The sequence below is a fragment of the Anguilla rostrata genome, chromosome 17, assembly GCF_018555375.3.
Source record: "Anguilla rostrata isolate EN2019 chromosome 17, ASM1855537v3, whole genome shotgun sequence".
In the NCBI taxonomy this organism is placed as follows: Eukaryota; Metazoa; Chordata; class Actinopteri; order Anguilliformes; family Anguillidae; genus Anguilla; species Anguilla rostrata.
This window is the reverse complement of record NC_057949.1, coordinates 11,173,088-11,314,167: the sequence shown is the minus strand read 5'-3', so window position 1 is coordinate 11,314,167 and position 141,080 is coordinate 11,173,088. Positions and strand designations below refer to the sequence as shown.

Here is a 141,080-nt window from a genome sequence, read left to right as displayed (position 1 = left end):
TATATATTTAACACAAAATTACACAAAAACCTCTACGACTGTATACAATATCAAATCTTTTAGCATTTAGTGCCCAGCCTTTACCTTTGTTACAGCCTCCATTCTTCTCAGGAGACTTGCTTTTGGTTTTTCAAAGAAATCTGCAGGGATATTTTTTCATGCTTCTTGTAAACACCTCAAAAGTTCAGTCTTAGAAGTTGGTTGCATTTTACGCTTTTCTTGATCCAAGTAATCCCAAATGCATTAAATTATGTTGAGGTCTGGACTGGGGAATCTGGGGCGGGGGGGGGGCATTGTTCTGAGATCACCATCAGCTTGATCTTATTAGCAGTGTGCTTGGGGTCATTATTTGGCTGTAAAATTAATTTGCTCCCATCCGAACATTGTCCCAGTGGGTATTGCGTGATATGTTAAGATTTGGTTGTATTTACCAGTGTTCATGACGCCTTCGATCAAAACCAAATCACCAACTCCAGATGTTGTTACACAACCCCAAACTTGCACTGATCCTCCACCATGTTCACGTGACAAAAAAATATGCAAGGCAGGTAAGATGTGTTTGGGTAGTTGTTTGTTTGAACGTTAGTAACTTTTGAAGGCAAAGGGTTCTAACACAACGTCACTGACTCTTTTGGGAACAATTTTTGTTGGGCGGACACAGCTGTAACTTGTTTGGAAGGATGGAGACTTGAAGTGGTAGCAGGGTACACAAAAATACATGTAGTGGTGGAGGCTGTTCTGTAATTTTCTGTTAAATATGCTTCCTGCATATTATTGTCTAACATTGAAATGGCTTTGAGTGGCTGATTTGACTGGAAATGGAAAAAAGCGAAAGGGGATACGTATATTACATTGCATATCTTGTGACATGTGCGGAAATTTGTACTCATGGAAGTGCTGGGAACGGATAAGCGGATGACTTTATTAATGTTCTGTACCCTTGCCAATGAAAATGGCATTTAGTTCATTGATGGTTTGTAATACATTTTTGCACATTGTGGGCATGTTTACGGTCCAAACTTGCATAATGCTTATTAATAATAAATGGTAAATGGACTGTATTTATATAGCGCTTTTATCCAAAGCGCTTTACAATTGATGCCTCTCATAATAAATAGTGCTTTTTAAAAATAAATGGTGGGCATTTATGTGCTCTTTTTGCACGTTGCCTAATAAGTCAGACAGTTTGGAATATACATTGACCTTTTTATGTCAGTGAAATGGACTGTGTGCAGTACTGTTTGTGTGTGCCTGTAATCCCTGATACACGCCCTGGATGAGTGTGTTCTCCTCAGTGTCCCTGCCCACAGTCCAGAACAGACAACAGTGTGGCTACGAGCACAACAACAATTTCACACCGTTACTTCCTGACTGTGTGTGCAAGCTGACTGGTTTCAGTTTGTATCAGTTTTTAATTAATGATTCCAAAAGCCCCAACAATATTCCTGTTACACCTGGTGAGATTCAACGTGAGCTGAGATTGTCTTATATTCACAAAGTTTTATTTGTACACATTTATGGTCTGTTTACACAAACAAAACAACATGTCAGAAAAGCCTGTTTTACAACTGCGTATTTTGCATCCGTGATTCCAGTTACTGTAAAATGCAAAATTACGACTGTTCTACAACCACGCACTCTGGCTTGCCAGTGAACAGATTAACAAATGAAGTCCGACTGGATATTGGAAATACACGTTTAAAAAGCAATGCATGGACATCCATTTTAAATTTAAACCTTCCGACTTGTGCACACAACACCTTCTCTCCGTTTCTGTTTGGGTACATGCTAATGTTTATAGCATTTGTGAAGCTGTTATGTATGTTTTTATGTATCAACTGGCCCTTTTACCCAGATAACAACTATATCCTAGAATGTACACTGAACTTGCCATTTGTAATAAATGACAGATGAAAGAAAAAGAAAAACACAGTTGTCTACCCTGTCTATCTTGGGATCTGTGTTTAAAAAAAACCAGAAGATTACTTCAAAACACACAAGTAAACATTTGTACTAGGCTAGCAGAGTACAGGTGCAGGTAAATGTGAGAAGGGCTAGCCACAGTTGCTAAATGTGCCATGTGATCCATATATGTGAGAGAGAATAAAGCCACCTAAAGACTGGCTGAAAGGTGTCACAGTGCCATATTTTTGAAGTCAGCGTTTCACAGGTTTTCTGTTTTAACTTCCCGACTGCTCTTTAACTGGCACACCTGAGCACACGTGCAGCTGTGCAAAAGCTGTGCTCAGCTGTGTAAGAGTTTGGCACACCCCAGCTGTGAAATAAACGGGCCAGAGGAAGGCCGCGGTTCAGAATGGACATCGGTAAATGGGCATCAGTAACCCTCCCACAGTTCAGGGGACACACGCCGCTGGATCGCCATCCTCCTCTTCCTCATCCTATTCCTCTCTGTCTCTTCCGACCGTTTTCTGTTCCGCGCCATCGGCAGAAACCCCTTCTGTCAGAGACAGATTTCCCACAATGCCCCTGGAGGGGGGGTAAGTCTGCAAGCCAGCTCACAGCTTGCTGACGGTGTGGATCCTGGTCCGGCATTTGGGGCACTTGTGCTCCACGTCTTTGAAGCATTTTGCGCAGAAAGGGATGAGGCAACAGCCGCCCACACACCTGTATGGATGAGGACGAGATCATGATCATCAGCATCATAATAACACCAATCATAACACACCTCTACGGAGGACGAGATGTCATGATCATAACGCACCTGTCATAATCATCATCATTATAATAACCACAGTCATAATACCTCTCTGTTTTCACAGAGAGGGACCCAAAGACAAGGAAGGTTCATTCATAGCCTGCCGTGTTAATTTCATTAATCATGTTGAAAACATTAAATTTGCTTTCCTGCCACAATAAAGAGGACCGCGTACATTCAACGCCATTACCAATTCAACAAACATTACGACACAACATGTATAACAGACACGTTATTAGCAAACTGTACATCAGAGGATGCATTATAAAATCCAAATATGATACAGATTAATAATACAAACTGAGCGTTCTTCAAGATGGGGTGAGTGTGTTGGTGTGCACAGGAGGAGGGACCGTTTGATTGCTTAGTTTTTGGGAGGAGGGTGTCGTCTTTTATGTCCATGCATTCAAGTTCTATTCTCATGTAAATAAATTATACACAGTTGACACTGAATGCAGTTTGTACATGAATCACCCCCGGGGAATTGCAGGTTTTGTCCGGATCAGAAGTTCACGTTCCACAGAACAAAAACCTATTTACAGTACCCATGTTCTCTTAGACTGTAAGCTGTGGGCCTATTATATAAAAATAAAAATGACACAAACAAAGCAAAGACAGCTGCAGAGATCTGCAAGTCCGGCAGCTTACTGGTGACATACCCAAGCATGGAGCACATGACGCACACCAGCCAGGTGGTGCCCCCCACCCTGAAGACCGTTTCTGTGATGATTAACTCACGGCAGGCCGGGCACTTCATGAGCGACGGGGTGGTGGGCAGGTCCTGAGCATCCAGGATCACCTGCGGAGCTACGCCAACAAGCCTCAGCAGGAAGTCACCCAAAACACAGCAACATCGCAGTGGACTGCAGGAAACCTAACTGACCTATCTCTGTGACACATCCTCACAGTGTGGGAAAGATCTTTTTTTTAAAAGCTGCAGAAGATTAGTCAGTTCTCATTTACATACATTTAGCAGATTAATCCAGAGTGATTTTACACACAATTCAGAGGCAGGTTAAGTACTTTCAAGTCAAGAGTACAACAGCGTTGCCTCTCTGTGTGTTGCAAGCCCAGTTCCTTAACCATTATTCCACCCTACTGCAGTTGCCAATTAGTGTGTGCAGAGTGTGATGTGTGTGTTGATGGGGATGCAGTGGTGTTTAAATGCTTCAGCATTCCCGTGGACCTGGGTTTGAGCTACCGGGGGCACTGACTCACCTGGCTTGGACGGTGGAGGTACTATACCAGGCTTGGTAATGGGGGGGAGGACGAACACACCACCCTGAGAGATGATGCTGGCAGTATCCAGGACATCTACAGGGCAGAGAGGCAGAGAGAATGGCAACAATTTTGGGGTATGGCCGCACCAAACTAAATGTCCGATCAATACGTCTTAAAGGTGACCAGGCATTGCAGGCATTGTGATTTCTGTCTTTTATGCAAGTGATCACATGCCCTTATGAGCAACAATTGTCAGTGATGTCACAGTAAAGAACAATAAGGAATGAGAAATAAAAACAAGGAATGTAAAAGAACAAAGAAAAAAAATAAACAAGGAGGAATTAAAGCATTTTTTTGATTTGGATATAGTGGTATTTTACTTATGACCCAAGGGACTCAATTAGATTTTAGATTCGGAACTTGAAGTGGGAGATTCTTGGGATTAATTTTTCTGGATTTCAATCAGGATTCAATTCTTGGGATTTGATACTTGAAAAAAAAAGAAAGACAAATGACAAACAAGGAAGAATGAAAAATGAAGAATAAAAAAAATGAATAAACATCAGGGAAGAGAAACAAAAAAAAATATATATATATATAAAACATGGGACAAAGGAACAAAAAACAAGGACTGAACAATAAATGAAAAGCAATTATTAATCTGAAAAATTAACAAGGAGGAACACAAAAATATTATTAAAGCAACTTACAAATGACCAAATTTGCACTTCTTCACATGGTGTGACAAAACAATTAATTTGGGATTTTTCCTTTTTAGGATTCATTATTTGATTTGGGAACAAAAAATGTTTAGAACAAAACCAGGAAATAGAGAGTGAAAAAAAAAAAATACACAAATGGGGGCGGGGCGGGATATTTACCTGGTTGGCTCTTGTGGTAAAGGATCTTGTCCATCTGCTCCTGTAATGCCACCTCCTTCGCATTGAGTATCGCCAGCTGCTTCTTGATTGCTTTAATCTCCAGAGACCTCTTAGCTTCCTCTGCGGGTAATGGGCGCAGTATAAACCAGCACATGACCAGACAACCTCACCATGCTACACTACACTACACCACACTACACTGTGCCACAGCACACTACACCACACTACACTGTGCCACAGCACACTACACCACACCACATTTTTTCCACACAATACTCCACAATACCCCACCGCTCTACATGACACCATACCATGACACATACCTTCTCACACTATACCACTGTGGTCCTCAATTCTGGTCCTGGTTTCTTGGATATGAATCGATTGCTGATTTTATGGCAAAACCAAAAAAACCAGAATCTGTGGCTCACCGAGACCAGTGTTAAGGATCACCTCCAATACCACATTACAACAAACCCCACTATACTGTATCAAACTGTAGAGTAACACACTATAGTATAACACACCACACCAGTGAGGTTTTTGTGCATTTGTAAAACAGATTAATAGCGCATTACTCTTGGAGAGAAAAGATATTTTAACAAGAAAGAGTGAAGCTGAAGTTAATGTAGCAGGCCTAGGTGTGGTGTGAGTGGGTAAGTGACTCGGGTGCGACTGTGACTGGGTATGGTGCATACCGGACTCCAGCATGTGCTGCTGCATGTGGCCGCTCTGCTTCCCGAACTCCTCCAGCATGCTCAGCATGGCCTGCCTGTCTCTCAGCTGCTGCTTCTGCAGGGCCAGCTTGTCCATTTCCACCTGCATCCTCTCATGCTCCTGCGTCTCAGAGCTGCTCGGCATCCTGGGAACTATAGGCAAAACAGGAGAACAGGCGCCTCCCCCAATTCACCGATATGTCTATGTGTGTGGGTAGTGTGTTCTGTAAGTATTAGGACAGCGATACAATTTTTTTTTGTTGTTTTGGCTCTGTACTCCAACATAATCCATCTATCCGTCCATCCATTTTCTAACTGCTTAGTCTGAATCAGGGTCGCAGTGGCAGCAGGGCAAGCAGAACAGCCTAGACGTCCCTCTGCCTAGCGACTTCCGCTAACTCATCCCAGGCCAATCCCTCCAGCATGTCCCAGGTCTGCCTCTGGTTTTCCTCCCCGGGGGCCATGCCCACAACACCTCCAAAGGGAGGCGCCCAACAGGAGTCCTTATCAGATACTCGAACCACCTCAACTAACTCTTTTCAATGCAGATGAGCAGCACAACACCACCGCATAGGATTTGAAATAAAACAAGGAATATTAATTAAAAAAATTCTAATTTGAGGGCATTTAGATCCATGTATAAAAAACAGCCATTTTTATATGTAGTCCCTCCATTTTAGGGGACCATAAGTAATTTGGAAAATCAATGTAATCTTAAATAAATTTGTCATATTTATTACTTGGCAGCAAACTCAAGTCCGCAACCCATCTGCAAGACATCACCAGATGTATCTTCCGTGGTGATGCTCTGCCAGGCCTGTACTGTAGCCATCTTCAGTTCCAGTTTGTTTTACCAAATTTTTGCCTTCGGTCTTGTCTTCAGCAATTGACATGCATGTTCAGTTGCTGCTGAAAGTTGAAGCACCATCCAGTGAGTTTCAAGGTATTTGACTGGATCTGAGCAGACACAATGTTTATGTACTCATACTCTTCAGAATTCGTCTTGCTGCTGCCGTCAATGGTCACATCATCAATAAAGAGAACTGAGCCTGTTCCAGTAGCAACCACACATGTACAAGCCATTGCACTACTTGCATTGCTCTGAATCATAGGCAGTTATTTTCTTTCTCTTTCTATCACTTTGGTACAGGTACATACTCATCTCATCTGTCCATAAAACTTTGTTCCAGGGCTCAGTTTTTGAAAAGTACTTTTCTAATCTGCCCGTTCGTTTGTTGAGGCTTATCAGTGGTTTGCATTTTATGGTGAACCCTCTAGATATGCTGGTGTATTCTTCTCTTTATGGTAGTCTTTGGCACAACTATGCCTACATCCTGGAGAATGTTCTTGATCTGTTCTTCACAATTGAAAGTATTATTTGGCCATACACTACAGTGGTCTTCCACAGTCCCAAAACTCCCTTTCCAGGCCAGAAAAAAATGGCTTCCTTGACTTTCATTGGCACAACTGTTGTCCTCATGTTGACAAACGTCAATAACAGACTCCAAAGGCAATCAACAAGCTCAAATAAAAATTAGAAAACTAAAATAAAAACTCTTATACCTGCACTAAAGAAGCAATTGAACGCACCCGACTAATCAGAAACAACAGTGATGCCATCTGTCCCAAATATTATGACACCCTGAAATGGGGGGACTATTTATATAAAGTGCTGTAATTTCTACATGGTGAAACCAAAATGTATAAATGTTTAATTAAAGCTGAGAATGAGCACTTCGTCCACATGTGAATTGGTACAGAGCCAAATCAATATTACAATATGTCCGACTCAAACATTATGGTGCTCACTACATACATATATGCACACACACACATACAAACAAATAATTTTAAATAAAAAAAAATAAAAAAAAAACATAATATATATATATATATATATATATATATATATATATTCACTTCAGCAGAATGCCCAAGTTGTCATCGGAGAAGGTGCAGCTATTTTAATTTCCTTATACTACTTCCTCTGAACCTTTGTTTTTACAACAATTGGATGGATTTTTTCATAAGCAACAGTAAATGAATCTATGTATCCTATAAAACCATCAAAAAATATTAAAACAAAACTAATCAGAGATTGTTTATCTACAGTCTGTTCTAGAGGTACACTATAAACCTCTACTGCCTCTGCTTAACACATCACTGAACTGAAATCAGTTATCTACGGTCGGTTTTAGTGATTCATTACAAACCTGCTCCATTTCTGCTTCATATACAACACTGAACTGACACTGGTTATCCACAGTCTGTATTTGACATACACTATAAACTGTAAGTTTTGCTTTACACAAACTTTAACAGAAATCAGCCGCCTATGGTCTACGCCTCTAAGAGACGACAGACACAGGACACACAAATGTTAAAAACATCATGACAGAATACAAGAAATTCATTCAGCAAAGGACCTGAGCTTGAGCTCCTCTCTGCAGAAGCTCGCGTCAGGACTGCAAGCTCTCATACTGCTACTGTACACACACACACACTCTTCCCATTCAGGCACCTGCGAAGGAACAGAAGTGAACTCACCTCGCTGCAGTTAGTGACTGAGGGAGAGTCAGAGACAGACAGAGGACTATTAGTCTGCCACCGCAGGACGCTGGCACGTTCCTCTGTGCTGTCACGACATCATCAACAGCTGATTACACCACTGCCAGTGTTTCAAAATCCACCTTTATTTTCACACCAGACCCTTCCTTCATTAATCGAATTACAAACATGGCACACAAATAAGTCATACAGAAGGACTGCATTTTTATACACTTTCCCGCATCACATAAATTAATGACAAAAAAAGACATACATTTTGTGCTCTGTACAAATATAAAAGGTTGCTGTAGGCGTCGTTAGAGATGGACGATGGAAGATTTAAGGGGTGTGGTTTGATGTCAGAGACGTTTGAAGGCTCAATGTCATGTCAGCCGGCCCATCCTCACCCATCTGGAACACAAACATGGCAAACCGCGCAGTAAGATTTCACACATTACAGGCCCGTAGCTTTATATACCTGTTTCAAAGCCAAGCCATATAACCCACATCCTTGTAGAATTCAGAATAAATAACACAGACTGTGTGTAATGGGCATACCATAGATTCGGTGAATTCTGACTAACTACCTATCTTAGGTGGCCTCATCACGCCTTTCATTTGTCCAATCCCTGAGTGTGCCGGCCCAAGGCCTCCCCGAGGAGCGGGAGAGGGCACAAAAACGATGCTGCAGGATCGTCGGCATGCCGTCTTCTTCTCTTCCGTCACTGAGCGAAAGGAGTGATGGGGCCACCCTGCGCACCCTCACCAACATACTCAAGGACAGCGCATCCCCCCTGCAGCCTTAACCTACTCGCTTCGTCGGCGCAGGGAATTCACAGCGCCCACGAGCAGAACCAAAAGACATGAACTTTCCTTTATTCCTCGTGCCCTTAAATTGTTTTATAAATGACCTATTTATTCTAGAGATCATGCTCTTAATTTTATGCTTTTTGCTTACGACGTTGATCGCGGTTATGTTTGACGCATTTCAGGATTCACTGTTTAAAACTGTGTTTTTATGCTGCTGTACCCTGCCCTATCAAACTTTAATAAATGAAACTTCAAACTTGAAACTTTTACTTGGTAGCTGGAAGAACCCAGTTTATAAGCACTTGATGCCAGCAACCTATGAAGTACACATACAAGTACAGTATGTTTTTTTACAGGGAGCATAATGCTTGTGATTACATCATCACCTGCATTCTAAATGTAATGAGAATGAAGCGTAGTTGCGCTCTTGTATACTATGAAGTACATTCTACATCAATCATTCTACATTCTTGGAAGAATGCACTATCAAGTACGGAAGGAAGCAGAATGCAAATTTGCATAACGGACCACTAACCCAGGTGTCTCATCGTTACCCTCCATTTAAGGGACCTGTAATGCATGCAATCATATTGATACACAAAGCCCCTGTGTCTCCAGGTCTCCAGGAAAAACTGCTCCGATTTGCATTGTTCCCAGAAGTAAAGGGAAGCACGTGTTACATGCCATGGTCAGAAGCGTACAGAGGGCCTCCAAACACAGCAAAGTTGCTTTGAATGCCATGTTGCCATATGCAAATTTAAAAGTGTATGAAGAGCAAATTCATCATACATTATATCTAGTTAAATGTGTTTTTATATACTGTATATATATATAAATATTAGCCATTGTTGCTTAATGTGGAGAGCAAAAACATTGACGGGTTCTAACAAATCAGTGATTGCCAGCTCCCTATTGCAGGAAAAATAAAACAAAGATGTTAAAAACGGCCTATAAAACCTGAAATATTTCATTATGCATTACATTACATTACATTACAGGCATTTAGCAGACGCTCTTATCCAGAGCGACTTACACAACTTTTTACATAGCACTTTATATTGTATCCATTTATACAGCTGGATATATACTGAAGCAATGCAGGTTAAGTACCTTGCTCAACGGTACAACGGCAGTGTCCTTACCCGGGAATCGAACCTCCAACCTTTCGGCTACAAGCGCAGTTCCTTACCCACTGTGCCACACTCCGTCCGGAGTGCATTAAAATAATGAAGCAATGTTCTGACAGCCTGCACTTCATCCTAAGTCTACTCACAGTCAGACTGGAATGTCATTGCAATGGTAACTAGGTCTGACTACCCATAATCCAATGCAACTACTTCCTTTATCCCCACCCTTCTCTCCCACCTCTGTTCCATCCTACTTTCCTCCTTCATCCATTATCTCCTCACCTCCCTTATTTCCTTCCTTTTCCCCTTAACTCTTCCCTCCTTTCCTAACCTCTCTTCCATCCACAGTTCCTCCCTTATCACCTCCCTTCTACCCTCACTTTCTCTTTTATCCCTTCCTTTCTTTCTTGCCTTACCGTTCTTACTCCCTCACTTCTTCCGCAGTTTCTTCATGAATGTCACTTCGTCCCTGTTCCGTATCCCGTAGCTGAAAATAATCATCACATTTTTTGAAGAGAAGACAGAACATAACCAGCCATTCAACCAAAAAAAATGATTTACTATGAAAAAGCCACATTCTTCAGTGTGAATGCTTAATGCAATCACATTACATTCATATTCATAATTGAACATATACCATTTCCAAACTAACCATACTATTATCCAAAAGCTAGCAACCATGTAACAGATATATTTTATTGGTCATGAATATATTTCCATCAATCAAAATTGTTCAATAAATGACATCCAATATTTATTTACAGCTGATAAATATTTACAATTGATGGTATAATCTTGTCTTTATGAGAAAGAAAGGAGGACTTTCTCCAAGTTAGCAAATTTTTAAAAATGGCCTGATCTTAGAATTGCTTCTAAGCATAACTGAACAACCATTAGGATCTTGTCAATTTATAGCTCATATTGTTTAAACTAGCAGCCATGATACATATTTTAAATTTGTATGAAATACATTTTCATAACCGCAAAGTTGGCCATTGTTTACTACTTACTCTTTCAGTTTCATTTTGTCATCTTCCAACTTTTCCCCCGCAAACACTAAATGAAAGGTTCTCCATACATATCTCCTATCGGGCAAACAAACACACATGTTCCAGAAATATAAATACACAGTTTGGAATTTAGTCATTTTCCAATGTCCTAAACATCTGTATGACATAATACAAATACAATTTCCTATTCATTGTATCCAATCCTTAACAAGGCCATACCAAAGCAGCTAAAATACTTTAATACTTTTAAGCAGATGCTGTCTAAAAATGAATAACACAATTCACAAATTCACGTTGTCCCTGTTGACCATTTTCGAAAACATCAACAATCTGGCTGAGTTTTTGTTCACTTTCACATGTATACTGTCATCATTATAAAGATTATGACAAAATAAGGCCATAAAAAATAAAATTGTGAAAATTACATACAGTATAACTGAGGTAGCTTTACCAGCATACCACAGATGCCTCAATGCCTCTATTAAGCTATACAGCGACCCCTACTGGCAAGAGGTGAATAGTCTGACACTATTTGGGTCAAAGACAGTTCTATCATGTTGTGTGCGCTGCTGCTTTTGTGCTTCACCAGCTGATGTGCTTGACTCCACCCTCCCGCTGCTGTTTCAACTCCATGAAGCGGCAGATGGCCTTCTTCAGGTCCAGAACTGTGGCGTTCTGAACGACAACAATGGCTGAAATACAGAAAGACAACAGCAAACAATGTGCCTTTCATCACTCAGTAAAAGCCTCAGGAATCACAGCCCTGTATAATTTCTCATAGCATGCTAACTTCTACTGATTTCACCCGCTTACATGAACAAATACTCACGCATGACTTCTCCATCTGCCTTACATACACGGACGGTCATAGCTTGGCCATATTCCAGAGCCACCTGTGAATTAACCTCCTCCAACGTCACCTAGGTAAAACACGGATACGAAAGGTAAACACAATCTGCAGCAAAAATTAAATGTTCTATGAAAAAATGTCACGTTTTTCACTGGATGTGTCAGACAGTTAGATCAGACTTGCAAGGCTGTATGTGATTGGCAGGTTGAAATGTTTTCCCCTGTAGTTTCTTCACATTACATGCAAATTTGGACACAAAATTCTCTTGACGTCTCATATTTCCCTGAAATCAGTCTCAAACTTGCTTTAGAGGAAGGATATTGGGAAGGATATACATCTGAGATGTCATGGGATCATTTTGTCCAAATTCATATGGCAACTCCCTAGTATTTGTTACACAACATAATTTTGGCTACATATAACGCCAAAATGAGAAGATGAAAGATGTTTTTAGTGAACCTGAATTGGGAGATCACAGAGTAATGGGTCTTGCACGATCCGAGCAAGTCCCTCCTCGAAGATGTCCAGAAATTCGGAATGGGGTAGTGCTTCTTCATCTTCCTCTTCCTCCTCCTCCTCTTCATCTACTAGCTCCTTGTCGTCCACCCGTGTTTTCTCATCATCTTCACTTTCTTGGACCACTTCCTTGACTGACAACCCCGCATTGGGATTTGGGAACTCTGTCTGTTCCACCTCAGTCATCTGTCTGAAAAGAAGCTGAAGGCTAACTTAATGATCAACACCTGACGGATTCACACTAGTCGACTAACCTAAACGAGACACCTAACATTAGCACAGAGATGGAAAATCTCAGAATTTACTTTCTGAGCCAGTACTTACACATTATTTTGCTTCTCACTCAACATGTGATTTACGTCTGAAATTAGCTTCACAGAGCTGTTGAAATTCCATGAAATGCACCGGAAGCTAAATATTCCGTAACTGTACGTGTCAAAAAATGTCCCTCTAGAAACAGTAAGTTAAGTACAAACGTTTCAGCGTTTTTCTTTCTGAAATAACGTCATTTATCAATATCAGTATAACAGGATTAACACAAATTTAAGACATAGTTAACTGGACAAATTATTGTTTTTAATCTAAGAGGTGTGGTGGCATTTTTAATTTCTGTGGCCCACCGGACGTAGAAAACTGCAACACGCGCTCAATCTTGCGATGAAGAAACGTCGGAAGTTTTGAGATACCGTCTGATTCTAATTGTTATACATAACTACTCAGTCACCGTAAATATTTATTAGATATTTTCAACATACACGTGTTAAGTGGAAAATGCTGCTGTTCTGTCCGACATGCGGGAATGTGTTGATTGTGGAGGAGGGACAAAAATGTTATAGATTCGCATGTAACACGTGTCCATATGTGCATAACATCACGAGAAAGGTAAGGTTGACAGATTTTTTTGTTTATTCGTTTAACACTGCGTAAAAGCTAGGCTAAATATCAGTAATAATTCAGAATGTTTGCTGCTTTTTGAACTTTTCGTTGTTGAAGGGTCATGGAATAACTATGTGAACATAATTTACAATTGTTATGGGAAAATATCACGATGTAACTTTTAACCTTTGGAAAATATAAAATTGTTTCAGAAGGACTAGATCCATTTTGCGCTGTATTGTTAGATTCCTGAGCAAGATCGCCGAATCTAGTCTACATAGGCGTCGTCATACACTACCGCTACTGGTCGCTTGTAGGCCTACTTCATAAATATCGTCAATCTGTCTTCTACATGTCTCGTGGATAAAAATGGCCACCGCCGCAGACAACCGGGCACGGCCAATGATTTCAGCGAGCTCAGCTGCCTGACAGATAGCGGGGGCGCTTTTACCCAAACTAGCACTAGTACTTACGGAAGAATGCGACTTCATGGAACTTTACGGGTGCAGCTACCATATGCTGTCATATGTGCCTCCCTGATTTCAACCAGTCATTAGATTTTTGTGTTTTGAGAAGGATCTTTTGATTAGTCCAAGCAAGACAATGATTAATAGTACAGTGCAGCCCAGCCCCTTAGGGGGTCCATGAAACCCCAATTTTCAGTCACTACATTGGACCATCTTATTTTTGGCTGCTGGTAGGGCAACCTGTTAAATACCTGTTAATATCCCATGAACAGTGCTGTGAAGCTCCTTGGCCCCTCTTGTAATCTGGATGGGCTAACGGTCATTGGAGAGAATTATACGGCCCACATTTGTTTACAGAAAGATGGACAAATCCTTACGGCATTGAGCTTGTTGTGTTTTTGGCATGCTCACTTTATCCATGGCTGCTTCACAGGTGAACAACAGGAAGTACCCCAAACTGAAAGAGGTGGACGATGTGCTGGGTGGTGCAGCTGCCTGGGAAAACGTGGATTCCACACCAGGTAATATTTATATTACGAATGAATATTGTTACTGTATGAAACCTGCATTTCTGGACTCAGTTACATTTGGTACTGTACTGTTCCCAGAATTCAAAGTTGCTCAAAATTGATTGTAACCTCTGAGTGTTTTGGTCTTCTTTCACACAGCCTCCTAGTATTAAACGATCCTTAATAAAGCGGAGAAACCACCATAGCTAATGTGCACAAACTTGTGTGATGAATGCGCTGTACCTCCTTTTCAGCATCCAAATCAGTGTTCTGGCTATGTGTCTGATTCCAGAAAAATGTCCGAAGTGCGAGCACCCGCGGGCGTATTTCATGCAGATTCAGACGCGCTCCGCGGACGAGCCCATGACCACCTTCTACAAGTGCTGCAACATACAGTGCGGCCATCGCTGGAGAGACTGAGCCGGCGGGGGCGTGACATCACCACGCCGGCCAGTCCGGAGCAGCCAATGAACACGTGCGAGAAGAGTGCGCACAACGCAGACGTTTGGTTTTCCGCCGCTACTTCATATGAAACCCGGGCAAATGTAGGGTGGAATTTAATGGGCGCACACTGGGTTCTCTGGAAAATGAATTTGTTAGCCCAGTGAAATTGCTTCTTGGCCCCGTGCAATGTATTTATAGAACAAGTCTAAATGCATAAGGCAGATTTGACACCTGATCAGAACTTTTAGGTTGCTCAGGGGGAGTTTAATAAGGAGTTCAGGTTTCTGCTTATACAAGTGCAAACTAACAAAGGTGTGAATCAACTGCTGATCTGTTTACAAAGGAGTACCCTGATTTTCTGTTTGATATATCGTTGAAGAGATCAATCAAAGGGTAATTGCCTTTTTGAATAAGGGGGGAATCCTATCCTCTTACATTAGAAAATCTGACCACCTATTTACAAGTCAAACCTGTGATTTCTGCAGTTCAGACAGAAAATAACCCAGGGAAAGGGCTTGGTTAGACAAGGGGTGCACAACTCTGGTCCCAGAGGGCCAGATGGTCCTTTTTGTTCCAGCCAATTGCCATAGTTGTAGTTTTCTGACAGCTGTATGAGCTACGCCGGTTCACTCCTGCACTTGAGCACAGCTAGATGAAGCAGCCGCCCTTAAAGAAAGGCAGGCTGGGGAAGGCCTGTGTCTTTGAGCACACGGGCACCTGGCACATCTAGACACTTTCACTCAGGTTGTTTTCCATTACCTCTAGATTCCTATGTAAAGCTTATTTAAAGCTCCAATAACACCGAGGGCTACACACAGAATTCTGGATGAAATGTGAATAGAACTTCTCTGGATGTCTTAAAAGTGCAAGACTAGGGTGTTGTTTTTTTTTTTAAATTGTTGTGAATCTGCCATTCAGAACTCTAACCTGTAGAGGCCATGGTGTGGAATGTACCCTGATGAAATTCCCTGTGAATTTAAGAAGAGTAGGAAGGCTTTTGCATTTAACACAAGTTAACTTTTCTGTATCACATGGTTTATTAAAATTCTCAGAGAAATAAAACAGCAATGTGTTTCGGTTTGGTTTTTTTTATTGTTAAAAGAATCATTTTGGACTATAATGCAACAGTTATGGTCCAACACACATCGTTCAGTTTACAGAAACACTTTTCTTTTTTTGCATAAACATATTTAGCACAGCAACACCCTCTGAACGAGATCACCACCTATCGCAGAAAAGGCGAACGCGTTTCCATTAAAAAAGCTCAAATTTACACCATTCTTCTTATGTCGCTTAATGTTGCATGTGGACCAGTCTAAATGTTGCCAAAAGACAATGGGGACCAGCCAAGATTTTTGCACATATTCATAGAAGCTTGACCATGCACTGCCAAAAAAAAAGAAAAGACGATGCCCTCTGGATATAATACTTCCTTCTGAATTTTCTGGCAAGACCATGCTGGCTATAGTTATCAGTTCTCAAACAGCATTGACAGGAGAAGCCACCACCTTACAGCACGATTATGAAAATATGATCAGATTTATCAAATGTAAAAAAGTCATAAAGGATTATTCAGGAGACATGACATAAGTACATACTGAGAAGTGTCCTAAACCATAAGGTTAAGCGATCAAGGTAATCAGGCTGAGTTACGTGAACCTAGCATAGGCCTGCGTTATATTAGTGTGATGGTTAGATACCAGACAGTGAGCAGAAATCATTCGCAGTACCAGTGACATTCGAGGCCGTAACACGCAAGGCTACACGCATTGAACACGGTGAGTGGCGGCCACTGTGGTTAAGCGGGGAGAGGGTGCGGACAAGGTAACGCGGGTTTCTTACGGATAAAGACGGTATTCCTAATGTGCTTCATTTAAAGCGCACACAAGCACAGGCAACGTCGTTCTACATGAGGGCAATGGGGACTAGGTTTTCAATGCAAACGAGCCAATGGAATGGCTGAGCAAAGGCCACTGGCAACTGGCCAATCAAATGTCTTGCATTTTAAACCAATGGCATAGGATTAGGCTGTATTACTATCATACTGAGCATCTCATGCTGTAGTGAGAAGCATCGTAACATTAAAATAAGAACAAGCACATCCTTTTAGAGCTGGGATCTCAAACCCAAAACCTTGTTTCCAAAGCTGCAGTCAAAAAGAAAACCACAAAAAACTGTGGACACGGCAGCCAGGGCTAGAGTTGAGACCCCTATTTTAGACCCCTAAATAAAGGCCATCCCCTTTCTGTACTGAGATATTAACATATTAACAATTACAGCTCAGTTCAACAGGCAGCCATTCACAGGAATCATCTTCAGTGTTCCCATCAACCATTTGAAACAAACAGCAGAATTTTATATTTCTACGGTACTTTAAATGGATGTTCAACCATAGACTGACTGACGGAAAACAAAATGAGGACACCGTAAAAGATAAGCTGCTGTATAATAAGCAAAATGTATATACAGTGGCAGAAAAATAAGAGAAGCAGCACTCAAAGAATGATCAGAGTGCAACTGCTCTCCCACAACCTCTCCCAACCCCAGGTTAATTAGCAGTAAGTCTGCCCGTGAGGTACTCTTTAATGTTTTCTTGTTAAATATCCTGCAGTTGGTTGAGGATTTGTCTTCCCGTATTACAATTACCGGACGGTACGTCCAGGACAGGGGCCCCTGGGCACGAGAGGGGGCTGAAGAGAGCATCGAGAGACAGGGTCTGGCCAGGGGCCACAGGCTTGGCATATGGGCAGGGCGTGGCACACTGGCATTATGATGTCACACAAGGGTAGAACACCATGTGTCTCCCCTGGTTCCTGGATCAGATTTGGATCTGGATCCTCTCTCTGAACAAGTGGCCATCTTTTCTGACGGGAAAAATACACTTATAACATGACTAATGTTGATATGACAATTTTCCCCCATAGCATGGTACTGAATAAATACAATAATTACCATGGCCTCTTACAAACAGCGAGGCTAGACATTCGCTTAACAGTCAATATGAAAATGTTGCTGCATCAATAATAAAGCAGTTAAACTGTAAATATGTCTACCAAACATAGCATCATCAAACAGCCCTGGAGAAAAACAGTGCCATCTTGCCAGTCGTTCGAATGCCTGAAAGTCTACTACACAGACTAAAGATAAAGATGAGTGTATCAAGATAGACAGATCTCTATCACACCTCTTGTACACATTGAGTGCATCAACTAGAACCTACTCTGTTATTTTACTGCACATTACACGTTTTAAAGGGAAACACAGTAATCCAAGCACATACACCGTCAGTGCAGATAAAAGTACTCTGTCCATTAAAACAGTAATTGAGAAGAAAAACAATTAATTCAGACTCAGTCAAAGCAGGCCTTGGCCTCAATATATAAATATTATGTTAAAATGATACATATAATAAAACTAAACAACTAAAATAAGTAAATTAAAAAATAAAAACATTATACTGACCTTGCCTTTGCTGACTTCATTGTTTGATATTGCTACATAACAAGTTTCACAGATTAATGTTGATTACAGTAAATGACTTTTTCCCAACAGTTTGTCCCTGCCCTGCTCATTTCTTTCAACTAAAAATCTCCTCCCACAAACTGAAGGGTGTTGGTCTGTACAGGCTGCCAACCCAGCGACAGGGTCTAAAACCTATCCGTCGTTTAAAAAAATGCAACAGAAAGATGATCCCCTCACGTGTTCTGCACTCAAATCCCTTGTTTGTTTTTTTCCTTTCATTTCTTCCTCAGCTTAATTTGGCGAATATATATTCTCTTGATAACTGTCCCCACGGTAACAGAGCGCATGACCTGCGCTGTACGCTGGTTTGTGATTCAGTATTTACACGGTGGACAGATGTTACAATAAAATTATAAAATGGCAGCTATTGTTAGAAAGCTAAAATAAAAACACGACAGCACGCTGGACGGAAAAAAAGGGAACCCACTACTGAGAGAAATACTCAGACCTGCCACTCGGAGGCGCTGTGAGGACAGAGTTTTTGCATTTTTCAAATGTGTGAGCGCGAGAGAGCGCGTGCGTGAGTGTGTACTGTTAGCACATGCGTTTGTATGTGTAAATATAGCCCTTGCAGTTGGGGCAGGTGTGTGTCACGTCCTTCAGGTCATCAATAAAGCAGGGGATCAAACAGCAGCCCAGGTCACATCTGTGGAGAGAGAGGGGGAGTGAGGGAGAGAGAGAGAAAAAGAGGGAGAGAGGGAGAGAAAGAAGCCGTTCAGTTCTCTGGTATAACATTGTAAACCCCATAAGCAGTACCGTCCTATTACTATGGTGTGTAAACCCCTGTAGAATTGCTGTTACATTGTAAACCATGCTGTGTACCCTTCCCCCAAAAGCCCAGAGCAGCACTGGATTCTGCCTGAGTAAAATTAAAGTGTAAAATATAAACTAATTTATAAGTGGACTACAGCAGTGTGATGAGGAAAATCTCTAATACACCATAACAATATAGAATTTTAGCATTATGTTTCTGTGGCAGTAACTATGGCTACAGACACTACCAGATATTCACTTCCTGTGTTCCTCCTGCCCTCACTCTTTCACACTATGGAAGGTTCAGGTTGACAACAGTTTCCGGTGATTATTACTGTACAGAAAGTACGTTTCCATAGTACTGTCCCTGTTCATACCATCAATGAATTCTCATAGGGGATGCTCTAGCTTCAATGGAAGAGTGGCTGAACCTTCACTGTTAAGAGTACGGAGCCGAGTATCTGGTGAACGTACAGAGTCTTTGCTGCCGGCCCAGCTCTCTGTGACCCCCGTGACCCCTCCGTGACCCCCGTGACCCCGGCTCACCCCACGAAGCAGCAGAAGAGGCAGAACAGGGTGCTCATGAGCCCCACGTCGTGGGAGATGCGGGTGACGATGGCCTGCTGGCAGTGCGGACACACCGTCTGCACCGGCGCCGACTGGAACATCTCCCCCTGCAGGACCGTCACCGTGGTAGCCGTGCCTGAGGGGGCCAGCACCGTCGCCGTGTGACCCCCCGGGGAGGGGTAGTGACTGGGTCCCGGCCCGTACTGCCCCGGGATGGGCTGGGCAAACTGCCCTGGTGGTACTGGATAATACCCCGCTGGTGGTGGTGGGGGGGGGAGAGAAACAGAGTGATGAAGGTGAACTCATTAATAATATTAATGGCCACCAGGTTAAGCAGAACATCATCCATTTGTACAGCTGGATATTTTTCTATTTCTTTTGCGATTCATTTTAATCAATTGTAATAAAAAAAGAACAGCTTAGTTCAAGCTCCAACGTGGAAAAAGGGTATTAGTGCTCTGAACCATCTACATTTACATGTAGTGTAGAGATTTAGCAAAAGATCATAAGTGCATATAGTGAGCCTAACATGGCTGGACATCAGAACAGTGCTGGCCTACATTAAATCCAGGTTAATTTTTAACAGAAATTGACTCCTAACCAGGGGGGGGTAAGGAGGGCTGTGTCTGGATTTCATGCCAACTGCTCCTAAACATTTACATCAGGGGCCCTCAAACTGCACTGTGGGAGACACTACGTACGCTGGTGTTTGTTGCAACCACAACTGCAACCCATGCACCACAGGGTTTGCCCAAAACTATGTTTCAGAACCCCCAATTTACAGGAGTGAGATTTTAGCAAAATGTATTGATATATTCAAAAAACCTGAGTTTTTGGTAGAATTGGTAGAAATTACACACCACACCCTCTGTTCTAAAGTTCTAAACCTTTTCTGGCTAGGTGAGGCTGTCCCACCTATCTGGGTGCGTGCTGGATGGACGTGGGGCTAACCGAGGGGTGTGCGGTGTCAGGCGGTGCTTACCGTGGGGGTGGGGCATGGGCATGGGCATGGGCATGGGTCCCTCCCCGGGCACGTGCGGAGGCACGTATCCCGGATGCATGGTGCTCTCATAGGGCGGGGGGGCGTACTCCGGGGGCACGGGGTGTCCCTGCAGGGGCACCGTCATCACCGGGACGGCACCTGCACCACAGAACCCCGTTACCACTGTGGCATTACATTACATTACATTACATTGCATTACATTACATTAGGCAGACGCTCTTATCCAGAGCGACGTACAACAAAGTGTATAAAGTGACCTGAGAGCTAACCTGGCTCACGGTGGCCAAACCTCATAATGATCTCATCACTTACAGTTCTACTCCACATGCGCACACTGCACTGAAACGTGGGCTGCAGCATTATTGAGTCTGTGCGCGTGTGCTGTTTGTGTGTGCACTGTGTGGACTTGACTTAATTTTTTTGCAAGTAACCAAAAGAACAACGGAGCAGCTCGGGCTTCTTCAGAATAAAATGGAGCGTTCGCTCTGCCATGTGGGAGGAGGGGAGGAAGGAGATTTGTGATGTCCTTCCTGTTTACACAACACACGGGCACAGGCCTCACGGTTTCCTTGGCGACGTGTCCCCTCAGCCCGCAGCTCCGTTGTCCCCAGTGGCAGTACCGATTTTCAAAGATGCAGCCACTGCAAATTCACTGTTAGTGCCAGTCAGCTGCCCCTCCATTCCTTTGCAAACCCCAGCCGCAGTGCTGCATGAGAGAGGAGCTGCTACAAGACCACCAAGCCAAACTACTACCAAGCCCAATACAAACCAGCTACTACGCCCACACAACCCGGCTACTACACCCAGGGCAACTCAGGCGACACACTTAACACAACCCAGCTATCACACGAAACACAACCCAGCTACTACACCTAACACAACTCGGCTACAACACTCAACACAACTCGGCTACAACATAAACAGCAATGCTCTTAATGTCCAGTGTCACGGGCAAGCAGAAACACTTCTACCTCTGCTGGCCCCACTCTCGTTATGCACAATTCCTGGAAAGGCCATCCACAAGGTGTTGTGGGAGGTTTTCACATCACTCAATCAAACAACAACCTACCAGGGGGACCCATCACCAAGGAAACCGTGACGTCTGTGCACACGTGTAAATACCCCCCCTCCCCCCCCCATACAGGAAGGACCATCCTCTTCCTCACATACTCTATTCTGCCCTGCAGTGAGAATCTCAAAAAGACTACAAGAGGGTGGAATTTTAGAGGAATTTTGACCCTTAAAATCCAAATCTATATACAGTACAGACATGGATCAAAGCTTGAAATAAAGACCACCTTTGTACCTAAATGTATAAATCCCCTGATCCATACTCAGTAAACATACAGGACATTGTGAAAAACAACAAAGTAATCCAAAGCGCTTTACAATTGATGCCTCTCATTCACCCATTCACACACACACTCACACACCAATGGTGAAGTCTGCCATGCAAGGTACCAATCAGCTCATTGGGAGCAATTAGGGTATCAGGGACACTTCGCCATGCCCTGGGCCGGGGATTGAACCCGCAACCCTCCGCTCTTACCTCCTGAGCTAGTGTCCTTTTGTATTGTAGTCTCCTTTATGCAAGCATTTGACAAACAATTGAAAAAGCTAAGCTGCCACTTGCGCGCTCTGTGAAAACAGCTATGTGAAAGTAGCTTGTTATGCATCAGAATAGCGAAGCCACTATTTCAGCCGGAAGGAAGCCGTAAACTATGTTCGAAAGCTATGTAAATGAGCTTGAAGAATACAGGACTCTAAGGTCACTGTAACATACACAGAGTTTCCAAGCAGTGGAAAAAGTCATAATGGGTAGATCTTAGAGGGCGCCTTTTTTTTTTTTAGGTAGAAGCTTGATTTCAGGTGATTCACTCTACACTGGAATGTCTGAGATAATTTGTCACTTTTGTAGGCAAGAAGTTCCTGTTTTAGATAAATGGCACATTTTGCATGTGAAATTCTATTTACGTACACATTCTATTTATGTTTCCAAGTGGTCCTGTAAACACTTTAAGCTCAATGGAAATAATGCACTGGCTTTTCCTAGCTTATGTACAGAGGTGGACATTCCAGGGGTCAGAAAGTAAAAGTCCTGCCATGTATTTCATCCACCCCTGAACTCAGCCAGCTGATTTAGCTCTACCTCCTGGCTGAAGAATGGTGCTCATTAGCAAATCCAGGTGACTGGAACAAAATCCTGGGATGAACTTTTACTTTCTGAACCTGGATTGTCCACCTCTGCCTATGTACAGTAGTATTAGCAGTTGTTTGTCTTGTTTGTGAAAAGTTATTAAATTATAAAATATCATAATCATCAACCTGGGCAATCATCAACAAATTCAGCCCTCCTTTGGAGGAAGGAACTGCCTTCTTATTTGCACTTTGAATCAAAGACAAATCGAAGCAATGATTTAAGACTAATGTTTTTGTTAGACGCCAAGTTCTAAACATGGCCATTGGGGTTACAAGGATTTAAATAATCGTTATATGGCTTGGGCTGTGCTTTTCCATACGTCTTGCGTTAAACACAGGTGTGTGCGGTTGTACCCGATAAACGTGGCTGTGTGTGGACATACCAGAGACAGGCGGCTGGCCGTTTTTCTCTTCCATCGGGGGTGCAGTGGCCCCGCCGGGGTAGGGAGGAGGGGGATCGCTCGACATCCTGATCGCACCTCTGGAGGGCTGCTAGGAACAGCGGACTCCGCTCACAGACGGCCAGACAGTCCCTCTGCGGTATGGCAAGAACACGACAGTGAGATCATCGTCCAAAACAAACCGCAAATCTGTAATTACATCTTCAAATCTATCTATAATACACCAGCCTACAAACATACAGACAAGTCATGTCTGTGTGTTTGTATGCTGGTGTATTATAGATAGAGCATGGAGGCTTTCCCCATCTTTTTAAATCCTCAAGTTTCCCACCGTACCAAGATAAGCAGTCAGTGACACACCTGCATCTGCGCAGCTGCAGGTGATGTGGGTTTGGTATACAGGAAAAACAATGCAGCAGGGACACCCAGGCCTGATTCACTAAGACTTTAGCACGTGCGAAAGGTTTTAGTGCACGCAAAACAAATACCGTGACCAATCATTGGTCTTGCTATTGGTTTTGCGTGTGCTAAAGGTCTCATTAAATCAGGCCCCACGTCCCATATGCTAAGCAGCACACCCGTAACTTAAAACAACAAGCTGCTCTGACTCGGAACTGAACATGAAACCTTCGTGCTGAAAAGATGCAAAAACCTGGCTGACCAATCAGAAAAGGCATCGTTGTGCAAGACCTTAAGCACCTGTTTATTTTTGGTTCTTTATGTTTCCTATAATGATTACTTTGTTCGCACGGGGCCTTTAGGTTACCATGGTCAGACCAAAAGCCGCACCTGATATCAGGGAATATTAGAAAATGTAGTAATAAGTTGATGAAGTAGTTGCTGTTGGCGTGAGCCCACGTAACCAGGGTTATATTTGACGTGTGAAGTGCATGCACTCCTCCGATTGACTCAACCATGAGTCAGGGGCTATTTACCACATAGCAGGCTGCACAGAGCCAGTACAAGCCCACATGATCCCTCTCACTGTCAACCTCTCTTCGCTACACCAAATACAATCCACTCTGAGGTAACTCCCTGCTGCGCGCTACTATGATGAAAGCGGATTCAAAAATCCAGAAGTGTTGCACCGTGAATACAATCTGAAACGACGCACTTCGTAGCTTCCCCAAAAAAGGTCTGGGAGATTTAATCCTGATCTCCTTCTATATGATCCCCCCTCCCCCTTTGGTGTTGCTTTCAAAGTTCAACACATCTCTAATGGAAGATATTCCAAAAGGTACAACCAAAAGTTACACGACAAAAAGTTATAAAATCTGTCAGTTTCTGTTTACCATTAACACATAAACTAACTGGAACATTCAGCCAATACAACCAGCACTGCCTTTCTCTCTGTTGGGGAAACTAAAGTTGATGGGATCTGGTGTTCACCAAACCAAACTAAATGTTGCTTAAAGAGTTCAAATTAGTGGAGGAGTTGGGTCTGAAATGCCAGGATGGATTAAACGGCACTGCAGTCAGGCTATTCCCCAGCGGCTCAATTACATAATTACATCAATGATCATTACAACAAAAGGAACAGGTCCAGAAATTAATTTCCTCTGGTAGGGTTAAAGGGAGCAAAGAGGATGAGCGTTAGAGGTTCCCAGGTAATGGGGTGATTAAATCGGGGAGTCATTACGGGGTCCCTTCCTGATAGCCTTTTCTGGGGTACTCTGACATCACCGTATCGCAGCATGAGTAACAGCTCCCGACAAGCACCTGTAAAACCACTCGGCCCTGCTTCCTGTACCACCTCCCCCTCGCTGTCAAACACTTCTTTTCCTTCAGGAACACTCACGCTTAGCGGGGCGGGTGGGGGCATACAAATTAGCCCCCCCCCCCATTGGACCAGACCTGAGTCAACAAGATATTTGAAAAAGCTTTAACTGTTTTCATGCCGTTAAATGGGAAACGACTCCCGTGTCTCAGGTTTTCAGTGCTAGACAGCAGGGCTGTCACGCTGATTGCCAGGGTAATAGGTTGCCATGGTGACCCCCAATAACGGGGGCATCCCAACTGAGAGGATGGCAGGTACATGGCTGGAAGAGATGGCGAGAAACTCACCTGCAGGAAAAAGGGAGTCGCTATGAAACCTCAAACTTCTGACCCTCTCACCTGCCAACACACTCCAAGCACCTGGGGAGAAGGGAAGGAAAACGGATCATCATCATTGTTATTATTATGATTACTTTTATCATGATTATTTTTTGTTAATGTTATAGTAATAATGCTATTTTTTACTACTTTTTAATATTATTATTGCTGCTGCTCTTGCTGCTGCACCTACTACTACTACTACTAATAATAATAATAATAATAATAATAATAATGTCTGGTTGGTTCATCATTTCATCATGTAACAATACATGAACTTCAATTGACTCCACCCCTATGATTCGAATAATGACGTCCAATTGATGCTGTGTCAGAGCACTGGAGCAGCTGGCTGCTCAGAGGAAGCACAATGGCAGTGGGGAAGAGGAGCAGAGGGGCGGGGCTATCCCAGGCAAAAGGAAATCCAAGGAGAGCAGATCAGCATATAATCTACTTTAACTTTCATTTAACACACAACAATATGGGCAAATGTCTAAATCCCGATATCACAGGCCCATAAAACCATTTTAAATTGATATTTTGTTTGTTTATGCATACAGAGAATTTAGTTAGCATACGCAGAGCAAAATAATAACAGAAAGATCAGATAAAATCAAGACTGATTCAATAACAAACTAGAAGAGTGCAAGTTTTTACCATGTGCCACTGAAAATCCCAAAAACACCGATTCAGTGAAGTAACGCTAAAGGTGGTTACATGCTAGCTAATGTCATTCATATCAGCCACGATTAGACAGAGCTAATGTTGACATTATAGTCCGGCACTTTCGTTTCAAATCGGAACAGAAACAATCTGAACGGGAACAATTCTAAAAGACCAGCGATGAAAAATATCAATTTCAACGTGAAAATGCCAACAAAATAATTGCCACAGATTCAAACATTAATGTACCCCATTAGTTGGCGAATTATTTTGTTGGCATTTTAACGTTGAAATAGACATTTTACATTTTATTATCGCCTGGCGGAGATAATAATAAACTAAAACATGTAGCTATGTACTATTGTGTGTGTGTGTTTGTGTGTGTTACCAAGAAGAATGTGTAAAGGTTTATTTGATTGGATTTGATAAAAAAAATGTACCAAAAATACAGAAATACAAACAAAATTCTGAAAGGGAAAATTATTTCTCCTTTTTTTATTAAGGACCCATTTGGGAATCCCTACATGACTGGTTTATGGGGCAGGCATGACATCTGAAATCCCCTAATGCCCACCCCCTTCCCTCCCCAGGCTCCGAAACCCCAATCCACCCCTGAACAGGAACAGATCTGCATGTAATAATGGTTCTCTGCCAACTGTCAGAGTCCCCACTGAGGTCACATGACACCGAGGCTCTCCTATCATCAGCGTATGCAAAACTAAACAGCTGGAAAATCACAAGAACAGAAACCTGCAACATCACCACAGGACTGACCATACCAGCTGCTAGTATTTCGAAGAAATCTTTAGAGTTAATTGTTACATCTGACGCTCCTGGAGTGATATACACATTTTACTTAAATGTATGAATACTGTACCGTAATCTCTTTACATTCATTTTTTAACCAGTTTTCTACATTCTTATTCTCACCTTCCTGCTGTACCAAAGACAAACTGTTTCAGAGAGACAGCAGCTGGGGCAGGTACTTCCATTACCCCTTTGGAACGCAAGCCAAAGGTAGGATCAGTAGGATATAGGCTCCTGACACACAGGAACTTCTGTTGATATTTTTGGTCAGAGTTGGATATTTTCAGTGAATTAGCTCTGAGCACAACAACTCCCACTCCGTTCCTAACCTCACCCTTGTGATGATCCGTGCACCATAAGGGGTCCACCAGGACTCCCTTTCGCAACACCACATGCCTCTCTGCACTCCATTACTCACAGTGAAAGATTCTGTGCTAGCCTAAGGTCAAGGCGCTAGTTTCAGTAAGAAATCTAAACCAGCAGGCTTGTGCCAGGAAGGAGGATCAGGGTTCCCTCAGCGTCATCGCTCGGCCAAATGACGTCGAATAACACCGCCTGGTCACGTGACCAGCAGAAACCTTAACCCTGACTGGCCAGCAACAAGACAGACCTCAGATAAGCAAAGACCTAAGAGTATAACATAAGAATTATGCCAGAACATATCTTTCTCTAATGATTCTTCAGTAGTTGCAAATAAACATTTCATATTACAAAATTGCTATGTCTATTTATTCTAATAAGTGATTCAAAGGAACTCAAATTAGGCCTAAATGACATATGAATGGAGTCCTAGAGCCTTAGAAATGGCTTTGTAACCCTTTCCAGACTGATATATTTCCACAACCTTTTTTCTCACCACTTCTGGTATTTCCTTAGATCATGGCATAGTGTGTTTGCAGAAAATTTGTATTGACTGCTTCATTCTGATGTTAAGGTTCAATACGAGCGAGGTTTAGATTCAACAGGGCTGGCTGCAATCAAGCCTGGCTGCGTTCAATCAGCTGAATCGAATTATCAATTAAATGTGGTTAATGAGTTGATTGAGTAACTAAGGGGCAATTACTTTTCACATGGGTGATAATTTAAAAAATGTGTTCCCTATTACATTTTGTCTCAAGATCTGAAACCATTCAGTGTGACAAATATGCAATGACAGAGGAAATCGGGAAGGGGGAAATATCTTTTCACAGAACTGTATATAGTGCAGTGAGTTTATCTCAGACTAGATTATTTTTGTGTTGTTATCCACGGGTGTAAAAGAGAATTCCAGTGAAGTAGAAGGCTTCCCATACCCAGTGTCTGTAAGCCACTAAAGTTTACTTGGGCAATTCCCCACGACTTTCCAAGAACAGAGGGATACTGGCTGTTTATCACTCACTTTTCCAAAGTGAAAATATTTTCAATAGGATTGCCATACAGGCATACTTATTGTATATACTGAGCAAACATATTGTTGCAAATTGAAGCAGTAACAGCTAACAGGGATCAGAGAAAATATAAAAAGTATGGTTAATGCAAAGTGAATTAGGTTTGGGCACGGTATTGCCCAAAACATCTTTGTTCAGAGTGACATTAAAATCTAATGCCATGATATACTAAATAAATATCAGCAGTTCGACGACAATCACAATAAAAAGCCTGAAACAGCAGTGTTGAGATGAAACAACAAAAATAACGACAACTGTTAGAATTACTCTATAATAATGGGCTAACTTGTGCTGTCACTAGTTGGCTAACTTGCTGAATTGGCCAGAAGCTGGCTGTAGTAGGCTAAGCAACGTGTTTAACACTGTTATGCTACTGGTAACGATGACATAATGCAGTTACGACTACTACCCACAGTATTATTACATTATTTCCGCCGCTTTCGGAATTATACCAAAGTAGGCTACTGAAAACACGAACCCACTCTGAAATCGCTCGGCACCGTACCTGAAATAGCGTCGAACTCCAACCGATTCAAAACATTTTAAATTTGCAATTGGGCGTAGACGTTTACAATTGAGCTAGCGTGCATCACAGTCCGAACATTCTGGATGTTCCACTTGCCGTATTTACACCGATGATCCCGCTAAACCTAGTTCTAAAAAGAATACACTTACTATTCTTACATAATGATCACTATCGCGTCCCCTGTCAAATCGGAGCGATCAGCTGTCTCCGTACAACTCACTCTGACACATGGGGCTTGTAGTTCTTTTTTCCTACCAACCTTTACAAAAGGACAGAGTATGTATAACAACTGACAACCTGCTACAGCATACAAAAACTACAAGTACCATGACCTTCGCCGGAGTTAAACACGGTTCTGAAAATGTCACCGCTTGCGGATTAACGTAGCGAGCTAGCCCGTTATCTGATTGTGTTTCAGTTGCTTGCTGTTAATCAGCTCAGTTTTTTATTTTTAGATACAATTAACACACCGTATGACAATATTCAGGAAAATGATATTTTTCTACTGAATAACTCGATGAAAATGAGCTGTCTTGTTCGCTAGGTAATTATATAAGCGCTAGCTCAGATAGTGTTGCTAGCTAGTTAGCTATTATTTTCGTGACATTCGTTTGTTAGTTAGCACGCCTAGGTTTATGTGTAAGATTTTCACAATCGACGTAAAGCAACGTGTTTTCGAGAATGTATTTTCTTAGCACGCGATTTAGATAAACCCAGTTGCAAGCTTGCAAGGTTGCAATCCTTCCAATATTTCTAAATACCGTTAGCTTGCTAGTGACAGAACCCATCCACACACTTTTAAATACGGTAAATCCAGTTACCTGCTGTAACGTTTCTGTCTGTCACCAAACCGATGAACAGATGTACTCCAAAGATGAACAAATAAAACTGAAAGGTGATGAGACGAGGGCGAACCTTTTTAAATGGAACCCAGGTCTTAACGTCTCCCAGCTCTTTCCGCTGCTGAGGATTTGACGTAAACAATGAAAAAGCACGTAGGTCTGCTCTGGCAACCACAGTTTAAGTCGCGCGGTCTTGCTTTGTAATTGTAGGCTGCAACACAAGAGATAAAGGATTGCGGTATTTCGGAGAAAGTAGCGTCATCATTCTCACCCCATTCGGATTTACAGTCACTGGAACACCAGAGTGTTTTTTTTTTTTTGGCTTTTGTTTTTTAAATTTGTATTGCGCTTCAAAATTTGTTACTTTTGTATTAGTTCTTAATCTGGTCGATTCAGAATCTTACATCTGACACACTACACTTTTTGCTAAAATACGCAACCCACCACACAGGATACGAACCTGCTTATTTTAAGCCATCACACATACCATAGCCTATATTAACCTGTAAGTCATCATAATAATTTTAAATTAAAAACAATACACATTAATATTGCATGTAGCCTAAAAAATATGTTAAAACCGTTCTCAGCAGAATTAGCTTTTATTGACGAAATGCGCATTGGATAGTTCGGTCATTCAAAAGCAATGCAAATATTCTTTTGCAAACAATACATGTTCAGGTCGATTTTCCTGAGCGGTCAAGGAGCAGCTTAAATATTTTTAAAAGGTTTTTTTATGATTGGCATGCAAATAATGCAAATTTATTCCTGTTAATGACTGCCCTGTTTACTGTTGTTCTTGTGTTTGTAGGACGTCGGTTGAGACCAAAGGGTTATAAGTTTCAGTCCCCAGTAAGACTCCTCTGCTGTACTCATATATAGAGAGGGAGAGAGATACATTTAATCTTTAAGTGAATTGGGCCATATATGAGGTAGTCTTTATTCAAAAGACCACGTCCATTACATTTATCCGTGAGAACTGAAATAAATGATTCATACCGTTACCCTGGTAAATTATCTCAGAACGATCATTTACTGACTCAAATTTTGTGTTTTGATTTCCTCCCTCTGGAAAATGGCTTGTGTGGCAAATATGCCTTCTGTGAATCGAAAGGTTGTGCGACAACCTATTTGTGAATGGTGCAAAGCAAAAAAAAAGAAAGTTTTTATTTCATTTCCAACGCCACCACAGAGTCATTTAGACATTTTGAACTGGATTAGAATAGAGTTGGAATAGAGTCTTTGTAATTGTCATTTGAATTTGGACATTCTGAACTGGAATTGGCCATATACTAGACTGATAATTTAATGTTACATTCATGTCTAGGGCTAGAGAGAAACACTGTAGCTGAAAGATCAGCTTGCTCTCAATATTCCACAGCTAATCAGGAATCCATGGATAAGCTTTCCTGTAAATACTGTGTCCAAACAGCCAATCAGGAATCCAGTGGCATGCCTAACTGTAAATACTGTATCAAAACAGCCAATCAAGAGTCCAGAAATATTCCTTACTGTAAATGTTATCCAAACAGCCAATCAGGAATCCAGAAAAACAGCAGCACCAACAGTAACATGGTCATGTTGTATAAAGCTTGAATTATTTAATCCACCTGTTTTGTTTAGGGTTATAAGAATTAGCCACAGTTACAATAAATGATGACCATTTACATAAATAATTTTGTTTTCCAGGATGTTCCAAGAGAATAATTTGAAATATTTAATTATTAGTGGGGAAACTATAAGAGCTGGCTTTAGGTCGTTTTTGTTTCAATCAATATTGTGAATTTAATTGCACATGAGGAATTGTATACCATATGCAATTCAACAATCTGTCAGTTTTAAATTTAATTTTTTAATTTAATCTCAAATTTTAGCAGCAAAAAAAGGTAAACTGGATGTGAAACAACTGCGGTTTTCTTGTACTGAGGCCCCAACCATACTCCGGTAGAGTGTTCCAGATCGCAGAGTCCCTGTAGCCCTGGTACCCACCCCTCCTGCTCCAGATGAGGACACAGGCCCACATCACTGCTGTGCCAGCCAGATGAAACGCAGGTCTGTGACGCAAACTGCGTGCCGTCTGCTTAATCCCGCCAACCTCACATTCTGCCCGGCGCAGACAGTAAAAGTCTCTCCTCGCCTCCCAGTCAGGTGTAATCCCAGAATGCAAAACCCAGATGTTGGCCCTGCATGGTTTTACCAGGTCAGATAAGGGGATGGGGGTGGGGATTTGGGGTTTGTGACTCTGGGGAGGGGCCTCAGATGTGATTTGACAGTCTGTCAGATGGGCGTGTCCCCTGTATGCCATATTAGGCAGCTCACGTCTCTGTCGTGTCTCAAGCCCCCTTTCACAGTAAAAGTCGCAGGTCGCAGCTTGAGATGATGCATGCAATTGCAACGTGGCACATTATTCTGCTGGAAATACCCATTTGAAAAGGATTGACTGTGGCCATACAAGGATGAACATGGTCAGCAAGAATGCTTTGGTATTCTGTGGCAATCAAATGGTTCTCAGTTGGTACTAAGGAACCTAATGTGTGCCAATAAAACATTCCCCAATCCAGTATACCACCACCACAGCAACAGCCTGCACTGATGACACACAGCAGCATGGATCTATGGATTCATGCCAAATGGTGTATGCCAAATTGTGGCCCTACCATCTGCATGTCTCAGCAGAAATTGAGATTTGTCCAGCCAGGCAACATTTTTCCTACTTTCAATTCAGGTTTGTTGATGACGTCTCCCTGATCTTAGCTGACAGGACTGGAACCTGGCATGGTCTTCTGCTGCTGTTGGATCTGGGTTTGATGCATTGTACGATCAAAACCCTTCTGCACACCACAGCATGTTATTTCAGTATCTGCGACGTTCCTGTTAATTTGATTAAGTCTGCCTAGTCTCTTCTGGCCTCTCTCATTAACGGGGTGTTTTTTTTTTGCCCACAACATTGCCACTCATTGGATATTTTTTTATTGCACTATTCTCTGTAAACTCAAGGGACTGTACTACCTGAAAATTGCAATACCTGTTTCTGAGATGCTGGAACCGCCAAATCTGGCACTTGAATCTTGTCCCTTAAGTCATGCATTTAGCCTATTCTAATGTTTGCATTAATGAGCTGATGTACTTAATAAAGTTGCTACTAAATGTCTATTCATACTTTTAAAAAATACACACATGTGCATATGAATTAAAAATCCTTTCTACATGGTGTGAATTGAAATCCCAAATCCTATTTTACGTCAGTGAGATTTTAGTCAGTGTTTTTCATAAGCAATCTCAAAAATAGTTTACACGTAGTTTGGTTGCAGAAAATAAAATTTTTATGACCTGGTAGGAAATGTCTAAATGGAAAAAGTGGATCATTGAAGAATATTGATTTGATTTGAGGATATTCAAATAAGGTACTTTCTGCTGTGAGCTGTGTAGATATGTGTGTGCTTGCTTGAGTACATTTTCATGAATGTCCATCTTCCATTCCTTTGTGTCACAGGTATCCTCCTTTCAGCCTTTTCAGTCCTTTTACTGCGATACTGTAATGCTTCCTGTTTCTCCTGCTCTACAAAACCTACATTATTCATTTCCATTAGCATGGGCTGTGGCCAGACCCAGCCTGACTTAGCCTGCACACAAAACCACTCTAAACCAACAATTATTGAGCCTGTACAGTAAACCTTACTGCACTCTCTCTACAGTAAACCTGTTCATATGCTGATTACCCAAGTTTTCAGTATGCATTTGTCAGGTTGTGTGAGGTTGCCATGTTTGCAGGGCCAATCTCTCAAGTGGAAAGTTACTGTTCCTGGAGCACCATAGCAACGCTCACAAGAAATGCCTTGGTTACGAAGGTCACATGGTTTCTGATGTGATCTCGCAGTTCTATGGAACTGTAGCATAGCAATGTTGCAAAATTGACAAGAGCACCTAGTGAATTGTTTCTCTCCTCAGCTTCCTACACATTTAGATTTAGTTTATATTTCATCATAGAGAACATTTTCTTCCTTTCTGATCACTAAAATGCACACATCTGTCTTCACTTTATTAATCAAATTATCTTTAATGCAAACTTATTGTACCTTCACTTTTGGCGTTTTCACGCCCCTCTAGCAACCTATCATACCATGGTTTTTTCCTGTAGTTTTACAGATTAAAACACATTTTCTAGCTGATTTGAGTATGCCTCGATAACTAAAATTACAGTAACTTCGATGTTCTAATCTTAATATTGTGTTTGTCGCCTCTTTGTGTCCAGAGCTGGTACTTCCACAGATACCCATCCTGCTGGTGAGAGCTATCCTGTACCTCTGAATCTTCATCTCTGGCCCCTCAGTTCCTTCCTCCCCAAACTCCAGCGTGAGTCTTCTTTCCTTGTGCCAGAAAATGTATTTGTCCATCTCAACTGCTTACCAGGGTCTACAGCTTTTTAAAAAAAAACATTTTACAAGGGTTTTACAAGTATTTAGTGCGAGAATATGATGTTGACTCAAATATATCAGATTCAATAGTAAAAAAAAAAATTGTGGGACAACCAACCATGAAAAGCTTTTACTATTTGTAAATATTTAATGATGATTTAGAGTCTGTGTATTTATGCTCATATCTGTCTGAAGCCATGGTAGTACACTTTTTTTTTTGTAAGGCCTACCAAATTATTTACACTTGGCCTTCCATACCTCCACAAACTGATTGGTCCGGCTGGAGCTAGAAACATTCAGGTTAGAGAATCAATGGACGGCAACATCACAGAATGTCTAAAATGTTCTCCTGCACTGGCTCCCTCAGGTGGCATAGTTCCAGTGCGTAGGTTCTCACGTCAGTCTCATTCCGAGTGAACACTGCCCGCTGTTAGTTTCACAAGTGGCAACACATCACTGAGCAGGAAGAGCACACGATCTGGTTCCGAGAAAAGATTTCTGTAGAATCCATTTCATCTGGAAGCAGTCCAGAAAGACACGCTGACGCAGGAGCACAAACAAACGCTCGCTAAAAAGACTCGAGGAACATAAGTTGGCTTGGACATACCCAGAGATTTATAGGCCAGTGTCCAGGCACAGCCTGTAGCATTGCAGCTAAACGCTTGGCCAGGGTTTCATTTTAAATAGGCAATGATTGTTCCCAGAAAATATACACTATTCCAAGTCCTAAATTAGAAGCAAAATTAGAAGCACACTTGATGCTAACCTTACACTACACACATTAATATGTCTGTTAAGGTCTTTGTTCATTTATAGTGCATTGAGGCCTTTAGTTCCATGTGCTATGAATCAAATCCTGTCCTTGAAAATTTATAAAAATGAAATCAGAGGTATCTTGAATGTTATTGAAAATGACATTTTTCTTGTAAATCAAAGTACTGCTAAAGCTTCATGTCCATGTTTGCATGGTGCACTTGATGCTTTATCAGAGACTGTAGCATTTTCAGGAAGGTTTACGGTTTGGATTGGGGGTTGAAAGAACTGATTCTGGAACAGTATTCATCGTCTAAGAAACTGAGGCCATTATTATATTGGTTTATGGATAGCCTACAGTCTGCTGACTCTTGGGAAGAGCTTGCATTTGTGAAAAAGCTAAGTCTGGCAATCCTGTACTTCCACATACATTGGCACAGATGCAGAGACGCACACACACAACCCATGAACGCATACATATATACCCACCATTCACATGTTCAGTGACCACTTTCCTGACAGGAAGTGGTCAATGGCAGGAAGCTTGCCACAGAGGATGGCCAGGCACAGTCTCCCACACCTGACACACAGCCATTTCCTGAGAGAGCTGCTTCAAGCCTCGGACTTCCTGTTGTTTCATGTGAACGCAACAATTTTCTAAAGAGCACACAGCCACAAATATTAAAAAGATATCATTCCATGGGCTGTTGAAATGAACTGATTTAACGGAACCATCCACAGTGTGTCACATGCTCCTCTCGTCAAGCCTCATGAGGAAGTGCGAGTGTGACTCCGAGTGAGGTCGCCGTTGTCCATTTCAACTTCAATGAGTTATGCCACAAATCCTGTAGACCCACCAGATACACCGCCTTTGCGTTCACTCTGTCCGCACTGCTTCTTAACTACAGGAGGTTGCAGCTGGTCAAAAGAGTTTCTGGGGTTATATTACAGTATGCCATCCTTTGCCACAGTATGTGCCCTTGGTCACACCCTCAAATGGACTATAATACAAAATTCGGGGTTCAACAGTAGCGAGAAGGTGTTAAGAGTATTGTATCTGGTGTTTCGAAAGAATCTGTGCTGTTACTACTTTTCCGCTGTCTCTCAGTGGCCCCTCCCCTTTAATTTTAACCCACTTCCTTAACCCCCCCCACCACCACCACCACCACCACACACACAGGGACAAGGGCACAGGGCACAACAATGGGTGTGATGGCGATATTGCTCCCCCACTCCCAGAGGAAGTGGGTGTGTGTCATTATATGGACTGAGAGTACACTTGCTAGGGTCCCCTGATTTCCCAGAATGCACTCCTCCCTCTCAGTCACAGACATTTTTTAAAAAGCACTGCAATGGAGAATGAGAGCCAGACATAATTTATGTAAAGGCCACCCAGGGCTGTTTTAACAAGACCAGGTTAAAACCTAGTATATGGCTGGACCTAACACACGTGATCCGGCCGACCAATGGTGAAACTTTATAACTCGGCCGACCAATGGTGTAACTTCATCACTCAGTCAGTCAGTATGTTACAGAAATTCGCGTTTGTAGGGCTGGCCCCGCTGTTGCGGTCCAGCCACAAACAAAAACAAAAATATGAGTTTTCCTCATCGTTATTGTTGGGCATATTCCACTCAAGCTTGATATTTGTCCTATATTTTCAATGGGGGCAGAGCCATTATACATTTGAGTATGCACCTGAGGAGTGGAGCTCAGTGGACTGTGGCAAGCGCGCACTCAACAACCCTTAAAGCCCTGAAACAAGGCACTACAAACTCTGACTGCTGTACAACCAACCAAACACTTTCTCTGGAACTTCCTTTGGGCATACGATTTCCCTCCATCTGTTTTTTCCTCTCCTGCACCCCCAACACCTCCCCCCTCCCCCCCCCCCACGGTCCCTAGCTTGCACCATTCTCCACAGCTGACTTAGATGTCCTGACATATATTTAGTCTGTGGAAAATATGACAACACACAGGAATCAGCTAAGCTGCGGTTTCAAGCAGAAACAGGAAGGAACACAGAGAACAAACTTTAATGTAAACTACTGAAACGGTATCAATACATCATTCTCTGGGGGGCAGGGAAAAACACTTGTATTATGAGGCTTACGTACTTTAGCTCTTGCATAATTAATGTCAAAAGCAAGTCACATATTATAAAGCCAATTGCCACTATCACAAATGCACATTTCTGCATGGGGTTAACAGACCGCACTTCATTTTCATGTATAAGTCATAATATACTCTGAAACACTACACTCCAAATGCTGGCAATAGCACAACATTGCCAATAATGTATGTAATAATTTACTGAATAGTTTATCATACGCATAGAGTGGAAAAACCTTGTATGTGGCCGGGAAGAGTTTTATACTACAGATGACTTGACAAAGCGTTATAATCAGATTTCCAGTATTTTATTAAAACACAAAACAATACAATAATAATCACTTAATCCACAAATATTGTGGAAATAGTATCAATATTTATAAAGGAAGGAAAAGAATCAACTGATAAAAAGAACCATAACAGAACCCTCTGGAGCTGGGATAAGGAGAGAAACATTTCCAAAACAATGCAGTCATCAAAACAAAACCCGCTCTCTACTGTAACAACAAAAAGATGACCCTGTTGATTGTTATTTCCCATATTGAGTTTTACACGCCTTATTATTTCTTTAATTGCACACTGGGGTGCTGTCAGTCCAGAACTTCCTGTTGAGCACTTCCTGTTGAGGCCCAGGCGACCTCAGCATGAATGTGAGGAACCTTATTCAAACCTTCACCTAAAATGTTGGCATGTGTAATGCACAAAAAACCTTTGAAATGAAAACCCATAAAGAAATATAAATTACTAACCCTTGCTCCTTTCAGGAAATTGAATGGCTATTGAACTTTGAACCTGTGCAGGAAATGATAGAACCTGTTTGATTCAGCATGGTCTATGGTCTGCCCAGACTGACTCATAAAAGTCAGGTGACTGCTGAAGGAAGTGGCTTTTCATTGGCTGGTAGGTGGGGAAGTGTCTCCATCTTGCCTCTTATGTTAAACATGCCTTATTTTAAAATAATTTTAAATTAGGGATATCAATATTTTCTTATCAATTTGTACTTCAGTGCACTGGCATCTTTGAGTGCTGCATTTTGCATTATGTTTCAGTCTGTTGCTCTTCACCCTGCCCCCCCAACCATGTCCATCAGTGCTTGGTCCAGTTGTCGCCATAGACACCTCATCTCTCCGCCTCCATGGCAACGCCTGCCTGCTCTTCAGAGGCCTGCTGGGCGGCGGCAGCAGGCCAGCCAGGAGGGGGCGCCTGTGACAGAGGGGGGTGTTGAGGGGTAAGAGGGCCCAGGGCCCAGCTGTCCTGAGGGGGAGGTGAGGTGGCCGGCGGGGCCACGGGGCTGTTGCCGTGGAAATTCTCTGAGGCCTTGAGGCGGGAGAACATGGCGAGGGCATCGGGGAAGTTTGGGGGTGTCGCTGGCGTGTTGGATGGAGTGCACATCTGCGGGACGAGAGAAGTGTGTGAGAGAGAAGTGTGTAAACGCATTCTTTCTGTGCGTGCTTCCTAAACCTGCCGCACTCAACTTCGGTCCCACAGTGCCCCAGACACTTGGGCTTTATGTAAAAACAGAAGAATACATGATGAGGAGAACAGGTCATTCAGCCCACCGAGAGCATAAGAATTCACAGTAGCAGGAATTAAGAGTCCCAAGCCAATGACTTTAAAATACCTCCCTTTGGTGTTAGAAGTTCCGTTTGGGTCACACATTTTCAAGCAGGCTAAATTCAGATCAGTGTTCTCCACAACACATGAAGACATCAACCTCTGGCAAAATATATTATTGCTGCTTCAAGATGACTATCGCCCTACCATTAATAAAAAATTAAGCGATGAATGTATGAATTCACTGGATTCCATGAAAAAGGACTGGGTCATCTCCACTTGCGTACCTTATAAATATAGCCTAATGTTTTAATCTACCACTCAATCTACCCATTCATAATTTAGCCTAGAGCAGGAATGTCCAATCAGCTAACTGCACAGCTCTCTCTCTCTCTCTCTCTCTCCCCCTCTCTGTTTACCACAGATTTGTTTTCATCAAAAGCCTTTTCACTCTATGTTTTTCAGTTCCTCCTGATTGTTGCACCCATTTCCTGTCCCTGCCCAAGAGCACATGACTAGACCCTCAGGGCGCAAGCACCAAAATACACTGAAATACACAAGAGAGCCCTGTTTACAGAGAGAGGGGGGAAAGGCACAGAGGAGAAACAGAGAGAGACACGGAAGGCTAACTTAGCTTTTTTTTGCTTGATGTAGATTGATGTGCAGGTTGTTACACCTTCAGTCCCCTGAAGAGCAGCAGGTTGGTTTACCCTGCTAATGCCAGCTGACTCAGGACAAGGCTGGCATTTCCCTTACTCAGAGTGAGAGAGACGCTGAGAAGGCTAAGCAGCACTGGCTTTACACCCCCCCCCCCCCCCACCACACACACACACACACACACCCGATTCCCAGGAAACAAATACATTTGGGGGAGAGATGCCAGTAAAACCTCGCCATTAGCAGAAGTGACTGTATTTTATATTACTCTCGGTCTATTTTAGTTCTTCAGTATCTTTACAATCTACGTTTTTGCACACAATGACGTCACACCCTGTGTTGTAGTACAGTTTTATAGATAAGATTGTTCAATGTTTGTCTCTGTTAAGACTTGGCAATACATTCAGATAAGTCATGCCAATAAGGCACTTTGAACTGAATTAAGAGAGAGGCCCAGACTTGTCAATGGATGCAGAGACCGCGTTAGGTAGCATCAGGTCCTGCTAATCTCCACAGGGCTCTGCTCAACAGTGCACTCACATGACAGGCAAACGGTTCAGGAGCCGGGGGTACAAGCTGGGGTTTGTATTCCAAAAGCAAGCTGGACAGAGCGAATCTGAGCTTCACCACATGGTCCCAGAATCCCATTCATACCCACTGCAAGCACAGCGCTAATCCAGACCGTGTCAGTGCCAATTGTGGCTGTAACCCTGGCCTTGCTAGTGCGGACTGTGGCCAGGAGTCCAGGGAGGACTTGCACAGGGAGGGAGATGAGTGCAGGATAGAGGTTGACTGGCTGCCTGCTGTCTAGTATTGAACAACTGCGCAATAAGAGGGGCCTACGAACATGACTGACCATTCTAGAGTGGAAGAAAAGACTAAATCTGGACCAGGACTAGGTTTGGGATGAATGTGTAACTGGAACAGGAGTAAGTGAGGGATGATGTGACGGTAGGCGATATAGTCAGTATCAGGTTTTGCCTCCTGCGGTAAAAGCCCGGTCAGCGTGTTCATCAGTCCTCACCAAGGCCCCGCCCAGGTCACATGTGCAGCAGTCAGACCATGAATGAGAGCACTTCCCTTTGGCCCTGCCGCAGTCACACGGCTCAGACCGCCTCATTCAGTATTAAACATCCTGTTACATCACCTCCCCCAGAGTCTGCCTTCAGCAAACACGGAGCTGAACACAAGACCAGAGCGTAGCTCTGTTCTAAAGAGGCATGGGCGTTCAGTACTGAACACACACTGGTGCGGTGCACCAACGCGGGGTACCAGTGTGTGTTCAGTACTGAACCCCTCGCCTCTTCAGTCAGGCTCAGATGCATTCAGTTATTAAATTTTGCACTGATAGGAAACAAATACAGAGCCAGTTCAGCGCTGGACAAAGAAACTATTTTCCTGATTTCCTGCGTGGCCTCACAATGGTCTGTGTGTTTATATGGACCACACTGGCACACAGCCAGAGGAGGCTGGGTGGTGGCTGTATGAAAAATGGAAAACCCCAGGGAAATTGATTGGTTAGACATTCCAAGTTTTCATTAAATGGGGGGGGGGGGGTTTCACTTGCAGGCTGTGACCACAGAACACCACCCCCGTCTGTAATCCTCCCTCAGTGGGACAAATGACTGGTCATCACTGCGTGTGGGCCTTACCTGAGTTTCTCTTTCTTACTCACGACCTCGACCTGTACCAGACACGATAATGAAGTCATAATAAGGCTAACTAATTCAACATAGTCTTGCCACGTTACCCACAGACCATCTCTTTTTTCATTTTCATTTTCATCACTTCCTCATGATCTTAAGTTAGGGTTGTCATTCTGGGACTTGGGAGCGCACAGAATATGGAGAGAAAGCAGACCAGTTTTACCATTTTAAACAAGAGAAAGTAACAAACACACTCATACACACACACTTAACAACAACAACAACAACAACAACGACAACAATGACTTTTAGGCAGTACACATTATTACAAAAGACGTTTTTTTGCAAGTTTAGCACACTAAAGAATGCTGCTGCCAAAACGTTCATGCTTATTGTGCTTCATACATCTATGTAATAAATTATCAGCTTGATTCTTCCAGAGAGTGCTGACTGTGTTTTTCTCTCTATGGCATGAACATAACCAGCAAAACAACTGTAGGTGGTACAATGAGGTGTTTATAGTGCAAACAAAGACCAGGAAGCATAAAGAAAATAAACATGAACTACTATGATATAAACAAGTAACTCAAGTATGAGGCATAGGTCACAGTGTCCGAGCTGCAGCTGTGCCGTTCATTTGCTATATTTCCTATAGCATTCCACGGGGCGGCTGTAATTTTCCAGTGTTCTTTGAGGTGTATGATGACCCCCACCCCCAACTCAGTCTGAAGTAAATACACATGTTAAACTGACTCACTGATCAAAAAACAGCCCGTTTTAAAACAATATTTCCAAAATACCTGTTAGGGCATCAAAATTAATTTGAGCCATTCTACTAAAGCTTATAAGTGTTTTTTTTTCTTTCAGTCTAACCATTTGCCTGCTTCATCAGTCCTGTTTTAAAATGTCTCCTTCATTTTTCCTACAGGGTAATACATATGGTGACGCTCAAAAATGCTTGATTAGCTAGAGAGTCCACACACCTTGTTCTCAATGCCTTAATTGGCTGCTGATTAAAAGGAAAACCCAAATACTTGCAGACACTGTGGGCCTCCAGGACTGGAGTTTGACACTCCTGAGCTAGATCCACCAACATTTGCAAAGGAGTAGCATTCCCTGACCGGGAATAAGCATGTCAGATTATGGATGAATGAATGGATGATGGATGGATGGATGGATGGAAAATTGCTGTCCACTTGAAGTTTGTATGCTAGGTTTTAAACTATGATTTAACGGTTTTGAAAACATGTGAACATCTGCACTTAGAAAAATATGTTCCTCCAGTTACAGCAAGTTACGAGAGATTAATTTACAGAATTGATACAAAATAAAATGTTGCTCGTTTCTGGAAATGCTATGTAAATCATCTTTGAACATGGAAACTATCGGTTGCCTAGCAGCTAGAAAATACACACAAAGCCAGATACGTTTAAAAGGATACTACACAAGTTGAATCTGCTGTTTCAAAATAATGGTCAAGCTTTCAATGATATGCCCTCCTCCACGTGTGTGACACGTAATCAATTCCTCAGTCAAAAAACTATGGTGTAAAAATAAAGTTGATGTACGAGCTTTTGTCGCCCTCGTCCAGTTGTATTCTAGTAGTTTTGCGTGACATGCTTATCTTTTTCCTTCCTCCTTAAACGCAGAATAGAACTTGACTGGCTTTTAAAAAATTTTTGTCAGGGTTGCGCCTACACAATATGGCGGGTACAGTTATAATAGTCACACTAAAATTGCTATTACTCCAGTACTATTGTTATGACAAATAAGACACCAATGTATACTCACCATTTGATGGTGGTGACTGTACGGGATACTGGTTTCCTGGAAAAATGAACTGAGCGCAGTCTAGAGAGAGCCAGACAGGTAATATTATTTACTGCAGAAGAACACTTGAATAAAATAATGTAAGCCTGCAAAAAATGTTGACCAGTCGGTTACACATTTGTCCCTGAATCCAAGCGCAAACGTCTGTCGTATGTTTTGTTATATGGTCACTGGACATTACTAGGCTATGTTATTGCATATGCTACAAACTTGAAATTTCCACATTGTGTGGAATCATAAACCTGTGAACCGTAGACAATACAAATTAGATTTGTCCAATAAACCAGGAACCACCGATGGGCTATTGCATAAAGGCATTATGAAATTTAGACAAATGGACAAGGCTTGCAATAAAACGTGAAATCAAATCGCATAATGATCCTGTAACAAATAGCCGACAGACGCACAAAATACAAAACATAACGCACAGGCTCTACACGTTACAAAACACTAGACATACCTCAAACTGCCAGTGTGCCGCCTGTAGAAGCTGCTTTGCCTGGTCTCCAGCGCAACCAGCGGCCAGAACGAACTGGCTTATCATTAATTGGTGCCTCAGTTCATCCATGTTCGCCGCAGTGTTGTTTTCCCAAGCTTTTTTTGGTGCTAAACTTGGAAATCCGCACTTAAAGCCAATAGTATTTCACTCTCGTGCGCCGTTTTTACTGCGCGTAAACACGCACAGAAACGTAAACACAACTCACTCCCTCACTCACTTAATCTTTCTCCATTAGGTTTTTCTTCTTTTCTCCGTCACTCCCTTCTCCCTCAGTTATCCACTATCCACTACTGCTTGCACACCAAATATTTACTGTTTCTGCCCCACTGCCCTTAGCAATCTCCTGACTGACAGCTGACGGCAGACAGAGGGAGTGGCGGGGGCATACAGAAGGATGTGTAGGCGCCCAGTGAAATATAGGAACTACGGAGAAAAAAGTGTGACGTTATCATGAGTGTTACTCAGCAAATTGACTTTACGGTCTCCTTTTCATGTCTTTAAGAAACTGCTAGGCCTGCTTTACGTAAAACGCATAATCTAGTGTCAGCCCTCTTCAAACCATTTGGCTTTCACGAGTGACTCGTGAAAATTGTTCGTCGAAGTAAAAATAGAAAAGAAATGTGTTTATAAGTGTTTAATCATGTGCTAGTTTTATATTTGGCTGCCATCCAAATCCATTCAATCCATATTTAATTGAACAGAGACGTGCTGATTTATTTTCAAATATTACTTTTTTCAAACATATAATAGAGACAGAGTGAGCAGGTGATTTTTCTCATCACAGATGTAGCCCATTGTGGCATAGTCTATTCTACCTCCCTGTTTGCAAATTGCTTTAAAGAATATTTCAAATTAAACGAATGCGAAACGTCCGGTAGATCCATTGTTTTCAAAATAAAAAAATGACATGAATTCTAAAGACCTAAAGGTATTTGCAACTTATATCCGTTAGGTGGCAGTATATACACATTTTTTTGGATTTTATTTCTCTAACTTTCTTATTTAACGTACATTTTGTTGGTTACTACTTGGTTTTCGAACACATTCCTTCGGAGACACCAACAGTTCAGTGGGAGACACAGAAACATGTCTGCATAGCCATATGCAAGTGGCATTGCCATACGTGCATACGGCTGAATGATGATACCAGTAATTAACCTATTAGTACATACAACTGTAGTTAATCCTTCCGGTGGGTTTACTGGTGTAGCGGTTAGAAATTCCGCGGCGCGTGGCACGGAGTGGCGCCAACTTTCAGAGCTACAGCTGCCTAAATAGTAGGCATATGCAACATTTCAGTCTTTGTATAGGCAATAAACACACCATGACTCATACGGAAATGCAGTGTAGGCTAATGCAACGTATGTGTTAAGTAATAAAAATTACATTGAAATGGGAGAGATGTTTTACATAGGCTAGCCTATAAATGTGTGACATTCGCTAACATCAAACTTTAAACTAGGTCTGATCCGCCCCAAATACAGTTAGGCTAGTGATAGGCAATTGTCTCAAAGCAGTCCTGGTAGAAAAAGGCGACGCATGCTAGTTTTAATCTGAGAGTGTTCGGTAGGCAGACACACCTCACACTAGCCTAATCTCAACGTTCGTCGCGTTGTCAATCAAGTACAGTAGGCTAATAGCGGGATCTATTGGCGCGAGTTCTCGGCGCTGTTCCAGAGTTCCTTGCCGCCTCTACAGTGTTATTGCACAATCACAACGTGCCTTTCACCCACTGAGCGCACGTAACAACCAGGCATGTGCCGGTGGAGTTGGGGGCTCCGGAGAGCCCGAGCACCTGCCCTTTTTGTCCCTAGTGCCCCTTTGATTTGACAAAAACAATTTCATTCATTTTTTTTTCCTAGTTCGTGTGCAGTTTGCTTTGAGCCCCTGAAAATGTCTCTGCATGCCTCTGCGTAACTAATACGCAGAAACGTTGTTTTAATGAAAGACTAGTTGTCCAAGAAAGCCGACATTCGTTCATAATTTCTTTACTTAGACATGTACTGCTGTTTATAAAAGAAAAGATACGACATAATTAAGCTTCATACAGTAAAGTTATATAGCGTAGTCTAAAATACCCTACGCTTTATATGACAACCGTTGTTTCTGCTATGTAGCCTACTGTTAAAGGTTCAGTTTTTCTTTATTCTGCAGTTATGATTCCTAGAAGTGATTTGACATTTTGAACATTTAATTCTACATGGACTTTAACCGTTCGTCTTGAATTTATGACATCCAAATGTAACCCAAGATTAGGTCTGCAGACTATATTTGCGGTATTTTTATATATATATTTAGGCTACAGATTGTATAGGATAACAAATGAGCTGTCAGAAAACCAAGCCTATTTCGGTTGTCTAAATAACAGAGCACAAGAGGCTATATCACTATCACGCAACTTGACAAACAACTCAAAATGTACAAAAATGTAAACATTATATAGGCCTAGGTCACAGAATATAGGCCATATAGCCTACAAAATATACAATATACATATAGCCTATAGCCAAGTTTTGGAACCATTGGACAGACTCCCCAGCCGGCAGGTGACCGACCTTGAACGTTGAAATGTGGCTGAAATAAGGTCAGTTGAAAAAACGTTGAAACGACGTTCAATGCTAAATGGTTGTAAAATAAAAAGGTTAACAAAATACTTATAAATCAACGTTGAAATTTTAACAAGATCTGTACGTCGAATCAAAATAATGTCTTCAACAAGGTTCTGCCTATTATTACTACTATTATTATTATTATTATTATTATTAGGCTATTAATAATAATTATTTATAAGCTATTATAAATAATAATAATAATAATAATAATAATAATAATAATAATAATAATAAGCTATTCTATATAATAATACTGTTTATATATATATAAATTGACTATAATTATAAATAAAGTTATATTCTTTAAGTAAGACGTTGAAACAACGTCGCGATATCAACGTTGATTCGCCTTTCAAAATCGAAACAAAATTCAGCAGTGATTCAACCTTGATTCACCCGTTAATAAACGTTGAAATACCCCCGGGTCTGGTCGGATGCTCTTTAGAAAATGTTCAGAAACAGCGCATCTTTCTGTCAAGCAGATTCGCGCCAGTAGAAGTCGGAAAGGTGAAACCTGGATACCAAAGAACCAATCAGCGGCCTCAGACCTATTTAAAGGGCTATTAAAACCCCTTGCGCGCACAAGCAGAGCGCGAAGTCTCCCGCAAAGAACAATCGTTATCCGTGGAATCCTTTTCAGCGACAAGGAATTAATTATTTTTAATAACATCTGAAGATTTTACAGTAAGTTCAAATATGTGAGAGTATCGCATTTTCATGCTGAAAAGTGCTGAAGCGTTAGAGCGAAATTCTGTGGAGAAAGTCAGTTGAATGGATATAAACTTCGTACCTAAAGGCTATTTTCACAATAATGTGATTTAAATGTAAATACGTACGGGGAAATGTTACAGACTAAAAAACCCCGGTATTAACAAAGTTTGCTAATACGCAAGCCAATATCTCTCAATTTTAGATTTACATCGCATAGATATAGCCTATAGGTTGGGCTATTTGTTGGTGTAGTTTAACAAATAAAATTAAAAGTGGGCTACAAACAAATTTATTTTTTGGTCCATCGACTAGGCTGTTCTGGATATTTGACCTGTAGCCTATTATAATGCCAGTGCTAACTAGTCCGGATATTGCCGTAAAGTTTAAAGAGAAATGGCTGTCTTTACATCCCGAGGACCGGGACAGCTTTGGCGGTTTGGGAAACCTGGACGACAGTCTCACCAACCTTCAGTGGCTGCAGAACTTTTCCATCCTCACGGCTCAACCGGAGAGGCACTCCACCTCCGGTCATCGCCATTCCCCAAACATGCACCCGACGGACACGGAGTCCCCTTCCAGCCCTCCCGAAGGGGATACAGCTGCGTCAGGTGTGCCGCAGACCTTAGGTAACCACATAACATCCAGCGCCACGGCTAATGCGAGCTCCGGCGATTACCACCAGCAAGCCACAAGGCACGTTTACCACCATCACGTCATTCGACCTTCCGAAGAGATAGACTACAAGACAAACCACCGGGTGAAACCACCTTACTCCTACGCCACACTTATTTGCATGGCCATGCGAGCGAGCAAAAAAACCAAGATCACCCTGTCCGCCATCTACAACTGGATCACGGAGAACTTCTGTTACTACCGACACGCGGAGCCCAGCTGGCAGGTGTGTGACTTGACCTCTTTAATTATGAATGAGCAGTCAGGTCGAGTTTAGATGCGGGGGTGAAAGGTGGATTAAGGTGGAGTGGGGTGGTGTATCCGCACCTGTAAGCATCATCCCCGCGCCCGTCTCTCTGATGCCATCTGAAGCGACACTCCTGTTAAGAATTACAGGCTAAGTGTAAAATGTGCTTTGTTACCTAATTGAAGGAGTCTGTTCTCATTTGTCAGTGGGCTTTAACAAATTGAATAGGATATTTGTGAGTTTCTCAAGTGCCAGTTTGCCGCCTAATTGTTTTTCTTGTTAATAATATACAAGCAACTCCAGGCATGAATACACTGAAGTCTGAATGGGTCATGTGAATTTCAGCATGAACACATCTTAGGGGAGAGAAGAGGAAATTAGTCTACGGTCACTTTTCAATCTAACTGCAATCCACTTTGTCCTAAAATTTGCACAGTGCAATTAAGAAAGTGTTCCCTCTTTCCATACTCAAAAAACCATTATGGTTTTGCCAGTCACTGAAATGAACACAAAGTTCTTAAATTGCACGAGTTCCTGTTCCCTACGGCTGTTTAAGTGGGACCTTGAGACTCAGATAATGAGGTTCCGCTTGGGGGACCCCTCTCTTACTGCACCTGGGGAGGACAGCTTTAGAAAGTTGTTAACCAAAACATAGCATTAGCAAAGTTTGCTTCACTGCCACTGCCCTGCACACCAGGACTGTCTCAAGATAGCACAGCATACCTACTGCCGAAGAACATGTTCGAGAATCCACTGATCTATCCATGCAACATGTGCCTGTGGTGAAATTATTATTCCTTTCAGGCAATTTTACATTTTCATTGTGAGAGGGAAAGCTAGGATGATGTTCTCACCTGACCGATTTAGCTTCAAACTATAACATTGTTCCCTCAGTCTCTTCAAATTAAAGTCTTCTCTGGCTTTTTTTGATCTGTCTTTGTCTCTTTGTCAACTTGCCTATTTCTGCTTAAAACAATATTATTCACTCTCAATCTCTTGCTGTCTGTCTGTTTGTCTGTTTCTTTTTCTCTCCTGACAGAACTCCATTCGCCACAACCTGTCACTCAATAAGTGCTTCATGAAGGTGGCCAGAACGAAGGATGAACCCGGCAAAGGTGGGTTTTGGAAAATTGACCCTCAGTACGCCGACATGTTTGTGGACGGGGTGTTTAAGCGCAGGAGGACCCACGTCGCAACTCACACTGCCCCCCAGAGGCGGCAGGGCAAGACGGCACCCCAGCACGGCCGCAGACGCAAGCACACCTCCCAAAAGTGGGTTACGGGAACCCCCCTGCTGACACCCCAGCCCGAAGGGAGCGAGGCTTCGGAGGGTGTCCTGGACTGGACCTCTGGATTTGAGGACATTGTTTCCTGCAGCAGCAGCAGCGGTAACTTCGAAGACCTGGATATCAACATGGCCCTGAATGCCTTGGGCTGCGGGGCTGAGATCTCCCTGCAAGGGCACCCCTTGGGGGCTGGGGGGAGGTGGTGTAGTGGGGGAGGGACCCTGGGGGCCGAGCCAGCCTGCGAGTACTCGGAGGTGAGCGACTCTGTGGGGGAACACCTCTGCCTACAGCAAGGCGTGGCCCAAACACACCCACCTTCCCACCCAGTGCAGTACAAGGAGCTGACCTCATTCCCCCAGAAGCAGCCACACCCCTGGGAGGAGTCAAGGGAGGAGCTCCAGCCCATTGCCTTAGCTACAGACCAGTCCTTCGGCTGCTATGAGGGGTTCTTCACAGAGGCGGTACCCTGGGAGGGGGCATGGGGTCTTACCTGTGATCTTTGACCTCTCCACATACCCTGCCCCCTTTTGAAGGTCAGGAGACCTCGCAGTTTCTATTGTGCTATGTTAGCATCACAAACGCTCAGGAGGTAAGACCGATGGTCTGGCAGTCGGAGGGTTGCCGGTTCAAACCGGTTCAAACCCCGCCCTGGGCGTGTCGAAGTGTCCTTGAGCAAGACACCTAACCCCTAACCCCTAACTGCTCCGGCGAATGAGAGACATCAATTGTAAAGCGCTTTGGATAAAAGCGCTATATAAATGCAGTCCATTTACCATTTACCAAACGCTGACAAAAAACTGCTTTTTCCCCTTTTTTGTCTTCTATTTTGTCACATCTAACACGTTTTGCAATGTTAATGTCAAAATTAGTTACTGATTAAAACTTGTAGGAAAATAATTAGTCATTAGACACAAATGGTACAGGCAAACAAAGATGGTACTTTTGAAGTACTGGAAGGGAACAATGCCTGTGGACTCCGTATTAAACTGGGTGTGAGAGGGTTAGGAAGAGCATGTAAGTAAATTAGAAAAACCCTCATAGACGGCAGGGTGGAACTCAAGCCTCCTGCTTCAGTGGTTGTTAAATTATGCATGGAGATTTAGGTAAGGGATCCTTTTCTCCAAACGAGGCAGGTCCCGGAGATGTAAATGGTAAAACAATAAAAACATGGTCTGCAGGCCCGTTTGCACCCCAGAACCTCCCTGTTTACCTGCCGATTCACATGACTTCACTCAGGACCAATGTTTTTGCTATTAGCGCTACTTAATTGCTGATCTGTATATTTGTAATTGCAAATTAAGCATGCTGTTTACAGGGTGTGTAAAGCAGAATGTGTATGTGCTGGCGAATCTTGAAGCAACTTTCATACAACAACAATAAGACAAGGGAACCACAAACACTAACCCACATTTATTAGTACTTTAGGACAAGTCTTGCAATATGTTTTTGCTTATAAATTGAGCTGGATCTCTCATTGATCCACAGGATGACTACAGATCTTACAACTCTACAGCTTTTGTTTGGTTTAGTCATTGGGCTCTCATGATACTGGTTTGGACCATGAGCACGATATCTCTAATTTGATACGCCTAGATAAAAGGCCTTTAATTTTCTGTATTTTGTTCTACTTGGTTGTTTGTGGAAAGGCTGAGGGGAACATTATGTTGACAGGACTGAATTTTGATGATCATTAAAAAAAGCAAAGCACTTAGTGTCAAAAATGTGTGGCTCAAAGATCTTTGGAAAGATTCTGCTGCTAATTTATTTTAACAAAAAAAATATAGCACTTTTTTTTGTAGAATACCTTCCAAATTCACTTAAGGGAATAAAAAGTGAATTTTCCCCAGATTGCTGGTGTGCAGCTTTTTATCAGCATGTTTGAAAACTGCCTCACTGTGAGGTCATGCTCAGAAGGACAATTTATTGGTCTTAAGATGAAATGGAACAAAATTCTGTTGAGCTGTGTGAGGTCATAAAGACTGTGACCACATCCTAGGCTGCGATGATGAAATAGCCAGCCATGCAATGAGCTGTCGGCGACTCCCTCATTTTAGCCGATCCTGAATTTGGAACGCCTGATCATAACGGTAGTTTCCTACCATCACTGCAATATCTTCCTTCAATTAGCTGCAGCTTCCTTCTGCTGCTGCTGAGAACTGCACAGCTGACTGAGATCACAGGCATCACACCTAACAGACAAGACAATATTGAAGGTGTGACCTCCCTCTCTTTCAGCTGGCCCCCTACACTCTCAGAATAAAAGGTACAATGCTTGTGACTGAGGTGGCACCCCATTGGTACTTAAAATTTCACCCCTAGCCATGTGTTTGATAATTAATTTTACCTTTATGCGTGTAATAATTACTTTATTGTACCTTTCGGAAATGTGTTCCTTAAAGAACCAAAAAGTACCCCCACTGTACCATTATTTCTGAGACTGAACTACACACACAGTACCTGTCTCTCTGTCCTATATATGCCAATGCATTGTAATTTGCCCTGTGTAATGGAATCTGACAAATAAACGAATAAATTAGATTGTACTTGATCATAATAATCATAATTATCATAAATCACCATCCGGTCTAATAATAAGGCCAATAATCTGTGAACCTGCCTACTGCCTGTAGGTTTTCTAAAATGGCAATGAAAATATTTCTGAAAAGAAGCATCATAAAGGTCATGGTCAAAAAGCAAGGCTATAATCCCCCCTGCCCTCGAACACAATGTGTATTGTTGGAGGGAATATCACCTTCCTCCCTGTCTACCTTGATCCTGGTGTCAATGGAAAAACACTTACAGAAAAGGACAAACACACGCTTACGTTACAGACCATTGTGAAGTTCCACACACGCACACACGTGCACACAGATGGCCTTTCAGTAACCTTTCAGAAGTGTTTTATAACAATAGAACACTGCACACAAAGATAATGCCAGCAGAACTGCATTACAATATACGTTCTGCAGAGGACAGTCTGCACGTTCCAGTTCAAGCTTCTTTTTACTAATACATTTTTTAAAACTGGTCATACATGAATGATATTACCCATATATCATATGCAGCAAATCTTCCCTGGATTCAATCCTGCAACCCCCAAGTAAGAAAGCTGGGCCTGAAGCATCACTTCAGTGGGGGGAGTGGCACTGCGTTTTGAGAAGCACTGCGAGCCACAGCCACTTCCTGGTGCTTGTGCCACAAAAAGAGAAATACTTCTGAGAGGGGAGAGCAGAAGATAAAGGGAGTAAATGAAGGAGAGAGATAGGGAGAGAGAGATGGAGGGGAAGGCGGGTGGAGGACGAGAGTGGAAAAAGAGAAAGATTGGGGGGGTCCCTCAATTACTGAGTCACTCTTCTCTGACTTGCTCGCACCCAAACACTTGGTTTCCTTGGTAACAGAGTGCCATTTTTTTCAGTTAACTGTTCCCTCTTTTCCCTGAGTGAGCAGTAAAGGCTGTCTGGAATAGTTCTGAGGAGGTGAGGGGTGGGCAGTGGATCTACTGTATTAGTACTGCACAGTATCTACGTAGTGGTCATAGTTATAATGAAAGTAAGACCACCACATAAGACCACATAGAAAATATGTGTTTTTTTGTTGTACATTTTTGTGCTATTTCCTGAGCTCAAATATATAGTGCATGCTTTCTTTCAGTCAATGCATGCATTTTATCCATAAAATAAAATCCACATGATACAAACATACAGTATATACATTGAAGAGCTTGTGCATACTCTTATACACATATCGGCTACATTCAGATCTTAATGAACAATTCTGATGTTTTTGCTCAGATCCAATTTTTTTGTCTGATACTGCAATGGTGGTGGAGTGATCTATTTAGACTGGCTACCCTATTTTTGTACACTTTCTCAAAAGGAAGTCCATCCTAAAAGTTCCTGGCCAGTATCCTGTTCAAAGTGTAACCAAACAGGAAGCAGCAGCTTTGTCTGACAGTGAAAGAGAAGAAGTAATGCTTGGGAGGAAGGCCTATGCTAACTGTATATAAGAAGCAGCAGCAGACTGCTGTGTTGATTGCTTGCCAAGTAATGACTTCAGCGACAGAATAAATTTATGCTCAACAGTTATGGCCAAATCGAAGGAGCCTTTGAATAAACAGGAAGTGTCAAGTGGGTTAAATACACACAGTTGTACCTGGAAGCTGGACCTGAACTGTTGATATGTGAGGGAGATGAGACACCTGCCCGGAAGAGGGGGGGGGTGGGGGGGTGGAGAGAGAGAGAGAGAGCACAAACAGCAGGCTCTGCTGAAGAGCTCTTGTTCACAGAGGGCTTCATTAAAAGTGATTAGATCTGCAGGGACTGCACCTGTCCCAGGTAAGATGTGTATCTACAGCCTCCATCTGCCTGTGAGTCCCCTGGGTGGGGGAGGCACGGGGGACGACCTCCCCTCCCCCCAGCTCTGGAGCACAGGCTATCTGCTCATTTAGAGAGCTGTGAGGAGCAGGGAGGCACGGTACATATTATCGTACATATATATATATATATATATATATACACACACACACGGACACGCATGGACACACGCATGCACACGCGCACATACACATACACACACACACACACACAACAACACACACACCCACGCACACATATACACAAACACATATACATGAACGCACGCACACACGCATGCACACTCATACACACAGATGCTACAGACAGCCAGCACGTGTGGTGACAGAGAGCTGTGGGTAGAGGAAAGAACACCTTTAATAACACCCAGCCATGGTGTGTTGTCTAAAGAGATTGGAAACATGGCGGTGCTCTTCGGTTAACAGCCCTGTAGCCTAGAACCAAGATTACTGATACAAGCAGTAAGTAAGGCACTGCTCTGTAAACTCACACAATATTCCTCTGCTACTAGACGTGGAAGGAGAAGGAAAAAGAGTTAAAGGGGTTTTAAATAATGTTCATAAAAATAATAGGAATAAGAGGAATAGTAAGGCCTGATGTTGCCTGATTTTATCCCATAAAGAAAAATGGAAGTTGTTAAAATCAAGAATAAATAATGTCCTGGTTGCACCAAACTGTGTGCAGCTGATTCTTACATAAGACAGCTTAGTCTGTACAGACTAACAATTTAAATTTTAGAATGTACTATTTTTTCATTTGGCAAATGCTTTTAGCTAAAGTGCATTGTAAGCGAACAACACTAGAGACAGAGATGAGAAAAGACAAATTACTTCACAGCTCTTCTTAAGTAGAATTTCTGGACTTTTAAATAAAATGTTCTGCACTGGATTCAACATAAAATTCCACTGTTTTGCACAGGTTCAGAAACAAATTTAGTCCGGGCTTACTTCCGGGAGCTTATGGCTTCAGTTGGACTTATGTATTCATCACAAACACATTGGACTGAACAAATGTGGAGAGAATCCTTTCACTTCATGCTGTTTATATCACTTTTCAGTTTGCCTGACAAAGCTGATATTTTAGCAATGAAGACAAAGAGAGAGAAGGGGACTTTAAAAAAAAATCTTTGTATTAATTAAATACTTCTCTGACCCAACAATTGGTCTGTACTGCAGGCTATATGGCAATATATTGAAAGAAACTATATAACCAGGATCAGAAAGGGTATTGTGTCAGCAAATATATTATTTTTGATGCCTTTGTATTTTGCAATATATTGAAAAAACGTTGCTGGGAAATATATTAGTTGTTGCACTTTTAAAAATAAAAATCCAAGCATCTTTAATATATTGCAGTATATTTCATTTCCGTAAGCAGAGAGCATAAGCAGACATGTGAGGCAAATGTGATTGCATCAGACAAGCCCATGGTGACATCAGACACCTCTGAGGTTACACCAAAAATGGCGGCAACTGGGGGTCAGGGACAATTAGCTAACTGTCATGCACATTAGAAAAAAGCAGGAGGGACTCCGTTCTTTGAAAGTGGGAATCATACTCTGGAGTCTGGCAGAAGCAGCTGACATCTTACAGAGGTACATGGTGTGCAGAGCAGGTTGAAAATACCCCTGTAAAATGAAGTAAAAATAGGTGACAGGCGATCTCTACACAATCCCTTGCATTCCCTAAACATTTTGATTTCCTTTTAAGGTAATTGCTGAAATAGACAATTTGCTGGTAAAATAAATGTAAATATAAATAAATAACTGGGGGTAGAACAAGAGAGAGTATCACGGCTGTATGAATGCATGTAATTCACAGGCTTCAGTAGATTACGTAATAGAATAATGGTGGATGTGCCTGCAGGCTAGGTTAATGAAACATATTGCTGTGAAGTTGTGTTATATTATTGCATATCTACATAAACAGTGTGGTTTGCTTTCCCCAATTCTTGCTACACACATGGTGCCATCCATTTGGGGGCGGGGGGGGGGCATACATGGTGGCGTTCATGATAGCTGGAAACCTCCCCCCCATGATTGCTACTCCTTCCGGATCCAGGATCACAACCGTCACCCATCCAAAATAAAGGAAGGAAGACAGGCTTCAGCTGTCCCTGATTGGGGGTTCAAATTTCAGTCATGACACACCAAAATGCCAGGGCCTACGGCCTCGAGGCTCTGTGCTAACACTGCGGGTAATGTACCTGCTGTAGACTGGAACAGCATCCAGGGAGTGATCATGTGCATCAGCAGCTTCAAGGGATGTCAGAATAGAAATTACCTCTCACCTGTGACCTCATCAGCTTCCCAGGGAGGGAGACAACTAAGTTATTTTCCCCTTTCCAAAAAATCATCCAGCTTTGCCCTACAACCCACCTCTGCCCCCACCCCCCACATACTCCTTCCCTACCCCACCTAACCTCAGAGTGTGAATGGAGCTATTGTGCTCAGTGGTGATAGAAGCACATGATTTAGATGGTGAGTACCTTGTTCTGAGGGAATTAAGTGGTATTAATCACCCCCACCAAGTTGGCTACATCAAGTACCCTTTACCCTTCTTAAAAAAGTGGGGTGCTCTGAACCCTCTCTCTGCTGAAGAGGTGTGCGGAGAAAACGGTCCTGGTAAGTGTTCTGGGAATGAGGAGGGGCTCTGTTTAGGACAGAAGTACCCCTTTTACTGATCTGTGAATACTGCTCCGCACAACCCATCATCAATTCAAGGGACAATGGCACTCTCTCACAAGAATGCACTCCTGCTTCGCACTGTAAACTACAAGAATAAAACACTGAAAACCAGGCAGCAGATCTCTGGTCTTGATTTTGTGACATGTATTGAACACCCCTCTTCTCTTTAAGTCCACGCATTGCCCTGTGCTCTCTTTTCTACACAGAGAGATACAGAGTGGAAGTAAAAACAAAGCTCTAGCCAGGCTGCCTGGCGGGCTCTACGCCTGAATGTATGTTCTCTACATTCAGTATTCAGTGCAGTCCAAGGTCACTTCTTAGTGTAGTCAGTCACAGCTGGGTGTACTCGCAACCTTACTATAAGAGTAACCGCTGAGTGATTGAAAAGTAATGTTGTGTGTGTGTGTGTGTGTGTGTGTGTGTGTGTTGTGAGTGTGTGTGTGTGTGAGAGAGAGAGAGAGAGAGAGAGACCATGCACATTCATTGTGTGAGTAAGCCAGTATCCTATGAACAGGAGAAGCAGAGATGTGTATTTAAACTTGCCCTGAACCTGTATTTCATGATTAATCAGCTGGTGGATTGTATTAAGGAGCCCCCTTCAGCAGCAGATCTCCTCCCACATAAGAGTGTCTAATCTGGCAACTTTACCCCTGTGTGCTTGCCATTCATGCACAACAATCAAGAATCAGGATGGTAATCAAAGACAGGTAAATCACCTGCCCCCTCTTTATGCACCTTACTGGCTGTCAGCAGTGCACGCGTATATGTGTGCTTTTGTGTCTGCGCGTGTGTGTGTGTGTGTGTGTTTCTGTGTGCATGTGTGTGTTTGTATGTGTGTGTGTGTGAGGCAGGGGGGTGGAGATGTGAAACCAAATCCAGTCCTTAAAAGACTAAGCCCAATAGAGCATATCATGGTAGAACAGAACACCAGGGAATGATTAAGGCACAATAACCTCCCTCTCAATTTGTTGGGGGTAATTTGCGAAGAGTCAAGGGAGGGGGCAGGATGGGTGGGGAAGGGGGGGATTGTATAAGATGATTAACCTGTTATTGAAATGCATCTTTGTCCTCATTGCATTCTGTTGGGAGGACAAGAGCATTTTGAAAAATAAGTCACATGTCACGTGTTCCTCAATGAATCCATGTGCCGGTAGACCAGAAGAATGAAGAACGATCCACTGCTAATAGTGTTGCTTCTGCCTGGCCTATTAGTATTTGTGCCTGTCTGGGTGGGATTGAGCAGAAGTAAGTACTGCACCACAGTTTCAGAGCATGAATTCAATCCATTATCTGACTCACCCGTAGACCGGACTCACCACACGTTTAATGGTTAGCGGGGCAGCAGAAAGCAGTCAGGTCTCACAGCGCCCTCCACTGGTTGTTAATTGTATGGCCCATACTATCCACAGTATCCCTAGATTTCTTCTTACTTCTCTCCTACAAACGCGAATGTCTGTGAATGACTGACTGACTGAGTGATGAAGTTACACCATTGGTCGGCCGAGTTATGAAGTTACACCAATGGTCAGCCGGATCACGGGTGTTAGGTCCAGCCATATAGTAGGTTTTAACCTGGGTTTTTTTAACCACAGCAAACTGGTGGGCAGTGAGTACTCTCGATCATTCATCATCCAGGTTGGTGCTACACATTGGTGACTGAGCTCAGTTTGTTCACCTTTATTGCTTTGAGATCATGCAAAGCTCTATATTATTATTATTATGATTATTATTATTGGACAGTTTACATTTGACAACTATTTTCTCATCAGTTAATCTTAGTGAAAAGTTATTATTAGATATATTACATGTAAGAAAGGAGATTTAGGCTCCCCTCCTCCTCCCCCACAGGAGTATCTTAATCTAAAAGGAAAAAGGAAATATTTACTTTATACTTCCGTGCAAATTTTTACCACATTTTGTCAGTTCAGTCAGTCAAGTGTTTTTTTTTTTCATAATTGTGATTTCCCTTGAACTGTTCGAGTGTGTTATTGATATATAATTAACTGCAGAACCTTTACAAAATTGGTTATGCCAATAAAGAACTACAATTTATTAAAAATTAAAGCTGACAACTGGCGAGATGATTATACTGGATAAATGAGGGAACGTCACAGAACTGTTCTGTGGGGGGTCCATACAACAGTCACATAAGCCATTTACGACATACAAGTCCCAGTAAACCTTTCGGGAGATAGACCAATAAACTGTCAGTTTAATTCATGTGAAAAATAATCGTCCAATCAGAGAAGACAATGGTGCTGGGTGACATCGTCGATGTCCCTTAATATTAGTTTCAGGGGCCTGAACACAGTCGTGGGCAGCCCGGGGAGGATTAGTGAGCTACCAAGCCACCTCGGGAGCGCTCCCCGTTTCCCCTCCCCTTTTTTTTATTCTCTTTGGGGTGCGTTTCGTTTGCGGTCGGGCAACCGCCGTGCGGAGCGGTAAACATGCCGGTGCGTACTGAGCGCTGCTGTAACTCCACGGCCTACATGTCCTCGGCCTCTCTTGTCCCGCCTCCGCCGATAAACACCGAGCAGCCGGGCGTTGCGACCTCACTCTTGTACAGTGGTTCTCAGTTTCGAGGGCACCAGAAGAGCAAAGGGAACTCTTACGACGTTGAAGTGGTTCTGCAGGTTAGTCTGAACGCGCTTAGAAAAAACGCAATGTAAAACTCAGTTTGTCAACTAACTCACTGTCAGGTTAACACAACCTAAGACGCAGACTTGATGTTTGTTGACAGGTCTCCGTTTAGCACAAACATTCAGTGTGGTTAGATTTCCTCAAATTGATCTCTGTACAGAGTTTACATGCCCGAAACAAACGTATAATAAAGCAGTCGTTTGGGGGTCCATGTCATTCTTACGAATGTGGATATGTATTTGATTATAAGCGGAATCTGTGTCGACATCGAGCTAGCTCATTTTAACTGGCTAGCACAGGCGCATTTGCCAGGCTTTCGGTGTATTTATACTTTTACGATGGCTTACAACGACTGATTCCAGCAAAACATGACGCAGCTGGCAGCAGGTTAATATATAGGTAGCTAGTTGGTTAGCTAGCCAGCTAAAGCTAGATTTGCAGCTTCGTAAATAAGTTAATGACTACAATTCCCATGTGTCGCAGTTGGTGAAGTTTACTTGAAACTGTCATTTTGATTTCCTTGTTGACTAGCAATTTCTTTTTCTTCTCTTGCAGCACGTGACAATGGAGGATTCGTATCTCTGCGGTTACCTGAAGATTAAAGGGCTAACGGAGGTGAGACAAACCAGTTATTTTTATGGTAATAGTAAATGCCCTCCATGCCTGTCTGCATCTAGGCCAATCACCGGGGTACTGCCTAACCACTTTCGTGTTCAAATGGCCGGTCAATCAATCGGCCAGTTGGTCTCAAATTTTATATAGCACCATTACCAAACATAACTTCTCAATGAACATTCTGTCAAGCAAAGGAAAATGTTGGAAATAAATAAAACTGCACTTGAACCCATTTGGGAAAAATTATTCCCTTAATCAATCTGATCTGTTGGAAAATGACGGTATGCAGCAGGGGCATTGTTCTGGAACCTGGAGGGTCGTCTGTGCGCTGGTTTTTGGCCCAACCAGTACCCTTGGTTTTAGTTTTCTGACAGCTCTATAAACTGCTGGTTCACTCCTTTACTTGAGCACAGTGAAATCTTTAGGGTGCACTTGCAGTCTGCGGCCGTGGCCAGGTGCTTATACAAATGTCGGGTAAATATGTGATTGAGCTCATTAAATAATTATGAGCAGAAGTTGGAGCAAAATCCTGAAACAGATCGGCCCGTGTTGTGTGGCCCTTTTTGTACACCCCTGGGTCTCCGCCACAAATGGCTCAATAAATAAAGACATATTTGAGAAAAGAAGCTTTAAGGGTGAGTGTGCAACTCAGGGCCTGAAATGGCCAGCTCTGCCTGACATTTATCTATTTTAATTCAGCCCCATTCACATACAGGTATTGTCAGCGGACATTTCCCAGAGAAAATCAAAAGACCCTGTTTTCAAAGGCCGGCTTCCTATCCGTCATTTCTCTGAACGTTGTCGCCCTGCAGGAGTACCCAACTCTGACCACGTTCTTCGCCGGCGAGATCATCAGCGAGAAGCGGCCTTTCCTGACCAGGAAATGGGACGCGGACGAAGACGTGGACCGTAAACACTGGGTAGGAGTGGCAAAGACAAACCGCAAAGCTGTGAATATCTCACCTTAAAGATCCGCTTAAAATGCACACAGTTTACCTTTTAGTTGGAGCCTTAATATTTATGCCTGTTAGGAGCTCAGAAGTGACTTGCACATTTTCTGAAAAATAAAGGGGGAAGTGAGTAGTTTGAGATACTGATTACTGGTCTGGTCGTTGGCCATTCAAAGGCTGAAGCATCTGGGATGGCCAACCAGTCACCTTCCCTGTGTTTGGGTTTGGCTTACAGAGTCAACCCAAAATGCAGTTTTAAGCATGTTCTTTCCCTCAACGATTGCATATTTATTTATTATTTAAAGTTCTTCTGTTGTGATGATGAATTGATTTCTCCAGACAGTGACTTCATCTGATTGGTTTCCTATCTCCTCTGGTGGTTACTCTGTCAATTATTTCCTGTTTAACTGTTTCCTCTTTGCAGGGCAAGTTTCAGGCTTTTTATCAGTATGCAAAAACTTTCAACTCTGACGACTTTGATTACGAGGAGCTGAAAAACAGTGACTACGTCTTCATGAGGTGGAAGGTCAGTTTTTCACTGGTGCTGTACTCAATGAATGTCTGCACACTGAAAAGGGCAGGCAAGGAGATGTCAATTTGCAATGCAATGATTTTTTAAACATTAGTTTATCATTTAGTCTTCATCTGCGTTTCACACCTCTTGCCACAAGATGGTGCTCAAAACCTTGTATCATTCTGTTCTGGTCAAGAACAATTACTCAGTGGCTGTTTTACTGTTACCGTATTAGTTGTATCTGATACTACATTAATAATAGAAAACTACTGTCCTTATTACTAGCTATCAAGCTAACACTGTATCTTTCTCTGCCTCTCTCTCCCTTTCTCTCCCTCCCTCTCTCCTCTGGCCACACAGGAGCAGTTTTTAGTCCCCGATCACACCATCAAAGACATCAGCGGGGCTTCATTTGCCGGCTTCTACTACATCTGCTTCCAGAGATCCACAGCTACCATAGAGGGCTACTATTACCATAGAAGTTCAGAATGGTAACTATAGCAACCTAGCTATAGAAGGCTACTTCTGCTCATAAATTCTGAATATTCAGGACTTCTACCATATGCTTACATAGAAGTTCAGTGTGGTAAATACAGCTGCTGTCAATAATAATTATGAACAGTATAGTCTATGGTGGTTGTCAGTGACTCTCTCTGTATCCCCACAGGTACCAGTCCCTGAACCTCACCCATGTCCCAGAACACAGCGTCCCCATCTACGAGTTTCGGTGACCCCTGCCCTCCCACAGCGCTGGGAGAGAAGGGGACATTTGGCACCTTTCTGAAGACAATGTTTAAAGAAAAAATTCATGAAGATTGTCAACCACGCCCTGCATGTACCCGCCCCCAGACGGGCAGACGGACCGGTTGAACAGGAGCGGAGCGCTCTGTGAGGGCTGCCGCCAGCAGGTGGCGCTGTGGCGTGGGTGGCATTAAAAGGGGAGGGGAGAACTGGCGCTTGTCCTCCTCCTCCTCCTCCCTCTGGTTTTGGTGTCTGGGTTTCAGCAGCTTCTGTCCTTGCCCTGAGCCGCCTCTGCCTTTTATTTTACACTGCAGTGGCCCCCCTCCCCCCTTTCCTCAGTCACTTTATACACCCCCCCACCCCCAGAATGAAAGATGGAAGCCCAGTCCTGGGTGTTCCTGCAGGAGGAGACAGTCAGGGTGGGGGGGGGGGGGGGGGGAGAGTCTGTTTTTTATTAAAAGCTTTTTATCGACAAGACAGGAGGATTAGCCCTGGCCGCTGTGACGTTAATGGACCAGCAGGGTGAGTTCATTGTATCGGAGCTGCAGCAACTTTTGTGAATAAATGTGTACGGGCAATTCACCCCCCTCCGCTCCCCCCCCCCCAAACTACCCATGTGGGAGCTGGATGGGTGGGCAGGTCTGAAGTCAGAGTATTTTTTGGATCCGTGGATACAGTGGATTTCGTCTGTGAAAGAGTGAAACCTTTTTAAAAACTCATTTCCTGCTCAGCTCACCTCTATGCAACCGGAAAAGGATTGCCCAGCGAGAAACCAGGCCACGGTGTCATCAGGAACGCAGTTTCGAACTTTCACCATAACACGAGCAGCAACCAACAGAGTATTTTATCAAATGAGTGTGTGTGTGTGCGTGTGTGTGTGTGATATATGCAGATATGGATAATTATAAAGATACGAGAAAGTTGAGTTTACATATAAACATATATTAATGCATCATTTGCCAGGCTGTGGATGTGAATGCTACCTTGGAGAGTTCTGTAGTTGTGTGTGTGTGTGTGTGTGTGTGTTTTTTAAACATGACTGCCTTCTACAGTGCTTTCTTGATATTGCCGCGGGTGAGGGTGGGTTGTGGTGCCCGCTGCACGCACAGGAAGACAACCGAACGCTGGCGCGGAATGCGAAGAGTCTGTGCTAAACTGCGCTGTCGCGAAAACCTGTAACGGAACCTGGCGTGCTGCGGTTTCCACGGTGAAGTGGTTCTTACCGTCTCCTGGAACGAGACGGTGTGGAGAAAGTGTCCGCATTGGCCCACATGCTTCTAATGACCGCAGCTCACACAGTGGCTGTCATTTACACGCCGGGCTTTAAGCAACTTTTTTTTGTTGGTCTTAAACAGTATTTGAAGGAAACTTGCGGTTTTCCGAAAAAGTATTGTCAAAAATGGGGATGAGAGTTTTATTTTATGGGATGAACGAGAGAACAAAACGAAAAGCATCCTTTCCAGCTTTAGTTGAACCTTCTGCCTTAAAAAGAAATAACTAATATGTTGTACAAAGTACAATTTTATGGATAATGAGATTAAACGACCATTCTCTTAAAAAAAAAGATGAATAAAAATGCTACTGGCTCAAGATATTAATTTCATTTGCTTGTATGTTTGTGCATCATAAGAAGGTGCACAACGAAGTCGCGCGACACTGCCCTCTAATGGAGAAAAGTGGGATCTCTGGTGAAAAGGCTGGACACTACCATGCACTGCATATGTCTGTAGGAGAGCTTTCCCTGAGGGCTTTTTTTTTTTTTTTTTAGTGCGTGAAATTTACATTTAATCGTTTATTTTGTGGGTCCTGTTTGTCTAGTGTTTTCATATGCAGTTTTTTATTTAATGCCATCTACTCTAGGACGGCCAGTACTGAGGCTGTCTCGATCTGATTTAAGTTCAGTGCATTCATTGCAGTGTGCAAGGCAGTCTTTGATCATGATGGGTCTTCCATGCTCCGTTTAGGAGCACGGAAGAACCATGTCTGCGCAGAACGTCCACTACAGCTGCCGTTAACTTGAGTTGCTGAAAAAGCTGTGTCAGTGGGAAGGGTAAATATAAAACATCCTTAACAAGGACACCTACTAAACAACACACTGATACTCTTATAATGTAAATTGTGTCCCCACACACTACACTCCACCATGTTATTTGGTGCTATTGGATGTACCAATGGCCAGAAACAGGCAGTAATTTGAGGGAGCACAAAGTGGTTGGTTCAGAAACTAGCACTCTTTAAGTTCTTAAGGTAATGTTCAGCAGAAGCATATATACTATTTACTATATATACGGTGAGCTCCATGATGTTTGGGACAAAGCCATTTTTTTTCTTTGGCTCTGTACAAATTTAGGTTAGCAATCAAACAATTCACATGTGGTAAAAGTGTGCATTCTCATCTTTTATTTAAGGATATTTTTATACATTTTTTCACCCTGCAGAAGTGACTAAAGTTTTTACATGCAGCCTCCATTTCAGGACACATTTGTGGGACAAATGGCTTCGCAGGTGTTTCGATTAGTCAGGTGTGTTCAATTGCTTCCTTAATTTAATGCAGGCATAAGAGCGCTCAGTATCTAGTCTTGATTCTAGGCTTTTGATTGCCTTTTGAGTTTGTTATTAGTGTTTGTCAACATGAGGTCCAGAGTTATGCCAGTAAAAGTCAAAGAAGCTATTATGAGGCTGGGGAATAAGAAGAAACAGTCAGAGGCAAAGGCCAAATCATGGGCTTACCAAAATCAACTATTTGAAACATCCACTGGAGAAAAGACCACAGAAGAAAGACCACTGGTGAGCTTAGTAATCGCAAAGGGCCTGGTAGGCCAAAGAAGACCTCTACAGTTGACCAAAGAATTATCTGCTCGACAGATCAGAAACACCATTCAGGAGGCAGACGTGGATGTGTCAGTGACTACTGTCTGCAGAAGACTACACAAACAATTATCGAGGCGACACTGCACAATGCAAACCACTAGTTGCCTGCAAAAATAGGTTTGACAGGTTACTGTTTTCTAAGAAGTACCTAAAAGAGCCTGCATAGTCCTGAAACAGGATCTTGTGGACAGATAGGACCAAGATGCACTTCAGAGTGATGGGAAAAACAAAGTGTGGAGGCCAATTTATGCTAATTTATGACAAGCACTGGCCTATTTCGAAGCTGACAGTGACATTTTTTAAGTGACCTTATGTTGTTGAAAGCAGGGCTAAGTACCATGATTTTATCAAAAGATTCATCAGTTTAGACTCTTTCTAACTAGACCACGCATGAATATGTTAGATGGGAATTCAGTACGCCTCTAAAAAGCATGGACGTTTACTTCTGCTTATAACAACAGAGGTGATATTCATAGACACGTAAATCTGGCCAGCTGTAATCTCCACTTTCAGGCAAAATATTTTTCATGTAACAAAACCCAATCGCACCATGTTGGGTTTTCGCTTGAAGGTGGAACTGCTTCTAAAAATGCAGATTTCCACTGTCAGGGCTCAACAAGCATTATATATAGACATAAAGATTTTCAATCAGTGATTTTAATTAAATGTCACAGATTGCATTCAAACGTAAAATTAAAAGGAACACGATCTGTATAGCCACACTGGGCGTCTGGCCCCATAAATAGCTTTGTCTTCTGGTGTCTCTTCTGAGACAAACTGCAGGAGATGGGACTTTTGATAGCATGCCTAGATTAAGGTTTCAGCGTGACTTTTAATTGCCCCAAGGGCATTTCCTTTGATGTTTGTGGAGGGGAGAACAGGCAGCATTCTTAGAAACAATATAATATTGTATCCAATTCACTGTAACTCTCTCTAAGGCCATACTCTCTACACTTGATATCTGACAGTGCGGACTGTCAGCTTTACTTTGAATCTATTTACAGCCTTAGCAGCTGAAACGTGCATGAATTACAGGCCTTTTTATTCGTAGTTCCCCCATTTTAGGAGACCAAAAGTAATTGGAAGTATTAACAATCTTAGTCATAAAAAAAAACAAAATAGTGTTGCCATCCAAATACTTAGCACTGTGTATACGTGTGTGTTTTAAAAAAAAAAGTTTTCCAGGAAGCAGAAGAATGGAAACAATGCAAACCGTACAACAAAGCTTTTACTGTGAAATCCTGCTGGGCAGGACCGCCTTTCTTCCTCCATCTTCACAGTTCTGAATATAGCAGATGCCTTTGTGACCTAGTTATGGCAGTACAAGCTGCAATGCAAGTTCCATTTACGCTTAGGCACGTAGGCAGATATGACGATTCCAGGCTGATTACCAAGGAAGTGTGTTCATCAGGGCTAACGGAAAAGGGCTCAATCGCTGACACCTGTCCATAACAATAAGCAATCGATATCTGTCCAAATATGTGAATATGCATTGTGTGTGCGGGTGAGAAAACGAGGGAAGGGAAGCTGAAGTGCTTCATTTGTGTGTTATCTGTACACGGAAACAATGTTTTCCAGGCGTTTGCACAAAGAGATGGTGGAGATTAAATGAAATCCTGAGCAATGAGCGTACCCATTTCTTAACGAGGTGTGCGTTTTCTTCTCTTGATTGCACATCTTATCTTTAACAAAATAAGAGAGCAAAAAAAGTACACAGCGTTCTGGTATTCTCATACTGTAATCTGTTTCACAATTCTAAGTTTACCCTGGCAAAGTGGCAGACCAAGGGCTCGGAACTAACCGTGACCCCAGGTGGGATCAATCAAACCAAACCTTGTTTGACCGGCTGGCATTGGCTCAGGGTACCTACCATATCGGCATCAGTACTGTCAGCCAATACAACGGGACAGCGCCTTCAGACAAGGACAGTGTGACAAAAGGTTAATCTCACTGTCACGTTTTCCTGGCTGACCGTAAACAACGGGTAAATTTATCTCAACTTCCTCATGAAACTCCATAAACTGATATCGTAACCCTAAGCATAAAACAGGTTGATGTAGAAATCACAAAACATTTTTCCAATATTGTAATGTATTACTTCAGTTGTCACACTGGTCAATAAAAAAGTCAGTAACAGAGTCGCGTTTCCCTTTTTTATTTTGCGAATTGGCCTGTGGACAGAGACCACGATGTAAACCAGGAGGAAACACAGATCACAAACGCTATCATTTTTATCCCCCACCCCCGTCACTAAAAACTGATTTTAAGTTTCCCTGTGGCAGATAGGTATTCATATGTTAATATATTTGTTAATATAGCCTATTCATTAAGCATGTTCATTCTAGGAGGTTCAACCACAGTGCCCAACCGGAGACTGACATTTACATTATAATCATTTAGTAGATGAAGAGCGACTTAAACAGGTCACGTTCTTTTTATGTAGAGCCTATTTCAATAGTAGGACATTTTCTTAAGCAATTTAGGTTAAATAGCTCACTCAATGATACTATGGCAATGCCCCACCTGTATGGAGAGAGATTTATCTCAGTATTATTGAAAGATGCGCGTATCATGATCCATAAATACGAGACGAGTCTCAAATATGTTTCACTGTCCACTAGAATATCTCTCAGTTTGGGTCGTGTAAATCGTAATTTAAACGAATGTGCAATGATTTGTGCAAACGCATAGGCCTACATATTTATGAACACATATTTTTCTTTTTGCGCAAATGCCTGATACTTTGTAGGCCTATAAGAAAACCAATTTCCGCGGGTGTTTTTTTGCAATAATAAATTCGCAAATATAAAATTGGCTTGTGAAATATTAAATCTACATTTTCGGATCAAGAGACACGCATGCATTCAGTGACATGGTTTGTGAGTTTTCTATATTATTATTATTATTATTACTATATATTATATTATTATATATATTATTTTATTATTATATATATATATATATATATTATATTTTTATTAATAATATATATATTATTATTTATTTTTTTTTTTTTTTTTTTTTTTTTTAACTTTTCTTTCGCAGTTTGTGCGCTCCGGTCCACACCCTGCAACCAGAGATATTCTAGTAGGCTTGTATCTCTCTCTATGGGCTTTGTTGCAACCCTGTAGCTACAAGGTGCTTTACCATGTAAGTAATGGAATGTGGTGGAAAAAAAGGGGTAGGACCCAAAAAGTTAGCAATCCGATCACGATCTCCGAACTGCTATTAATGGAATCTTTCTATCAACAGACACTTTTCATATCTTCTCCTGAGGCACGAGCCCCAATGAGGTATGTCTGGCTGTGATACACAACTGTAAGCTGATTGCGTTTAGGTCAACTGCCGCGTGTTAACGATGCAGTGTAAGAATAGGCAGGAATTAGCAGCAAGATCTTAGCATTCCATCTTAAAAGCAATTCCCCAATATCAAAATTGAATCATGCTTATTGGTTCACCTGGGGAAAGGAAATTCATGGTTTACAAAGGTGAGATTACGCAATATTGTACTTGCCGCCGGAGACAAAAACTTGAGAAACACGTAACTAGTTCTACAGTAATTCGTGTGTGTTCAGCCCCGCCCATATATGGATGATATATAACCTGCTGTTGTCTGTCTTTGGTGCATATATTGGAGACGCTACAGGGAGTCGTAGTTATACAAGCAGGCAGGAGCAACGCGGTTGTATTGCAGAACACAGAGCATCATGAGCGACCAACAATATCCAATCAATATCAGGCCCATTGGAGTGATGCACAAAATCAAGAGCAAAGTAAGGAGGACCTCTCGCGCCAGTGTCAAAATATAGCTTTTCACGTTCCTGGATAACCTTGAAAAGTTGGAGCAGTCAGTGTTGGGGGTGGGGGTGGGGGGTCTTTTAACGGCTCTTCCTACGAATGCTTTATTTGAACTAACTGTGCTTTAAAAATAGGACGTTTACAAAAAGGTAACTTTAGCTTGGCAAGGCTTATTTTGGGTAAAAACCAAGAATATTTATCTAAATGCTATGTTCAATGATTTTTATGCGTTTGTTTTTTTAAATTCATTTTTAGATGTATATGACGTCGGTGCTGTGGTCAGACGACAGTGACATTATTGTTTACAGATCGTTCCAAGACTTCAAGCAATTGCACGTAAGGCCCCGCCGGAGCGAGAGCAATAACTGACACAACACATTTTCCTCTTTTAATATAATTTTGTAAATGCATTCAATATTTGGTGTATTATACCTTTTCAGATAAAAGATGCATAGCTTACAAAAAAGTACAGTGTACACAACATTGGTAATATTGTTAAAATGTAATTAATTGCATATTTATTTACCAGATAGCCTGAAAATTACAAATCCATTGCATATGAAGTTCCAATATAGACATGCTTCCATATATTAGTGTCTTATACCCCCAGTGTGTCAAACGTTACATGGGTCAATGGCCTTGTAATTATACCTGAAGTTTATATATGAAAGTTATGAAACTCAAACATTTGAGGTAGCGCACACACTGATTCATGCTCAATGTCTTCCACAGAAACAGTTGAAAAAAAGATTCCCAGCGGAAGGATCCTTTGGCAAATCAAAGAGAGTGATCCCCAAGTTCAAAGGTAAATTTCTGCCTCTTTTTATGCAGAAGTAGGGGGTGAGTGAAATAGCCAATCAGTGCTTGAACTGTCCTTCCCCCCTTTTTTCACGATTCGCCTACAGATGGCACAGTACAGACGACCAAAAAAGGGCCCAGCAAGTCGATGGTTCGCCTGAAGTTTTTGGAGAAGTACTTCGACCAGCTGTTGAAGTGCGACCCACAGATCACACAGAGCACCGAGCTCACCCAGTTCTTCTTACCGAAAGCCCAGGATTTGCAGCCGGAGTTTGCGAAGAACAGGTGAGCGCTAACTGCCTCCGCAAACAGCTGTTGCCTAACGAGGTACACGCCTGCGCTGAGGAATAGAATAGGAACCTTGCGCACGCAGACCAAGAAAATCGGTGTACAACTATGGTTGTTTTATTGATGACTGATACGACCAATAGAACAGTTTATCTTGCGATACTCATAGTTTTTTTTCATAGTGTTTTAGTAGCTAGCCCTTCCACCTGATTAGGCTTTATGCACGCCAGTGCTTTATGAAAACTTTAATGTGGCTCGTGCCTGTTCGTTAACACACAAGTGTGTTTGTGTTGTGTGGTCTGTTCTCTTCAGCGTCGTGGTCATGCCGTCAGAAGACCTCCATGACGGTGGAGGCCAGACGGGCAGTAGCAGCGGCAACGTGAGTCAGCCCTTTGTGACCGAGGTCTACCGATGCGTGGCCCCATATGAGACCAAGGACACGAAGAACCGGCCCTTTAAGGTCGCCGTGGACGAGACGGTGGACGTGCTCATCAAAGACAAAGCCGGTAAGCGGCGGTCGGTCTGTGCTGCCTTTTCCTTCCCATGAATCCTCTGGTCTGGGATGGCGTTCATGTGGGCCCATTTGTAGTATGGACTGTTTGAACTGATGAATGAGTCACAGGTACAGTAATTTACCGTGAATAGTCAGTAGGCAAGAGTCGTGTCCAACAGAAAACTGTTTTTGTTCAATGAGGGAACACCAACGCAATGGCTAAAAACGTTCTGCGGTTGTACATTACGGTATTATTTTTAAAACTGGAGTTGTGGAAAACGCCTTGCCTGGATGCTGCATTTGTCTTGTGGAAGTTCAGGCATAACTGCAGGACCAAAGTCCTTGGAAGTGAAGGGAGCAAATAAATGAGTAAACGAAAGGATGAGGTCATCAGCAGATTCTCACAGCCCCCTCTGTCCGTATCGCTCGTTTGTCTGCGTAGGCTGGTGGCTGGTGGAGAACGACAACAAATGCATGGCCTGGTTCCCAGCGCCCTACCTGGAGAAGTGTGACGATGAGGAAAACGAGGAAGATGAGGACAGCGAGACGCCAGAGGAAGGTAAGAGACCCCCAAGCCCCTGTCGTGCACTCGCTGTACACGTGTGTAGGAAAACAACAACAATAATAATGCATTTAGTTGTCTCCTTGGGTTGGTGAGGTGGAGCAGATCGTGGACTAGGATGTGCGCTCACTGATCACTGTTTCCATTGGTCTCTTTTCTCCGTAGGCGTGCTGTACTGCGCTGTGAAGAACTTCACTTCCACCAAGTCCGACGAGGCGTCGGTGAGCATCGGGGCCGTGGTGGAGGTGCTGCAGAAATCCGACAACGGCTGGTGGCTCATCCGGTACGCTCTCTTCCCTTCACTTCCCTTAGCCATGGGCGCATCTCCGAAATAAGTCCCCCGGAGAAACGCAAACCCCTTTCAACTGGGTCCATGTTGCCAGTTGGAACTTCTCATGGTACAAGGCTGACAAATGAAAATGCTCAGGTGGAAGTGAAGCTGCTTTAACCCCTGCTCTGCCTCGTGTTTGTGTTTTAATCCATGCAGGTATAAGGGAAAGGTGGGGTACGTGCCCTCCATGTACCTGCGGCCCTACACCAACCCGAAGGTGCGCTTCGCCACCATGCAGAAGGAGATGCGGAGCTCCACCCTCAACCTGGCGCAGCTGCAGGTACCCGGGGCCACCCCGGGCCACGACAGCAAGCGCCGCAGATCTCACGGCAACCTGCCGTCGCCCGGCAACCTCCATCCCGGCGGCCGTCGCATGAGCGAGCCCATGACCGGCCTGCAGCACGCGTGGCCGTCCATGGAGGTGCTGTCGGAGCCGCAGCGACGCCCGCACCCCGCCAGGCCGATCATCAGGGTGGAGAAGCCCCGCGAGGAGGTGCAGGGGCGGCTGGGGGATCGGCAGGTCAGCCAGAGCAGCGACTGGGGCAGCGACGAGGGCAGCGACGGTGGCAGCGAAGGGAGCAGCGAGCTCAGCTTCAGCGAGGACTCGCCGGGCGTGGACATGCTCAGCGCCAGCGCGCCCGAATCGACCTGGCGCGCGCAGCGAGCCCTCACCCCGCAGCCCACCGTCACCCCCGACGACCGACTGACTCCCAGCAAGTCCGAATCGGACCTCTTCAAAGGCCCGGACGTGCCCAAGGTGCCGCCCCGCCCTCACGCCCAGGAGATTCTCACCCGCTGCACCACCATCACCCGCAAGGCGGCGCAGAGCCCCACCAAGACCCGGCTGGTCCCCGGCATCGGCCTCATACAGTCCCGCTAGGCTCCGACCCCGCCCTTTGCCAAAATACTCACCACAAAAACAAACTTTCACCAGCGGTGCCAGAGTGGCGGTGAAAACGATGCTGACTGGGCCTTCTGCGGTTGCGGCGCTGACCATTTTAGCTAAAGCGCGCCGCGAGGGTCTGGCGGAGTTCGCAGATAGCCTTGTATTCACGCAGACATGCTATTAATGCTGTGGGGCCATGGCCGGTGTGAGGTCGGCGTGACAACACCTGTGTGCCTGCAATGCCCCTTTCAGCACTGTGGTTAAATGCAACATGCATCGCATCAGAAGCATATCCATTCATTTAAACCGATTTCTTCATAGAACTATTCATAGGCCTGGATATATTACACAAGACAACACTTGTAATTATCTTCAGTTATTCAACTTCATTACTGTATTCCTGCTGAAATATGCAGTGTTACATAAACGAAGAAAAGATGGAATACATTAGAGGCATTTATTTCATCATATAGTTCCATGGTTTGCCAGGTTTAAATCTGAATTGTAAAAAGTTAGCTGGAATCTGTTGAATTCAGTCTTCTTCGTGTAAAGTAGCAGAATGTTTTCCTGTATTTAGCATATTGGTTAGGGTTTTTTTTTATTTCAACATTTTAAAATGATGACTTTTTATGGGAGAAATTCTCATTTTTGTACCCCAAGGTGGAGTGACAGGGAGAAATAATTGATTATACAGATTTAAACATATATATTCATTCAAAGACTTTATGCATATACTTTTTGGTATATTAAAAGGATTTTGACAGTGTTGACCCTGGAGTTGACTGTGAGGTGAATGTAAGAACTATTTAGATTTTTCCACAGTGGAAAATGTGTATGTGCATCGTACAGATATGGGCCTTATTGGTGTGTGGAGGGACATGTTCATGGTTGTTAACATTTGTAAAATGTAGACCACAGAGCTATTTAATGGAATATTTATCCAGTGAAAGGTGTGTGTGTGATCTGACTTTTTAAAGTCATGAGCTACAGCTAAAGGCTGCTCTTTGTCCTAAATGAAATGTTTAACTGGTTCAATATTAAGAGTAAACCAGCTCTGGGATGTACCACCTTTGGAAAATTAGACCCAGGTAACTGGATGGAAGGAAAGACTGCAGACACAGTGGCCTTCCGACCCCCAGCTGAGTTTCAGGGAATTTACGTCAGGAACGCTAAAAACAACTCAAAACAAGGCCAATCCCAACGCCAACGCTCTTTCTCAGGAAAAGTGGTACTGTGTGATAAGTCTTGTGTGCAGGCGGTGACGACTTTAATCGATCGTGCATTGGCGCACACATCACCTCCGTTTGAGGGTTTTCTCCCTACTCTGAGTTTTTTTTTTACCTCATGCACTTGCTTTGGGGGTTCAGGCCTGGTGTTTGCTCTGCTTGCTCTGTGGCTCTGTCTGTTGCCTTGCTGCTCTGTAAAGCATGTTTGTGACAGTTCTCTGTAAAAACACAAATTACACAAATAAAATTGAATTGAACTGAATCGCATTGTAATGACTGATCCTTTACCAGCGTAATGGTAAAGCTTTATGAAACTTTTACATCACCTCAGACGCTGTTCAGGCTTGTTTTTATTCACATTCTTCCATCCACCGGTCCATGTAGTTACAATTACTGCAGGCAAACATTTTTTATAATTTCAACATTATCACACAACATTATCACATTTTTACATGCAATCCATTTATAGAGCTGGATATCTCACAGAAGCAGCTCCGGTTAAGTGCCTGGCACAGGCAGTGCTCTTCCTCAGAACTGAACCCACAGCCCTGCAGTTGCGAGTCCAGGTCCTTGCCACTCAATGCGGACATCTGCACGCGTTATGTGATCTAGCGCATAATGAAACACGCGAGCAATGCAGACGGACTGCCATTGTTCTCCACCGTTCATCTAAACAATGACTGTGTAAGGTGGCGGTTGAACCTGGTGCGACCGCAGGGGAAAATGCTGCGTGGGATTGGCTAGGTGGTTTTCCATTTTGGGCTGTACGCATTGGGCTCTCCACACCCTTCCAGGGCAGGCCTGCACACCAGGCTGCCTGCGGCATCTCAGAAGAGAACATCAAGCCTCCATTCGGGCTGCAAGGTCTGACACATTACATTACAGGCATTTAGCAGATGCTCTTATCCCGAGCCACTTGCACAACTTTTGACACAGCATTTACACTGCATCCATTTATACAGCTGGATATACATTGAAGCAAAGCAGGTTAAGTACCTTGCTCAAGGGCACAACGGCAGTGTCCTACTGGGAAATCGACCTTTAGGTTACAAGACCAACTCCTTACCCTTTATACTACACTGCGGCCCTAGGTACTGCCTCACCACTGTACTGCTTCACCAAGGCGTGTACTGCACACATCCTGCGTAGACACCCTTGTTTATGAATTTCTTAGGTTGTGAACCAAGTGAATCTTGGCATGGCAGGTGTGGAGTCCCTTTTGGATAAGCAAATCTATCAAGGAATAAACAATAAAACGAAAAAACACAAGAACAGTTCGTCCGGTAAAATGGTAAAACACACACGTTAATACCATTAAATAAAAGTTGATCTGTCTGTACTTTGGTCACGTTCATCTTTTGATCTCAAAATCCAAATGCCTTAAGTATAGCGAAAACAACTAATCTCACTCGACTGTTCCCATACTTTTGGAGGGCTCTATACAAGTGAAATCTCAGCTTTCTGCATTTACAGCCCTGCTAAACTTCTTGCTTCATACTGCAGAGCATCATAACTGCCAACTGCCATTCTTCCTGGAAGTCTATTTGAAAACTGGCATGCTGGCATTCCTAGGCTGAAATATTAAAACAGTAGAGAACACACAGACAAGAACAATGTTTTCTGAACACGCTAAGCACACCCGTATATGGCCAAATGAAGAGGGCCGTTCTACGTTTGCACCTTACCAGTTTGCTCATCTGGTCTGCAGATATGTGCAGACAGTGATGAACATGCAGGCGATACTCCTCTCCCTATTCGACTTTACATCGCATTCATCTAGCAGACGCTCCATACTTACAGTACAAAATTAAGTGCAGTATAATTCCAGTAAGATCAGAGTGTCTGTTGGTTTTTTATTTATGCATCTTAGTGAAGTTTACTAAATAAATAAAATAAAACATTTTATCCATTGTATCTGAACTACTTGCGTACAGCACATTGAATTGCTCCCAGTATGAAAAGCACTAAATAAATAACATTTGATCTGTCTCAAAGTAACTAATTTAAGTCACTGGCAGGGTAAACTTCACTCACCCTGTTTCCAAGAACTAAATTAGCAGGTGATTGAAAGAGAACCACCAAAAGCAGCAGGCACAGCAGCCCTCTGGGACTGGAGTTAAACCTGCAGGCACCGTTGCCCACCAGGACTGGAGTTAAACCTGTAGACACTGCGGCCCTCCGGGACTGGAGTTGAACCGGCAGGCACAGCAGCCCCCATGACTGGAGGCCGGCACCTCTGGTCTTCAGAGGAAGGTGGTTCACACTTAAGACACTACCTGTGCAAACCAGTACTAAAATCAACTGCACTGTCGGCATAATGGACATAACCAGAACGCAACATCATCTGTGTACAAAACTCGTCTTTTTCCATTTGCCAACCCGAGCCATTTTCTTGAATTCCTATGGTCTTTATGGGTTCCCCATCTTTATTTTTTTACATTATTTTTTTTTTACTTCAACTAGACTCTTTATTCCTGACGGTAATGGGCTAAGATACATATATAAAATGTGTAGTACAGTAGGACTGCCAAAGGCAGATACTTCCTAAACAGGAAGTTCCTCAGTAGCCAGACAAACAGGACAGACACGTCGAAAAGGCATCCTAAGATCACTTACACCTCGCATGGCATCAAGCATTGTGTTTTTCCCCTTACAGTACAGAAAGAAGACTTAGGCGTCATGTAAAAAACTAGGCAGTTGCACAACACATTTTACCTTGTTATCGAGACAAAGAAACTATCATAATCAGAAAAAGGCTTTTTGCACTTAACAGTTTGATGAATAATATTGACATAAACATGCAGGAAATTTTCAATACAGCCATCTGGACTTTCTGCAAAGTGTGTGGCACGTTCGACAGAACTCAGCATCAAAGTGGTATCTGTGTTGTCAGTGGTATCGCATTGTGCTGTACGGGAAATTCTACAAACGCTTGATCACCATCTCATAAATTTGTGCTACCAGGAGCTGATATGATATGCTTGGGGATTTCTGGAAAAGAATGGGAAGGGTGTCACAACTTTTTTACTTTGGTGCATTGCCAAGAAACTTTAAACTTCCCCTTGACCCCGGACACTCACAGAAGCCAACCCAGTCAACCGTTCTGCTTATTTGAAGAACATTTATTCAAGTCACATTTTGTTTCACAAGAAAATGTTTACACAAAATGTTTTTAGTAAAATGTTTTTGAGCTTGGGAAAAACGAATTGTCCATAATTTGAACTTTTGCGGAGTACAACATGTCTTTGTTAATTACTGACAATTACTTACAGTCGGATCATGCTCATATTGGGAGGCAAATCTAAATTTCAGAAGTAGGTGAAATGAACATAATTGCCAGACGTCCTGTTGTGGACTTCCTGTATAAAACAGACATTTGGTCCGGCTTCCAACACCAGATGAAACTTTCAAACCCTCCAAGTCCTGCATCTTCAGGGCTCTTTGCCAAGTAATCAGGTAGATAAAGAGAAAGGAGGAATCTAAGCTGGTCTCAGAATGCAGAAATACAGGCCAGACAAGACAACCACACAGCCAGGAGTGGGGGTAGGAACTGCCTGGCCCAAGCAAAACCTATCAGATAAGCCATTAAACAAATCAGATGTGAAATCGGACAATGGAAGGCAGCTGAAGATGCAACCGGCTCTTTGCATCTTTGCAGACGGATACATGAGCGCACACATGCTAACACACACGCACACGCACACGCACACACGCACACACACCCAGCGCTAGCCTGCCATTTTGCACGTACACGGCAGTCAAGTGAGGCTAAGACAGGATCGGGTGCGTGCTAAGTGATTCAAGCGGAGTCTGCAAGCATACTGCATGCAATCATGAGGCGTTCCCTGTAGCACGGTTTCAGGGTCGGCGACGTCTTACAAAACAACTGTTCTGTCCCAGTTTTGCTTTTCTTTGTTGCTTGATGGCACTGTGTGGCAGCTGGATTTGAGCTACTTGTTTGTTCTGGCTGTCAATCTGCTGTCTCTGAGATAACCAGGGACATGGGTGTCGGCTCCAGGCGTGGGCGTCGGCTTCGTGCGCAGGTCCCGCCTCTCTTGCAGGATGCTCCCGCTGGCCCCGCCCCTTCGCATCACCTGATCAGTTCCATCTGAAGGGGCAGGGCCTCTGAAGACCAGCCAATCCCATTTTCCCTCTTCCGCCCATCGCCGGCGCCGTCGTCAGCGCCCTCGTCTTCCTCGCCCGAGCTCTCCCCGCTGGCGGACTCCTCCGCCATTTCCGTTTCTTCCCTCCCTCGCTCCGTTTTTCCGTTCTTTCCCGCCTTCCCGCCGGCCACACTGACATCTGCGTCATCCTCCTGATTTTCTTCGGCGGCGTCCTCTTCCTCCTCCTCTTTCTCCCCACCTTCCTCATCCTCCTGCCTACCTCTCTCCCCCTCCAGGCTGGGCGAAGTGTCAATGATGAAGAGGGGCGGGGGCGTGGCCGGGGCGACAGGTGACGTGTCCATGCTTTCGCCCTGAGTCTCCACGCTGTACCCCCACAGGAAAAATCAGTCACACACAGCAACTTTTTCAGTTCAATGAAAGTAGAATGAATTGGTCAACTAATTGGATTCACGCTTTAAAAGTTTTCCTAGCCTGACCTTTCTATGAATGCATCCATTTCCACCAAATGCCTAAATTAAATTCCATAGGGGCAGCACATGCCCAGGTTATACCAATCCAATATTTTGACTTGAGTTACAAAATGGCAGCTGTGAAAAACAATGTTGCCTAAATAGCAATAAGAGTCTTAACTAAGAACTCCTGAAAATGAAAATGATGGGTGTACCTAGCATTAGTTAGTGTTCTTAGGTCAAATAACATTAAAAAGTACAAAAAAAGTTTCAAATTCCATGACTTACCATAACATTCTGGATTTGTCCTATTTTTTCACACAAATACATGTGTGTGTGTGTGTGTGTGTCTGTGTGTGCAGAGTATGCAATTTACTACTGCTGTTTAATCATACTAGAGTTGCACGTAGTAGGCCAGTCAGAATCCTACCCAAGTGACTTTGCTGAACATATTTTATTCATGCTAAGATTATCCCCCTAAAATTCCATAGCGGATAAACATGGCAACCAGCAAAAACGGTCCCGGTCGGCAGTTTCTCGCTAAACCCTGCAGATGAAGTGAGTGGAGAGAAGAGAAGGACGGCTCATTGATTTGGGGACTTTAAGACCAGTTTGGCAGCCCTGACCTGTTTAGATCAGACAGAGCCTCCCACCAGCGAGTAGGCCGGTGTCTGGGGAGCCTAAACTCTTTCCTCAACACCAGTTCTACCGGTTTAAACGAGCTTCGGCACCATAGCCTATCCCTCGCGGTTGCGGCCATTCCAGGAAGTTACTGGTCTGTCCGGGCAGCATTTCCAGAAAAAGAAAACTATTCCCACCACAAGGTCATGATATAGGGCCAGATCAGAGAAAAAGGAAGCAGGTCATTTGTTTTTACAAAGGTGTCATTCACCCAGAGATTATGACGGAATGCTTATGCGTTACCGAGCAAGCATTCTTTTGGAAGCCAATGATGTGAAATGAGATCTGCTCAACAGGTAATGATGCTATTGATACCAAAGGCATTCACCTGACAAAACAATTCCTGTTAGCGGGAAGCTCACAAGCAGATTGGTGTGGGGGTGATAGAACAACAATAGCAGCGCATCTAGTAAGGCTACCTTTATCTTCCCAGCATGCCTCATGTTTTCACGGAAAGATGCCTTTTACAGGAAAGGATTACCAGGGCATTACAGGTATCTTTTTCTCCTCACTGAACACCAAGCTTGCTACCTCAAACACGAATTAAGTACAACTCCATCATTGGGGGGAAAGAAGTCCAGATACCCAGTTAACTGCATTAAGGATGGGGGGGGCCCTCCATAAGTGTAGCATGACATCATGACAGATGGGTGGGACCTGTGTGACGCTCAATAGGATTGGCTGCCCCGGCTATCAACGGAAGCCACATTCGACAGACGCAAATCCAATCTGGCCTAAAAACTATGGAACTGGTATCAACTCCCCAGTGGTTTAAGCCCCGCCCCCGCCTCACCTTGAGTGGCCGGTCACTCGCATCTTCTGCCACATGTAGTCCAGGAACATGGACGCCTGCAGCAAGCGGCCAATCCTCTGCATGTGTCTGTCTGCAGGAATGGAGTCACATTACGGTCACCATGGTGCAGCGCGCTGGCATAGCCCTTAAACATAATAAAGGACCCCAGACTTCTTTCTGATGCCTGGGATTTCTTGTGCTTCTGTTTCTATCCAAGGTCAAACGGTCAGGTCACAGTTTTCACAGTGAGTGTACAACTGATTAGTCAGCCTGTAATCAGCCACAAGAACCTCAAAAGCAGTTATTCAGGGGCACAAAAAGCAACGCTTACACATTGTGCAGGTGCACACGCACACACACACACACAAACCTGTGTAAGGTACGAGGGCCTCCAGAATGTTCCGGGCCCCCTGGTACTGCAGCAGCTCCTCGGGCGGGTGGTGCCTCAGCAGCACCTGCACCACCGCCTGCGCGTCCAGACAGCTCCGCGCGTTCGTGTTCCACACCGCGCAGTACCGCAGCACCGACTCTGCCAGAGAAACAGACAGATACACACACACACACACCACGGACACACAGACAGACGGACACGCACACACACACACGCACACACAAATACAGTCTCAGTCACAGCAGTGTGTATTCTCTCCCTACCCTCTCCGACACTTCCTTCCCTCCCCCTCCCTCACACAGATGAACGGGAGGCTCCAGGCCCGGGTCCTGAGCCTGCAGCCTCCCGGTGAGGGAGGAGCGGCTCTCTCACCTTTCTGGTCGCGTCTCAGCCTCAGCAGCGTGTTCTCCAGCTGCTGCTCGCCGTCCCGCCCCCGCCGGATCTCTGCAGGGGAAGGGGGAGGGGGGAGGTCACATCGGCTTTTAAACATGTTCGGCCATTTTGTGTGGGCGAGCAAATGGGTGGGCAAAACCAGACAGTTTGCAGTGAGAGACACAGCCATAGAAATAAAGACGGGAGTATGAGGAAGGGCTGAGACATTGTACCAGGAGGAGCCACCCGGCAGCCCCGTAGCCTCCGCTCTGCCGGTACCTTTAATGACCCGCAGCGCGGTGTGCGGCTGGTCCAGAGATATGGCCAGGCCCAGGGCCTTCAGGAACTTCTTCTCCTGCAGGAGGTTGGACAGCTCCTGCTGCCTGCAAAACATCCAGCAATACCACTGCTTAGAGGGCAACTGGCCTACAGGACACCAGGTGTACAGGAGACCGTCCCTATAGGGTATGCTACCTGGCCTATGGGGCACCAGTGTACAGCAGACCGTCCCTATAGGGTATGCTACCTGGCCTATGGGGCACCAGTGTACAGCAGACCGTCCCTATAGGGTACCTGGCCTACAGGGCATCAGGTGTACAGGAGGCTGGATCTATAGAACACCTGGCCTACAGGGCACCAGGTGTACAGGAGGCCTTCCCTAAAGGGTACCTGGCCTACATGGTACTTCTAGTACTGACATAGCAACTGTTGCGATAACGTGAACTACATTGAAAGCAGCATTTCCAGTGCAGACTCACTTCAGAATCTGATCCTCCTGTTGGGCCTGCTCTTCTGCTAGCTCAATCTCAGAGACGTCCTGAAGGAGAAAGAATAATAATTAATAAACATAATAATAAAAAATGTGCAAACGGGTCAAACAGGCAAGCGTAGCGATTGTGCGTCCAGGTCAATCAAGCATATCAATCCAGCGAACAGGTCAAACGAGTGATACAGATCACACGCTCCTACAGCCACATCACCACAGGATAAAAACACATTTAATACCAAACACTGCAACGCCGAATCCCTACAGTTGTGTAAAACACTCACTACTGCCCGCAAGCGTGTGCAACAGAACAGAGCGTAAAATCAAAGGGAGCGTCGCATGGATCAGACCAACTTCCTTACAGAGAACAGGAAAGATGAGACAGACCACCAGCCACGGAAAGGCAGATCTGTCACAAAGTGTACAGCCAAAAGGCGTGCGGTGCGTTTAACAAGACACATACGCACTAATTCAGCTCGGGGGGGAACAGGTCGAGAGGCGAGCCAGCCCGACAGGAGCTATTGTGACAAGACATCGTCACGCACAGACAGATGCTAGGGCGCATTGTCTCTGCGGTCACCAGTGCGTACGAACACGCGTCACTGCGTGCGTGTTCCCTGACCAAACGCAGCCTTTTCACACGTTCTGAAAGCCGTTCTGATCCGCACAGCGCGCGTCGGCCGTCTGAAAACAATCACGGCAAAGTTGCGCAACTTGAGGGGGGCTTACTCTTTTCTCGACAGGCAGAATGAAAGGACGAACCCGACCGCCGCTGAAGGTCGCGCTGACAGACGAGTACGTTTCTGTCGCCGTTTACACGCAAACAGAAAGGAGAAGGCCGTCGAATGACAGACGCATTCATCAGACGTTTTTTTTTTTTGCAGAGCGACTTACATAAGCGCACGTAAAAAGGTTAAAGAGCTGACGTCAAATCGGTAGTCGCATCTGATGGTAGCGTGAAAAGCGTAAGTCGCTAATACATAACCGTGAAACCAGGGGTGCGTGACATAGCTCCGGGTCCAACACCAATAACAGATATTTCACTGGCCTTGTTTGCTGATGCCAGTGGGGATAGCGCCATTGTACATTGAAGCACAAAAGCAAACTAACCAAGTTGCCACATTCAAAGAAGCAGCAGATGAGCACAGACATCAACATAAAGAAGGAAAACTTTTATATTTCCTGTGTATAATGCAAAAAATATGCATTTATAGTAACATTATAACAATTGAATTCCTGTACCTCTTTTGACAAAAGCAGGATGGTAATTATGGTTTAGGGTGTGTTCATCTTCTGGGGAGGGACACCAAACCACATACTTACAGAAAGGCACAAGAATTATGCAAATAACACACCTTATCAGTGCGTGTGGTAATAAAGAGAAGGTGCAATGATTACATCGGTAAACTGGAGCATGTGGAGATGGCTACGGTGATGCACTGGTTTGGCAACCAAGAATGCACGCACGCACACACACACACACACACACACGCACACACACACACCACACCACACCACACCACACCACAATCACACACACCCACACGCACTCACACATGCACACATACCCACCCACACACACACTCACTCACACATGCACACACACCCACACCCACACACACACACCCACCACACACACACCCACACGCGCACCCACACGCGCACCCACACACACACACACACACACACGCACGCACGCTTACTACCCGGCAGGAAACGCCTGGCGCGTGCATAGCGGGCGGGGCGGGGCTACGGGACAGTGAAACGCAGGGAAGGCTACGCGTTGGAAACGGACACTACGGGACAGTGAAACGCAGGGAAGGCTACGCGTTGGAAACGGACACCTGGCCTGTGCTGGAATCCCATTCCATTTACAGACACCATTTTATCCTCCTGCTCGCCCGGACAGTTGGCAGAGATAACCGCTCTTATCTGATCCTCTGCCCGCATGTAAGGCCATGTTTCCGTAGCGCGTGTAGCTCGGCTAGTTGAGCACAGTGAGGTGCTGTAAGCCAAGGCCTTCGCAGGTCACCGTGACAACACTCTCTGGTGAAGCAACCCTCGCGTGCGAAGTAACGTTGCCCTATGCTAAGGGCGATTTCGTCCTCAGCTGACTGCTAACGCGTCGGTCTTTGGGCAGGTATGAGGCCTGGGTTCAAAATCCCACCTCAGGCAAATCTCTAACTCATTACATACCACGGTGCAGCAGTAGGTATAGCAGAAACAACAATCCTCCTTTCCAGGATCGAAGGAATGGTGCCACATTGAGAACTGGGGTGGCAAATTCGGGGTGGGGAGCTAGGGTTTACAGTTTAAGGTTTTCGGGTTACAGATGAGAGTTAGGGTTAACAGCTGAGTTTAGGGATTACAGGGTCAATGACTAGGGCTGAGGGGTTAGGGGTAGGGTTCTGGAGCTGAATTTAAGGATGGGGGTTACCCACGGGCAGGCCATGTTACACCCTGACAGCGGGGGTAATGTGGAGGGGAGACGGAGTGTACGGTTTAGGGGGTGGGGATTAGGGGGATTAGTGGTTGTACATAGTCCTGACCTGCCAGAGCATGATGCTGGAGTCGGCAGACCCGGTCACTGCCAGGTCGTCCTTGCGGCTGGCGTGCAGGCCCCACACCTTGTCCTGGTGGGCGTCCAGAGTCTTCACACACTCGTTGGTCTTTATGGTCCACAATTTGACCAGACCGTCTGAACCGCTGGGGGACAGAACAGGAAAATCCTCTTACAACCGAGTAAAACCACTTTCTGGCTTGGATCTGAGTCCATCGTCCCTGTAGGCCATGCAGTTCTAACAGTGAGGCGGTGCCTTGCGCAGGTTAGCTAGTGGCTTTGCTCTAAACATGGCTTTGCTCTAAACATGGCCCGTTATCATAAATAACCAGGCTATGCTCTCCACCTTAAACAATCTTCTGTAGGAATGTTCTGGAACATTTTTTGTTATTAACACCTATTGTACACTGTTCGTGTGTCACAACGCAAAGGCAATGAAGATGCCTGTGCAGTGAGTCAGATGTTGCTCAGGCCGGGAAGAACAATGGCAGTGTTGATGACTGAATGCGAAACGGAAGGAGGAAGAAGAGCAAAAATGAAAAGAAAGAAAAACAGTACCTTGTCAGCAGCTGACTCCCGCGGCTCACAAAGACGACTTTGAGCACAGACGCGTCGTGTCCTTCAAACGTCTGTGAAGATGAATGAGGGAATGAGGGGAAAAATGAGGCGGAAAAAACTGGCCTTCAGTTAATGAAAGTTAATGAAAAGTGCAAAATTTTGCAATCTGTGAATGCTTATTCTAAAAAAAGATCTCCGGGTGGGGTGAGGCATTGTTCATGGGTTTAAGGGTGTGGAAATTAAACAGAATTGAACCAAAAAAAACGCTGGATTATATACGATATAAATAGGACATTAATTATTGACATAAGTGAAGTCACACAGAGGGGTGAAGAGCTGTGTGTGTGTGTGTTGGGGGAGGGGGGGTGGTTCCCTGAAGCAGCAAAAGTCCTAAATGCCCCATAGATTGACAGTGACATCCAGAGGGGTACAGAAAAATGATGAGGGGTAATACTAGTATGGGGCACTGAGGGGTTATATGGGGGTACGGGGTAAAGAGGAGTTATGTATGTTATATAGGGGTACGGGCATACAGACCAGGTGATTTTAGTTTTGAAGTTTGAATCAGTTTTTATTCCTATTCTACATATAGTTTTCCTTTCCTTTCTAATTGGGGCGACATAGCTCAGGAGGTAAGACCATGCGGCATCGGGGTGCGTTCAAACCCGCCAGGTCGAAGGTCTGAGACACTAACCCTAATGCTCTGGAATGAGTCAATGTAGCGCTCTTGGATAAAGCCATAAGCGTCCAATTGACGGACTTTCCATTAGTTGGTTTCAGTTTAGTTTAGAGTGTGCAATTTTATTTTAGTTTCAGTTTTTGAACATCCATTTCTTTTTAGTTTTAGTATCATTATTATTAGTCTTAGGTTTAATTTTATTTTAGGAAAAAATCCTGCCCTGGTCTGCACCATCCCACCCTTATCAACACTTACGATATTCTCTGCCCATGTAAAAACATTTCAAGCTCAAGTTTGTTTATATGTCACATCTTCCAAGACCACATGGCCTTAAACAATAATCTCTCAAGCTTTCCCTGTACTACTAGTCCACTCATATTATAGTTTGCCCTGTTTCTAATTGTACTTAGTTTCACCATAAGCCAAATGCCTTGTCAGCCCTTCTCAAACACATCCACCTCCATATCTAAACTGATAAGTATTCACTAGCAACATGCTGTACAAAAAGTCATTGCAAGTTTGAACCATGCTTTTCCTTTGTATGCCATAACTTCCAGATGTAGCATCAGCATAGGCCTTAAAACTATATGTACATCAGCACGTCATGGTGAGAGAACATTACTACACCCTGAGCAAACACAGTAGTCCACTGCATTTCACTTACAAGTTCAGTCTCGCCATTTGGGTTTTATAGATGGTCACTCAATGCACCACAGGCTATGAGGCCCATAGAGCCTCCTTGCGTTGTAAAACCCTGTCCAGAGAAAACTTGCAACCTCGGCATTAAATGACTCGGTGAAGAAAAGCACAACAGCAACACTAGCAGCAATGTGACAGGGCATCACCATTACGTCCGGACTCATGCAAGATGTCTCAGACGCACTTGTGCATTTCCCCACTGCGCATTCCTTTCCCTGCTGAGGTGTCGGCCAGGTATGGAGGAAAGACTCAGGAGGGATATAGTGCTGTGAGTAGACTGCAGCATGACTGGCATCCCTGTTCGACACGCTGAATCTGATGTCCAGGAGTTTTTACGTCATATACGATTGTGGCAGGAATGGCTACAGCGCACAACATAACAATAAAGAGAAGAACGCTCATGAGACGTCGTCCTACTTCGCCTCCATCTCGTCAGACGTGCTAGATTGCATGAAGTTCTCAACACTTTTAACGCGAATGGATTTTATTGAAACCAAACTAAAATTATTTTAAATACATCCGGGGAGCTGTCTGTCTTGCCATTTCGACAGCTTAATTGACGGTTAAGTTTGCACGCTCCGTTGAGTTGGCTTGTTTTTTTTTTTTTTGTTTTTTTTACACAGTAATTTCTTGAACTTCCTTGAAGATTTCTTTGTGTGAGCTGCTGAGGTGAGTTTTCCCAATTTGGTGAATTCTTTCCTTTTGGCTCGATGCCATAAATTTTGCTTGTACTGGGAACCTGCTTTTTTAAAGTAATACTATTGTATTCAAAGTTGCCCAAAGGCTACGTTCTATTTTACAACCACCATAAGAGCTTGTGGTTGTCTCTGCGACAATAAGTGTTATTCTTTTCGCAAAATCATGCCAAGAACAAAAATATGCCCAGAGACTTAGCCAACCAATATCGCACTTGTATCTATTTGATCCGCACAAGGAAGGTGTTCATAGGCAGAGTTTACGAAAAATAACTGCTTTAATTAAACATCTCAATTGCTAGAAATTTTTGGCAATATTATTGTTTGTTCAGTAGTTAGTTTATTAATAAACGATTTATCATGTTTTTTCTAGTTCGTAAAGATTTGTGTGTGGCAGAGGATAGGGGTAAGAGTGGTATTATGTTGGTACAGGGGTTGTTGGTAGGGCAGATATGTGGTCGGGTCGAGGGGTTTGAATGGTACCAAGACGAGAGGTAGGGGGTACGATGGGTAGTTGGTTGGGATAGAGGTTAGGTTGGGACGAGGGTTTATGGTTCTGAGACAGCAGAAAGATGGTGGGCAGTGGTTGTAGTTTGGTACAGTTGTGGTGTCTGGGACAGAGAGGTAGGTGAACGGACAGAGGATAGGGTCAGAGCGGTTTGTGTCGGAACACGGACAGAGGGATTAGGGACAGAGGTGTAGTTATGGAGCAGGGAGAGATGGGTACAGAGTGGGGTTATGTATGGTTTTGGGGTACAGAGTGGGGTTATGTATGGTTATGAGCAAAGGGCAAAAAGGTGTTCCTTGAGGCAGCTGAAGTTCTGCGTACCCAAAAGCTTCATCATGGTCTGCCGAGGCGCTGGCCAGGAATGGTTCTGGGGGAGAATGGACGGTCAAAGCGGTATGTGGTTCGGCACACCGGGAGCAGCGCCAGGTCCGAAACAGGATCACTTGACGTGGGGTATCTGGGACCAGACGCAGGCTTATCGTTCGGGACACGCCAGGGGTTCACGTCAGGTGTACAAATGGGAGAGACCGGGCACGGGGTTAGAGCGGAGGGAGACGGGGCACGGGGTTAGTATGGTTCTGGGCACGGGGCAGGGGTTAGAGTGGGACGGCGACGGGGACACGGGGTTAGAGGGGACGGAGACGGCGGGCACGAAGTCGCAGGCCCAGGAGCGCGGAGCCTCGCCAGGGCTGGCCAGACTGTGACCAGGGGTATGCCTCCAAACGCTCGCGCGTGGCCCCGCAACCCAGCAGCCGGTCCGCACGGCCACACCTTGACCGTGCGGTCCTGAGACCCCGACGCCAGCAGCTTATCGTTCGGGGACACCGCCACGCCGTTCACGTCCTGCGTTAGACGGACGGAGACGGCGGCACTGGGTAAGACGCCTTGGTGCATGGGACAGAGTATTCCCTATGTGTCTTATTATCCTAGGACTGTTCAACCATGTGAGAAAATTAAAGCATGCCTAGATTAATGAGTCCACCAGAAATCTCAAGAAATTGTGCAATTTCTGGTCATCCCAAAGCAAAAGATACAGAAGCACTGGTTTGTGTGCAACGCAAGTTGTGAAACTGAAGACAAATTTCCCTGGAAGCATACCATATGCTAATGAAACTAAAAATACAGCACAGAGAGGCCGTTGTTTCTTCGACGTGTGCTTGTAAATGAACGCACAATGGAATGGCAAGTAGGAATCCCTCTCAATGCGATTTCCACTTCCTGAGTAATGAGTCACACTTTCCCTTTGCTCCGCCAAAAGATAGTGGGTGAGTCGCTAAGCTACATGCGCGTACGCAAGAAAGCATGCTCCGCGTACGTGCAAGCACGCTGTATGTATATGGCAGTGTGTGTGTGTGTGTGTGCATGTGTGTGCTGGCATGTGTGTGTATGCGTGTGAGAGTGTGTGTGGCAGTTGACGCACCTTGTCGTGTGCTTTCTCCGTGGTCCGCACGGACAGCGTCTGTAATTCTGCTTCTCCCGCCCCCTCCTGCTGCTCTGGGACGTCCCACACCTTGACGGTGCAGTCCAGGCTGCCGGACACCACGAAACTCTCCTTCAACCTGCGGAGGGGGGGTTCAAACACTGTTAAAATCACTCCCACTCTTACTCCCCAAACCCTGAGAGAGGTTTCAAACACAGTTAGAATCACTCCCACTCTTACCCCCCCAAACCCTGAGCGAGGTTTCAAACACTGTTAAAATCACTCCCACTCTTACTCCCCCAAACACAGAGAGAGGTTTCAAACACTGTTAAAATCACTCCCACTCTTACCCCCCCCAAACCCAGAGAGAGGTTTCAAACACTGTTAAAATCACCCCCCACTTACTACCTGCTCTGTACTGATCACCTCGCCTTCCATGAAAACAGCAGGGTAATTCCGGGGGAAATGTAGTTTAACTGTAGGTCTCAAATGCAGTGGTGGGTAGGCCAAAAGTGAAGTGAAAAGGGAAACTTTGTCCCTAAATTGGTCAATGATGATGATTTATGTTTCTTTCTCAAAAGTATAGCAATGGTCATCGCTCCAAGTTTACATTACGGGTGTGGAATGCCAGAATGATCTGAGAGGTCGAGTTTGAAAAGGAACCGGTTTCCCCCAAAACTACCCAGCGTAACTGTAAACGTCAGGTGGTCTGCCCCGAGTCAAAATCCTGCACTGTTAACAAAAGGCTCTGTTCCTTCCCGCTCACTGCTACTTCACAGGGAGAAAAGGCACTTTGGTTTAGCCATGTAAATGCAAAGCACATATCACGTGATTTCACAAAAACGTGCACCATTCTCAGTAAAGACACCTCCTAAAAAAGTAATGTCCTTCGGCTGTCAGTAATGAAATTCCAACAACAGTACACTCATGCCAGGAGAACCTAAGCTATGGAGTAGGGGAAAAACCCATAGTGTCAATGAATAAATTACTTCATAATCAAACAACATTTCTCCGTAATTTGATTAGCTGTCAACGTCAAAAAAATATGTCCTTTTTCCAGGAATCGTAAAACTCTGCCGATCTTGGCAGGTCTGAAAACGTAATCTCCATGAACCGACTCCAATACGGTCAGCATCAACTGAGCCGCCACACCCTTTCAATTTCTTAAAAATTCCGGCAGCGTTTGGTTGGCCACGCTTAAACGACTCGGGAAGATAAAAGTGACAAGGAAACAAATCATTTCATTTTAGCAGTAGTACGAGGTTTCTATCATTTAGAATTTCCTGGGACAATAACACAGTTGATATACCCGTATTTTTCTAGAAACAAAGTGAACCCCAAACTGACTCATTGCTGTTGTCTTTCTCGCGTGACCTCGCAGGTTTCAGCCTGGCCGAATCGGGCGCTGTCTGAATGAGTGCGTGACCTTTGCCGTGACCCTTTACCTGGAGCAGGAGATGGACCCCACTGCGTTGGCGTGCCCGGATCCCTGCGCCACGCACCGCACCTCCCCGCTGAGCGTGTCCATCCGCCACACTCTGACCGTGTTATCCTGGGGCCGGGGGCAAGATGGGAGAACCGTCAAATGTAGAATGTGTGTGTGTGTGTGTGCAAGTATGTGCTCTGTTTATTTATGTGTGTGTGTGTGTGTGCGCAAGTATGTGCTCTGTTTATTTATGTGTGTGTGTGTGTGTGTGTGTGTGTGCAAGTATATGCTCTGTTTATTTATGTGTGTGTGTGTGTGCGCAAGTATGTGCTCTGTTTATTTGTGTGTGTGTGCGTGCGTGCGTGCGTGCGTGCGTGCGTGTGGGTGTGCGTGTGAGTCTGTGTCAGAATCTCCTGGTTAAACGTTTCTTGTAACTTCAACAGCTGCTATAAGCAGGGAGAAATATGCAATGCCGATGTTTTATAAAGTTACCACGTGTGCTACTTTGAGCATTTGCAAAATGACGTACACAAAATAAGAATAATTCTTAAGAAATGTCTTAACCCACGAGCCATTAAGTCGAGAGGCGACAGCAGGATGTCTCTCACCTTGGAACAGCTGGCAAACATCGACCCTTTCCTGAAGATGTCCAGCGCCAGCACCGTATCTTAAACAGGAGAAAGTGAACTTTACACACAACAGCTCAGAGAGTAAAAAGATTCTGCTACCATATGCTACCTTGCCTCATATTCCTAAGTGCAGATATTCATCAAAATGAAGTTTTCAAATGTATTTAAATGCATGGCACAGTCAAACTTGACCTCTGTAAAACTGACCCACCCCGATTAGAGCAGTACCCACAGTAGCAAGCTGCTGTCTTGGGTGCGTGTCCAAGGTTGAACGGGCAGTAGGTGCTGCCCCCTGCTGGTGTAACTGACCTGTATGTCCGTACAGGATCTGGCAGCTGCGCGAGGCCAGTTCAAACACCTTCAGCTGGGGGCTGTTCGTTGCCACGACGATGTGGCTGTCCCCCTTGCCCAGGAACTTCACGTCCAGCACCTCGTCGTTGTACCCGACGAACTATCCAAAATCAGCGGGGGGTGGAGATGACAGAACAGTATTTCAGCAAAGAAAACAACACATGTACCGTTTGCACAATTCAAGCAGACCTAGCCCTGGGCTGAAAATGCGTGGCCTTCTGTTGAACCCAACACTGACCGGGACCAAGTAAGCAGTTTTTGTGTGTGTGCTTGTGTGTGCATTCACCATGACAACAGCTAACAATTAAAGTCAAGCAAAAGGTGGCCTTTCTTAAAACAAAGTTCAAAAGGTTATCAAAGTTAAAAATTATGAAAAGCAGCAATTATGTGAAGCAGTACTCCAAGAGTACAAATACACTCAAAGTTCTGCTGTCCGGCATTTATGAAATTAATTTAATACTTTTTGCAGCTCGGGAATCACCCCAGTTTAGACGACCCCCCCAGCCCCTGAACCCCGAGACCTCTCTCACCTGCTGCTGCAGGGCGAGCGCAGGCAGCTGGTACAGCAGGATGTTGTGCTCGGCGGTGACGATGGCCAGGCGGGCGGAGCTGGGCAGGTGGATGCAGTAAGTCAGGCTGCGCTGGCTCCACTCCTCCTCAGGACCGGCCTCCTCGCCACTAGGGGGCGGTGTGCTCACCGGGGGGGTCTGCGAGAAAACGCAGCGGGCGGAGCCGGCCTCCCACAACCGCAGCACACCTAAGAGGGAAGAAAGTCACTGCTTAACACTGTGCTTAACATGGCCAAAGGCATGTTAAGCACACAGCTCAGGCACTGCAATTTGGACCTGTACGTTGTTCTGGATGAGAGGGTCTGCTAAATTCTTTCAAGGTAATGTCATGACCTCTAGTGGTAGAATGCCGTCACTGCGATCAACTAAAAACAGCAAGGCCATCTCTTATGAATTACAGAAACAGGCAGTAGCTTTCTAACTGCTTTCTTGCCACAAACTCTGCTTCAATCACAACACTGTTCTACAATGATTCTGCCTCATCGGAGAACAAGGCAGGCAGCTGCTCCTAACCAGAGGACTTGATTTTGGCTGAAACATAGGTATGAGCTGATGTTTGTTTGAGTGTGTGTGTGTGTCCGTGTCTGTGTCTATGTACATGTGTGTGTGTGTATCTGCCCCCTGTCGGGGGTTCTCCCTGTGCTTACCCTTGCTCCCAGCAGTGATAAAGTGAAGTCCTTTGGTTCTGACGCCGAGCTGAGAGAAATCTCCCTCCTCAGGAAGCAGGACTACGGCCTCCACAGCCTGCAGAGAGGCCACAGACATACTACTGAGAACCCACCACTGAGTGGCTCAGGAGCATACACACACACGCCAGTCACACAGTACCAGCCACACACATTCACTATCAACTACCAGACCTCCCCTTCAGTCAATGAGAACACAGCAGAGAGCAGAGGAAAGGAAACACTCACTTTCCCATAATGCACTGCACTAATTGACGGGTGAGTCATATGGATTCAAGGGTAATGCATATACGCATGTTTGATTAGAGAGAGAGAGAAATGAAGGAAGACGTGGAGAGGAGTTCTCACCTCATACACAGGCACTGTCCTCACTACCTCCCGGCTCTTCAGGTCCCACACTGTGCAGATCTTGTCCCGCCCCGAGCTGTGACATAAGACACCCAAAACCAATCAGAGCGAGCAAGGGAGGAGACGAGGCGGGGCAGCAAAGTGGAGAAAAGACAGACAGACTGACATTACTAACACAGTTTCATAAAAAACTTGCCTATACTTTTATCCTTCCAGCAGTGTGTCATTATGGCTGCGTCAGGTGTGGGGGTGGGGCTTACCTCACCATGGTGCTCCCGTCAGGCGTGAAGGCCAGGGAGGTGACGGCGCTGTAGTGGCTCTCCAGGACACACACGCACTGGCTGGAGCGCAGGTCCCACACGCGGATCCCGCAGTCCAGGGAGGAGGAGAAGAGCTGCAGCACACTGCTGTCCGGGTGGAACTGCACCAGGCTGCGCACGGCAACAACCAATCAACCAATCAATATGCTAATCAATCAGCTAACAAATCAATTTGGGCCTTGCAAAATTTTTTTTTTTTTTTTTAAGACCAACAGGTATGAATCAAACTTACTGCACCACCCCAGCGGATCCTTTCAGGTTGTGTGTGCAGTACTGTTTCAGAACGTCCCACAGCTTAATGGTACCATCACACCCTCCTGCAAACACACAGGAGTTACTATTACTGATGTACATAGTACTACATACATGAACATGCACCTACATGCATAACACACAGGCATGCAGAACACACCAATGAATATGTAACACACCCGCATAACAAACAGCCATTCATGCACTCTCTCACTCACTCTCTTTCTTTCTCTCACACTCATACATAAAGTGGAGGAGCAATGAGGTGCCCCCTCTCTACCTGTGGCCAGCAGGGTGGAGCTGGGGTCAAAGGTCATGCTGGCCACAGGGGTGTTGTGGATGGCCCTCCAGCTTCGAGTGCAGATGCCGTCCCTCCAGTCCCACTGTTTGAGCACCAGTGCACGGCTGGCTGTCACCAGGAACTGAGGACACACACAAAAAAACTCAGACAACCTATGGTACTACAGGGGTAAAAAAGCACAGGAAAGGTTTCTGTGCTGACACACCATGCATCTGTCAAATGCCACTACACCAGAGGTGGGAAACAAGGGCCATATCTGTTTCTGGTTTACATACATGGCAACTCCAGGCCTCAATGACCTAATTATCCCTATCACTTACCAGCTGACATTTTAGCTACATACATGGTAAATGCATGAATGACAGCCAAGGGCTGTTCTTGTGTCCCCATATGAAACATTTTACCATTATCTAATTTACAAGATCTGCGAGTGAAACAGTGTTGGTTTATACAACCAATTAGCTCATTTAGCCAGGGTAATAAGTGGAAACAAAATTACACTACACTCCCCGATATAAACATTAGAATACGACTAAGATTGAATGCTATTACTTTTAAGAGCACAATTTATTGGTATTTCTCAAAATGAAATCAATCAGAGCAGCACTTGGCATCACTTAACCTCATTTTCAGGTATACTCTCTCAAGCACTTTACCTCGTCATCAGGACTGAGGGCGAATGACGTGATGTCCTCTTGGTCATCCTGTAAACAGGAAGATACAGGATTTTTTTTTACACATGGTCTTCCAAACGATGGAATATCCCGTGTCAATATATGTAAAGACGCATTGAAAAGAAATCACACACCTGCTCAATACTACGAGTGAGCTGACCCGTTGCAATCTCCAAAATGTTCACCCGTGTCCCACACGTGCACAAAATGTATTTCTCGTCTTTGTTAATCTGCAACAAAGTAAACATAAGCAAAAGTATAACGAACACGCACATTACTCATAAGAACCAATACCTGAGATTCCTCCCCCCCCCCTCCCCCTTTTATCACATTACCTGCCATTAACCTACGGGAGCCCCGACAGCAATAGCAGACTATCAAAGCGAACAAACGCCAATCAGTAAGCGAGCTGTCAGAGTTAATATAGACAACTAAACAGTTCGAATTTACCATAGGTAATACATTACAGGCATTTAATACAGAAACCAGGTAGCTAGCATCTATCATAGCTAATACTAGACACCTAACTGGCGATTAGTGGTAAACGCCTCACCTGTACTTTTCCTCCCTTGTAAAACGGTTCGATTTTACTGGATACTGCATAGCTGCAAGAGAGAACATCCACCGTTAAACTGAGGGTCTAACGATTCAACAAGCATGCAGACTAGCATGAAAATGAACTAGTTAGCCAGATGACATACTTTCGGTCGGACCCTTACTTGGTTTTGAATTGTAGCGTGTTGCTAGCCATTGTCATGCACACAACACGTGTTCCCTCTTCAGAAAAAGTTTATTTTATTTATTCCTACACAGACGGAAAACCTTAGATCAACTCTGAGCAGTTCATCAACACCAGTCTACACCTCCAGCGTGCGTTTCCATGAAGCACATTGCTTGTCGCTGACATTAGACGTCATAGCGCTCAAGAACGAGCACGTGGGTCGCAGTGTTGCCTCCTATTAAATCGCTTTACCCATAGACTGTTTATTCGGGATTTGCGATGTTTATTCAATTTAAGCGACAAGTGACAACTCTTGCAATTGAATCAATCCTTCACGCCCATTATGAAAGTAAGTAGGCCTATAATTGCACAAGGTATGTTATTCAAATGTATCATAACTTCAAAGTCACTGTTTGTGCAATCTTTTTTCATAAATAAAGTCCGATGCTTCATAATCTGAGAATATGGCTGGTCTCACGTTATTGGAAATTACTGGTAATGCGTTTTCTTGATTAACAATACTATGTGCAGAAAAAACATCCATACGCACATTATTTGACATTTTCATTTACTGTTGCAAGTATTCCACCCTTCGGTTACAATTATACCGGCTAGGTCGTATGAATCTAACATTGGACTGCTTGCACTTTGGTTTAACTTACATCCGACTCGATTAAGTTATGAACGTACCTGAACCTAACTGAACGTAAGGACCACTGACGTGTCAAAGCTGTTTGAAGTTTTAAATGTTTTAAATGTCATAATGCTAGGCTAAATATGTTCTGTGTAAATGAGCAAAATTCAAAAAATGTTACATTTACATCCAATCTCCCCAACTGTGTGCAAGCGAAATAATCAATCTTCACCATTTACAAACAGCTCCTGACAGTGCTTCAAGTGAGCCCAGACAAGACTATAAAAATGTTGGAAATGCAATGCTACAAGTTCTCCAAATGAGGGCGCACAAATCATTAGTTTTCCCTGCAATTTGTGGTTCAGTCTGCTGCTTTCTAGTTTGGGTGCGCGATGTCTAATTGTCAATGAATCTAAGTAACTGGAAGTGATCAAAATCAGTTATTTCTTTTGTAGTACTTTATAACATTTTGACAATAACCTTAAAAAATTAACCCATACCATTACAGTGTGTAGAAGTGCAGTAGCCTTGTAAATTTGTAACTGTAAATCCAAAACAGACTTGTGTCCACAGTTATAAAAACGTACAATTGCAAGGACAAGAAAAACTGAATATAAAATTAGGTTTGAAAAAGTAAATAATTCCATCAAGTATTTTGAACATGTACAGTATTTTACTGAAACACACACAGGAAGTACACACCATTTTAATAGCCCTTTAGAGGGTTTCCTAACAACAAAAAAATCTCAGTTTTTCCCACCTAACACTTTACCTGAGCTTCATTTTCTCACCCAGCCACCTGTGGCTTTGTTTAAGTGCACGCATGAGAACCTGTGGTTTGAGAAGCCTGGATGTTCGATGGCCACAGAGAGGACTGTGTTCTGTTCAGGTTACGCAAGAGAGCAGGCCAGAGTTCCCACACCCATGCAGGCAGCCCACTTCACACGCACGTACACCCGATACACACCGAGGCCCCTTGTGTGCGTATTGCGCTGGGAGCATTTTACCTCATCTACTCGCTGTTTGGGGGTTCAGGCCTGGTGTTCGCTCTGTCTGCTCGGTTTCTTGCCTCGATACTGTGTAAAGCATCTTTGTGACAGTTCTCTGTGAAAGGCAATACCAATAAAATGGAATTTAATGTTTTTATGGGGCAAGGCTGTGCCATGTGGGCTGATCCATTTCCTAATTTTAGTTTCGGATTAAATTAATCTTTTATTTGACCCGTTCTTTATTTTTTTTTTAAATCGTGAGTGGCAACTGCAGATTGCCCATGTATCCTTGGTGAACATGTTTTACAGTTGTGTGACACAGAAGTAACCCAACATTGGTGTATACAGTTGTTTTTAAAATCAAAGCAGGAAAAATGCTTTGAAAAAGGACTATTGAATACACCAGCCCCCCCCCCCCCCCCCGGACCAGAGTCATGCACCCCTGATCCAGCATGCAGCTCATTTAAAAGAATTGCATTAACTCGGCATTGATGTCTGGTGGCAAAACCTGAATGAATGGGGGACAGTTTAAAATAACACGGAGCACAGAGGATGTAGAACATTTCCTCACTCCCTGCCCCCACACACACACGCACACCGTCCCTGTCCAGGCTGACTGCTGAATGGGATGTGTTTGACCTTCCCTCCCTGTCCCCTTTTAGGGGGGAGGGGGCTGAGAGAAGTCTAGACTGCCCCTCCCCCCACCCCCAGTAAATGACTCTCAGCCCTGACGGGACCCCGCCCAGCTCAGGCTTCAGTTGGATTTGTGTTTAGTAGGGCGAATGGGTGCACTAACGAGGTGAAGGGGCAGCTCTCTGAATTAAATTAAATTCATTGCTCATTCATCGACTCCCATGTGGTAGACAGATTGGGCCTCATTCATGAGGCATGTGTGTGATCACATTTGGTCGTAAACTGCTTATAAGAACGTTTCCAAGAACATTTCAGCATTCATCTTTTTTTTTTCTTATCTGTATTTGTTCATGGCTGCTTCCTTATGCTAATCACATGAACAGGATTGCTCATAAAATTTACAAACAGTAAGCACTCATCTTATACACCTGGGATACGCACAAAAACAAAGTTCTGCACATGTGTCCTGAATCCCATATTGGTTTTTCTTAGGAACATTTAAAATTTTTATTTAATTGTGGTTCCAGTTGCCTCTTTTCAACAGGTAGGCAGACGTGTTCACATGCAATCATCTGACATAATGCATTGTGACATCACACATGCTGCAGCATCCAATCCTGTGACATCACACATGCAGAAGCTGTCCAGCAGTATGCAGTACTGTGACATCACAAATACAGTAGCTGCACAGCAGTGTCCCATACTGCAGCTATTTTAGCATTGCCTTCTCCAGTGGATTTAAACTGAATTAAAAAAATAAGGCCATACCACTTATCCTAACACTGCCCCCAACACCTGCACCACCACCCTAGTTTGGCACATGCATACACACACTCACACACACACACACATACGCACAAAAATGATGAGAACAAAGTAAACACTGGTGAACTCTCAGATATGCATGCATGCATGCACATGCACGTGTGCACTGACGTACACACAAACCCGTTCACAACAAATCACGACTAAATGTGAAAATGGAATTAACGAGCAGCCCACTCCCTCCCCAGTGAGCGTTGGGTTTCCATCGCTGGTGCAAAGTTCGGTGTGGGTCTGGTTTAGCGCTTTGCGCGAGAGCGGCCAGTACACTCATTGCCCTTCCCATCCCCCCCTTTCACACGACTCTCAGCAGTTCCCCTGCGAAGCCACGGTTTAAACCAGGTGCGGGAGGGTTCTAACTCACTTATATTTGAGTCGATTCATTTGACCGCGCGCACCCCCCCCCCCCCACCCACTCGGTTTGTCTCACCGTGTTAGCACTGGAGGTTAGGTAAAGCACATCGCACAAAACAGTCTCTGCTCCAAGCACAGGATACTCAAATCCTCACTTGTCAAGGTCTTTTGTCATGACCTATTTTGTCAAGACCTCTAAGGTTTTAAAAAAAAAAATTTTTTTTAAATAAATGTTAAAATGTTACTGCAGTGTTCCTGGTTTTATTCTTCTTCTTGGCCTTGGATCTTTATTCTTTGCTTTGTGAATTTTGATTGATTTGTTTGAAGCACATGCACATCTCTGGGCAGTCCCACACAGTCATTGAAAACATTTGAGGTGGGAGGCTTGGAGCTTTAAGCTGTTCTTCACCTCTCTGGAATTCAGTTTAAGGCCATATTAGAGGTGTTCTTTTGTGTTATGTTAAGTTTGGTCTTTAGCATTTCGGATTCCTTTTTTAAATATTAATCTTCCTGTATAGAGCCCAGGGAGGCTACATAGCGGCTTGGTGTACTGCATTGGCTTGTTGCAGTTTCGTAGTTGTTTTTTTGTGGGGGTGTGACAGGGCAATGATGTACTCATTCTGGAAACTGTAGGAAGTCATATGGAGCAGAGCATGCCCCCCCCAACACCCCCACACCCCCACGCCCACCCCCTCCTGGTTTCTGGGATTCTCCATGTCTCTGGCCTTGAAATTTCAAAGAGTAAAACTAAGAAAACAGAACATTTCCTGGCCTGGATTGGACATCTGCTCCCAACACAGGAAATACTCCACCCCCCCCCTCCCACCCACCCCTACACTCCCCCTTCCCCCCCAACACCCAATCCCTGGCCCCTGTCACCACCACCCCCGGCCCACGACTGCACTGCAGCCTCCCTGTCTCATTCACTCTGCACTGCTCCCTCCTGCGAATCAGATTGATTTAACCCACTCCAGCCCCTGTCCTCCTCGCTCGCCTCCTGCCCCTGGGTGCTGGTGTCTGGCAGAGTTACTGAGCCACCAAGCCCCGACAGAAACACCTGAAATAGGATTAAGCAGTGGAGCTGGTCTTAGCAGCCTGTCAGCCAATGAAAAACCAGCTGAGACCAAGATATGAGATGCACAGCTCTGGCACATACACACACGCACGCACACACACACACATAAGCATCAGCGGGAAGAGGCACAATCTGGGTTAGCTTGTTAGCTTTTCATCTGGAATGCCCCATTGAAACCCAAAATGTAACATCAGCAGGCAAACCACATATTTAGAACCAATGTAAAACCTTAGTCTGCACACTGTCACACTGTGGTCAGATACTAATTCAGCATGTCTTTGCCAGTGAGAAATTCCCTCTTCACTCCAGTAGTGAGCACTTGCCCATGTGAAATGCAGCTCACAACATTTGCTCATGTCGTATGACATTTACAAATGGATCAGTAGTACCTCGATGGGTCTGGAAGCAACAAGTGCGTGTGTGTGTGTGTGTGTGTGCGCGCATGTGTGTGTGTGTGTGCGTGAGTGTGCGTGCATGTGTGTGTGTGCATGCGTGTGTGTGTGTGTGTGTGTCATGTCATGTGATATTCACAAATGGACGGCACCTCGATTGGTCAGGAAGCTACATGCCACAAGATAAACACAGACTCAGCCTACACCTCTTTCTCCCACATGAAAGAGCTGAATATCACGCCATTTTAGAAAGTGTATTTTTAAAAAAAACACGAATCCTTTGTTTCTCTGTAATGGTATTGTCCCGTTGGCGTGCTCCCTGGGTTATTTTTAGCCGGACGGTGGGAAGGAGGAGCTGATAAACAAACAGACGAATACACAGAAACATCTGTTCATTCCTGACCTTTGCAGTAATGTGTGAAGGAAGGAACGGGCTCTTTCTCTGCGGAGGGTAGGAATGTTTTAATTGAATCCGTGTGTTGCCGAAACACAGGCGCAGTGTACACCACGCATCCCCCCCCCCCCCGTCCCCGTACCCCCATCTCCGCCTCCGCGTTGGCTCTGCGCCATCAATTAAATTACGTTTTTACGGCCGTTCTCAGAAAATAAATCACGTGTGTGTGCGCGTGTGTGCGCGCGCGTGTGCGTGCAAGTGTGCGGAGTTCAGGGCAAGCGGCATGGCTGCCGCCCTCTCTGGGATGCTGGCATTTCCAGATCGCGTCTCCTGTCTGTTATGGTGCCCCTCAGTGGTGGAACGGGCTTCCTATCTTGGTCGATCCCACAGAGAAATTGACCTTCTTCCCACCTCTGAAGCCCCACCTCTTCCCGCAATTCCTAGGCTCCCTCAGTCCTGATCCTCAAGGGCATAAGCTAATGCACCAATGGCATATCTTAGTTTTTGGTTTCTTTGGTTTTTGGTTTTTCAGCTTGGTTTTACAGTTTGGTTTTGCAGTTCCTGGATTGATGTGATTTGCATCGTTTGCTTTAGCTTCCACCAGGATGCTGCGATGCAAGTTTTGTAGAAGTGTATGTGGCAGGTTCTTTGGCATGGACGGATGACACTGGCTCGTCCTTACATACACACAGGTCTGATCTCATGCTGACAGAACAGACAAAGATTAGTATTGAGTGTCAAATTTCCTACAGCTGCAGCTATGAGCCAGCTTAGCCACTCCCCCCTGTTCCCCCACTGGCACCGAAAGCCCGCCCCTCACTCCATAGTGCATACTTTCCCTGCAAATGAGGAAGTAATAATACACCTGGACAGTGGGGGTGGGGGGGGACATATATTTCATGCCCTAGAAAATTAAAAGATGACAGAAGGAAGAGCAAAAATTATGTTAAGCAAACAGGTTTGTTGAATGACATACAATTTACTAATTCAAAAAATATTTTATTTGCCAAAGAAATGGAGAGTATATTTGCTGCCACCACTGCTCACCACTATTTACCTGCAAAGTGTTCAGTTCAGTTCAGAGTGTTGAAAATGTGGTCAGATCAATTGAACACATACTAAGGGAGCAAATAGCCATGTTGTGAGAGAAATCACTGGCCAGAGTGAAAAACATGTTTTCTCAGTGGTTCTACTGCAATTCATGTAGTATTACATTCATTGTGGATGCATATCTGGATGACAATTAAATGTGTCTTGGTATGTATTATTTTCTACTATAACCTATTTTATTGGCACATCAAAAATAGCTGTGGGAAAAACAAAAAAATCAAGGGGAGCCAAAGATGGCCCCGAAACAATACAGACTCTAAGGAGACTGTCTGGCCCAGTCCATAGGGCAGCAGCTCAACCCGTGTACAAATTCCCCCTGTAGAGGGTTCATAACCCACCATGGCACTTTCTCTACCCTGACCCAGTCTCTATAACCCTCTCAGCTGTCCCCCTGTCTGAACAAAGTAAAAACAATACATAAGGGGGTCAGACTGTCCGCTCTCCATTTTTAAAAAGAAAAAAAAACCTTTCCTGCGCTGACATACAGATAAACAGTCTCCCATCAGCCATATGTGGAAATGTTTACTTTCTTATCATTGTGTTTGACAGCAGGGTAATACAGCGATATATGTGAGTGTACATGTATATCACTCACCAATCAGGTGGGAGAGCTATAGTAGGCCAATACTGTAGTGTTTGACTAATGAATCTCAGGTACAGACGAAACCTGAGTTACAATACATTTCCCTTAAATGTCACTGATCAGTGATATTTAATAATAACATGTTTTATTTAAAAAATGTCTTTTTTTTCTTCAAAAGACAACTTGTATTTCATAATGGCACATTTCAAAGTAGCTCTTTTTTCCCCTTTTTGTATGTCATGGCTTCTCTTCTATTTCTTATTAAAATATTTTCAAAAGTATTTCACTATTTCTCAACTAATTTAAATATACTGCTGCATTTATACTTGCATTTATATTGCCGCATTTATATGTTTATATTATAAAGGCATATTTATGTATTTAATTTAGACAAAAATGGAATTTCATAGTCAGGAAGTGAGAACTCAACAGGTCCAAACAGGGGCAGGGTTCACTCCAGGGCTAAGAGTAAACAAAGTTTCTTTCATTGAGAGGCCTGGAACTGCCATTGCTTAAAACATAACAGCACTGCACCCACCCAGCTCTTTAAAAGCTGCGATAAATCACTTTCTTAGTTCCCATGTAAGAGGATAATACATTTGTAAATATTTTTAAAATATACATGTGTAGATATTACGTAAATGTAAATATGCACACACCAGTAGATCTTGATCCATTCACTTTGGTCTGATCTTTTTTTAGCTTTCTTGTTTAGTTTTTTTTTTTTTGTTTTTCAGTAGCCAGTGGTAAAATCTGTACTTTGTACTCATTCTATATCTTTACAGTGGATCCAAGGCTGAACTACCTTCACAAACGAGAAAACTAAATTCAAGCAACAGAATAACTGCAAAAGGTTCCTTTTGGCATCATAGTCTGTTTGTATTGTAAAAGATGTGCAACATGATGCAATATAATGTGCACCAAAGCTTTCATAAAACAAATATATAACTGCAACATAAAGCATTTATAAAGCTTGATAAGATGTAAGTGACACAGAAGGGTACCCATTTTATTTTTGATCCCCTGCCCGGCTAATAATCTGTGAAATAGCCCTGGTGCACTGCCAAGCGAAAACCAGAGACCAAACACTGACTCAAACATTTTACAGGATTCTCACAGAAATACACAGCAAATTTCCTAAGACTAATAAGAACATGTGCGTTTAAAATGAGAACGTTTAATATGCGAATAAAAAGGTAACGTTGGGTCTGACAAAAAAATTTGAGTAATGTAAGCTCCATACGAGTCACGTGAGACCGGGACAGTGTTTGTCAGTTTTCGTCTGAGGGGCGGAGCTGAGTGGGAAAGCAGTCTAAACTGAGCAGCCGAGGCTACTCGCAGACGGGAGTAGCGGTACGGTAGTAGAGATCACCCATTTTCCCGGATAAAATATATTAATTCACCTGGAAAACATTTCTTTAAATAACGGTTAAACAGCCCTCCTAAATTGAGATACCTTCATGACGGATATAAGGTTTTTCTCTTTTTCGAACATCCATGTATAGAAAACTCCACGCACAAAAGCCTTCCACAACAAACAGCCTGTACATGCTGCCTACAAAATATAACCTATTTGGCAATAAATAATCATTCCATTGAGGGCGTTTAACTGCGCGTCAGCCGCTTTTGTACAGCTTTCCGTTACATTTAACAGCGAGCATGGACGAAGACAATCAAGGTATGTTCAATTATCGCATTGATTTTAGTGTCTTGCATTTCATTTGTTTGAATTATCACTGTGTTAATTAGGCTTTATCAATGGACATGAACAGCCTACGCCAGAAATAACGAATGCTACTGGCCATATTATGTTTTTCTTATTATTTAGGTTAGGCTACTGCTATCTTTTGTCCATTATGATGATTAGGCTACCTCTTGAAACGTAATACCCATTCTTATGTTTTGCTACTCATTATTTTTTATTATTATTGTTATTATTACTTGTAGCAGTATTACTCGCAGCAGCTATAGAAGTAGTCGTCGTCGTGGTGGTATTAGTAGGCTAGTGTCTTGTCAATTAAAATAGAATGCTGAATTTGATTAACTGTGCTGTAGTTTTTTGAGTAGAGTATCAGCCCTTTTTACGCGAAGTCTTTAGCACCTAGCATTAGTGATGGAAGTGCTCCGCTTTTCTGCGTTAGGCTAGCAGGAGGGACGCGTCTTTTTTAGAAAATCAATCTGTGCCTCAACCACCATCCCTCAAAGACCCTTGACATCTGAAGGCAGTTAGGTCCCGAAGGTGTCCCCATCGCCAAACCATTAATAGGCTACGCGTGGGGTTAAAACTCTTCCCCGCGTTCGGGAGGTTGAGTCAGAGGTCAGAGTGAAGATGTATTTATGTTGTATGTGTGTGACCTATATTTCATCTATATGTGACAGCAAAGTAAAGATTATTGTCGTAAAGAAGACAGATGTGTTAATGTTGCCGATCCAGTGCTATAGGCTATACTACATCCACGGTAGGTACATTTTAGTCAGGATTATAATTACTTTGAAGAAGTTCCTCTGTTCGTCATAATTGGCCACACACTAGATGAAACGTTGTTCCGTTTAGACTGCATGTAATTTCTTGCAAAATATTCAAGTTTTTTTTACACCTAAAATTTAGTCGATAATGGCACAAATTTACTGCTATACCGGTCGAAACGCAATAACCATTATGATTATAATATTCAGACATGAAACAGACCTAGCTCTTTTGATGATTGCGGTTGTATTTTCCAGTCTAATTGGAGAACTGGTTATAATTTAGTGTAAAAAATAAAAACGTGCCGTTATTAATTGGAGAACATTGTATGGTGTCTCTCCCCGACTCTCTGGTAAATGACTGTTGGAAATACTCTAGAGGTATGTGAAGATATTAAGACATCACACCTGAACATGGTCATGAACGAGCTGCGTGCTCTGATAAAATGCTGTCGGTATTGTGCTGCAAGGACACTGCTGGTCTGTTTGCGATGCGGTAAGCTACGCTTAGTCCTCGGTCAGCCAGGAAGGCTGGGTCTTCCGCCCACAGCCAAAAACGACCTCAGACAACAAACTACTTAGCCACCATTATTTGCATTGCAAATAATATCAATATTGAAGTGATCCGGAGTTATCTGTTACACCAACCTTGGTCCTGAAGAACCACATGTCTGCTTTGTTCTAAGTTGGCACTGAATTGCTCGACATGTTAATAAATTAAAGAAGATTATTACACAGTTAACTCACCTTGTCTGGGCTCTTGTGTCTAAATTGGTTGCTAATCTTAATATAAAAACAGAAATCTGAAGACCCCATGGCTTCTGACCTGGGTTGGCTGCCCCTGTATTATGCTAAATAGTATTGTTACTTCTATAATGGCCATTGGACAGAACTTTGCATCCTTTGTACTATCTGAGCCTGTGCGTAGCATGGAGAAGTGGTGTTTCAGACCACCATGGCTGTTTCATTGCAGGGAGGGTTTCTGTCAATGACAAAGGGTGCTTGCTCCATTTAGGGATGATTGTTCTAATCAGGAAACTGGGTCGTTCAGGGTTCTTTCAGGGGAAAAGCCAAGACTTGAATAAATGTGGCAAAGTTCAGCTAAGACCATGACCTGCCGTCTTTATGACCATGGCTCGATTTGGCCAGATTCCATTATCAAGTCCTGAGAGAGGGGGGGTTACCTTCCTGTCTTACATTCGAAAGACCCAAACATATTATTAGAAGTCCTCCTGGAAGACACCGGTTATTCATTTTTTTTTCCAGCCAGGAGATTTTATCATGTCTTCAGAGAAATAGGATTGGAGAGCAAGGCTTTTCTAGGCCACCTCATGATCCGGTTTGCCAAGCAAAACTTCCTAAAACGAGGTCACTTCAGTTCAACACATCACCCATCCACACAGAATGTTCTGTAATGAAATTCCAGCTATGTGTTCTGCCTAATGCTACAGCAGCAGTGCCCCACCAGGGAACCAAACATGCATCCATCTGGTGAGCAGAACAGGAAATCCTATTCCCTAACCGCTATATCTCATCACAGCCTAAATAAAGCCGCTCAGACACGATCAGCTACGCATCAGCTCAGCACAAAGGACAGTTCTGTGCTTGGATGGCTGGTTTTTCTCAATCAGTGATCACGCACCAGCATGCTGTGTTCAGTAGGGTTCATGGCGGAGTGAGACGTTCATGTTAAACCTGCAGTGACAGAAGCGGCTGCAGGAGGCTTCAGGAACGCTTCGCGTGTGAGCCGCTGAGCGAGCATAGCGCACGCGTTGGAGTGACCTGCGTGTGGCGCTCTGTCAGGTTGGGGTCGCCCGGAGCTGCTGTACAGCGTGCTATGCTAGCGTGTTACTGCTGCCTCTGCCCATGCTGGAGTACTATCTGTTCTCTCACTGAATGCATTCTCCACACAAACCTTCTCCGGCCAGGGTAACCTTAGGACGCTTATATGAATCCCAGGAGTTGGGTGGGGGTGAGTGCTTATTCAGGTGGAGATGCATACAGGCAGGCTGTCTTGTGATACCAGACAAACAGAGAAAGAGGGAGAGAGAGAGGATGAGAAACTACATGGAAAGACAGAAATATGGAGAAGAGCCAGACTCTGCAAGGGGTGTTTGTTGAGAGGTACTGAGGTCAGAGGTCAGCGTACGGAAGGAAGGAAGCGCTATCCTGTCCGCCACGGTGTGGGACCCAGAGCCAAGACCTCTCTGCGTGATTGCAACTCCACATGACCGAGACTGCTCAATGCTTTGAGCACACACACGCAGTGTGTGAGTGTGTGTATGTGTCCTGTTTACTACCTGACATAGTTTCAATGGTAATGACAACATTAACTTAAATGATTGTTTTTTTATATTTTGATATTTGGTAAGGATTTCATCCGTTTTTAAGGATTATTGATTTTTGGACTGGCTATTTTGTTGTAGCGTAAAAAGTTTTTATGTTTGCGCTTATTGCCACAATTTGTTTTCAGACTTTTTCATTTATTCTTTGTTGACGTGTTTTCTGTTTCTTCCTCCTTTGAAATGCTGTTGATGTCGATCCAAGCAGCGCACTCCACAGCTGCAGCTTTCATCCGTTATCAGCCAATTCAGCAGGAGTTGTTGCTGTTATCAGAACCCCCCCCCCCTAACGGCCCTTCTTCGAGATTATTAGGAACCTCAGCAGGGCTCCCCGTCTGTCCGTCTGTGCGTCCGTCTGTCAGACCCCTCTCGTGGTGGAGGGCTCGCTGCCCTGGGAAGCGCGCGGTGGCGGTACGCTGCTGCGGCAGCGGACAGCGGCTCACGCGCTTGTCTCTGCGCGGTCGCGACCGTGACAGGCGTGGCTGCGGGCCTCTATCTGACTGACAGCCCCGCACAGAGAGAGCCGTCCGCAGCCGGCGACGCCGTGGGGGGGGCGCATGCCGATCGGAGAGAGCGAGGGGGAGAGGAAGGAGGACCAGCGGAGAGACGGACGGTGATTCTGCTGCGTCGCACTGCGCGGAGGCAAAGCGTTCGGAATTTGAATTTGAGAGCGATGTGAAGAACCGGTTTTTAGGGAGTACGGTCGCCCAAAGAAGTCGGCTTTGCATAACTTCTCAATTTGCCTGCCTTCGTTTAGCTTTTATCGCCCGTTTGTGTGTCGGTGTCTGTGAAATGCGCCACGAGCCGTGAGTCAGAAAAAAGTCACAAAAAAGCCAAATACATTTTCCACATGTGTGTACGTAACCTCTCGGAGTGGCCTCTCTGTCCTGTGCAAGTTTCGCCCGGTTGTGTGTGTGTGTGTGTGTGTGCGTGCCATTTTTTCAGACCTCCGGGTTCCTGGCCACACACAACATGGCAGTCCGCCAAGCTCAAATTTTGCATAATGTCTGCCGGCGTTTGCTCACTCTTTTACCGCATGCCACAGGCAGACACTTCCTACAGACGCACTCTCCGCTGAAGCTTCGGCCGTCCAGCTAGCAAAGTCTCGCCTTGCTTGCGGCCTCTCCTTTCTGATTGGTCTTTGAATAATTTAGCTGCTGTCTGTTTATTGGCTTCCTGGCTCCGTCCACAGGAAGACCCTCTCGAAAGCACCTGCTCAGTTGGACGCAAGTAAGGCCGTGCTTTCGTTGTCTGACTGTAACAAGAAGAAGTCAGGATGGCCAGGTTGTACCTGGAATGATTTGTATGCTGGTGTTAATAGGTGTTCCTTTTCTTAGCTCGCATGGTGCTAAGTTCCGACCAGAATATGTTTGAATCATCAGGACGTGGTTATATTTGGACGTGCCCTTGTCCTGGACGTGAGTCTGCAGGGGAGAGAGGCGTGTCAGGTGGTGCTGTCTGTCTGCAGGTATTTCATCACCACACCTGTCACACTGTCTGTAACCAAGGGAACATCAGCGTCCTCTCAACTTATCCTGAGCACAGACTGACATATCAGCATCTCCTCAGCACGGACATGCATATCAGTTTGTAGTGAAGTCGGTTCTGTGTGAAATTGTATCATTTACGTGAACATAAATGGAGGCCCATAAGCTTCATCACCCAGCCTTATAAAGAACATCCTTGCTTTATAATTGTTAAAGAAGGAAATGGCGGTGAAAGATGTGTTTGCTTGGCCTCATGCAGATGCTGGACATATTTGCTGATTATTACAGCATATGATTGATACCATGATTGCAAATCTCCTGGCTAGTAGCAGTAGATCCCTGTGCTGTCTGCCTTGCACTGCAAACTATGGCCACACCTCCTTGATGAATAAATATTCTTGAATACCAAGCTCATAAATCCATATGCTTTTACTCTGATAATAGAGTAAGATTTTTTGAAATGTTGAGAACATGGAGCTGGCCGTCTGGTTGACGTATAAAATGACTGCGCAGCGTCTACCAGTTGAGCTCCCGTCTGCAGCCCAAATGGCCACTCCCCGTCCCCCGTGACTCCGACCGTCTCGGGTCCCGAGTTCGGTGTTTGCTTCTCCGTTCCTTTTACTCTTTCAGTTACAAAATCAGGCTCGGTTGTAGATGGAGATGGAGATCTGAGAAAGAAAGGGCGTCTTTGTTTGAGAAGGCGGGGGGGGATAATCTTATTATGGCTGGGTCAGGGCTCTCTGGGGTGTAGTCAGGGTGAGCCGGGCGAGGCCCGCGCGCTGGCGGGATTGATCCGGCTCTCGCGGCATCGGGCCCCTGGGGACGGAAGTCCCGCTCGAACCCGCGTGGCGATGCTGAGGGGATGGGAAGCGAAAGCTCTCTGAGGAAGGTGGCGGCGGCTTTAACAGGCAGATTTACGGGCTGGCTGCAGCATCAGCGGCTGAAGGGGCGGGGCTAGCCTTGCGCTACGCTCGGAGCCTCACAGGCGGGAAGGAGCGGGAAACGATGCTAATGCTGTCGTCACGGCAGCGGGTTTGCGCCCGTGCGAAAACGGCCGGTCGGCGCGAGAGCCCTGTAAAACGCACGGAGCGCGCCGTGAGGGGGCCGATGGGGGCGGAGTCTGGGGGCGGGGCCTGGGGGCGGAGCCTAGCAGCGGAACACAGCCGAAAGAGCGGTGGCTGGCAGTGCACAGGGACAGGAAGGAAAAGGGAAAAGCACCCGAGAAGATGAACCGGGACGCGGAGGTCATAAGCGGTCTAGAAGGTTCCGAGGATCAGGTGACCTGAGACAGGCTCACGTTGAAGGGGTTTTGCGGAATTGGGGGAAGCAGGGTTTTGCGGAATTGGGGGAAGCAGGGTGGTTAGTTTCGAGGGGGGTTATGTCCCTCCTCTGTCAGGGACACGGGACTGTGTCTCTTTCTATAGCTGTGGGTCACATAACAAAAATAACCCCGCCCTCCTGCGTCCTTTTTCTCACCCTGAAGTTCAAGGTTTTTTTTGTTTTTCGGAAAGTGAAGAGAAGTGCAGGGTTGGGGTTTACGTCAGAGAGAATGCTGATTGTTCGGCCTGTGGGGAGAGACACAGGAAAAAGATGCATCCCTGTTCCAAGGATGTTCTCCCTGGCAACGTGCAATATCCCTTCGACCTGTTTTCCATTGGTGTGCTCATGTGGTGAAGCCAAACCATAATTAGAGTGGATGATGGTGCTCTTTTCTTCTGAAGACAACATGCCCCGGGGTCAAGTCTATATCCACAGTGGTGCTCAGTGCCAATCTGACAGGCGAACGGTGCCGCTTTAAAAATGTATACCCGTTAACTCTGGCATGTTTAATGAACTACATTACCCAAGCATCATTGCACAGAATGCTTGTTCTCCCATAATAAGCACTCATATGCATGGGTGCTGTATAGCGTTCATAATCAATTCCTAAGTGGATTAGGTTCTGATAGAGACTCACTGCACCAGTGCCGCAGTCATGCACTTCTCCCGATGGAATTAATTTATTTATAGTCCTCTGGATCCTGCTATACTGTGCTGTTGCACGAAATGTCACACAGGTTTAATTATTAATGTCCTGCTTACCCAAGGGCCCGGCCTGTCGTACTGTACGTATTACAGCTCATGCATGTGTTCGCCTGGGTCGCATTGAAGGCTCCAGTGTTTTAGGGAGTTTTGGGAGGCAGGGGGGATGGAACTGTCATTACCTCCTCTGTAAGGGACTTGGGACTGTGTCTCTCTACAGCTCTGGGTCACACAAAAATAGCCCCAAAACAAGCCCACCTTCCATCCTGTTTTTCTCCCCAAAGTTCAAGGTTATTTTATGAGAGGTTTAGTGGTGCGGAAGCACGGGGGTTGGGGGGGGGTGGGGTTTTAAGAGTGAGGGACCGCAGATGGGAGATCACTGCAGCTCATTCACTCCTGGGCTCCTAAACCTGAGCTTCTACTGCCGTGCGGCTAGAACCCGCAACCACCCGGCTCTGCCTCCCCATTGGATCTCCATACCAACTTTCCCATAATCCTGTCCCTCTGTGCCCAATTTTGAAAGCTTATAGGTTGAAAACCGTCTTTTTCGACAGGCTGTTAAACTGTATGTTATATCAGTTTGTCGCATCTGTGGTCTTATTGTGTCCCTCTGTTTGTAAATGATTGCCTTTCTGGTTCTACAAATGTCTGATGTGTATTGTTTCTGCACTTTGAGTCTGATGAGGAGGCACCATATAAATAAATGTGTTGTTGTATTAATGAAGATATTAAGGCCGTGTAAGCTTCTCGTTATGATCCCAGCTCCCTGACTTCAGCTGCATGCTGCTGGCTTGCTTAACATCTGAAGCAGTGTGGTGAGGTCCGTGGTGCAGTAAAGGCCTGTGGTGCAGTGAGGCCCGTGGTGCAGTGAGGCCCGTGGTGCAGTGAGGCCCATGGTGCAGTGTGGCCCATGATGCTGTAAAGGCCTGTGGTGCAGTGAGGCCTGTGGTTCAGTGAGGCCCACAGTGCAGTAGAGGGGCACACAATACGGCTGCGCCGATCCATGTGTGGGTTTGTGGAACCGTCGGGTGGATTCTGCAGTGACGGCGAGGAGCGTGGTATAGCGGGAAAAGTAGGTTAGCGCTGGAGGGCTCTACAGCTGTGTGCATCTCCTCTGATCAGATTGGGCTTAATCACAGAGGGGGGGGGGGCACACGCCGGGGGATTACAGGGTTCTGTAGGCCCCTTGTGGGGGCTGGGAGAGGCGGGAGGCAGCAAAAGAGGGGGATTGGGCCACAGGCGAGGGATTATGACATCACAATCCCTGCCCCCCTACTCATCGGAGCTGTAAACACGTGTCACTCTCCCAGAGGACTGGCAGCCTCCTGTGTGAAAGGATATGAATATTAATGCCCACTCTGAGTGGTTCAATGCTGATACATCAATGTGGGGTATCACCATGACTGCATAATGACCTTTTACACGGCTGTTTCCTGATATCCTCCTGAGACCCTCCTGTTTGTGTCTTAGATGACAGAAACAGTGAAAATGTTTTTAAAAATATGTATTTATTTTTATTGAACATGCCTTGTAGTGTAGGTTTCGCCATGGTAGAATATGTGGCACTTGAGATTAAGACCAGAGACTCATGTCCTCTACGGCGGACATAAATTAATTGCCGGGTCTTAGGAGGATATGCTTTGTTTTGTAAGTAAACTCCTGATTATTGTACATGAACTCCTGCTGGCCGCTTCTGCCCCCATGCCGTCTGCCCCCCCGCCTCTGAGCTTTGTTGGTGACTGAACGGGGGAAGTGTAATGCCGGTATGTTTAGTTACAAACGATGAAGCAGGAATTGGAATGAGCAGCTGGTTTATACCTCACGCCACGTCACATTTGCGCATCCTCATTTGCATGCAGTAACGCCACCATCTTGAGAGACATCACTGTTTAAAAAAAACGCCAAAAAAGCAGTGGTTTATTTGTTAAAAAAACATCGCGTGAGTGCCTTGGAGCAAGCAGTATTCCCCTCCATGAGCGTCACCGAGTTCTGTAGTTAAGTGTCCCGAAAAAGGAAAATCTGGAAAAACTCATCCCACCTGCACTGCCTTGGGCGTTTGGCAGGAACCTCCAAACCCCCCCACGCACACACACACTCACACACAGAGATCCCCACACTCCCCCATTCCTCCATCGCCTGCACGCAAAGTGAGCTACATCCAGTCCAAGACTCTCTGTCTGCGCGTGAGGACAGGTTAGCCCAAACCACAGCCCGTCTGCTGCGGTTCACCACCCCCCCCCCACCCCCCCGCAGCGCTGCTGCTGGGTTCCTCTCTCATCGTGTGTCGGACCTGCTTGAGAGGATTTTTGGGTGCTGGGGTGTCGCCCGTTTGCACTGGTGGGTTTTAAGCTGTGAGGAACTCCCTGTGCTCACTGGCATTAAAGTAACTCTCCCCCCCCTCAGACCTGATGCTTTAGGATTCATTCTCTGTCGCCTAAAAGCACAGACAAGGAGCCAAAAGAGGGTCTTGTAAACACAGTGGCTGGAAATGGCTCGCCTGATGCTTGTTGGTCTTTGGTTTTTTGCCTCCATATGTTGTGCTGCAAATGTTTAAATGTTCATACTGTACACGTCACCGGTGTTGAGTGACAGCTCGTCTGCCCTGCTTAACCAGTTTCCGCAAAAACTGCGTTTTCAAATGATGCCTCTGAGCAACCGCCCACCAGAAGCTGTGGGCTGTGAAGCAGGAGTGGTGGGTGGAGCAGCCAACGTTGGGCGGAGCTGCCGTGTCCCTGCCAGGCGTGGACCAATAGGAAGGCGGCTTTCGGCTGCAGGACATTTTCAGTTTTGGTTCAGGTCAATGGGACGGCAGTAATGCGATAGCCGTGGCCCATATGGAGGCCTGCTGTCCTGTCTGTCGTAAGCAGGGCCTCTGAAGATCCTCCATGTGACTCGGTGGCAGGCCTGCAGGAGGCTGTACTAAAGGGGGCCTGTGTGAGAGTTTGCCAGGCGTGTGGTGGCGCTGCGATCCGGAGAGAGACGGATACACATTTTGGCTCGCCGATTCGGCGCTCTGGCGCCTGTTCAGCAGCGACGGTGCCGGCGCCAAACCTCGAGACGCAGCGGGGGAAAGACCGGGCTGCTGGGCCGTCTGGCCAAGTTACACATCAGAGAACTGGCACCGTCCCTCCCAAAACTCACTCAGGCAGCCAGTCAGCGAGTCAGCCAATCAATCAGTCAACCGACCAACCAATAAATCAGTCAGCGTTCCTGTTCAACACGTGTCCTTTTTGTGCACCATCAGTCAGTCACTGTTCTTGTTTGGATGTTTCTCTTTTGAGCATCATCCATAAATCAATAAATTAGTAATTCGTTCAAAGTAATCTGTCTTTCTGCGTAATACACATGTTCGATATCAGTAGGTGTCATTGTGTGCAAAGGTCATGACACCTGGCAATGGGTTTCCCTTGTGAGTTTCACACTGATACCTATAAATTACAATGATGTGGGCTGGGGTGACCTCAGGAAATAACATTAGCGACTTCATTTTGAGAATTTACAAGTTACCCGCTGTTTTGTTACAGACTTACAGGATAAGCACATATGACAGAGGGGGCTTTGGCCAGTGGAGGTTTGCAGGCAGGAAGCTCTATAAAAATATTTGAACCTTTTCTGCAAAATTCACAGCTCCCCCTGGTGCCCAAACGTCAGAACACGAGGAGTGTAGAAACAAACAGGGCGGGTCAGGCCACCCGTACGGTGGCATGGAAGGCGCGAAAATCAGTCCACAAAATTGTCACGTCCGCAGAGAAAGAAAACCGGGGCGGGGTTCCCTTACAACCCCCCTCCTAGATATGTTCTCCCTGTCCCGTGTGCAAGACCCTCGCCGCGGAGGCCAGCTGTGCCTGTCCCGCTCCTCTCCAGATGTGGGGATGGGTCGGGGCCCCGGAGGGTCCAAGGTAAACACCGCTTCTCTGTTTGTTTTGCCAGTGTTAAGCTCCGCCCCCCTGCCCCATCAGACAGCTGGGCTGAGACACTAAACTCGTTTCCTGAGAGAGTCACGTCAAGCCAGGGGCCCGTCTCCATCTCAGTCAGGGGCCTTATTAATCTCCCACTTCCTGCCCCCTGTGTGGCCCCTGCTCTTCCTCCTCTGCTGATTTATCTCCGGTTTTAAGGTGTTTTGACTGGGCGGGCTGGGGATTTTATTTGGTATTGAACTTTATTGAACCAGGTTGATCAATTAAGATGTCCGTTCTCTTTAGGGAGTCACAGTAGGTACGGAATGCAAGAGATTGTGTCGTAGTCAATCAAATACAGCTGGTCGGGTGATCAGGTGGCCAATGCAGACCCCCATGAGCTAGAACCCATATTCTTTCAAAAAGGGGGTTGTGTGAAGACCACAGCGACGCCTTCATGCTAGCTGGGATGATTTCAATCCGTGCTGGTATCATGCAGTTGGGTTGTAAATTCCCAGACTGGTCTGTTTCCAGTCATTTTCTAATATGGATTTGAAAGTTATGAGTTTGTTCCATTTTCAGAGCTGAAACCCTATGGCTTGCAGCTTGAAAGTGGAGAGAGGGAGAAACTGTCTATAATGCTTACACGCTGCAGGCATGTTGCTTTTCATCCTGTCCCTAACCCACCCCACCCCCAATTTCAAAGGAGCATACAGGAAATGCAGGGAGGATTTTGGACACATATGCGCTCTAGGTCGTCCAGAGTTGCATGGATGCGCAAAAAAGTCAGTTGTTAAGTCTGGAGTTTGATGCAGCATTTTCTGAAGTTCAAATCTGACTGCTGTAACTCTTATGGAAGTGTATGGAAAGATTTGTGATACAACTTCCATAACAGCGATACTTCAGTGTTTGTGGCCTGTGGTTATGCCTTCTAAATGTATGTCAAATAAATCTTATTTGAAAATCTTGCCAGACGTTTTTGACTTATTGCCCTATTTTCCTTAGTTTTTCACGTCCGGCCGCATGCATTACTGGCTCTGAAACCTGTTTCAGTATTTGTGTCACAGTCGCCCCCTGTAAACAGGAAGCAGGCGCGGTCACGAGCCGTCTGCAGTTCCAGTCGCGAAATGAACATTCATTCACCTCAGGTGGGAGGCAATGTGTGGAAACTGTGGAAGCCATTTGGGCTCAATCGCTGGGCTGGAGCTGATGGATTGTTATTCCTGAGACAAAGTCTGGACTGATTTTTTTGGAAGGCAACAAAGAAAAGAAACCAAATACAGGCTCTCCCAGTCTAATGCTTTTCACAGATCTGTGGGCCCCCTCATGAACGTTGTTTCCACATTCAAAAGCAGCGCACGTACACGGACATAATTTTTTTGGTTTTTGTTGTTTTACATGTTTGCTTTTGCATGTTTTTTTTTTGTTGTCCTCTTTCATGTCTACCGCGGGTTCCTTTTTCACGACCCAGCTCCTTACGGAACGAGGAGTCGCGGCTCATTATGAAGACACGGCTCTCCCGCGATGCGAGCTTAGCGGGATTCGCGTTTCGGGATGAAAGCTCCCCGAGTTGAGCCGCGGTGATGGGAAACCTCGCTGCCGCTGGAGAGAGTAGCAGTTAAGGCGGAACTTCCAGGTTGCTGAAAGGCATATCTCAGCGTGCTGTAAAACCTCTGACATCCAGCGCGGCGAACGTAAGGAGAAGAAAATCTCACATCTAAAAGGCGCCTACGGTGCCGGTGGGGAGCTGTGAAAACCCAGGGAAGGGGTTTTGATCAGACATTTTGCAGACATTCGGCGATAACAGTGGTGTGCGCATGAACGTTCAACCAAACACGTCACGGTTGACTTTTCTGTTCACGGTCTGTGGAACTGAACACAAACGCGAGTGTAAGGTGTTGTGCCTGCTGGCTTGTTTGGGTGATCCGTGAGGTCGTCTAGTGTTAGTTAAATATAAAAGGAAAAGGGACCCTCGAGCGGTGTGTCAGGCCAATGTGCTTGTACAAAGTTCAGTGATGTTGCACAGCCTTGATCAAGCCTACAGTGTTAGTAGTCAGATCTGTTGAATGATATACACTTTTCCACAGCATCAACCAAGAAGGCCAAATTTTTAGCCCTTTTTTCACGGAATCGTCTGGAAGACTATGCAGACATGATTTTCCTCAGTTGCACAGTCAAATGGCTAGCTGACTACAAAACAGGGTAAATGCAGTATATATGCTTATGAAATGTGGGGTAAAGCCATTATGATGAAACTCATCCCCAACACACAGGGAAACCAGGGCAGATCTGAAACCAAATTAACAGCCAGCTCTCGTCTGATGAAAGGTTAACACCCACCTGCAAAATAAAAGTTGACAGGGGAAAGGTGATTTGAGAAGGTGTGTGTGTGTGAGAGAGAGAGAGAGAGAGAGAGAGAGAGAGGACGAGACAGTGAATGTGTGTGGCCTGGCATTGACAGCCAGCTCTTTGCTGTTAACATCCACTTGAGAAATGAAAGTTGATTGAATGTGGGAGTGAATGTGTGCGTGTGTGTGTGTGCGCATGTGTGTGTGTGTGTCTGTGCGTGTGTATGCTGGTGTGTGTGTGTGTGTGTGTGTGTGTGTGTGTGTGTATGTGTGTGTGTGTGTGTGTGTGTGTGTGCATGTGAGAGAGACTGGTTTAACCGGAAGGCCCGGTTAGCGTGAGGCATGCGGGTCATTCTCCACACATGCAGTGAAGCCAAAGAGACTGTAGGGAACCTGTCAGAGGAGCAGCTTAGCAAGACAATGACCCCCCCCCCCCCGTGACTCCCCGCCCACAAAGCAAAGCTACAGTCGGTAAACGAGCAGACTACCGGCGAGTTTCTGCCGTCCTGTGTAAACCAGCACGGCCGAGCGGTCCATTCCAGTGCTGGCGCTGCCGCCGTCGACCCTGGTCAGTGACGCGATGTACGCGATGCCGCCGGTTCGACAGAGCTCTTACCGCCACAGGGAGCCCAGGCGGAGGACACAGCCCCGCGGTACGTAACGCGCTACTCACACCGTTTACAGAACCGGAATACGTGTCAATATGCGTCAAATTATAATATCCAAAACTTAAAGTGTGGCGTGAATGTTTGTCGCGTTCAAGCTTGGCCTACATTAAAATCGTCTTCCATAAATTGTGGATTTTATGTCATCTGGATTTTTATATCTATATATATATTACTATACTATACTATATTATTTTTATATAGTACTGTCATGCAGTTTCAGATGCCAAGACAAAAGACGAAATAATTTCAGAATGAATTATTTTCGAAATCTTGAACGTATGAAAGTTTGAAGATGTGAGCTATTGCCTATATGTGCTTATGTATGCGCGTGAATATCCGCATGTGTGTGCGCACGCATTTGTGTATTTGTGTGCGCGTGTGCGTCAGTGAGAGTTTGTGTGCATCTTTGTGCGCTTTGTTTTTTTTTCCCATTCACTTGGACCTTCCTGCTGCGTTTGATGTGCAGTTCTGTTATGACCGTGCTCTTTGTCTTTCAAATTCAAATTCAGAAATGCACTTCCCCCTGCACGCTGTGGGGCCGATTGTCCTGCCGCCTAGAGTCCGTATAACAGACGAGCAATGGAGTTGCTTCAGAGGGGGCTGTGCACAATTTCACGGCTGCATTCTTCTACGGAAGCCTAACGGCTTCAAATGAGCGGCCTCACCGAGCTGCTGCCTTACCGTACGAACCGTCCGCCAAATCCACCGTCCTGTCAAAGCGCATCATGAGACTGCATGACGGCTAATCTGGCTACAAACAGCGCAGACGGACCACTCACCTTTACACATATAATGGCCCTGACGCTGTTATAGCCAATGAATGAGTCATTATCATTTTTGGTTGATGCTTTTACCTCCTTTTTCTCCCCCAATTTAGGAATGCCCAATCATATCATTATCAGAGATCATTGCCACAGCCTCTGCTTTAGACGTGATGTATTACATCACAGTACAGGCTCACACAGATGTGAGTCGGAGGAAGACATTTTGCCGATGGAGTTAAGCAATTTCACTTGTCAAACAAAAAACAACTTTAAGCTAAATAATGTTTTCTTTTTGAGAGAAATAAGAAATCAGATTTGAAGTGTCATTAGAAGACTAAAAGGCTTGCTAAGACGGACTTGTTTTTGCAGTGTAACAGATGGACTTGGGGTCATTGGTGTATAATGAGAGCCTGCAATCCCCACTTCCCTGGGCAGTGGTAGAGCCAATTGTCTGCTGGCCTGCATGGTTGTTGGCCCAATCAGAATTTGCACAGTCTGGATTCAATACCAGACCCCGGGACCCATCCATGCGCTGAAACAGTGCTGGGTGAGCCGCCCAGCAACCCTAATGAGCCTGCTTTTAATTGGCTTTGACAGCTTACAAGCCTGTTTTTAATTGGCTTCTGCAACTAAATAATTACTCATTTTAGTAAGGATCATCCCTTGGTGGTAACATCCTTCTCACAGTTGTATTTGGCATTGAAGCGAAACTTTAATTACACAAGGATTCTTAAAATCTGATGATATTTTTTTTTTTGCTGTGACTATAATGATTTAAAACTAAGTACTGGGATAGTGACCATGGTAGAGCGACTGTGTAAATGTAATTGGGTATAAAGGCACCAGCTACGGATGAGGTTGCTCCTTATTCTAGCAAGGCTCGCTAATTGAGCAGGAAGATTAATTGGGCATAAAGGTGAGTTCCTTATCTTGTCTGTTTGTAGTTCACAAGCCTCCCCCAGGTCCCCATCCTCTCTGATTTCTCAGTCGGGGGTCGACAGCATCGGTGTCTTTGCGCATCCTGGAACTCTGCTTGTTTTAATGTGTTTAGGTTCTGCGATCTTGTGACCCCATCATCAGGAAACGGCAGTAAAATGTAGAACTATGGGAGGAAGGAATCTGCTTGTTGCACACAGAGGAATACCAGCATGTCATGGCCACCAGCATCCTCATAGTATGTGCTCTGTGTGTGTGTGTGTGTGTATGCGCGCGCGTGCATTTGTGTGTGTGTGTGTGTGTACGTGCACGTGTGTGTGCGTGTATGTTTGTGTGTGTGTGCATCTGCTTCTGTGTTTTTTAGCGTGTGTTTAGATTAAGTTTAATCGCTTAACCTCTATGATTTGTGCTTAACCTGGAGTAGCATATTTCAGCTAGCATGTATTCCCTTTAAACACTGTGATTTTCCCTGATGGTTGCCATGGGTGACAAGAGGAAACCAGAGGGCTGGTGGCTAAGTGACCACAGCTCAGCCGCCCCCGCCCTCAGGAACGTCGTATTTGCAGAATCGTTTTTACAATCCCCACCCACAGACATGTAAATATTTTTCTTGGATGCAAGTTGTAGTCTTGACTGTTTACTGTTTGTAGACCGCGTAAACAGTCACAGGCCCAGGTGTGTTTACACAAGTCCACATTAGAAACGGGGGGAGAATGTGTGTGTTTGTGTTTTACAATATCGCCAGGTGAAACCTGAGCCGATCCAGCCCCTCTCTCATTGTCTCGCAGCAACACAAGCTCCGCCTCCTTAGATAGAATTACGCATAAAATCTTAGCAGCGTAGCCTAAGTGTAGCGTAAACAAAAGTGTTTCTTTGTTTTTTAATAGATTTTCCTATTGAGCTTAAATGAGCGGATTAGTAGGTGCGAGCCTCGCTCGCTGCTCCTAGCAGGGTCTAACAAAGCTTTAACGGCCAACACTTCAGACAGCAGCAGGAGTCTGAAATAGTGCTCTGCCAATACAGGCCCCGCTTTCCTGACTGTGAATTTAATGTCTTTCACTGGGAGTGGTGGAAACATCCGGAACAGCGAGCACGGGTGGTACTAACTCAGGGAAAGGGACACACGTGCCTGGAATTTTATTTCCTGGCCGAACCACATTAATGCAGAGGGGACCTGCAGTGCACATTGTGCCATTTTATGTGTGAGGTGCTGGTTGTGGCGACAGATGTGGAATAAGAGCCTGTTTACTCAAATGGGAGCTTTGTGAATTCAAATTAATAGTGGCTTTTTTTGTTGATAAAATGATGGCCGAGGTTTTAGAAGGTAGTGAATTCTGCAAATCATCCATTGTTTGTAGACAGCTTTCTCTGCACTCAATGGCTAAGCTTGCATTCCTGTTTCTTCCTAACAACCTCAATCAGCGTCTGACAAGAACTTCAGTGGGCAGCTTCAGTTATTTTTCATTAGAAATATTTCTTAACCATCAGTTATGAATTTTTACCATTTGAATGGTACATGGAGGTACATTATATGTGAAGCTACCGATGTTTACTGTTCATGGCTGAGCCTTTCATGCTGTCAGTGTCCTATCGATTGTGTTCAAGAGGGGTCTGCACAAACGCAGCCCCCCTGGACAGTCTGCAGCGTCTGCGCAGATGGCGCAGCCAAAGGAATGTGTGGTCTGTCAGTTCCGTCTGACATCACTTGGTTCGGGCCCATCGATTAGAGCCAGGTTTGGGGTCAGGTCCATTTGAATTCAGTCGATTCAGGAAGTAGATTGAAATTAAATTAATTGAAAATTATATTTTAAAATTCATTTTCTGGATAAAAAAATTTGAAATGGAATTGAACCAAGTTGATGCAGCTGTTTAACCCCAATTTGCAGTGAATTGTGGGAGCTGTAGTTCAGATCACAGGTATGAAGGCTCATCTTTGGTAATACCAGTAGCCTCGCTCCTCCTCATACAGTTCCTATTTGCAGAAATTATTTATGACTCTATACAGTCAACTGTAGGGACAGTAGGGCCAGGCTGGTGACTTGAAAGGGATAGGTTTGATTCCCAGGTGAGTCAGTGTTGCTTGTGCCTTTGCGCAAGAATCCTAACCTGAATTTACACCTGTGAAAAAAAAAATCATCCACATAAATCTTAACCTGAGTCACAGCTGTGTAAATCCCAACCTGAATCGCACCTGTGCATACTCAGTCCTGGGCATATTAATGTGAATCTCACCTGTGAATATTGTGCGGATGCCATACACAGATGTAACCTGCATAAAAGTACCCAGGATGATGGTCTGTGCTCAGCAGATAATGAAAAAGAAAATATTTTGCACAATGGAATGGATGTAAAGCAAAGGAATGTTATCAGTTCAGTCAAAGTCTATGACCAACATCTGCAAGGGGAGGGAATGTAATGGAGATATTTTAAAATAGGGTGTTTGGTAGTGATACGAGAGCAGAATAAATTAAGCCATTAAATGAGGTGTGAAACTGCTAATGAGCTTCCCTCCCTCCCAGCACATCACTGTGTTTATTTCGGCAGAAAACACTGGAATTTAAAATCTCATCTGCTCTCCAAGTTTGTGAAGGACACGTGTACTCGACAATTAAGAAATGCGACTCAGATGCGTCCAAAATTGGAAATGATAAACAGCTGAAGTGCTGCCGCCTCCATGTAAGATGCCCTATGACCAATACAGAGTGCTGTGAAATGTTGAGGAAATGCAAACGTTAGGTAACAGAACCATTACATAATGTAATGATAACTGTAATGAGAAGAAAGCAAAGATAATTTCTTCAGTGCCCACAAAGGCTACAAATGACAACAGGGACATACATTCCTGTTCAAACTACATTGCTTCTTCCAAGTAAACGGCTTGCAGCAGACCAAAATTGGATACTTGTTCTGATGATGTTCCAGCCAATCAGAGCACAAAATGACTCAGAATGAACAGAAAGTGCGTATTTGTTGTAGCATGACAGTATTCACGCCTTAGGTGGTGGGGGTGGATATAACTGACATTTCAGCATCACCTGATGTCTTCTCAATAGAAACTGCATCCATTACATTTTATTTGATTAGCAGACACTCCTACCCAGAATGAAACGCAAACAGCAGACATGGCAGTGTGCTGTTGACATTAGGCTTGACCTTGAACCAGAAGGTCAAAGGTTTGAATTGTAATTTGAATGTGGAAGACGAGTTTGCTTACTCCACAGTGCGGTTACTTTATTATTAATTCCACCATCACTTGTCTTTGCTGCTAATAGATTCATTAATTGCATTGGCGAGCACACATAGTGTGTGGACTCATCTTTCCTATCTAGCCTACTGCTCTGGTCAGAATCTGTCTGAGATTTTCGATGTTTATTATTTTTTCATTTTCCATATTGAATCCCAATTTGGGTAATGCCATTGTATACACTTATAGGGGAATTCTGCTTCTCCACGTAGATATCCAGCTATATATTAGTGTGATGTGTGAATCTACCCCCTGCAAAGAAACAGTGGGTGCTAAAAACATAAATAACACACCGTGCTGTACTGTGGAGCAAGGCTTGTCTTCTAGCTTAGGATATTAAGCAACCTTTTATGTATATTTGGGATATTAAGCAAGCTTACTATATATTTTGCATGCTTTTATATATAACTGCATTTAGTATGCTTTTATAGTTTACCATATAGTTTGCATGCTTTTATATTTTACTATGTATTTTGCATGCCTTTATATTTTGCTGTGTTGCTGTATCCAGTGCTGATGTGGCTTGCTCCGGTCTGATTGGAGCTGGAAGCCAGGGAATATTCGCTCGTCCTGTTTTGAGGCGGGCTTTGCGTGTGTGTGTTTTTATAGTTTTGCTGTTGTCATATATTTCGGCGCCCGGTGCTGACACGGATTGTTCCGGTCCCTCTTGGCGCTTGCGGCCCCACCGGCACGCCGCTCTTCATGAGATGTCGTGTTCGGCGCATCGCAGCGCGTAGTTTCTGTGCGTGACGACACGATGCCGCGTGTGGCGCCGCTCGTTGGAGCTTTGCGTGCCGTGTTAAAGACCGATATAAATATTTAACCGATTCAAAGTGCATTTTGTGAGAGCATCGCAGCGTTGAGGTAGAATCATCACACCCCCCACATCCACCCCCCACCCCCCCTTTTTTGTGTGTGTGGCTGCTATGGAGTTGAGTCAACGGTGAACGCAGTTCTATAAGAAATATTTCCTATACTGGAATATAACTATCCATATATATTTGCTTTGACGTTAGCTGTATGTGAAAGAGAAACGCTTTTTTTCTTTTGGTTGCAGGACAGAGAAATGAATCAGGCCGGAAATGAATGTGGAGGCGGTACAGTGACTGAAACCATCCAGATTTTTTTTTATCCCCGACGGTGGGATGCAGACCCCTGGGAGAGCAGGGAACAGAGCGAGCCGTGCGTTTGGGTTCTGCGCTGAGCTGGCCCAGTTCCCTCGCCTGGCCGCGCGTTTGGGTTCTGCGCTGAGCTGGCCCAGTTCCCTCGCCTGGCCGTGCGTTTGGGTTCTGCGCTGAGCTGGCCCAGTTCCCTCGCCTGGCCGCGTGTTTGACTTGACAGAAAAAAGTTTCGGTTTGGCAGCGCGCGCGGGGGGGATTCCTACGGGTTTGTGCAGTGACACAAGAAGAGCTGTGGTTTCTAAAAGAGGGGGAGGGGAGCGGATTGGCGGAGATTGAATCGGGGGGGCAAGTCCTAATTTAAGTACCCCCCACCCCACCCCCCCACAGGCTTCCATAGTTTAATGGGAGGTTTAAATGAAACACGGCGTCACTCTCCTGTGGCACGGTTCATTTCCGGTGGCCATTATTGAGTTTCACGTTGTCTGCAGCGCGATCGGGGAGCTCGGGAAGCCGGGCTCCGTGGGCGGTGGCCGGATTCCTACGCTCGCACTGCGCTGAATTGGCAAGCGGCGGAACTCGAATCAGGGCAGGCGTCGGTGTGGGAGGGAACAAACGGCACGGCGAGAGGGAGACTGCAGCAACAACGGTAATGGACTGCAGCTTTCTGAAAAAATTTTAGAAAACGGAACGCAACAGAAACCGCAGACGAAGGGAGATCTCGAACTCCGTAATGAGTGGAGCTACAATTAGCTGTCGATCACCGACGTGAGCAAATCAAACTGTTTTGCGTTCACCGGCAAAGCGCAACGATTGGTTCAAATGGGCGAGTCGCTAAATCTGTACGGTGGCTCTGCCCCCTTTTCCAGTATGCTGACGTCTCGCTGTGACATCAGCAGAAATCCCCCCGCAGGTGTGTGTGGGGGGGAGGGGGGGGGCTGTGTGTAAAGATGTGCGTCTGAAGGGAAAATGGTCTTCTGGTGTGTTGCAGTCTTTGAGGAGCTGTCCCCGGAGGAGAGAGACGAGCTTTCCAACATTCGGCGAAGGAAGAAAGAGCTGCTGGACGACATCGAGGTGCCCGAACCCCGATTCATTAACAATACGTCTGCCTGCTGTTTTCGGTCCTCCCCATCACCTTCTGAAATGTCCTCCTGATTATTTTCTCCATCCAACACTTTTGGCCCAACTTTCCCACAGTACACTGTCTGACGTATCAGATCACTCTTCTTTGAATAAAATGGCTAATTACTGCAGTCTACCTGCTTATTAGCCCTTAATATTCACTTCTCCCGTTCTCCTTATGGCTAAGTCCTGTGTTATATAAATTATAACTATGTCAGAAATATGTTTAAGCAAGTGTAAATACACTATGGCTTATTATATGTCAAATTAAGCAGCGATGTGCTTTCTCCTAAACTTAGCATAGGCAGTCGAATTTGTGCCATCGCTGCGTTTCCTGATATTTCAAAAAATATTTCGGGTTCTCCGAAATGAAAAACTTCAGGGGTGAACGAGGGTGGATGCTGACATTTTTAGATTGGATTTTATCAGCGCACAGAGGAATGATACCGCAGACTGAAGTCTGCGAAGTTATTATCTCCTTCTGCAGCTTTTCCCCTGGCGCTCCAGAGGAGAACATTGGTGTCGCTGTGTTTTCAGTATGCTACCTAATCTTGAAGACATAAGACGAGAAATTGAACAGAAAGCGAAGGTACGGACTGATGGATTTTGTGTTGCGGTTCTTTGTCCCTGTGTCGTTCCAGAGGTTGAAGTTCGAGATCGCCGAAGTCATGACGGAAATCGAGCAGCTGACCTGCATGGGCGAGAGGCGAGTCAGTCCTGTCTGTCGTCCGTCTGTCGTCCCTCTCTCCCTCTCCCTCTCTCTCCCCCCCCCCTCCGTCGCTCCCCCCCTCCTCTCTCGCACCTCGTCGCCCTGCCTTTGTGTTCGGCGCTCTGTGAAAGGGCCGTGTTGAGTCTGCTGAAAGGTGCGGATCGTCGGGCCTTTTCTCCGGCTGCTGAGCCCTTTAATCACGCCGGCGCGTCCCAGAATCCCACCTGCCCCGGCCACTGTGTGCGGAGCGCGGCGGACGGCGCGTCCGCTCAGCGCTCGCGTTCACGGCGCGTCAGACGTGCCGATTAGGGGATAAGCGCGGAATGTGGAGCAGCAGACTGCTGTTTGTGTCTGACTGCCGCAGCCTGTGCTGCACCAACCCTGCTGCATGTGTATACGCTTTAATACACATACACACACACATACAGACACACACACTCACATATACACACACACACACATACAGACACACACACACACACACACACACACTCACATATACACACACACACACACACTCACATATACACACACATCACGCACACACACACACACACTCACATATACACACACATGCAGGCACACACACACACACACACACAGACACACACACACACACACACACACACACTCACATATACACACACATCACACACACATACACACACACTCACATATACACACACATGCACGCACACACACACACACATGTACGCACACACTCACACACAGACACACACACACACACACTTTTTTTCAAAAGTGTATGTGTGTATATATAAGCATACACATTAATTGTGTGTGTTCACAGCTGAAGTTAAAGATAAATAAAGCATGGAAACATAGATCCATATTTATTTTCGGTGTGAACATTGCATTACATTTATTTGGCAGACACTTTTATCCAAAGCAACATGCAATATGTGCATACCAAAGGGTATTGTGTGGGAACACACAATTAATGTCTTTGCTTATGTATACATTATTCGAGACAAACCCAGCCAAATCCAGCATGTCTCTTTGTAGAGGAAACATGATCACTTACGGTTGGTCATGGGGCTATTCTTTCTTTGTTTGGCTAGAACGCAGAAACAAACATTTTCTCAATGTTTCTGTTATAGCAAGTGCTCACAGAGGAACAAACAGATCGCTGTGGGGAGGAAGAAGTTCAACATGGATCCTAAAAAGGTGAGGAACATCCGTTCGCCCGCTTTCTCACGGGGATGAAATGTAACGTGGGGAGACAGTCTTTGCTGTGTTGTTTATTTATGGGAGGAAATAAGTTCAATAGCTTCTCGGTTCAATAGCACGTTTGGGTCACATTAAACACGAGAACACAATAATGTCTGATGAAGAGAATAGGTCATTCAGCCCATCTAAGCTCATCATTTACCTGCAGACAAGAGACTATCCAGCATAGCTTCTGGCCTCTGCTACATGTCCTACATTAAACTGCATACAGACTGTTCCATGCGTTAAGAACTATCCATGTCACTCAACTGAAATTACTCAGCACTGATGCCTAATACCAGTGCAAAATTTTTTCTGAGAGACCTTTGTACTGTCTTCTTATGTATATTCTGTGATCCACTTTAATCATCCCATTTTCAATTTAACCCCCCCTCGAGAATTATATCAGGACCTAAGATAGCAGAGCCTAGTCCAAGTGCTTTAGGAATGCAATGAGGTAAACTTAGGGTAAAATTCAACTCAAACAGAGTGTATGTGTCAAAAATGTACACTGTCAGAGTAAATCCTACTCTGTCAGAGTTAATTTAGGACAGAGCGTTTCTCTGTATTGTGTTAATTCTCAGGGTGAACCCTGTCGAGCTGGATCCGAGTGAGCGTGAACGCGGTGTTGGAGTGTTTCTGAGATGCGCCCCGGGGCTGTGTTTTGTTTTTTAATCTCTGTTTGCAGCTGCTGACTGCTGTCACTCCCAGCAGCTCTCACACAGTAATCACCTCTAAGGGGGATAATTACCTGAGAGCTGAAACACTGGCCGCACTTTTTAGCGAGCGCTTAGCTATAAAGCGTTCTGCAGTCGACTGCTAAGCTCTGCATAATGGCTCCATAATGCTTTGTGAAGCTTTGAACAGATACAACCATTGTTATGCAAGTTGTGAGGCATAGAAACGATGTGGTATGTAGTGGAAATTCAGTAAATAGAAACACACAATCTGACAGTACTGTATTATAATCAAATGTTCATTTTGTAGAAATACGGTTGTTGGGAATGTTCACAAGCACTGTTCACTATAACTGCACTCGTTAAAAAAATAGTTTTGTAACAATCTGAAGGAACATTTACTCATCTGAAAAGGTATATTAAGGTTTGTGGTTTATTCGTTGTTTTATATTTGTCTCTTCTCTATTTGTCTTTTTGCACAATTTAATCTTATGTCAGTGTCAGAATTGCGGAACTTCAGGATTGCAAATGCAACGTTGTGAGCCGTTGAATTGTGGGGTCAGAGGTGAACCCCCTGGCTCAGGGGTGAAAGGTGAAAGGTGAAAGGACTGTAATCAGACTGCGTTTTGCCTGCACTTCCCCACCAGGGCATCCAGTTTCTCCTGGAGAACGACCTCCTGCAGCAGACCCCTGAAGACATCGCCCAGTTCCTCTATAAAGGGGAGGGGCTGAACAAAACTGTCATCGGCGACTACCTGGGGGAACGGTGAGCCTCGCGCTGTCGCTGCCTGGCCAAAAAAAATGGCTTTCAGAAGTAACGAGAGAATGGAGAGTTCGCGTTTTATTACCCCTTCTCCAAGGTCCCCCAGCATCATCACACACAATAAAGCCAGGCTCGCTTAAGCTTCAGGAAATTAAGTCTGGATTTCCTCCAAATAAAAACACGGCACAGTCCAGACTGCGGTAAAAGCGGCCTCTCTGACACGTGTTCCTTATCTCTCGGGAGCTAACGTTCGCTAACGGCGAACTCGGAACTGCTTCCCCCAGGACTGCAGGCTTGGTCTGAGCTTGCACTGGGGAGCTGGGGACTATCAGCCAATCACATGGTCCGCAGCAGTTAGAGTGCAGCTGGAGCGGCAGCCCTTGCGCATGTGTGAAGGCTGCTCTGCAGCTGGAGAACCGCGGAAACAAAACCTCTCAAACAGCCAATCTAAACATAATTTTTAGCCCTGAGATAGTCAGCTGGCCATTTGCTAGGTGGTAAATTGTCATGGGCGTATGCTTTTTGATGAAACGGTATGTCTATCTGGATTGGTCAAACTACCAGTGCCAGCTTTAGGAAAAGTATATACCAGTATGCTTTATAAACATCACTAACAATCTTTATCCCCGAGTTTGAGATGCAGGTGTTAGTGGGATGAACAGTACAAGTAAATACAAAGCTTTTTAAAATGGTTTTTCATCGTCACTGTTATCCTCAGTTATGAATGCACAGTAGCCATAGTACCCTACAGTAACACTCCAAGCACCAACAAACCCAACCACCCAGAGAGCAGAACGAGCCCTTTCCCACAGACTACACTACTGTCTTTGTGTTTAATTACGCAGTGTACAGCAGCTGTAGAGTGGGTAAACCTGGGAGGGGCAGGTAGGATTGAGTAATTATAGACCCCCCTGTGTAGGGCAGGAACACCGGTCTCTCATTCCATGGTAACTATGGGCTTTAGATTTAGGGCACAGGGGGAGGGGAGAGGATGAGAGGGGTTCAGGGGCCTGGTATCTTGTTCACCATCTGCTGAGCGACAGAAAAGAAACGTTCTTTCTCACAGCCCGTTTAGTTTTATGGTTTTATTTCATGAACTGATAGCATGCACGTATCCATTGACTGATAAGGCCTATGTTAGCATGCTAACAGAGGCTATTCTCAACATGCCGTTATTGTGTTGATTTAACAGTGCGTTTGTACACGCCGACTAAATACACACACGTGTGTGTATTTATTAAGATATTTCAGACCAGCCGCGCAATCTAGCAGCTGTTCAATTTGTCTTCAAACTTCAGGGAACAGATTTATTTTCTTCTCTCGCATCACCTTAACGAGCTCTGAAGGGTAATTATTAACCGAACACGTTTCTCTTTAAGACGCTGAAAGGGAATAAAATTGGAATGTGCGCTTCAATGAGTCACAGGACGTTGAGGAGCCGCGTTGTGCTTAGACTGAACCTGGCCCTTATCGCTGACCCCGGTGACCTCTCTCTCTTGCAGGGATGAGTTCAACATCAAAGTCCTGCAGGCCTTTGTGGAGCTGCACGAGTTCGCCGACCTCAACCTGGTGCAGGCCTTAAGGTGCGACACTTAAGGAGTTTTTCAATTGCTGCTCATTTCCTGAAGTGACTGTTGAACTGGAGTTCACCCTGACCCTGAGAGATGAATAGATATATTGACGTAAATATATAAAAAAAATACTTATTCTGCAGATGGAATAAAAAGAGCTTGTCATTTAAAAAGAGATGTCTAACAAGCACCTGTAGCCTGAAACTAGCCTCTCCCATTCTCTACATCCCTCCTTCCCCTGCTCTCTGTCTCTCCCTCTCTTTCTGTCTCTCTCTCTTTCTATCTCTCAGGCAGTTTCTGTGGAGCTTCAGGCTCCCAGGAGAGGCGCAGAAGATCGACAGGATGATGGAGGCCTTCGCCTCCCGGTACTGCCAGTGCAACCCGGGAGTCTTCCAGTCCACAGGTACGATGTGGGGCGGGGCGGGGGCGGGGTCTGAGGAAGTGAGGGGCGGGGCCAGATGAAAGGAGGCTGGGCGGGGGCCAGGCTGTTACTGGGGAAAAGAAAACAGCCGGACACATAATTTCAAGATTCTGTCTGGAATGCCACAGATCTTATCGATTCCAGCCCACACAGCCACCTCATTACCCCTGATTTATATCTCATATGGCCCTATGACCATTCAGCTGATTAGGTTTTTTTTTTCTTGCCTCAGATGTAATAATCCGATTGATCTCGTGACCTCTACGGATTAATGACCACGCTGTCTGAGGAAACAGCATCTTTATCTGAGCCTCTCAGCAAAAACGGGGCACGGGTCGTAGCGTATTGACGTGTTTCCGGCGCACGCGTGATCCGTGTTACACATACGCGTCCTGATGCGTTTCTCTACAGACACGTGTTACGTGCTCTCCTTCGCCATCATCATGCTGAACACCAGCCTGCACAACCCCAACGTGCGCGACAAGCCGGCGGTGGAGAGGTTCATCTCCATGAACCGCGGCATTAACGAGGGCGGCGACCTGCCCGAAGAGCTGCTGCGGGTACGAGCCACGCCCTCTGGACACGCCCCAAATATACTTACAGAGAACATAGAACACACCATGCTCTGCAAATGAATATGTTGAATGTGTCATTGGGTCACTGAAACCCCTCAGGTTAATTGTGCATTTAGCATGTATAAAGTGTGCAGTGTATTGTGTATAGTGTACAGGGATTTGGCTATCTGCCTGTTTTCTCCTGTGTTTCTAAATAGCGTTTCCTGTGCTTCCATTGAAGACAACACAGCTGTCGTTTTTAGCCTGTTGGCCAGGACATCACTGCAAATGTGCACTGGTTCTCAACTCCTATTCTTGGTTAAAAACTTTTTTTTTTTCCTTTGAACAGAATTTATATGAAAGTATTAAAAACGAGCCTTTCAAAATCCCGGAGGACGATGGAAACGACCTGACGCATACCTTCTTCAACCCCGACAGAGAGGGATGGCTCCTCAAACTGGGTGAGTTATGAGGGGGCCGCAAAGTCCAAAAACATTAAGTACAGCTGCATATTGGGGGGCTGCTGGGTGGCTTGCCCTGTTAAGGCACTGTCCCACTGCGGCCTCTGTGCCTTGCGGTCTGATATCGAATGCGGACCGTGCCAGTGCCAGCCCTCTGGTCGAACGGGGTGCCTGCCGTCTGCCTGTGCCAAATGCACGGATGAGTACGGAGGGAGGGTTTCAGGTGGCGGTTTGTTCCCCGTCTCATTTTCATTCTCTCGGTAACCTGGCGAGCCCCCATCTCCCCCGTCTGTGCCTTTCCGAGCCTTTCCATTGCTCCCGTTTTCGCTAATCGAGCAAACGGTAGATCTGGGCCCATCACCCAGTTACCTGCTTAGAGTTGCAGAGGAGGTGAAAGGTCAGCCTATCGCTATGCCAGTGGCTTTGTGTAACCCCCAGCCCCCCATCTCTCTCCCTCTCTCTCTCTCTCTCTCTCTCTCTCTCTCTCTCTCTCTCTCACTCTTTACATGTTGGCCGGGCCAAGACCAGCACATTCCTCCTGCTGTATGTAACGTCTCTCTGGCCCATCAGACGCTCTGTATTTATGAGAAACGCTGTTAGCTTTAGGCACAGAGGAGAATGAGCTCTTTACAGCCTTTCTCTCTTTGGAGGCGTTTCAAGCCCCGCAGTTTTAAATCTGTTTTTATTATTTATTTCCCTGCCAGATTCCTGTACGGAGGGTGAGCTACAGAGTGTGTGTGTGTGTGTGTGTTTCTACAGGCAGGTATTTATAAACAGGTACATCGGGCGTCTCAGGCTCCCTGAGTTATAGACCCCTAGTCGCTAAACCGCTAAGCAGCTGTTTTTATTTTGGAACGCCACAAATGAAAGCTAAACAATAAACGTGCATGATTCATGAGTGAGGAAAAAATGCTGTTCGAAGAGAACATGGCTGAAGAGGACATGCAGGTTTAATTGTAAATTTTGTTTTTCTGTTTTATTTGAGTCCCAAGTCTGAACATTGTGTGTGTTTTTAATCAAAGTGGAATGAAATTGTGGTTTCGTAACAAAATCTGAAACAGTTAGCATATTTGTGCATTTCCTGTTCTTGCATCAGTCCAAAAACAAATGACATAAGTTTAAAAAAAAAAAAAAAAAAAGCTAAGGAGAAACAGTTTGGGGCCATTTCAGTTTGGGGGAAAAAATCTGTGGATAAAAAAAAATGAATAAAATGACTAAGAGCGTCTGCCATCAGGGGTCAGCGCTCTGTCCGTTCATGCTCATGTTTCCCCTCCCTCTGGGCCGCGCTGTAACCGTGGCGACTCGCCATGGCGATGCGGCTGTGCGTGGCGGTGACGAGCCCTGCGGCCGCTGCGTGACTCAGCCGAGGCTGGCTTCAGCCGGCACGCCTCTGCGGCACGCGTCGTTCTCATTGGCTCGCTTTAACGACTCCGATTAAGGCTTTTTAATTTCAGCCCGTCTGATCCATCTCCGCGGGAACGCTGTTGCTGCTAGCGACACTCTTTTCTGGGTAATTAAACAGGGGCACCACGCTGACACCCCAGCCCCCCCCCCCCCCTCCCGGGGATGTTCCCCTGCACTGCCGAGCGAACGTTCCGCAGGGCGCCCGAATCCCGCGCTTCACTTCCTGTTTCCTGGCTCACTGACGCCTCGCTCTCGTCCTGCAGGTGGGAGGGTGAAGACCTGGAAACGCCGGTGGTTCATCCTCACCGACAACTGCCTGTATTACTTTGAGTACACCACGGTATGTGCCTGTTTGCTCTGCTTTCAGTAACGCCCAGTCTGACTCACACTCTTCCACGTGTTCAATGTTAGACTGTATGTGCTGTCACAATGTGTGCATGTATCAGTGTGAAAGTATGGGTGTGTGTTCTCTGTGTGTATGTTTTGTATGTATGTGTGTGTGTGTATGTATTTTGTGTGTATGTGTATTTTGTGTGTGTGTGTGTGCGTGTGCTTGTATGTGCGTATGTACAGTATGTGTGTGTGTTTATGTGTGTTTTGTGTGTGTGGGTGGATGTGTGTTTTGTGTGTGTGTGCGTTTGTGTGTGTGGGTGGATGTGTGTTTGTGTGTGTGTGTATCAGGGTGAATTTGTCTGTGTATGTCTCTCTCCTCATGCTTGTCTCTGCTCCCTCTCTCAGGATAAGGAGCCGAGGGGAATCATCCCTCTGGAGAACCTGAGCATCCGAGAGGTGGAGGAGCCCAGGAAACCCGTAAGTACCTTATCACTTTATTATAATAATAATAATAATAATAATAATAATAATAATAATTCTGAAGCATTGAGTGTAAATAGAGTGGATCAGTTTTTCCTTCATCTGCGTGCCGTGCTGCACTCTCCTGCAGAACTGCTTCGAGCTGTATAACCCAGGTCACAAGGGTCAGGTGATCAAAGCGTGTAAGACGGAGGCCGACGGGCGAGTGGTGGAGGGGAATCACGTGGTGTACAGAATCTCCGCCCCCACGCCAGAGGAGAAGGAGGAATGGATCAAGTCCATCAAGTAAGGGGCGGTCCCTCTTACGGCCACACCTCCCTCAGCCGGGGGGCATGTGTGTATGTAGATGTGTTGTCGTGTAATGTGAATTTGATGTGTGTACTTGGAAGTGAATGTGTGTCCAACTCTGCATACGTGTTACGGATGTGTGTGCGCGTGTGTGTGTGCACCACACCCTAAGCTTGCACCTGACCATGTGGAGGCAGCTGTCTGGACTGTAATTACTCTTTAAAGAGTTCAGAGTAGCAGACTTATAGTAACATACTTAACTGCTTCATCTTATGAACTTGGAGGGATCCTCAGAGAACATGTTCATTGATTCTGACAAATTGATTCCAGCAAACAGTGTTGTACGCATCAAATCAGAGGTGTGCTCAGATTAAATTAATATCAGAAGCCACTCTCATAAAAGTGTTGACATGACCGGTGGCCACTTGTTTCTGGCCAGCGAACATCACAGATTTAAGAAGCACTGAGGTGTTTCCTAAGATGCTGGAACAGAAAAGGACTTTTTATGGTGCCAGGCTGTGAGTAATCTCTGCCATGGTGAGGTCACAGTCCTGACGCAGACCACAGAATTCTGCTGAATAAACACAGAAATCCCAACTACAAATCGCTCTGTAAAACAGGACTTGGCATGCTGTGCGTCTTTGTCCTCTGTTCTGGGCCTCGTGGTTACTTAGCTGAATGTTACACATGCTGTTAACCAAGACAAATATTATGCTTACGCAGTATGAGAAAAAGCAGCACCTTTTCAGAAAGTGGGCATGATATATCTCCTGTGTGACACTGGAGCAGGACACCCTGTGTGTGTGTGCGTGTGTGTGTGTGTGTGTGTGTGTAAGTATGAGCAAAAATGCCAGATTGACTAGTGTGTGTGAGATTAAGTGTAAGGCTGGGGAGGAGACACAGGTTGGTTCAGCTGCTGCTTGCTCTTTGATCACAGAGGGACAAGGCTGTGTGCTTCAGGTGTGTCCCTCTACTGTGTGCTTCAGGTGTGTCCCTCACTGTGTGCTTCAGGTGTGTCCCTCACTGTGTGCTTCAGGTGTGTCCCTCACTGTGTGCTTCAGGTGTGTCCCTCTACTGTGTGCTTCAGGTGTGTGAGGGCTGTTTGAATGACTGCTTAGGAAAAAAAATGTTTGTGAGCCTGGTTCTAAGGACTGTGAACTCGTGAATCGTGTTACGCTGTGAAGTGAAACAACAGGGAAAGCAAAATGCAGATTCCCTACAATAAAATGCCTTTAATGTGAGGAGACAAATCGGGTCGGGAACAATTTTGGTCACATTTATGCATTTCATAATTCATTATGATTAATTGTTTTCTCACATCACTGCACCAGGATTGTAAAAAATCACCATCAGTGGGGCTGTTTGTGTGGCGAGGGCGGTTGATATAATTGTCCTCACACCCTCTCAAGCTGTCAGACGGAGTCTCACACTCTCCACCCTTTTCTGTGGCGCGATGACAGCTTCCTCTCAATGTGGAAATGCAATCCAGAATGCTGCTTGTACTGTGCTGTTATAGTAACAGAACGGGGTGTCCGTAGCTGTGTGGAGCTGTCTCCGCCCACCCTCCTCAGTTTTAAGTGGGAAAAGGAGGGATTATTCCCCCCCCCCCCCCCCCATGGGGTGGACGAACCAAACAGAGCCATCCGCAGCAGCAGGCTCTGCTCTTAAGACTGCTACACCACACTGCAGTGACACCACACACAAGAAACCACAGCATACCGCACCACACTACACCGATATCATGCTACACTGATATCACACTGTGTTCATATCACACTGCATCAGTATCACACTGCACTGACATCACACTACCGATATCACACTGCACCCACATCAAACTGCGCTGATATCACACTGCACCAATATCACACTGCAACGACATCACATTGCACCGATACCACACTATGCCAATATCACACTGCATCGATATCACACTGTATCGATATCACACTACACCAATATCACACTGCATCGATATCACACTATGCCACAACTGCCCTCTAGCCTGCTTCATTGCAGCTGTGTGTGTTCCTCAAATCAGAACAATGAAGAATAATTTCTGTGTGAATGTGCGGGTGACATTGTTTGCGTGCGCACGTGTGTTGGGAGAGGAAGGGTTCATTTATCTGTGGCGGTTTGAGAAATGCACTGTGGCTTATAAAACCGTTTATGCAACGGTTAAAACTGGAACAAAATACTGAAAGGATGTCTTATGAAAGCTACAGCGGAATGAATGGAATGAAACGTATCTGCTGTGAAAGGTTAAAAGCTTTCCCTCTCTTGTGCAGAAGCGCTAATGTGATTTTCATCCGTGAGGCTGTGGCATCGATGTCATCCTTTCTGTCCATTCTTATTTTTAGTAGCGCCTGTTTCATAGGTAAAGTGTGTGCGTGCAATCAGCCAGTTGGGTATATGTTTTGTTTTATAATTGCGTGTAATCTCGCGTGTACAATGGAAGGTGCACACGGCATTGCTATAGAGCAGGGACTGGATGAATTCCACAGAAACTCACAGGAAAAATCTTCTGAAACCATGGAAACCAAACTGGGTCACAGGAAAAACTTTTTTTTTTTTTTTAATTTTGATCTAGTTAGATTGGGGGTGGGGGGTTACATGACTGCACACAGCTGTATTTCCACATCAAAGATGACCAGAGTTTCTCTCTCTCCCTCCAGCATACCGTAGGCACTAATTTATTTCATTCATCTTTTTAATTCTTCTCTCTATTTTTTTCCAGAGCCAGCATCAGCAGGGATCCGTTCTATGACATGCTAGCCACCCGGAAACGAAGGATCGCGAACAAGAAATGAGGCGCTCCATCCTGGGGCGTAGCGTGGACTGTCACCCTGGCAACGCTTGCGGGACAGTATTTTGAAGGATTCTTCTGCGTGGACACTCCGCACTGAGCGGCTGCTGATTGGCCCACAGGATCAAGTTGGAAGCTCAAGGCATGAGGCGGTCGGAGATATTGCACAACACGGCACTTCCTTTTCCCATAAATTACTTTGTAGATACACATCGCTGTTAGTGTCCACCCCCATACATTACGATCCTTGCAGTGTTCAGACGACCTAAGTAACACTACTGCTGCTTTTGATGCAGGGATGTCCTCTCCAGTTGTTCCCTGTTGTCTGGGTCCAGATGGCACTTTTGAGGTGCCCTTTGAGGTTGTCCCAGGAAAGCTTCTTCTGACCTCCTGGGACACGCGTGCTCACACACATACATACACAAACGAACACACATACAGGCACACATACCCAGTAGTACAAGATCTCATGTGCAAAACCAGGTATTTGTGAAAGTGGACACTGATAACAAACACTGTTAAGTGTTCAAAGGTGAAAGCACCCTTAAATGTTCAACCTGAAACAGACAGGAAGCAGCCAGGACTGTGACTCTTTTTCCTCACCTCTATCACATGACTCCAGCAAGCCAATCACGCAGAGATAATCCACCAAATATTTTAAGTTCCGCAAAAGGCAAAACTGTGCTATAAATGATAAAAAATGACATTCAAAATTGTGAGAAAAATATTTTCTATATGTCAAAATATTCTATATGCTACTCAGTGTATTAAAGCAGTAAAAATTATTGTCATTTTCATATATTTAAGTCTATGCATATAGTGGATTGTATATTCTATAATAAATGCAAACATTGGAATAATGATTTATAAATATATTAGTAAATATTCTGTGTATTTTGACATATATTAAATGTGTTCTTTACATTTTGCAATTCATATTTTACTACATTATAGCCATGTATTGCTAAATGTGCCACATATTACTGGCATACATTTATCCGTTTTCTTGGGGGATGTGTTAAGCTATTGTTACAGAATCTAAAGTTGGTCCATAACATTTTAAAAATATCTTGACTTTAAATCAGCTGGACTGATTGCATGTAGCCTGTGGTTTAATTGAAATGTAGGAAATCATATTTTTAAAACACCTCCTCACTCAGTGAAGGTTGGGGTGCAGTCAGTTTAAGCTTTTCTTTGTAGGACTTCAGTGGGAGAGACAGGTATTTATATGTCATGTGATCGCTATATGTATAACCGATTGTGTTTTGGTTCCTGTAATGTGTACCCACAGATTCTTTTAACACCAGATTCTCAGCTCCTGTGTTCTTTCCATTCTTGTTTCTTTTTAATAACAGAAGTTTCTAGTTTGTTACTGGAGTTTCCGAAGCTATATTCCAGAAAAATATTATATTCTAATATATATACAGTATATTCCATTCTTGCAGTACTATATTTGGTCATTCCCCTTAATAAATTGTTCAGAAGATGCATAACATTGGAATATTTTGGCTTCAGCAGTAAAACAGGATTTTCAACGGCTAGAATACAGAGCTGAATATCTAGTGCATCTATAGAATCTGGGTTGTAAAGAACATGGTCTACCTGTCTGCTTTGAAATACAACTACAATCCCAAACAGCCAGTTACATTTGTATTTCTTTTTTTTGTGCTGTTGCAAAAAAAAAAAAATTCTGATTGTTACTGTTAAATGTACTTATGTGTAAATAATGTATAAAGATTGCATTTTACTTGATGTTTGTACATTTTACAGCATGTGAAACCTTACAGCTATGTCATACATCAATGCAAGTGATGGGTTATATGACTGTGCACTAGAACAATTCTGTGCGTAGGGCAAGACAGTGTTATTCACTTTTGCTCATTAACAGCCACAGGGTGTGCAGATGTTCTGTGTTTGTGTTAAAAACAGCAACCATTTCAGACCCAAGAAACCAATTCAGGGGATTTAAATGCATAATCAACTGCTTTACTTCAGAAGTAAATCGAATAAGTGTTGTGTAACAATGAAAACCACATCCTGCCACTCTCCATGGGCAAAGATAAATACCACTGGTGTAGGACAATCTTTAAAATTGTGTTTAACAGATGTCAAGATGCAGGGTATTGATGAGGACAAAGCCAGTTAAGTTTAACATGCGATTGCAAAATAAAAGCCCTGGCCCAGGGCAGACTCCTATCTTGAAATGCCTTGTGAGGCAAGTAATTAAACTTTTTTTAAATGATATTTGTGTAATGGTTGTATCTGTGACATACAAAATTATGAATAAACAAAAATGCATAAATATTTAGACCTGTATGTGTATAAACTTTACATGATGAAAAATTAAAAGTTATTTGTTTACCAGAAAGAGAGCGTTAAACTGCTTCTTGGATCTTTCCTTATTGGCAACTTTTGGAAAAAACAGCATCATGGCACAGAGACTGGGGTATGTGCTAAATACTTTATATAGCCTAACTTGAAACACATACAAACAGACCATTCAAATACAATAAGATGGATATGAACAGATTAGTTTAATTTAAATATACTCAGTGACCTATTTCTTCTTTTTCCGACGACGTAATTCGCCACGTTACTTATTAATATTCATGTTTCCGCAAATTAGCCAAATGAGAATTCACAACAGCTGCACACACGTTTTTGAAGTCAATGCGGAAGAGCTCATGGGTATTCTGTGGCCTAGCGTATGTGTATTCTTGGATATAGATTAATAATTATGAAAGATAAAGTGTTTGTGGATTTTCTTACCGCACTAAATTAGTATCTACGTAGGTATACTCTCATCGGGCGGCTGGCGTTTCATTAGCAAGTCGCGCATTTATTTGAATATTCTGAATCAGAAACTACATTCTGGATGAGAGTCGTGTCAATTAATACCATTCCGCTGAACGACAAATCACCTGGGAACGTCTGGGAGGCGTGCCGTCAGTCTCGCGCCTCCGCATCAACTGTGTTGCCTGCATCTTTTTCAGTAATACGCACGCGGGATATCTTTAATCGTTACAATTGCCCCTAAAGTTAGATTTTTCTCTGAGGGTTTTCAGCTTGAAAGAACGTGCAGTCTGAGCCGGGGAAAGCGCACTTTTGTGTCAAGTGACAACGCAGACCCTGCGTCGCCTCCTTGAAGGTAAAAACGTTTGTTTCGCACGCAACACCTGTAGCGTCGAGCCGCCATTTGACAATCAACCATTTAAGTCAACTATGGAAAACAAGATTTCTGGGTTTAACGTTTAAGTAGACCCTCAGACCTTCCGAAGCTATCTACGGCTTTTCTCGCTAGCCGAAGACGATTAATAGTAACAGAAAATGACCCCATATTTTAGGATACACCACTGCTCTTATGTAGTGCGCCAGGAAAGACGCTACTCTGTCATCTGCTGGCGGAAGAGTATTATGCAGTGTAAAGTTAACTGTGAAACTTCCTGATGTTTTCATTTAAAAGCTGAGTGGAAAACACAATTTATAAGGCCAATTTTGTAAAAAGAACAACACCCAAGCACACTATGAAAGGCTAGCAGAAGGCTTCATAACAGAAGGCTTCTCGCACATAATGGGAATCTCATTAACCGTCGGTCTGAGAGATTAATTGAGGCCTGTTTTATCATCAGCGAAACAGACCAGGTTTAATTATCTGTGAAGTGTCCTGTGTTTTAGCTGTATTAGCTGTAAAATGATAATGGTAACCCTCAATTTGCTGTGTAAAGGCTGCTTTGTACATGGCGATAGCGTCGTGTCATTTTAAAAAATCTGTCAATCGGTAGGGTTTCTGGTGAAAGTTTTTAAGGGGGGTAGGGTTAGATAGCATGTTCAAATCCTTGGTGGATCACTGGCATGGTCTTCAACTAGCCGTCTACCCCAAATTGCGTCAGGAAATGTGCAATGTTGATAATGTCCAACAAAAAAAATCAAGCTATACAAGTGTACAAGTTAAAGCATCTGCTTAGCAAGATAGTAAAATGAATTCCTTTTTTAAAATTTAAATTGGGCATTTCATTATATCAGGGATTGTCATCATGGTTATATTCTACCACATCGGCAACATCGCTCATGACCCAGGTGAAACAAGACGACCAATTCCAGAGTTATGGCCCCAGCTGTGTACAGCCACTGTGGGCCTTTGATTCCCTAAGAGCGTGAGAGATGTGAAGCATTTGAGAGAACTGAACTCTACAGGTCAGCGGTTCCAGTTGTACCAATCAACTTTTGCATTCCTTGCCCTCTTTGCTTTCGTCCTTCAGGAGGTTCTGGTGCTGTAGCACACATACAGAGCATCCACTGTCATGCTTCTGTTCTTGGTCACACCGCTTTATGAATAATCAGAAGATGCCTCAAACTGCAATATTTGGGCTTCAATAGTTGACATTCAATATTAAGAATCATGACTAGTAGGAGTCTGTGTCTTGGAGGAATGTCCCTTCAGTGGCTGTCGAGCCCTTTATTGAAGCCACATTTACACAGAACTACTTTATACAGGTGATGTATAACCCATTTAATTACCTCATTTTTCAGTGTCATTTTTCTAATGAAGTCCACTGTGTTGGTTGAAAGTGGGTTTCCCAGTAATCTGGGAATATTCAAAACAGAATGTACATTTTCCTCAATGATCAAGGCCTCAGGCCTTCATTTTCATTTATTTTATTTTTTGTAAGAGAGGGGTGCCAAGCAGACATCAGAGGGAGCCAGATACTTCTTTCATTTTTGGTTATTTTTAAATATCTGAAAGCAACACAAAATCTCTCTCTCTCTCAAAAAAAAAAAAATAGCAATTAGCTTGAAACTATTGGAAGTGTAAAGCAGTTTTTAAGAACCTAACTTCACATTGTTTGGCCAATCCAATTAAATCCCTCTCCATCTGTTGACAAACAAATCAAACCTTTCTGCCTCCGTTCAATCCTCCTTTACAAACAGAACAAAAACACGAAACCAACATTTTTTTTAAGTTCAAAATGAAAATTTTAATAGATCTTAAGAAACAAAAAAATAATTGCTTCACATACTGCTTCACAGAGCAGCAGGTCCCTTTTTCCTTTGCTGAAACTCGACCAGAGGGCGGGGTTCCCATTTTCAAGAAAACACCACAAACACCAGATATTACGAGGTTACAGAGGCACAAGGTGGGAGGGGGGGATGACATCTTACTACATTTGAGTTAGACTCAGATCATTGGTCAATGCTAACCAAGTTTCTGCTTCGTTGGGCACAGTGTAGCAGAAATACTGAGTCACAGAACAGGGTGCGGAGGCGGGTCAGGGAATACGGGGGTGGGGGTCAGTGCAGAAGGGCGTAGGCTTGGCGGAAGTGGCCCAGGTTCTCACAGGACTTCAGCCACCTCTGGACATTGGGCGGGGCGGAGGGGGCGGAGCCGGACTGGTGCACGCAGCAGGCGCAGACGATGTCGGCCAGGGAGAGCTCCGCCCCCGCCAGCCAGGCGCTCTGCCCCAGGGCGGCGTTGAGCGCGCGCAGGACGGCGGCGCGCTCCTTGGCCCCGCCCTCGGACAGCTGGAAGAGCGCGGTGTCCACCCAGGCGTCCGACAGCGTGGCCGCGGCCGCGTCGGCCCCCGGGGACAGGAGGCCGAACAGGAAGCGCGCCACGTTCCCCTCCCCCTCCACCGGGCACATGGTCTGCACGCTGAACTTCATCTGCGTCTTAGGCACTGCGGGCGGAGAGAGAGAGAGAGAGAGAGAAAGAGAGAGAGAGAGAGACGGAAGGAAAGAATGAGGGAGGGGGAGAGGACAAATGGGGGAAGACGGGAGAGATGGGAAAAGGGGAAATGAGGGAGTGCAGATGGATGGGAGGATAAGAAGGGCTTCAATAGTTGACATTCAATATTAAGAATCTTGACTAGTAGGCGTCTGTGTCTTGGCGGAATGTCCCTTCAGTGGCTGTCGAGCCCTTTATTGAAGCCACATTTACACAGAACTACTTTATACAGGTGATGTATAACCCATTTAATTACCTAATTTTTCTGTGTCATTTTTCTAATGAAGTCCACTGTGTTGGTTGAAAGTGGGTTTCCCAGTAATCTGGGAATATTCAAAACAGAATGTACATTTTCCTCAATGATCAAGGCCTCAGGCCTTCATTTTCATTTATTTTATTTTTTGTAAGAGAGGGGTGCCAAGCAGACATCAGAGGGAGCCAGATACTTCTTTCATTTTTGGTTATTTTTTAAATATCTGAAAGCAACACAAAATCTCTCTCTCTCTCAAAAAAAAAAAAATAGCAATTAGCTTGAAACTATTGGAAGTGTAAAGCAGTTTTTAAGAACCTAACTTCACATTGTTTGGCCAATCCAATTAAATCCCTCTCCATCTGTTGACAAACAAATCAAACCTTTCTGCCTCCGTTCAATCCTCCTTTACAAACAGAACAAAAACACGAAACCAACATTTTTTTTAAGTTCAAAATGAAAATTTTAATAGATCTTAAGAAACAAAAAAATAATTGCTTCACATACTGCTTCACAGAGCAGCAGGTCCCTTTTTCCTTTGCTGAAACTCGACCAGAGGGCGGGGTTCCCATTTTCAAGAAAACACCACAAACACCAGATATTACGAGGTTACAGAGGCACAAGGTGGGAGGGGGGGATGACATCTTACTACATTTGAGTTAGACTCAGATCATTGGTCAATGCTAACCAAGTTTCTGCTTCGTTGGGCACAGTGTAGCAGAAATACTGAGTCACAGAACAGGGTGCGGAGGCGGGTCAGGGAATACGGGGGTGGGGGTC

General features: G+C 44.6%; 11 protein-coding genes across 26 annotated transcripts in view; 5 read left to right on the top strand and 6 right to left on the bottom strand.

Moving 5' to 3' along the window:
• Positions 1–1,490: 1,490 nt before the first annotated feature.
• On the bottom strand, positions 1,491–8,099 carry LOC135243627 (lipopolysaccharide-induced tumor necrosis factor-alpha factor homolog). Its single transcript, XM_064315585.1, has 5 exons — positions 5,517–8,099; positions 4,819–4,938; positions 3,935–4,030; positions 3,376–3,523; positions 1,491–2,625 (listed from the first exon to the last, which is right to left on the bottom strand). Exons 1-5 carry the CDS (start codon positions 5,677–5,679, stop codon positions 2,517–2,519), a joined length of 636 nt encoding a protein of 211 aa, XP_064171655.1. The 5' UTR covers positions 5,680–8,099; the 3' UTR covers positions 1,491–2,516.
• A 107-nt stretch (positions 8,100–8,206) lies between these two features.
• snrnp25 (small nuclear ribonucleoprotein 25) lies at positions 8,207–12,873 on the bottom strand. Of its 2 annotated transcripts, XM_064315597.1 has the most exons (7): positions 12,719–12,873; positions 12,338–12,584; positions 11,858–11,948; positions 11,615–11,720; positions 11,029–11,103; positions 10,435–10,505; positions 8,207–8,492 (listed from the first exon to the last, which is right to left on the bottom strand). In XM_064315597.1, the coding sequence occupies exons 1-6, from the start codon at positions 12,742–12,744 to the stop codon at positions 10,448–10,450; spliced, it is 603 nt and encodes a 200-aa protein (XP_064171667.1). In that variant the 5' UTR covers positions 12,745–12,873; the 3' UTR covers positions 8,207–8,492; positions 10,435–10,447. The 2 variants fall into 2 exon arrangements, with proteins under 2 accessions (XP_064171667.1, XP_064171668.1); XM_064315598.1 differs by having other exon boundaries at positions 12,338–12,809.
• Positions 12,874–13,015: 142 nt separating this feature from the next.
• polr3k (polymerase (RNA) III (DNA directed) polypeptide K) lies at positions 13,016–15,754 on the top strand. Its single transcript, XM_064315600.1, has 3 exons — positions 13,016–13,276; positions 14,171–14,258; positions 14,539–15,754. Exons 1-3 carry the CDS (start codon positions 13,166–13,168, stop codon positions 14,664–14,666), a joined length of 327 nt encoding a protein of 108 aa, XP_064171670.1. The 5' UTR covers positions 13,016–13,165; the 3' UTR covers positions 14,667–15,754.
• Positions 15,755–15,762: 8 nt separating this feature from the next.
• On the bottom strand, positions 15,763–29,716 carry cdip1 (cell death-inducing p53 target 1). 10 transcript variants are annotated; one of them, XM_064315591.1, is made up of 6 exons: positions 29,474–29,716; positions 25,201–25,271; positions 23,118–23,248; positions 20,515–20,673; positions 19,512–19,788; positions 15,763–18,858 (listed from the first exon to the last, which is right to left on the bottom strand). In XM_064315591.1, the coding sequence occupies exons 3-6, from the start codon at positions 23,200–23,202 to the stop codon at positions 18,747–18,749; spliced, it is 633 nt and encodes a 210-aa protein (XP_064171661.1). In that variant the 5' UTR covers positions 23,203–23,248; positions 25,201–25,271; positions 29,474–29,716; the 3' UTR covers positions 15,763–18,746. The 10 variants fall into 10 exon arrangements, with proteins under 10 accessions (XP_064171661.1, XP_064171656.1, XP_064171665.1 ...); XM_064315586.1 differs by having other exon boundaries at positions 23,118–23,269; positions 25,200–25,271; positions 29,474–29,715; XM_064315595.1 differs by having other exon boundaries at positions 29,568–29,715.
• A 7,350-nt stretch (positions 29,717–37,066) lies between these two features.
• LOC135243630 (UBA-like domain-containing protein 1) lies at positions 37,067–43,384 on the bottom strand. Its single transcript, XM_064315599.1, has 3 exons — positions 42,922–43,384; positions 42,423–42,482; positions 37,067–38,166 (listed from the first exon to the last, which is right to left on the bottom strand). The coding sequence occupies exons 1-3, from the start codon at positions 43,027–43,029 to the stop codon at positions 37,894–37,896; spliced, it is 441 nt and encodes a 146-aa protein (XP_064171669.1). The 5' UTR covers positions 43,030–43,384; the 3' UTR covers positions 37,067–37,893.
• Positions 43,385–46,127: 2,743 nt separating this feature from the next.
• Positions 46,128–50,336, top strand: LOC135243720 (forkhead box protein J1-B-like). 2 transcript variants are annotated; one of them, XM_064315718.1, is made up of 3 exons: positions 46,128–46,256; positions 46,699–47,181; positions 48,242–50,336. In XM_064315718.1, exons 2-3 carry the CDS (start codon positions 46,831–46,833, stop codon positions 48,989–48,991), a joined length of 1,101 nt encoding a protein of 366 aa, XP_064171788.1. In that variant the 5' UTR covers positions 46,128–46,256; positions 46,699–46,830; the 3' UTR covers positions 48,992–50,336. The 2 variants fall into 2 exon arrangements, with proteins under 2 accessions (XP_064171788.1, XP_064171787.1); XM_064315717.1 differs by having other exon boundaries at positions 46,140–47,181.
• Positions 50,337–57,813: 7,477 nt separating this feature from the next.
• On the top strand, positions 57,814–62,599 carry LOC135242854 (glucose-induced degradation protein 4 homolog). The gene is made up of 6 exons (XM_064314120.1): positions 57,814–58,180; positions 58,743–58,802; positions 59,615–59,722; positions 60,177–60,278; positions 60,627–60,757; positions 60,934–62,599. The coding sequence occupies exons 1-6, from the start codon at positions 57,995–57,997 to the stop codon at positions 60,995–60,997; spliced, it is 651 nt and encodes a 216-aa protein (XP_064170190.1). The 5' UTR covers positions 57,814–57,994; the 3' UTR covers positions 60,998–62,599.
• Positions 62,600–67,051: 4,452 nt separating this feature from the next.
• On the top strand, positions 67,052–72,522 carry noxo1a (NADPH oxidase organizer 1a). Its single transcript, XM_064314119.1, has 9 exons — positions 67,052–67,171; positions 67,516–67,651; positions 67,932–68,012; positions 68,409–68,481; positions 68,582–68,759; positions 69,075–69,268; positions 69,698–69,814; positions 69,983–70,100; positions 70,305–72,522. Exons 2-9 carry the CDS (start codon positions 67,586–67,588, stop codon positions 71,026–71,028), a joined length of 1,551 nt encoding a protein of 516 aa, XP_064170189.1. The 5' UTR covers positions 67,052–67,171; positions 67,516–67,585; the 3' UTR covers positions 71,029–72,522.
• A 2,839-nt stretch (positions 72,523–75,361) lies between these two features.
• tbl3 (transducin beta like 3) lies at positions 75,362–93,447 on the bottom strand. Its single transcript, XM_064316263.1, has 24 exons — positions 93,231–93,447; positions 93,065–93,116; positions 92,646–92,741; positions 92,494–92,541; positions 91,817–91,958; positions 91,517–91,601; positions 91,225–91,395; positions 90,965–91,040; positions 90,578–90,674; positions 89,892–90,118; positions 89,320–89,461; positions 88,990–89,048; positions 88,401–88,507; positions 86,956–87,094; positions 86,235–86,378; positions 85,833–85,902; positions 82,955–83,027; positions 82,386–82,542; positions 79,829–79,887; positions 79,350–79,453; positions 79,071–79,142; positions 78,678–78,836; positions 78,308–78,398; positions 75,362–76,747 (listed from the first exon to the last, which is right to left on the bottom strand). The coding sequence occupies exons 1-24, from the start codon at positions 93,266–93,268 to the stop codon at positions 76,351–76,353; spliced, it is 2,805 nt and encodes a 934-aa protein (XP_064172333.1). The 5' UTR covers positions 93,269–93,447; the 3' UTR covers positions 75,362–76,350.
• Positions 93,448–101,533: 8,086 nt separating this feature from the next.
• Positions 101,534–136,696, top strand: LOC135243416 (cytohesin-3-like). 3 transcript variants are annotated; one of them, XM_064315222.1, is made up of 13 exons: positions 101,534–101,896; positions 122,501–122,583; positions 123,273–123,337; positions 124,462–124,528; positions 125,895–126,013; positions 127,513–127,593; positions 127,872–127,984; positions 128,414–128,562; positions 128,906–129,017; positions 130,685–130,761; positions 131,160–131,231; positions 131,365–131,519; positions 134,260–136,696. In XM_064315222.1, exons 1-13 carry the CDS (start codon positions 101,878–101,880, stop codon positions 134,330–134,332), a joined length of 1,185 nt encoding a protein of 394 aa, XP_064171292.1. In that variant the 5' UTR covers positions 101,534–101,877; the 3' UTR covers positions 134,333–136,696. The 3 variants fall into 3 exon arrangements, with proteins under 3 accessions (XP_064171292.1, XP_064171291.1, XP_064171289.1); XM_064315221.1 differs by lacking the exon at positions 101,534–101,896 and adding an exon at positions 115,256–115,432 and having other exon boundaries at positions 123,273–123,341; positions 124,466–124,528; XM_064315219.1 differs by lacking the exon at positions 101,534–101,896 and adding an exon at positions 115,258–115,432.
• A 4,043-nt stretch (positions 136,697–140,739) lies between these two features.
• Positions 140,740–141,080, bottom strand: part of aimp2 (aminoacyl tRNA synthetase complex interacting multifunctional protein 2) — a 5,241-nt gene continuing 4,900 nt past the window's right edge. For all 3 annotated transcript variants that reach the window (XM_064315418.1, XM_064315419.1, XM_064315420.1), the window contains exon 4: positions 140,740–141,080. This exon is cut by the window's right edge and continues 384 nt beyond it. In XM_064315418.1, the coding sequence (XP_064171488.1) occupies positions 141,079–141,080 (2 nt within the window). In that variant the 3' untranslated portion in view covers positions 140,740–141,078.

Excerpts from the sequence above, each read along its gene's own strand:
- LOC135243627 (XM_064315585.1), bottom strand. The coding sequence starts at position 5,679 with ATGCCGAGCAGCTCTGAGACGCAGGAGCATGAGAGGATGCAGGTGGAA. Across the intron at positions 4,031-4,818 it reads TTACCACAAGAGCCAACCAG|ATGTCCTGGATACTGCCAGC; the intron begins GTAAATATCCCG and ends TCTGCCCTGTAG. Across the intron at positions 3,524-3,934 it reads ACCTCCACCGTCCAAGCCAG|CTCCGCAGGTGATCCTGGAT; the intron begins GTGAGTCAGTGC and ends TTGTTGGCGTAG.
- snrnp25 (XM_064315597.1), bottom strand. The coding sequence starts at position 12,744 with ATGTTGAGTGAGAAGCAAAATAATGT. Across the intron at positions 11,949-12,337 it reads TCTGTGATCTCCCAATTCAG|GTGACGTTGGAGGAGGTTAA; the intron begins GTTCACTAAAAA and ends TGTTTTACCTAG. Across the intron at positions 10,506-11,028 it reads GACAAAATGAAACTGAAAGA|CTACGGGATACGGAACAGGG; the intron begins GTAAGTAGTAAA and ends GATTATTTTCAG.
- polr3k (XM_064315600.1), top strand. The coding sequence starts at position 13,166 with ATGCTGCTGTTCTGTCCGACATGCGGGAATGTGTTGATTGTGGAGGAG. Across the intron at positions 13,277-14,170 it reads TGCATAACATCACGAGAAAG|GTGAACAACAGGAAGTACCC; the intron begins GTAAGGTTGACA and ends GCTGCTTCACAG. Across the intron at positions 14,259-14,538 it reads AAACGTGGATTCCACACCAG|AAAAATGTCCGAAGTGCGAG; the intron begins GTAATATTTATA and ends GTCTGATTCCAG.
- cdip1 (XM_064315591.1), bottom strand. The coding sequence starts at position 23,202 with ATGTCGAGCGATCCCCCTCCTCCCTACCCCGGCGGGGCCACTGCACCC. Across the intron at positions 19,789-20,514 it reads GCCCATGCCCCACCCCCACG|CGGGGTATTATCCAGTACCA; the intron begins GTAAGCACCGCC and ends CACCACCACCAG. Across the intron at positions 18,859-19,511 it reads CTCTTCTGCTGCTTCGTGGG|ATGTGACCTGGGCTGCTGTT; the intron begins GTGAGCCGGGGT and ends CTCTCTCCACAG.
- LOC135243630 (XM_064315599.1), bottom strand. The coding sequence starts at position 43,029 with ATGGATGAACTGAGGCACCAATTAATGATAAGCCAGTTCGTTCTGGCC. Across the intron at positions 42,483-42,921 it reads CGGCACACTGGCAGTTTGAG|ACTGCGCTCAGTTCATTTTT; the intron begins GTATGTCTAGTG and ends GGCTCTCTCTAG. Across the intron at positions 38,167-42,422 it reads ACAGTCACCACCATCAAATG|ATGTGCACTCCATCCAACAC; the intron begins GTGAGTATACAT and ends CTCGTCCCGCAG.
- LOC135243720 (XM_064315717.1), top strand. The coding sequence starts at position 46,630 with ATGCCAGTGCTAACTAGTCCGGATATTGCCGTAAAGTTTAAAGAGAAA. Across the intron at positions 47,182-48,241 it reads ACGCGGAGCCCAGCTGGCAG|AACTCCATTCGCCACAACCT; the intron begins GTGTGTGACTTG and ends CTCTCCTGACAG.
- LOC135242854 (XM_064314120.1), top strand. The coding sequence starts at position 57,995 with ATGCCGGTGCGTACTGAGCGCTGCTGTAACTCCACGGCCTACATGTCC. Across the intron at positions 58,803-59,614 it reads AGATTAAAGGGCTAACGGAG|GAGTACCCAACTCTGACCAC; the intron begins GTGAGACAAACC and ends GTCGCCCTGCAG. Across the intron at positions 60,279-60,626 it reads ACGTCTTCATGAGGTGGAAG|GAGCAGTTTTTAGTCCCCGA; the intron begins GTCAGTTTTTCA and ends CTGGCCACACAG.
- noxo1a (XM_064314119.1), top strand. The coding sequence starts at position 67,586 with ATGAGCGACCAACAATATCCAATCAATATCAGGCCCATTGGAGTGATG. Across the intron at positions 68,482-68,581 it reads AGTGATCCCCAAGTTCAAAG|ATGGCACAGTACAGACGACC; the intron begins GTAAATTTCTGC and ends ATTCGCCTACAG. Across the intron at positions 69,815-69,982 it reads CAGCGAGACGCCAGAGGAAG|GCGTGCTGTACTGCGCTGTG; the intron begins GTAAGAGACCCC and ends TTTTCTCCGTAG.
- tbl3 (XM_064316263.1), bottom strand. The coding sequence starts at position 93,268 with ATGACAATGGCTAGCAACACGCTACAATTCAAAACCAA. Across the intron at positions 91,602-91,816 it reads CTCCACCCTGCTGGCCACAG|GAGGGTGTGATGGTACCATT; the intron begins GTAGAGAGGGGG and ends GTGTGTTTGCAG. Across the intron at positions 79,454-79,828 it reads CAGGAGGATCAGATTCTGAA|GCAGCAGGAGCTGTCCAACC; the intron begins GTGAGTCTGCAC and ends GATGTTTTGCAG.
- LOC135243416 (XM_064315221.1), top strand. The coding sequence starts at position 115,360 with ATGTACGCGATGCCGCCGGTTCGACAGAGCTCTTACCGCCACAGGGAG. Across the intron at positions 124,529-125,894 it reads TCAACATGGATCCTAAAAAG|GGCATCCAGTTTCTCCTGGA; the intron begins GTGAGGAACATC and ends CTTCCCCACCAG. Across the intron at positions 126,014-127,512 it reads GGCGACTACCTGGGGGAACG|GGATGAGTTCAACATCAAAG; the intron begins GTGAGCCTCGCG and ends TCTCTCTTGCAG.